The 144,179-nt window shown below is 42.4% G+C and overlaps 1 pseudogene; it reads left to right on the top strand.

Moving 5' to 3' along the window:
* The first annotated feature begins 46,561 nt into the window (after positions 1-46,561).
* On the top strand, positions 46,562-132,124 carry LOC139391970 (plectin-like; annotated as a pseudogene).
* The last annotated feature ends 12,055 nt before the right edge of the window (positions 132,125-144,179 follow it).

Below are 144,179 nucleotides of genomic sequence, written 5' to 3'. Positions count from 1 at the left end.
ATAAGTATTTGATACATCAGAAAAGCAGAACTTAATATTTGGTACAGAAACCTTTGTTTGCAATTACAGAGAACATACGTTTCCTGTAGTTCTTGACCAGGTTTGCACACACTGCAGCAGGGATTTTGGCCCACTCCTCCATACAGACCTTCTCCAGATCCTTCAGGTTTCGGGGCTGTCGCTGGGCAATATAGAATTTCAGCTCCCTCCAAAGATATTCTATTGGGTTCAGGTCTGGAGACTGGCTAGGCCACTCCAGGACCTTGAGATGCTTCTTACGGAGCCACTCCTTAGTTGCCCTGGCTGTGTGTTTTGGGTCGTTGTCATGCTGGAAGACCCAGCCACGACCCATCTTCAATGCTCTTACTGAGGGAAGGAGGTTGTTGGCCAAGATCTCGCGATACATGGCCCCATCCATCCTCCCCTCAATACGGTGCAGTTGTCCTGTCCCCTTTGCAGAAAAGCATTCCCAAAGAATGATGTTTCCACCTCCATGCTTCACGGTTGGGATGGAGTTCTTGGTTTTGTACTCATCCTTCTTCCTCCAAACACAGCGAGTGGAGTTTAGACCAAAAAACTATATTTTTGTCTCATCAGACCACATGACCTTCTCCCATTCTTCCTCTGGATCATCCAGATGCTCATTGGCAAACTTCAGACGGGCCTGGACATGCGCTGACTTGAGCAAGGGGACCTTGCGTGTGCTGCAGGATTTTAATCCATGACGGCGTAGTGTTTACTAATGGTTTTCTTTGAGACTGTGGTCCCAGCTCTCTTCAGGTCATTCACCAGATCCTGCCGTGTAGTTTTGGGCTGATCCCTCACATTCCTTATGATCATTGATGCCCCACGATGTGAGATCTTGCATGGAGCCCCAGACCGAGGGTGATTGACGTCATCTTGAACTTCTTCCATTTTCAAAAAATTGCGCCAACAGTTGTTGCCTTCTCACCAAGCTGGTTGCCTAGTGTCCTGTAGCCCATCCCAGCCTTGTGCAGATCTACAATTTTATCCCTTACACAACTCTCTGGTCTTGGCCATTGTGGAGAGGTTGGAGTCTGTTTGATTGACTGTGTGGACAGGTATTTTATACAGGTAACGAGTTCAAACAGGTGCAGTTAATACAGGTAATGAGTGGAGAACAGGAGGGCTTCTAAAAGAAAAACTAAAAGGTCTGTGAGAGCCGGAATTCTTACTGGTTGGTAGGTGATCAAATACTTATGTCATGCAATAAAATGCAAATTAATTACTTAAAAATCATACAATGTGATTTTCTGCATTTTAGTTTTAGATTCCGTCTCTCACAGTTGAAGTGTACCTATGATAAAAAATGACTGACCTCTACATGCTTTGTAAGTAGGAAAACCTGCAAAATCGGCAGTGTATCAAATACTTGTTCTCTCCACTGTATCTCCACTCTCAATCTATCTCTCCCTTAAAACCTCTTAAGTCTACCCCTTCCTTTTTCGAACATTCTGTTAAAAATCGCGCAACTTTTCAGCGTCCTGCTACTCATGCCAGGAATATAGTATATGCATATGATTAGTATGTGTAGATAGAAAACACTCTAAAGTTTCTAAAACTGGTTAAATCACGGCTGTGACTATAACAGATCGTGTGTTTCATCGAAAAGCGCAAGAAAAACTGCTCTCTGAAAGCTAAAAATTATTTCCATGCGTCACTTTCATGGGTTGTTAAAAGGGCACAAAATTAATTATCGACCTGCATGCAATTCCTACAGATTCCACACGATGTCGCCATTGTCGTCATTTTCCAGGGACTTTTTTCTTGGTAAATCCAACTAACTGGATTCAATTTCTTCCGGTCTCCACCAGGATGTTTTGAATGTGCACATTGGCAGCCATTGATTTGAAGACGAGGAGCTATTGAATATACATCGCCCTGTAATCATTTTGATAGATTATAAACGTTTACTAATACCTAAAGTTGGATTACAAAAGTATTTCGAAGTGTTTTGTGAAAGTTTATCGTCGACTTTTTTAATTTTAAAAAATGACGCAGCGTTTAAAAACAATGTTTTTTTCTGAATGACACAGCTTCCATGGAAAGCTATTTTGGGTATATATGGACCGATTTAAACGAAAAAAATACCCAATAGTGATGTTTATGGGGCATATAGGAGTGCCAAGAAAGAAGCTCGTCAAAGGTAATGAATGTTTTATATTTTATTTCTGCGTTTTGTGTAGTGCCGGCTAAGCTAAATCTTTGTTTACATCGCATTCAGGCATTTTGGGGTGTTGCATGCTATCAGATAATAGCTTCTCATGCTTTCGCCGAAAAGCATTTTAAAAATCTGACTTGTTGGCTAGGTTCACAACGAGTGTAGCTTTAATTCAATACCCTGCATGTGAATTTTGATGAACGTTTGAGTTTTAACGAGTATATTTAGCATTTAGCGTAGCGCATTTGCATTTCCAGGTGTCTACTTGAGACATCGGCGTCTCAAGTAGGAGCAAGAAGTTAATTAAAGGGACAATCTGGGATTGGTATATACATTTTTTGACTTTTAAATTAAATATATTTACAGTGTTGCAAAAAAGTATTTAGTCAGCCACCAATTGTGCAAGTTCTCCCACTTAAAAAGATGAGAGAGGCCTGTATTTTTCATCATAGGTACACACATAGTTGATGAAAACAAACCACCACTCCAGTGTCCAGTCTAGCCTCAGTGGTGTAAAGTACTTAAGTAAAAATACTTTAAAGTACTACTTCAGTTGTTTTTTTGGGTATGTGTAACAATGTGCGCTGAGAGTTGGGAAGCAAGTTCAGGGAGTGAGTGTTTTAATAAATAAACGCAACATAAAATGAAACAAAACAAGAAACACGAACAGCGCACAGACTTAACACTGGAACAGAAACAATAACGCCTGGGGAAGGAACCAAAGGGAGCGACATATATGGGGAAGGTAATCAGGGAAGTGATGGAGTCCAGGTGAGTCTGATGACGCGCAGGTGCGTGTAACTATGGTGACAGGTGTGCGCCATAATGAGCAGCCTGGTGGTAGAGCCCGGAGAGGGAACACACGTGACAGTACCCGCTCCCCGACTCGCGGCTCCAGCCACAGGACGCCGACCAAAATGACGGTCCCTGGGATCAGGAGCATTTTGAATGCTTAGTAAGACAGGAAAATTGTCAAATTCCCGCACTTATCAAGATAACACTTGGGCTTCCCTTTTGCCTCTGGGCTGGCGGAGTCACTAAACACAAATGCATATTTTGTAAATAATGTCAGAGTGTTGGCGTGTGCCCCTGGATATCTGAACATTTCAAAAACAAGAAAATGGTGCCGACTGCTTTGCTAATTATAAGGAATGTTATATGATTTATACTTTTACTTTTGATACTTAAGTATATTTCAGCAATTACATTTATTTTTGATACTTAGTATATTTAAAACCAAATACTGCCCTTCATTATGCACACCTGTTACCATCATTACGTGCATCAGCGCTCATTGGACTCACCTGGACTCCTTAATTTTGTTGATTGCCCCCTCTATATCTGTCTGTTCCTCTGTTGGTTCCCTGTGTCAGCATTATTGTCGTAATGTCGTTTTGCGCCAGGCTGCCCTTCATTACACACACCTGTCACCATCATTACGCGCAGCAGCGCTCATTGGACTCATCTGGACTCCTTCCCTTTGTTGTTTGCCCCGTCTATAGTTGTCTGCTCCCCCATTTGTTCCCTGTGTCTGCACTGATGTTATTTTGTCCCCTGTCCATGCACTGTTCCTGTCCTGTTTCATGTCCGTTATCTATAAAGTTTTCACCCTATACCTGCTTCCTGTCTCCAGCGTCGATCCTCACAGAATGCTGACACCAAAATTGGAAGCATCAGGGAGGCCTTGTTTTTTTGTTGGTGACGTTGGGTCCTGGTGCCGTCACCGAAGGAACCTGGGGTGCCTCAGCAAGCTTGAGAGCTTTTTCTTGCTCGTCAGGCGCCCACCCCACATCATGCTTCAGCCAGCCATCAGGCTCCCACATCTCAGCGGGATCATCAGGCTCCCACGCCTCAGCCGGTTCGCCTGTCTCCCACGCCTCTGTCGGTTCGTCGGGCTTCTACGCCCCAGCCAGCTTGTCCAGTGCCCATGCCTCAGCCGGCCCGCCAGGCTCACCCAGGTGGGACGCCGGGTGGAGCCCCTGGTGGGGAGGGTAATGTCAGGCCCTCTGGCGTTCATGTCCAGACGTTGTTCCTGTCCTGTTTCATGTCTGTTGTCTATTAAATGTTCTCCCTATTCCTGCTTCCTGTCTCCAGCATTGATCGTCACAATGTTGAGAAAATGGAGACTCAAGCAAGTTCAGTTAATACACAGAGAGTGGGTGCTGGTTTAATTGATTCAGAAAACAGGTACATGATACTTAAACCTCAGTTTCAAGAGTTTTTCTGATTGAGGAAAAACTCCAGGTTGTACTTAGCCTATGCGTCCTCCTGAGACGACCCTTTGTTGTTTCCCTGAGTGTAGGTGGGAGTAGTTATAATAGATAGCCGGTGTCTGGAAACACGAACAATTTGTTCACATTTGAACATCTTGGCCATGTTCTGTTATAATCTCCACCCGGCACAGCCAGAAGAGGACTGGCCACCCCACATAGCCTGGTTCCTCTCTAGGTTTCTTCCTAGGTTTTGGCCTTTCTAGGGAGTTTTTCCTAGCCACCGTGCTTCTACACCTGCATTGCTTGCTGTTTGGGGTTTTAGGCTGGGTTTCTGTACAGCAGTTTGAGATATCAGCTGATGTACGAAGGGCTATATAAATAAATTTGATTTGATTTGATTCTGGGCTCACAGTGACATTGTGTGTGTTCCAAATGGCACCCTATTCCCTATGAAGGACACTACTTTTGACGAGGGTCCATAGGTTCAGGTCAAAAGAAATGCACTATATAGGGAGTAGGGTGTCATTCAGGACACCAAACAATGGATAGGAATCCAGAGTGCTGAGAGGGCTACAGCCCTATAGAATGATGTCATAAGTCTGTGGAGAACTGGGGTCATCAGGTGTCTCAGTTTCCTCTCCAGAGGTCATGCCAATGGCACCCTGTTCCCTACATAGTGTACTACTTTTGACCAGAGCCCTCTAGTTCCTTATCAAAAGTAGTGCACTATGTAGGGAATAGGGTGCCATTTGGAACACATGGAAATAGAGGGATCGTTAATGTTGATGATGAGCATTACATCATTGTTTTGAAGAGGGGTATTTGTGACATCTGTATCAGACGCTAGCTCTGGAACTTAAAGAAACAGCTGCATTTCTGTTTTTGCAGTATTTATAAATTGTTCTTTTAAAATGTGATTATTTTACCCTGTTCTCACCTGTTTGAAAGTTGATTTAGTTTGACTCTGGTATTATCAATACCGGTATGTCAATTTAAGAAGCTTTCGGACAGGTGAAAAAACATCCTACTAGTGGCTAATAAGGTTAATGTCAAGCCCTGAAAAGTATGAAAATAAATCTTGCTTTGAGCCACAATCCTGTTGGCAACATTCAGCCAGTCATGGTCACACTCTCTGCTTGAACAAGCTGATTACACTCCGTACAGGTTGCGTTCCACTTATTAAAATGGTTCCGGAAGAAATGGCAGCAGTTTTAAGGGCGCCCAACCAATTGTGCTATTATGTTGGTTTTTCGCCTTATTTGTAGCTTATTTTGTACGTAATGTTTCTGCAACCGTATCTTACGGTAAAAAAGAGCTGTATATCAGGACAGCGATCACTCACCTCGGATTAGACAAAGATTTCTTCTTCAACAAGCAGGACGCACAGGACATTCTCCTAACACCCGACAAGGCCAACATCCCAGTTATTTGCAAGAGGAAGAGGCAGGTACAGAGGACACAGAGTGGGATGCCTCGTGAGGATCCGCAGAAGGCGAGTGAGAAAGCTGCCATTACCGTCAATATTACTACCAACGTGCAATCATTGGCCAATAAATTAGACGAGGTACGATCATGAATATCCTACCAACGGGACATCAAAAGCTGTAATATCCTATGTTTCACGGAATCGTGGCTGAATGATGACATGGATATTCAGCCAGCGGGATATACACTGCACCGGCAAGATAGAGCAGCACATTCTGGTAAGACGAGGGAGGGCGGTCTGTGCATAGTTGTAAACAACAGCTGGTGCACGAAATCTAAGGAAGTCTCTAGATTTTGCTCGCCTGAAGTAGAGTATATTGTGATAAATTGCAGGCCACACTACTTGCCTAGAGAGTTTCAGCTATACTTTTCGTGGCTATTTATTTACCACCACAGACAGATGCTGGCACTAAGAATGCACTCAGTCAGCTGTATAAGGAAATAAGCAAACAGGAAACCACTCACCCAGAGGCGACACTCCTAGTGGCTGAAGACTTTAATGCAGGGAAACTTAAATCAGTTCTAACTAATTTCTATCAACATGTTAAATGTGCAACCAGAGGGAAACATTTCTACATCACCTGTACTCCACACACAGAGATGCGTACAAAGCTCTCCCTCGCCCTCCATTTGGTAAATCCGACCACAACTCTATCCTCCTGATTCCTGCTTACAAGCAAAATTTAAAGCAGGAAGCACCAGTGACTCGGTCTATAAAAAAAGTGGTCAGATGAAGCAGATGCTAAACTACAGGACTGTTTTGCTCTCACAGACTGGAACATGTTCCCAGATTCTTCCGATGGCATTGAGGAGTACACATTAGTAACTGGCTTTATCAATAAGTGCATTGAGGACGTCGTCCCCACAGTGATTGTACGTACATACCCCAACCAGAAGCCATGGATTTCAGGCAACATTCACACTGAGCTAAAGGGTAGAGCTGACGCTTTCAAGGTGTGGGACTCTAACCCGGAAGCCTATAACAAATCCTGCTATGCCCTGCGACGAACCATCAAACAGGCAAATCGTCAATATAGGGCTAAGATTGAATCATACTACACCCGCTCCGACGCTTGTCTTATGTGGCAGGGCTTGCAAACTATTACAGACTACAAAGGGATGCACAGCCGGGAGCTGCCCAGTGACACGAGCCTACCAGACGAGCGAAATCACTTCTATGCTCGCTTCTAGGCAAACAACACTGAGGCATGCATGAGAGCATCAGCTGTCCCGAACGACTGTGTGATCACGCTCTCCGTAGCCAACGTAAGACCTTTAAACAGGTCATCATTCAGAAAGCTGCGGGGCCAGACGGATTACCAGGACGTGTGCTGACCAACTGGCAGGTGTCTTCACTGACATTTTCAACATGTCCCTGATTGAGTCTGTAATACCAACATATTTCAAGCAGACCACCATAGTCCCTGTGCCCAAGAACACGAAGGCAACCTGCCTAAATGACTATAGACCCGTAGCACTCACGTCCGTAGCCATGAAGTGCTTTGAAAGGTGGTAATGGCTCACATCAACACCATTATCCCAGAAACCCTAGACCCACACACATTTGCATACCGCCCAAACAGATCCACAGATGATGCAATCTCTATTGCACTCCACACTGCCCTTTCCCACCTGGACATAAGGGACACCTGTGTGAGAATGCTATTCATTGACTACAGCTCAGCGTTCAACACCATAGTACCCTCAAAGCTCATCACTAAGCTAAGACGCTAAGGACACTGGGACTAAACACCTCCCTCTGCAACTGGATCCTGGACTTCCTGTCAGGCCGTCCCCAGGTGGTAAGGGTAGGCAACAACACATCTGCCCTGCTGATCCTCAACACGGGGGCTCCTCAGGTGTGCTTGCTTAGTACCCTCCTGTTCTCCCTGTTCACCTACGACTGTGTGGCCAAGCAGAGGTCAGAGACCTGGCAGTGTGGTGCCAGGACAACAACCTCTCCCTTAATGTGAGCAAGACAAAGGAGCTGATCGTGGACTGCAGGAAAAGTGGGGCCAAACAGGTCCCCATTAACAGCAACAGGGCTGCAGTAGAGCGGGTCGAGAGTTTCAAGTTCCTTGGTGTCCACATCACTAACACATCATGGTCCAAACACACCAAGACAGTTGTGAAGAGGGCACGACAAAGCCTATTCCCACAGGCAGTGTGGAGTACAATAGAGATTGCATCATCTGTGGATCTGTTGGGGCGGTATGCAAATTGGAGTGGGTTTAGGGTTTCTGGGATAGTGTTTTTAATGTGTTGGTGTTGATGAATGGCTTTCTATCAAAGCTTAAAGAATTTTTAAAATAATATTGTGCAAATATTGTACAATCCAGGTGTGCAAAGCTCTTAGAGACTTATCCAGAAAGACTCACAGCTGTAATCCCTGCCAAAGGTGATTCTAGCATGTATTGCCTCAGGGGGGTGAGTACTTATATAAATTAGACATTTCTGTATTTCATTTTAAATATATTTAGCATAAAACAACCTTGTCATTATGGGGTATTGTTTGTAGATGGGTGACAATATATATATATATTAAATCCATTTAGAATTCAGGCTAGATGCTGATCTTGGGTCAGTTTTGCATTTGCTGATCCTAGACCTGTACAAAGGGGAAACATAACTCCGAAGCTCACAAGACATCCTGTAATGGACTGCAATGCATCTCAGGAAACGTTAGCTTGAACCAACCAGAAGGTGGCACTGTTACTAAAGCAACTGCATACCGTTCTGGTTTGCTTCCCAGTTCACCATATGCTACTTACCCAGGCACTGCCGAGGCCTCTTTTTAAGACTATGGTTTCAAGTTATTTTTTAGAGATTAAGTGTTATGAAGTGGATAACCATTTCCTGTCCAGGTTCTCCATGGTACATTCACTGCAATTTCCTCCTGAGGTGTATTTGTCTTGTTTTATCCTTCCTGACTTAAAAATAATAATAATAGTGTGCACATTTAATGTCTCATGTCCTAAACATTTTTTTCATACTATAAACCTAGCAGCATTTAATGTGTTAACTTACACAATAACACTTAACATTTGGGAGTAGGTGTTTTGTTCTTAGTTTTTTTATGCCCTTGGGCTGTGGTCGTGAAGACAACTGCATATGGTTTCATTCTATTTCAGTAATGTAATGTGTTCATTCTGTCTGTGTGTTCTTGTTTCTTGTCTTTTGCAGGTAAGTTGCTGTTCCAGTCCTGTTGTATGGTTGTGGGAGTGGCAGTGTCAACTTGGAGCCAGGTAATGAAGGAGGGCAGAGAGAGGGTAAAGTGCAGGAATGGTGAAATGGGCACATAAAAACAAAACGTATATACTGCTCCCAAAGTGTTTAATGAGAAATTGACAATGTTTCCGGGGTGCTGTACTACTATGGCTGATCCTGTAAAACAACACATTTCACTGCACCTATCTGGTGTATGTGAAAACATAAAAAATGTGTCTTTGTCAGGACCAGAAGTGCAGAAGTGTGCCTTGAGAAAGATTATCACATCAACCTGTCTCTCTAATACAGAAATAAAGAACGCATGTCATGTTTTTTCCCCCAAAGACTGGGAGTAAGGAATCTCTACGTGGTCTTGTCAGACTGAATGATTATGCCCATTTATCAAGATCCTTAAACGCACTGTATACTGTACGTCTATTGCCCATTGGTTGATGTGTGCACACAACTTGATTTCTCAGAGTCGAAAACAAGACCCTGTAGCAATGCTGTGTCTTTCATCCTTTTTATTTGTCTATTCATTGCACTGAGTCAGCATACTTTACGTCTGCGTCCCAAATGGATAGGGAATAGGGTGCCATTTGGGTCGAAGCCTACCATTATGGATTAATGTCATCTTCAAAAAATGACTGCCATTTTGTTTGAACTTCACCTCTAATAATAATGATTGGCAAACCTGTGCACTAAGGTACCATGATTAAACACATGTCACCATGTCATACACAAATACGACACGTTGAGTCATAACTCAATCAGATTTACCCTGCGTCTCAATGGTTCTGCCCACCAGGAATGGAAGCTAGCAGTCATTTCCATGCTGTGATGTTACGCCTGAGTGAAGGGGCAGGATAACTCAGTCACTGAATCCACTTACGGGCCATTCAAGTGGTCACTGGGTAAAATAGCTTGTCTCTGGAGAAGTTTTAAGCATGGAATGCGTCCCAAATGACACCATAGTGCACTTTTGACCAGAGCCCTATGTGACAATTTGACAACTTCCTCTGCATATTTTAGATACCCCTTCCACTCTTATGTAAGGCTGCTTTTTGCTTCTGCCTCCACTTATTTGCAGTAACTCGCATGTTTTTCATTTTTCTCCCACTAACATTTATCTTTTGAGTTATATAGCCTTCAATCCTTCACCATTCTCATTGCTCGAGCTGATTATTATAAACCTTCTCAGAGAGAGGGCCAGGGAGGCACCTCACAGTGTACAAAAAATGGGCAATCTTCCTTCCAGAACATAGGAGGGGAGTGGGAAGGGCCTCATGGGAAGATTGCCCATTTTTTGTACACTGTGAGGTGCCTGACGATATCCAGCATTTCTCTCATAGGGGTGTTAAGTCTAGTGGCCCTCAGACTGCAAATGCAGCTCAGACCGTGGAGAAACGTTTTTTGTTAAAGCAGTGGGCTCTCTCACTGTCAAAAGCTGGGTTTACAAGGTGGGAAAGGCTTTATATATGACCCTGCTAATGGCCCTCTATCCACGAAGAGCCAAGAAAAAGACCACCTATCACATATTCAGCCTGAGTGGAGCAGCCACTGTTGATGAAACATAAGTCCTTTGTGTGTCCTTTCTGCTTTGTTTGTCAGACGGTGATGATGTCCATCCCACCACAAAGAGTAATGATATCCGTAATCTTTAATGGGCTGTGACTAGGCCCTGCATTCCCAGCTGTGAGAACAGAGAGAGGAAGGAGGTGGGTTTTGAAGGCCCCAGAGCAGTCATGGATAAAATACATACCAAGTTTAACTCTGTGAACAAACTAAAGCTCAGTCGAAGCCAGGTGAACTTGACAACTACTGTACTCCGTCATTTGTTGTTTTTATCACCCTGTTAAAGTGACTTTGTTGGACTCTTGCCAAGGAGCAGTGCTATTAGGATTGAATGTGTACTGCTAAGGGGGCTTGCTTCAAGTGCGCTTCTATTGGTTGAGCTCTTCTGGACTGGAGCAAGCCTATTGGCTCCCCAGCTATATAGTGTGGTCTTTACACAGCAAAACCTGCTAGTGTCACTGGGGAAAGACCTCAACTTCAAAGCCAGCAAACCATGAAGGCCAGAGGATTTCCTCAAATGTTTGTGTTTCTTGTTTGAAGAAGGCATATTCTTCTTGGTCAGTCTTTTATTTGGGTTTTGTTTTTGCAAACAGCATGCTTACTGAACACAGTACCCTATGGCTCAGTTACTGGTCAGTAGTAAAGACCACACAGACAGCTTCCTTGCCAGATGATTATGGAATGGATGGACCACCAGGTTGTTGATCTTTGCTGTCTCTAAACTAAAGCATTTGTTAATTTCAATGCTGGCTTGTCACAATGTGGTATGGCTAAAATCGTGCCAACTTCGGTAACGAGGAAGCAGATTAAATAATTTAGGAAAACGTTCCCGACCACAGCTCAGGGTGAGGGGGCTTGCAAAAGTAAAGACTTTTTATTTTCATAACCATCATGAAACCAGATTGTATGTGCCAGATCCTGTTGGCACTGACAATATACCAATCCTCAGGCTTTTACGATATGATATATCCCAATAAAAGTACATAGATGGCTATTAATCATTAGGATCACATCACAGGATGAGATCTTAGCCATGCTCGCTTCCAGGAAGAGTTATCAATCAAATGTATTCATAAAGCCTTTCTTACATAAGCTGATGTCACAAAGTGCTGCACAGAAATCCAGCCTAAAACCCCAAACAGTAAGCAATGCAGATGTAGAAGCACGGTGGCTGGGAAAAACTCCATAGAAAGGCCGGAACCTAGGAAGAAACCTAGAGAGGAACCAGGCTATGAGGGGTGGCCAGTCCTCTTCTGGCTCTGCCGGGTGGAGATTATAACAGAACATGGCCAAGATGTTCAAATGTTCATTGATGACCAGCATGGTCAAATAATAATATTCACAGTGATTGTAGAGGGTGCAACAGGTCAGCACCTCAGGAGTAAATGTCAGTTGGCTTTTCATAGCCGATCATTCAGAGTATCTCTTCCGCTCCTGCTGTCTCTAGAGAGTTGAAAACAGCAGGTCTGGGACAAGGTAGCACATCCGGTGAACAGTTCTGGGTTCCATAGCCGCAGGCAGAACAGTTTAAACTGGAGCAGCAGCATGACCAGGTGGACAGGACAGCAAGGAGTCATCAGACCAGGTAGTCCTGAGGCATGGTCATAGGGCTCAGGTCCTCTGAGAGAGAGAGAAAAAGAAAGAGAGAATTAGAGAGAACATACTTCAATTCACACAGGACACAGGATAAGACAGGATAAATACTCCAGATATAACAGACTGACCCTAGCACCCCGGCACAAACTATTGCAGCATAAATACTGGAGGATGAGACATGAGGGGTCGGGAGAGACTGACAACGATACACGATATACAGTTTATTTGTCACGTGCGCCGAATACAACAGGTGTAGTAGACCGTACAGTGAAATGCTTACTTATAGGCCAATAGTGCAAAAAGTGCAAAAAAGGTGTTATGTGAACAATATGCAAATAAATAGTACAGTAGTGAGGCTATAAAAGTAGCGAGGCTACATACAGACACCGGTTAGTCAGGCTGATTGAGGTAGTATGTTCATGTAGATATGATTAAAGTGACTATGCATATATGATGAACAGAGCGTAGCAGTGGCGTAAAAGAGGGGTTGGCGGATTGCGGGACACAATGCAGATAGCCCTGTTAGCCAATGGGGAGCACTGGTTGGTCGGCCCAATTGAGGTATTATGTACATGAATGTGACTTTGCATATATGACAAACAGAGAGTAGCAGTAGCATAAAAGAGGGGTTGGGGGGCACACAATGCAAATAGTCCAGGTAGCCATTTGATTACCTGTTCAGGAGTCTTATGGCTTGGGGGTAAAAACTGTTGAGAAGCCTTTTTGTCCTAGACTTTGCACTCCAGTACCGCTTGCTATCCGGTAGTAGAGAGAAGTCTATGACTGGGGTGGCTGGGGTCTTTGTCATTTTTAGGGCCTTCCTCTGACACCGCCTGGTGTAGAGGTCCTGGATGGAAGCAAGCTTAGCCCCAGTGATGTACTGGGCCATACGCACTACCCTCTGTCGTGCCTTGCGGTCAGAGGCTGAGCAATTGCCGTACCAGGCAGTGATGCTACCAGTCAGGATGCTCTCGATGTTGCAGCTGTAGAACCTTTTGAGGATCTCAGGACCCATGCCAAATCTTTTTACGTTTCCTGAGGGGTAATAGGCTTTGTCGTGCCCCCTTCATGACTGTCTTGGTGTGTTTGGACCATGATAGTTTGTTGGTGATGTAGACACCAAGGAACTTGAAGCTCTCTACTTGCTCCACTGCAGCCCCATCGATGAGAATGGGGGCTTGCTCAGTCCTCCTTTTTCTGTAGTCCACAATCATCTCCTTTGTCTTGATCACGTTGAGGGAGAGGTTGTTATCCTGGCACCACATGGCCAGGTCTCTGACCATGTGGTACGTCTCATCGTTGTTGGTGATTAAGCTTTCCACTATTGCGTCATCGGCAAACTTAATGATGGTGTTGGAGTCGTGTCTGGCCATGCAGTCATGAGTGAACAGGGAGTACAGGAGGGGACTGAGCGCACCTCAGGGGCCCCACTGTTGAGGACCAGCATGGCGGATGTGTTGTTATCCTCCCTTGCCACCTGGGGGTGGCCTGTCAGGAAGTCCACTCAACATTGAGAAGTGCTTGTTCTCAGTGCCAGAGATCGACTTTCGGTTCCACGTGCCAGCCCGAGGGCTCTCGCCGCTGCTGTCAAACGTGGAAGCCGTCCATCTTGTCGCAGAACCGACATCTGCTAACAACTTGCCTAATTTCTGGGATGGATGGGTTACTACATGCACTTTCTGCTCCAGTACTCAGCCATCACTTCCCCATGGCATCATCTTTTGAAGAAGGTGGTGTACTGGGTCTGGAAACTTGATTGTGCACAGTCTGTCCACTCTCTCAAAGAACTGCTGACCCCTTCACCTGTCCAGCCCAACTCTAGTCACCTGTGACGCGTCAGCCACAGCAGTGGGAGTGGTCCTCTCTCAGCTTTAGGACGGTGTTGAGATGCCAGTGGCTTTCGCATCTCTTGTATTGCATTGAACCCACCGGACAGAAGTACTCCGTTGGAGAGAGGGAGGCTCTAGCATGCATCTGGGCCTGTGAGCGGTGACACATTTACCTCTACGGACGTTCGTTCACCTTGTGCACCAAGCACCAGGCCCTGACAGACTTGATGTCTACCTCCGGGTCGGGTCACAAGCCACTCCGCATGTACCGCTGGTCAAACTGCCTCCAGCAGTATAACTTTAGGCTGCATTTTACGCCGGACAGGGACAATGTGGTGGCTGACCTCCTTTCACGCTCAGTTCCCCCAGACTCCACCTGCCCCCAGGTTGACTCCGAGGAGGTCCTCATCCAGCTCCTGCACTCACCTCTCCAAGACACAGTGTTGCACAAGGAGCTGACCCAAGAATCAGCCGACAACCCCATCTTCACGGCCTTGCTGGAATATGTAGCCAATGGCTGGCCGGCACAGCCCCCGTCGGAACTCCAACAATATGCTAGTCGCAAAAAAACATCAAGCACTATGATGAAACTGGCTCTCATGAGGAACGACCCAAAGTTCATTAGAGTTGCAGGCCAAATATATGCTTCACAGAGTTCAAGTAACAGACACAGTAACAGACACATCTCAACATCAACTGTTCAGAGTAGATGCAAATCAGGCCTATATGATCGAATTGCTGCAAAGAAAAAACGACTAAAAGGACACCAATAAGAAGAGACTTGCTTGGGCCAAAAAACACAAGCAATGGACATTAGACCAGTGGACACTTGTCCTTTGGTCTGATGAGTCCAAATTTGTCTTTCTGAGATGCAGAGTAGGTGAACGGATGATCTCCGCATGTATGGTTCCCACTGTGATACATGGAGGAGGAGGTGTGCTGGTCTGGGGGTGCTTTGCTGGTGACACTGTCTGTGATTGATTTAGAATTCAAGGCACACTTAACCAGCATGGCTACCACAGCATTCTGCAGCAATACACCATCCCATCTGGTTTGTGCTTGGTGGGACTATCATTTGTTTTTCAACAGGACAATGTCCCAAAACACACCTCCAGACTGTGAAAGGGCTATTTGACCAAGAAGGAGAGTGATGGAGTGCTGCATCAGATGACCTGGCCTCCACAACCAGCCTACCTCAACCCAGTTGAGATGGTTTTGGTTGAGTTGGACTGGAGACTGAAGGAAAAGAAGCCAACAAGAGCTCAGCATATGTGGGAACTCCTTCAAGCCTGTTGGAAAAGCATACCTTATTGAAGCTGGTTGAGAGAATGCCAAGAGTGTGCAAAGCTGTCATCAAGACAAAGGGTGGCTACTTTGAAGAATCTCAAATATAAAATATACTATTATATATATTTGTTTAACACTTTTTGGTTACTACATGATTCCATATGTGTTATTTCATAATGTTGATGTCTTCACTATTATTCTACAATGTAGAAAATAGTAAAAATAAAGAAAAACCTTTGAATAACTAGGTGTGTCCAAAACTTTGACTGGTACTGTATACTGATACAATTTACGTTGCATTTAGTAGTAAAACAGCAAAACGAACAAATTGGGAAACCTCTCAAATTGAGGGTGTTCTTATTATTTTCCATGGAGGGACACAATAGAAAATATTTTTTATTTTTTATTACAGGATTATACGTCATGTGAATGACTGTTGACAGATATACTGTAAATCACATCCAGATATGCTACTTATTTTACTTTTTAACCTGCACAGAAATAAACCACATCCATGTTCTCCTTTTGCTAGGTATTTTATTATTAAACATTGTCATGCCTTTCCCTCCTGGGTGAGGATCAAAGAGACACCCCCCTTTCTCCAACCAGAGAAGGGTAGGAAGTGTGCCGGTATTATGACTTTATCAACCGGTCGCAAACTTTGTAGCTCTGGCCCAGCAGTATTGAATAAAGGAATTTGATGTGTGTAGAGAGAGAATCTGCCACCAAAACTCCAACATCCAAAAGTGGATAATGTACCAATATTTCCAATGGTTGATGAGGATCCAAACAATAATCATGTCAAATCTGCATTGTTTTGTGATGTCATTAACTTCTTGTCGCTACCAATCCCTGCAACCGCTGAATAGCATAGCGCAACAGTCAAATAATATTACTAGTTAATATTCCTATTCATGAAATCACAAGTGCAATATTTTGAAACACAGCTTAGCCTTTTGTTAATAATCACCCTGTCGTCTCAGATTTTGAAATTATGCTTTACAGCGAAAGCAATCCAAGCGTTTGTGTAAGTTTATCGATAGCCTAGCATAGCATTATGTACACTTAGCATCAGGAAGCTTGGTCACGAAAATCAGAAAAGCAATCAAATTAACCGTTTACCTTTGATGATCTTCGGATGTTTTCACTCACGAGACTCCCAGTTACACAGCAAATGTTCCTTTTGTTCCATAAAGATTATTTTTATACCCAAAATACTGACGTTTGTTTGTCGCGTTATGTTCAGAAATCCACAGGAAAGAGCGGTCACGACAACGCAGACGGAAATTCCAAATAGTCTTCATAATGTCCACAGAAACATGTCAAACGTTTTTTATAATCATTCCTCAGGTAGTTTTTAAAAATATATATTTGATAATATATCAACCGAGTGTGTAGCTTTTTCCATAACAGCGGGAGGAACAATGGCCGCTTCACTCAATTGCGCACCATCTCACTCTGAGAACCCCCACATCTCCACTTACGCAATGTGATCCTTCACACTCATTTTTCAAAATAAAAGCCTGAAACTATGTCTAAAGACTGTTGACACCTTAGGGAAGTCACAGAAAAAGGAATCTGGTTGATATCCCTTTAAATGGAGGACAGACACGCATAGGAGGTTTCAGAGGTTTCAAAATAAGAGGCTCTTCCTGATTCCAACAATTATCTAATTTAGAAGGCTAAAATCACATTGCTATCTTTTCACAAATAGTTAAATATTTAATCATGTAAGTTTTACAACATTTAGATGTCAATCTGATAAATGGGACACATTTGTAGAGTTTTGCGTTATCTTGTTATACCATCTTTAACCTCTTGAAGCTAGGGGGCACTATTTTTATGTTTGGAAAAATAACGTTCCCAAAGTAAACAGCCTATTTCTCATGACCAGATGCTAGAATATGCATATAATTGACAGGTTAGGATAGAAAAGTCTAACGTTTCCAAAACTGTACAAATATTGTCTGTGGGTATAACAGAACTGATATTGCAGGTGAAAGCCTGAGGATAATCATATAAAGTTTTACCCAGTCAGTAACCAAGCCCACGTGAGCACATACATTATGCCAACAGGATGGAACGTCCCTTTTTCCGGAATGCATAAATCGACTGCTAACAAAATGTACATTAGACCAATATACATGCAGCACGAGCTGAATAGGTTGAAATGGTGGCAATTTAAATACAGACCAGAGTCACCAACATTGTGAGATGAATGTTACGGAATGGTTAGAAACTCTCAACACGAGTGAAGAAAATCTCTGGAGACCAAAAGATGCCGGGTTGCTGCCGGTGTGTAAGGTGGTCCTGGCTGTACCCTGAATAATCAACCATTGAGACCAGAGAACGTGAGCATCATCCACACGTTGAAATGGTTTACAACTACAAGGCCAGAAAATGGTAAGACCCTCAGCAACTCGATGAGTGAAGAAGGCAAAAACTATACTAAACATTCTGTCTGACAGCTGGGTAATGTAAAGTAGTCTAGAACTTTGATCAAAAACACTAGTTAGATCTCATCAAAAGACACCTTGTGTGTAGCTCTGAAGGATCCAGTCTAATGAACACTCACAGACAAAGACGCCTACTACAATTACAAAGGACAATGAGACCTTTGGTGGACAAACCAGAGACGAACTGACTCCCATTTCTAAATCCGAATGAGCGGTTGTTAGGGTGCTAAATATCCATATTTACGATGAACGTATTTTCCACATGTATGTACAATAAGCCCACTCTCTGTCTCTCCCGCTCTTTCTTTCCCCACCCCTTTCATTGTGTATCAAGCCGTCACATTGGTTTAGTCCACTAGGGACTTTTTATTGCATTATGTTAGTAATAAATGTATACCATGTGTTTATGTATTTTTGTGTGATTATTTAGTTAGTTTGTAAATAAATAATTAAGCCAATTTGTGTATTGCTGATTCATACTTTAGGTTAGGGTTCGTGCAGATATCCAAGAATTCTGCGACGTTCAGAATGAGACTGATGAGGTAATAATGATTAATGGACGACTGGTATGATAACGATGGTAACTCATTAAACAAACTTTTTCCGTGGTGCCCCAAGTTACTAATAAGTTCATTGTTACATGATTAATTTAATCACGTAAATATTACACATAGTAAAATGATTTGATAAAATAACCAACATCACATTAATGGTAATCACGACACTTTGCAATGAACTACACAGAGGGAAAGGTACACTGTGTATTCAACACCACGGACAGAACTCTTAACGGGTATGCACAAAAACACAAGAAAGCGAGAGAGCTCAACATTACATTTAAACTACTCAATCAGTGTGAGGAATGAAGTCTCTGATGGGCATTGACTAAAGCAGTGAAGTTAGGTGTAGTTTATGACGTCGCTATGCACAGGATTGCTGAGAGGTGAGAGTCAGTAAGAAATGATCTGTGCCTTGACTTGTTATATTTCATCACTGAAAATATCTTCACATTCGTAGGTTACCCAAACAGTACAAACATCTTCTGAGCATGACTCCTAATCTTTGGAAAGTTTTGTTCATTGAGAGATGCATTGAACCTGGTCACTGACATTGTTTTGAATAGTTCTCCAATCACTGCATCAGAATGAAGATCGATAAGCTCAAGTTGCAGGTCAGCATTATCCACATTGAAGGTGAAAGGAGAGGAAACCAACAGCATGTCATTTTCCAACACTTAGAAATCCTCAAAATGATGAGAAAACTCACCGTTCAAAGCACGCAGCAGTGATGTATGCTGGTCATCTGATAGGGAACACACTAGTAGTGTCGGAAGGTGGGTGAGATTGTTGGCTTCTACTTGGAGGATCAGGAAGAGCCCTTGAAGGCTTTGACAAGGCTGTACATCTGATGTGCAAAAAGGCCCTTCCCTTGTAGTTTGGAATTCAGTTAATTCATGAGGGCCATGATGTCCACAGTGAAGGCAAAATCAGCCAGCCATTCTTTATCTTGCAATTGAGGGAAATCCACATATTGTCCTTTCATTTTCAAAAACTCAGCAATCTCCGACTTCAGGTCCCACATCCTTTTAAGCACCTTCCTCAAACTCAGCCATATCATGTTTGTGTGGTAGGATAGATCTACTTGACCTGATGCCATCTCTTCCAACAGTGAGAGACCCTGCCTGTGGTTTAAAGATTTTGCTCTTATGAATTTTACCACTTTAGTGACTGTATCCACAACATGGCTCATTTTCAGAACGCATTTACAGAGCACCTCCTGATGAATAATGCAATGCAGGAAAATAATACATTTCCTGTCAAGTTTGGGCACCCATCAGTGGTCACACTGGATAACGTTTCAAAACTCAGTTACAGTTTTGCTACACAATTATTAACATCCTCCAATAAATCTTTCCCTGTGGTTGTGCTCTTCATTGACTGCAATGACGCTCCTCTGTAAAATCTGGGGTTATGCCTGGTAAGAATATCAACAACTGCACCGTGTCACGTGCATCATTACTCTCATCCAGGGCCAAGGAGATATAGGTGATATCCTTTACCTTGTCTTTCAACTGTTGTTCCATATTCTCTGCACGCCGTGTCACTGTTTGTCTTGACAGGGAAACATTTTCAAACAGCTCTTTCTTGTCTGGGCAAAGTATTGCTGCAGAGTCAATTGAATTCGCCCTCAGCGAATGGCTTTGGCTGTGTTTAGGAATTTTGTGGGACAGAACACCGCTAGCTCTCGCAATTCCGTCGTTTGCCTAATGCAGTTTTGCAAGTCCTTGCTGCTTTTGCAACTGAGAAAGCAACTCTTTCGATGCACTTCCCCTCTGCTCAAAAGACATATTCCTATATTGTCTATATTCCTATATTTCTCTGCATGCTTTGTCTGGAAGTGTTGGGACAAATTGTAGTCTTTCAAGACAGCTATGCTCTCTTTGCACACTAAGCACACAGCTTTCCTTGATAGCTCAATAAATAAAGTCCACTCTTGCTGGAACACCCTATATTCAATGTCTACTTTCCTTTTCTTAGAAATCTTGAAAACATATTTTTGCAAAGTTTCTAGCAAGCTACTATTTGTAACTGTGACGTGTAGGTCAGCCTGTCAGTCACTGTCTGTCCTCGTGCAATTGTTATTTATATGTGCCTTCAAAATAAATGTCCCGCAAGCGGTGGGAGTTAAATCATTACACAAAGGCGAGTATTCATTGGGCTTTCATTTTAATAACAAATACATTTTTCAAAACTTTACTATCACAAATTCTTTATGTGATCTGAGCAAAATTCACGGGCTGTATTCAATCAGGTCACAGGCCGCATACAGCCCTCGGCCTGGCCTTTGCCCAGCATGGTGTAGATGGTCGCCAACGACAGCTAGTGCTTTCCTTTTGATGGACTTGCGTAACAGACTGCTCAACTGTGCCTGTGGTCAACCAATTACTTTGCTGGCTGTGTTTACTATTCTGGTCAGTTTACTTTTGCTCCTCAAGCTCAGATTGCCTTACCAGACTGTCATATTGAATGTGAAGATGCTCTACACCAGACTGCTGTAAATCCTCTTCAGAACATCCTGGCTGGCCCCAAACCCCTTAAATTACCTAATTAAAAATACTCTCTCTGTAAAGCTCAGCTTGTCATCAATTTGTGTCCCTAGGTATTTGAAACACTCAACCACCTCCACTGGTTGGTCATTCAGAGAGAGTGGTTGGAACATCGGCAGGTTGTTGCCATCAGCTCCTTCGTCTTGTCCACATTGATGAGCAGGGCACTTGACTGGGAAACATTCTTGAAGGTTGTTGGCCTGGTTAATTAAAATAGTTTTCTCCATCTGATGTAGAATCTTAAAAATGTTTTACCACCAGAGACATGTCATCTGTGAACTTCAAACGCTCACATTGTTTCCTTGGATCTTCATTTCGTTAGTGTAGCTAGAGAACAACAACGGTGAATGGACAGACCCCTGGGGTACCAATGTGTTCAGGTTCATCAGATAGGGCCCCAATCATGAGGACCCTCTGTGGGCGATCAGTTAAAATGTCCATGATCCAACTGGCGAGGCTTCCGCTGATATTCAGGTCCAGTAGTCATTTCAACAGTGTGTGTATTTGCATTGTATTGAAAGCTGAACTAAAATTAATAAATAAATTGTGTGCATATGATTTTGCATGTTGAAGTTGACTAGTCACCATGTTTACCTGGTCCAGTTGGTTTGCTATGGACAGGATAAGGGGCTTACTGACAACCCTTTCCATGCAATTGACCAGAAGGGGGCATGTGGGCCACAGATCAAAAGTAGTTTGGTAATTTGGTGGCTTCTTAGGCACCGGTACAATGGTCGACACCTTCCAGGAGATTGGCGCTGTGCAGAAGCTCAGCTGACAATTGTTGTGATTTCGATGAAGATCAGATAAAATTGTATGACCAATTTATGCAGAAATCCAGGTAATTCCAAAGGGTTCACATACTTTTTCTTACCAATGTAAGTATTCAGAACCAATGCTATGAGACTCGAAATTTGAGCTCACGTGCATCCTGTTTTCATTGATCATCCTTGAGATGTTTCTACAACTTGATTGGTGTCCACCTGTGGTAAATTCAATTGATTGGACAGGATTTGGAAAGGCACACACCGGTCTATATAATGTCCCACAGTTGACAGTGCATGGCAAGGCAAAAACCAGGCCATGGGGTCGAAGAAATTGTCCGTAGAGCTCCGAGACAGGATTGGGTTGAGGCACAGATCTGGGAAAACGTAACAAAGAATGTCTGCAGCATTGAAGGTCCCCTATGGCCTCCAAAAAGTCAAGGGGTCTGAATACTTTCCGAATGCACTGTATGTATGTAATAGGCTGCCATTTGGATTTGGAATGCACCTCAGGACCATTATATGTGTTTGTGGCTTTGTTGTGTTGTGTCACCTGAACCCAAGTGCTTTGGGTCCAGTCCCCACTAGTGAGCTGTAGAGGGCAGTGTGAGTTGACATGTAGGCTACTGGTACACCACACTCTACTGACAGTTTGGTCCACTCCACTCTACAGACTCCTAGAGAAGCTAGGAGGAAGGCATAACTCCACTCTACAGACTCCTAGAGATGCTAGGAGGAGGGCATAACTCTACCATCATCAAAAAATAGGAAAACAAGTATTTCATCATTCCCCTGCAGCATATTCTTTCAGAGGAGGCATTGATAATGGGTGACTCATGTTGAATAGAACACAGGAACAATTGTCTTCCTTTTAAAGGCAAAGAAATCACTTTATGGCTTTTCCATTAGTGTTCACACAGTTGGGAAGTGTTTTGTGACTGCCATGAAAAGGGAGTGAGAGCTGCAGGATTATGGACTCTCTTAGACCTATTACTACTCTGTGATTTTTACCTTTAGGCTTTGGCATGCATATTGGTTATAGACATGTGACCGATTCTAACTGACCTTTTTCCTGACCAGGTAAAAAAAAATCCTGACCCCAAGTAGGCTATTATCAACAAAATAACTTCTGTTCATTTCTCTTAGTCTTAATTTTATTCAACGAAAGTTAAGACACGTGACATTTTAAGAATGGCACTGGCTAGTGCCTAGCTCTTTATGTGTTAAAAGCCAAAAGACACTGCCCCTTTTGTGTGACTGTGCTGTTTCTCAGGGACTGGTTTCCCCTGTTAACTGTAGATGGCATGTACGTAGTTCCTGGCACCACTACTCTGGAACTCCCCAATTTTCTGTCAGCTATGTCTTTCAGTGGGCCATTTGCCTCTCTCACTCAAATGGTTGCTCCTCATTTACCTAACAGCTCAGCAGTTAGCTATTCCAACACCTTTTCTTTTAAAGGGCATTGAGGCAGATATTTTATATTTCAAATTCAAGCTGTGTTCCAAGTGCTTGTGGTTCTCACAGAGTCCCAAAGAAAAGTGCAGTCAATCTTTGGCTAGTAGACACTCGCTGTTGATAGGGGATATCATCACCGTGACACTTCCAAATGAACTCCACAGGGTTTACAAATAAAATCTGTCATTACAGTCCAACATGAACGTGTACATCGTTCGGACAGAGAGGGCAGAGGTATGAATGCCCAATCGTTGCCAAATGTGCTTTCTTTAAAGATAAAATAATGGTTAAAAGCCTGGTAAAAAGACTTGCTGGTACGAAAATAGGCATGAATGATCAGTTCCTGAAGGAAACTGCATAACGGCGCAAAGTTCTGTATCTAATCTTCAAGGAAAATAGAATGAAAGGGAAACGCATAGCTCTCGTAGTCGATAAACTATATATTGATATCCAAATGTTCAGAGACACAAAGACTACTCTATGGCTATTCTAAATACTACAAAGTTCCCATAGCGGAGTCGATTAATGGAACACGCAATACTAGCCATGATAGGGATTGTAATAAAAAAATATATAGAAAGCAATAAAATACAACAATTGTTAAAGAAATAAACTACAACTACACTTTACCATTCTAGATAGGGATGTTGGAAAATAATTAGTTTTAGACTTCCCATATACAGTATTTAATAAATTGATAAGACAGCATTAGAAGAAAGCATAATTAACGAAATAATACATCATCAACATAAGGAACTGGAACACAAAAGTACTGAATCAAAATGGAAGATATAAAACACGGGGGACATAGAAGGGTATGTGTTCATGTATTGTGATGGAAGGTGGGTGTGGGTTTGTGTTTGGAAAAGTGTGGTGTTAAGTGAGTGTAAAAGAGTGTGCATTGCAAATCCCAGAGCACATGTATGTTTGTGAGCAGCGGTTGTGAAATACAGCTTTCATTTGTGTGCAGATATGGGATATACATTTTAAAATAAATGGATATTTATTTATTTACTGTCCTATCATGATGGAAGGGTCCCCAACCCTATACACCCACCTGTGAGACACATACACTAAGGAGAAGTCCATATCTGTTTTATGGGCCTACTGTAAGTAGCCTATACGCAGCCAAATCAGAAAGATGAATGTGGTCAGAGACCTACTAAAGCAGCACCGCCCCATCTAGATTAAGAGACTGCCTGGCGGGTTGGTCCTACAAAGCCCCCTGATGGGAGAGCATAATATACAAGGAAATTCTTAAAGCTGCTAATGAGAACCTTGACGACCTTGTACTTAGCCAGTGGAGTGCCCCCACACAGGCAGTGGCAGTGCTGGGAAATCACTAGCTCCCTCACACTCGGACATTCAGAGAGGGGCCATATTATTGTGGCCCTGGTGGCACAAAATCATCAAAGGTCTGACTGCACAGAGATGCTTGGGAATATGGTCACAATAAGGACCACATGTGGGTGCTTCAGGGGAAGGGGCAATATTTGATCTCCACCTAGGACGTGACAATGGTTAATCAAATCTCCCCATTTCTGCCCATTTTTGCTCAATTTTGCAGGCCTTCTCATACAGCTGCAACTGTATATGCATTTGTAAACCAAGGCCCTTCCTGAGTTGGGCTCTGGAACGGTGCAACTGTTGAGAATCTGAGTGTATGGTTGTTTGTGGGGGAAAGGGGTTGTATGTATGTATGTATGTATGTATATATCCCACAACTGTTGGGAGTGAAGATGTTATGGACAATATAGGATGAATAACAATAATTGTTTGGTAAAATAATAATTGCTTGCCAAAATTGTATTTTTGTAATGGCAATACTGGTAAAATGTAACAATCCTTTGCATAAACTGCCTACATTACTACAAATATGAATTGCAAATTTTTTAAATTAAGATAAGCAGGATTGTTTCTATATATATACAGTTGAAGTCAGAAGTTTACATACACTTAAGCTGGAGTCATTAAAACTTGTTTTCAACCACTTAACAAACTATAGTTTTGGCAAGTTGGTTAGGATATCTACTTTGTGCATGAAACATACTTTTTCCAAGAATTGTTTACAGACAGATTATTTCACTTATAATTCACTGTATCACAATTCCAGTGGGTCAGAAGTTTACATACTCACTGTGTTCACTGTGCCTTTAAACAGTTTGGAAAATTCCAGAAAATTATGTCATGGCTTCAGAAGCTTCTGATAGGCTAATTAACATCATTTGAGTCCATTGGAGGTGTACCTGTGGATGTATTTCAAGACCAACCTTCAAACTCAGTGCCCTTTTGCTTGACAGCATGGGGAAATCTAAAGGAATCAGCCCAAATCAATCCCAGAACAACAGCAAAGGACCTTGTAAAGATGCTGGAGGAAACAGGTACTAAAGTATCTATATCCACAGTAAAAAGAGTCCTATATCGACATAACCTGAAAGGCTGCTCAGCAAGGAAGAAGCCACTGCTCCAAAACTACCATAAAAAGCCAGACTACGGTTTGCAACTGCACATGGGGACAAAGATCATACTTTTTGGAGAAATGTCCTCTTGTCTGATGAAACAAAAATAGAACTGTTTGGTCATAATGACCATCGTTATGTTTGGAGGAAATAGGGGGATGCTTGCAAGCCAAAAGACACCATCCCAACTGTGAAGCACAGGGGTGGAAGCATCATATTGTGGGGGTGCTTTGCTGCAGGAGGGACTGGTGCACTTAACAAAATAGATGGCTTCATGAGGGAGGAAAATGATGTGGATATATTGAAGCAACATCTCAAGACATCAGTCAGGAAGTTAAAGCTTGGTCGCAAATGGGTCTTCCAAATGGACAATGACCCCAAGCATGCTTCCAAAGTTGTGGCAAAATGGCTTAAGGACAACAAAGTAAAGGTATTGGAGTGGGCATCACAAAACCCTGACCTCAATCCTTTAGAAAATGTGTGGGCAGAACTGAAAAAGTGTGTGCGAGCAAGGAGGCCTACAAACCTGACTCAGTTACACCGGCTCTGTCATGAGGAATGGGCCAATATTCACCCAACTTATTGTTGGAAGATTGTGGAAGGCTACGTTTTACCCAAGTTAAACAATTTAAAGGCAATGCTACCAATACTATTTGAGTGTATGTAAACTTCTGACCCACTGGTAATGTGATGAAAGAAATAAAAGCTGAAATAAATCATTCTCGCTACTATTACTCTAACATTTCACATTTTTAAAATAAAGTGGTGATCCTAACTGACCTAAGACAGGGAATTTTTACGAGGATTAAATGTCAGGAATTGTGAAAAACTGAGTTTAAATGTATTTGGCTAAGGTGTATGTAAACCTATGACTTCAACTGTATGTATGCTGAAAATATTTACAAAGGCATACTTTCTCCCTGCTACTATCCCTCCTTTCCTGCTAATGTCGAGAGGTTTGGAGGGAAGGATGGAAAGAAAAAGCTATGAAGTGGCTTATGTAAATAATGTGCAATGTGGCTGGATAGCCTAGCTCACAACTCTGTGCTGCTAGATATACAAATAGCAATTGCTCCCTTTGCTTGCCTGACGTCTTGTCAAGTCTGTTATATTTGATCATGTTCATCTCAACTCGTAAAGTGCACCTCCCATTCGCCATTCAATGCATAAATTAAATCAAATCAAATGTATTTATATAGCCCTTCGTACATCAGCTGATATCTCAAAGTGCTGTACAGAAACCCAGCCTAAAACCCCAAACAGCAAGCAATGCAGGTGTAGAAGCACTGTGGCTAGGAAAAACTCCTTAAAAGGCCAAAACCTAGGAAGATACCGAGAGGAACCAGTCTATGTGGGGTGGCCAGTCCTCTTCTGGCTGTGCCGGGTGGAGATTATAACAGAACATGGCCAAGATGTTCAAATGTTCATAAATGACCAGCATGGTCAAATAATAACAATCACAGGCAGAACAGTTGAAACTGACAGCAAGGAGTCAACATGCCAGGTAGTCCTGAGGCATGGTCCTAGGGCTTAGGTCCTCCGAGAGAGAGAAAGAAAAAAAAAGAGAGAATTAGAGAGAGCATACTTAAATTCACACAGGACACCGGATAGGACAGGAGAAGTACTCCAGATATAACAAACTGACCCTAGCCCCCCGACACAAACTACTGCAGCATAAATACTGGAGGCTGAGACAGGAGGGGTCAGGAGACACTGTGGCCCCATCCGATGATACCCCTGAACAGGGCCAAACAGGAAGGATATAACCCCACCCACTTTGACAAAGCACAGCCACCAGACCACTAGAGGGATATCTTCAACCACCAACTTACCATCCTGAGACAAGGCCGAGTATAGCCCACAAAGATCTCCGCCACGGCACAACCCGGGGGGGGGGGGGGCTTAAAGGTTGAGACCAAGTCTGCGTCTCTCACATAGGTAGGCAGACCATTCCATAAAAATTGAGCTCTATAGGAGAAAGCCCTGCCTCCAGCTGTTTACTTAGAAATTCTAGGGACAATTAGGAGGCCTGCGCCTTGTGACCATAGCGTACGTGTAGGTATGTACGGCAGGACCAAATCAGAGAGATAGGTAGGAGCAAGCCCATGTAATGCTTTGTAGGTTAGCAGTAAAACCTTGAAATCAGCCCTTGCCTTGACAGGAAGCCAGTGTGGGGAGGCTAGCACTGGAGTAATATGATCAAATTGTGGGGTTCTAGTCAGGGTTCTAGCAGCCGTATTTAGCACTAACTGAAGTTTATTTAGCGCTTTATCCGGGTAGCCGGAAAGTAGAGCATTGCAGTAGTCTAACCTAGAAGTAACAAAAGCATGGATACATTTTTCTGCATCATTTTTGGACAGAAAGTTTCTTATTTTTGCAATGTTACGTAGATGGAAAAAAGCTGTCCTTGAAACAGTCTTGATAGGTTCGTCAAAAGAGAGATCAGGGTCCAGAGTAACGACGAGGTCCTTCACAGTTTTATTTGAGACGACTGTACAACCATTAAGATTAATTGTCAGATTCAACAGATGATCTCTTTGTTTCTTGGGACATAGAACAAGCATCTCTGTTTTGTCCGAGTTTAAAAGTAGAACGTTTGCAGCCATCCACTTCCTTATGTCTGAAACACAGGCTTCTAGCGAGGGCAATTTTGGGGCTTCACCATGTTTCATTGAAATGTACAGCTGTGTGTCATCCACATAGCAGTGAAAGTTAACATTATGTTTTCGAATAACATCCCCAAGAGGTTAAATATATAGTGAAAACTATAGTGGTCCTAAAATGGAACCTTGAGGAACACTGAAATGTACAGTTGATTTGTCAGAGGACAAACCATTCACAGAGACAAACTGATATCTTTCCGACAGATAAGATCTAAACCAGGACAGAACTTGTCTGTGTAGACCAATTTGGGTTGCCAATCTCTCCAAAAGAATGTGGTGATCGATGGTATCAAAAGCAGCACTAAAGTCTAGGAGCACAAGGACAGATGCAGAGCCTCGGTCTGATGCCATTAAAAGGTAATTTACGACCTTCACAAGTGCAGTCTCAGTGCTATGATGGGGTCTAAAACCAGACTGAAGCATTCGTATATTGTCTTCAGAAAGGCAGTGATTTGCTGCGCAACAGCCTTTTCTAAATGTTTTGAGAGGAATGGAAGATTCGATATAGGCTGATAGTTTTTATATTTTCTGGGTCAAGGTTTGGCTTTTTCAAGAGAGGCTTTATTACTGCCACTTTTAGTTAGTTTGGTACACATCCGGTGGATAGAGAGCCATTTATTATGTTCAACATAGGAGGGCCATGCACAGGAAGCAGCTCTTTCAGTAGTTTAGTTGGAATAGGGTCCAACAGTTGGAATGCAGCTTGAAGGTTTAGAGGCCATGATTATTTTCATCATTGTGTCAAGAGATATAGTACTGAAACACTTGAGTGTCTCTCTTGATCCTATGTCCTGGCAGAGTTGTGCAGACTCAAGACAACTGAGCTTTGAAGGAATACGCAGATTTAAAGAGGATTCCGTAATTTGCTTTCTAATAATCATGATCTTTTCCTCAAAGAAGTTCATGAATTTATTACTGCTGAAGTGAAAGCCATCCTCTCTTGGGGAATGCTTATTTTTAGTTAGCTTTGCGACCGTATCAAAAAGGAATTTCGGATTGTTCTTATTTTCCTAAATTAAGTTGGAAAAATAGGATGATCGAGCAGCAGTAAGGGCTCTTCGATACTGCACGGTACTGTCTTTCCAAGCTAGTTGAAAGACTTCCAGTTTGGTGTGGCGCCATTTCCGTTCCAATTTTCTGGAAGCTTGCTTCAGAGCTCGGGTATTTTCTATATACCAGGGAGCTAGTTTCTTGTGAGAAATGTTTTTAGTTTTTAGGGGTGCAACTGCATCTAGGGTATTGTGCAAGGTTAAATTGAGTTCCTCAGTTAGGTGGTTAACTGATTTTTGTCCTCTGACGTCCTTGGGTAGACAGAGGGAGTCTGGAAGGACATCAAGGAATCTTTGTGTTGTCTGTGAATTTATAGCACGACTTTTGATGTTCCTTGATTGGGGTCTGAGCAGATTATTTGTAGCAATTGCAAACGCAATAAAATGGTGGTCCGATAGTCCAGGATTATGAGGGAAAACATTAAGATCCACAACATATATTCCATGGGACAAAACTAGGTCCAGAGTATGACTGTGACAGTGAGTAGGTCCAGAGACACGTTGGACAAAACCCACTGAGTCGATGATGGCTCTGAAAGCCTTTTGGAGTGGGTCTGTGGACTTTTCCATGTGAATATTAAAGTCACCAAAAATTACCAAAAATACAAGGTCCGATAGGAATTCAGGGAACTCAATGAGGAATGCTGTATATGATCCAGGAGGCCTGAAAACAGAAGCTATAAAAAGTGATTGAGTAGGCTGCATAGATTTCATGACTAGAAGCTCAAAAGACGAAAGCGTCATTTATTTTTTTGTAAATTGAAATTTGCTATCGTAAATGTTAGCAACACAACACAATCCCGCCTTTGCGGGATGCACTGGGGATATGGTCACTAGTGTAGCCAGGAGGTGAGGCCTCATTTAACACAGTAAATTCATCAGGCTTAAGCCATGTTTCAGTCAGGCCAATCACATCAAGATTATGATCAGTGATTAGTTCATTGACTATAATTGCCTTTGAAGTAAGGGATCTAACATTAAGTAGCCCTATTTTGAGATGTGAGGTATCACAATCTCTTTCAATAATGACAGGAATGGAGGAGGTCTTTATCCTAGTGAGATTGCTAAGGCGAACACTGCCATGTTTAGTTTTGCCCAACTTAGGTCGAGGCACAGACACGGTCTCAATGGGGATAGCTGAGCTGACTACACTGACTGTGCTAGTGGCAGACTCCACTATGCTGGCAGGCCGGCTAACAGCCTGCTGCCTGGCCTTCACCCTATTTCATTGTGGAGCTAGAGGAGTTAGAGCCCTGTCTATGTTGGTAGATAAGATGACTCACTCCTCAGCAGGTCAAGCTTGGTCCTGTTTGTGGGTGAGTCCCAGAAAGAGGGCCAATTATCTACAAATTCTATCTTTTGGGAGGAGCAGAAAACAGTTCAACCAGCGATGGAGTTGTGAGACTCTGCTGTAGAGCTTATCACTCCCCCTAACTGGGAGGGGGCCAGAGACAATTACTCGATGCCGACATCTTTCTAGCTGATTTACACGCTGAAGTTGCGCTTGGTGATCTCTGACTGTTTCATCCTAACATCGTTGGTGCCGACGTGGATAACAATATCCCTATACTCTCTACACTCGCCAGTTTTAGCTTTAGCCAGCGCCATCTTCAGATTAGCCTTAACGTTGGTAGCCCTGTAGTGATGTCTCTCTAGCACTGCGATGCAGTGCTTTAGACCGCTGCGCTACTCGGTAGCCCCCAAATTCTGACATACAATAATGCATTTTAGAGTTTTGGCAGTTTCATCTTACCAACAAAAAAAACGTACACCAATCTGCCTGTGATGAGTGCTATGCTAACACAGAATAAAAAAACACAGATGTTAGGGAAACCGGAAAGAGGTATCCTGCACGTTTTCTAGTTAAATCTCTCCATTCTCTTTTACTCCTCAGTTGAGTTTACTTCACATTTAGGTAGCTAGGTAGCTAATGTAATGGATTTGTTTGACAGCGCAAGCCTAGATAGCACTAGCTGTATTATGCCTACAACAGGGAAGTTTCAGTCTGCTAAGTGTATCTCTACAGCATGAACATATCTCTGGGTGATGTGGACATCCCCATGCATACACCTTATCAAAATATGACCAATTCAATACTGCACCATGCCGTTCTCTGGGCTTTGTCTGCAATCATAACCAGTAGTATATACCAGGAATAATGAAACATAGAATAATAATAGATGTTTGGTGAATCTGTGAATTATGTATGACAGAGCCCACTCAAAATATTTTTTTATTTAATATTTTTATACTTATTTCATCACTCAAAATCTTGCCAAAGCATATTCTGAAGGAGGGGTTAATACGGATTTAAAATAATTGTACATGATTTATATGAATCAGGTCATGAACATATGTGACCCACCACCTGGATTCAGGTGGTGGATAATAGTAGAGACTCAGATCTAGAAAATTGTACGGCATTTGAGGAACAATGGGAAAGTAATTCTGCTTTGAAAGTTGATAAACTTGTAACCTCACTTATGAGAAAATGCATTTTAATGTTTTGGTACCTACTTTTGGTACCTCTTTTGTTAAAACATGTAGCTAGCTAGCTAAACAATCAACTATAATCCCAACTCATGACGTTACTACCCTGCATGAATCTGCAGGTAGATAACCAACCAGGTTCAATGTTAGCTAGCTAACATTAGGCTATAACTAGCCAAGCAAATGGCTCTGAAATACGAATAATAAGATCATACCCGTAAAGTTAGCTAGCGAGTCAGCCAGCTGATATTAGCTAGCTAACAGTACACTTTAACTCGAAATTAAAATGACTGTCAAAATTAGAAACGTGTAATATCTGAAAATGTAGCTAGCGAGACTATCTTACCTGTATACATCATGGATGGAATCTTCTCCCTGTCACGGATGCCATGGTTGCCCTTAGTTTGAAGATGTTATCCGGAGACAGGTGTTTTCTCCTTAGATATCAGACTCTAATACCACTGATTTCAAAATTCGGTCCTCCAGAAAGTGGAGAATAACCCTTATGCAGTTCTACTAAGCAATATATTTTTTTAAAGCAGAGCTAGACACGATTACCTACACATACTAACCAGCTCAAATAGACAGAAGCTTGCTATATGGCAGACCAATCCGAACTCATCTCTCGGCATGTCCAGCCGCTCATTATCTCAGCCAATCATGGCTAGTGGGAAGGTTGATGACTGTTTCTGTGAATAAACAAACTAGGCTTGTAATTTAACAATTATATTCATATTTACACATGGCATTCAAGTTTGTTATTAGGGCACATGAAAGTTCACATGTTCCAGAAAGCATTTCTGCCCCAAAAATGTTTTATGTTCAAATGGTTCTTGTGTGAAGTAGTAACCTGCAACATACGCCTAGTTTCCTGAAACGAGTCACATATGCACTTTGAAATAAACAAGGGAGAGGTTAAACGTAGGCTGTCTGGCATAAGCTTATTCCGACTCTGTTGCAGTGGTCTTAGGTAGTCTCCGTGTAGGCTATTCCCTCCATCGCGACACTGCTGCCCATTTAAAGAGCTTGTGATCTCCATGCAGCACCACAGCACCATGTACTGTAGGCCTATTTGCCTACTAGCCAAATAAAGTGCAGAGCATGCATCTCGTCATTCCAACATATTTGAACATTTAATTCATCCTTCATTCAGTTCAGTCAGTCAGTATGTCATCCTTTCAGTCATTTGTCTGAGTTGCAATAGGAACTAAATCAAAGACAATAGAACAGTCTTATCCATTTGTTTATTGAAATCCATGTGTGTATTCAAAATGATGTAAATTCTCCAGTTGTATCGCTTTAATAATTCAATGTTTAATTTAGGCCTACACAAATAAAAAATAGGCCTTCAACTTGTAGACATTGCAATTTAGTATATCATTTTGGGTACTGGTGTCTAGCAGACTAATTCTAGAACTATATTCGTGTTTTATAACTGTTTTTATTAAAGAGCTCCACTTAAAAAGAGACCCTAGCTCACAGGCCTCTAAATACATCTTAAACAAAATAGTTGAAGAAGCACCTGCAGTGGCTGATATGAAAAACAGATCTGGCAATAAGAATAGGCTATAGATAGCCTAGGGGTCCCAAATGGTCAAGACTATCTCGCTTGGGACAGGTTATAGCCAAGACTTAATCAATATTTAGTTTTGGCTCATTTATTAATATTGATATAGCCTCTGTGTGATGGGGGTTGTGCAACGCAAATGGCCATAACAAGCCTACATACAGAGTGGAATTCACAAATAAAACAGTCAAAATGCCTAATACAGTGGGGCAAAAAAGGTATTTAGTCAGGCACCAATTGTGCAAGTTCTCCCACTTAAAAAGATGAGAGAGGCCTGTAATTTTTATCATATGTACACTTCAACTATGACAGACAAAATGAGAGAAAAAATCCAGAAAATCACATTGTAGGATTTTTTATGAATTTATTTTATGAATTTATGGTGGAAAATAAGTACTTGGTCACCTACAAACAAGCAAGATTTCTGGCTCTCACAGACCTGTAACTTCTTCTTTAAGAGGCTCCTCTGTCCTCCACTCATTACCTGTATTAATGGCACCTGTTTGAACTTGTTATCAGTACAAAAGACACCTGTCCACAACCTCAAACAGTCACACTCCAAACTCCACTATGGCCAAGACCAAAGAGCTGTCAAAGGACACCAGAAACAAAATTGTAGACCTGCACCAGGCTGGGAAGACTGAATCTGCAATAGGTAAGCAGCTTGGTTTGAAGAAATCAACTGTGGGAGCAATTACTAGGAAATGGAAGACATACAAGACCACTGATAATCTCCCTCGACACCATAGTACCCTCCAAGCTCGTCATCAAGCTCGAGACCCTGGGTCTCGACCCCGCCCTGTGCAACTGGGTACTGGACTTCCTGACGGGCCGCCCCCAGGTGGTGAGGGTAGGCAACAACATCTCCACCCCGCTGATCCTCAACACTGGGGCCCCACAAGGGTGCGTTCTGAGCCCTCTCCTGTACTCCCTGTTCACCCCCGACTGCGTGGCCACGCACGCCTCCAACTCAATCATCAAGTTTGCGGACGACACAACAGTGGTAGGCTTGATTACCAACAACGACGAGACGGCCTACAGGGAGGAGGTGAGGGCCCTCGGAGTGTGGTGTCAGGAAAATAACCTCACACTCAACGTCAACAAAACTAAGGAGATGATTGTGGACTTCAGGAAACAGCAGAGGGAACACCCATCCACATTGATGGAACAGTAGTGGAGAGGGTAGTAAGTTTTAAGTTCCTCGGCATACACATCACAGACAAACTGAATTGGTCCACTCACACAGACAGCATCGTGAAGAAGGCGCAGCAGCGCCTCTTCAACCTCAGGAGGCTGAAGAAATTCGGCTTGTCACCAAAAGCACTCACAAACTTCTACAGATGCACAATCGAGAGCATCCTGGCGGGCTGTATCACCGCCTGGTACGGCAACTGCTCCACCCACAACCGTAAGGCTCTCCAGAGGGTAGTGAGGTCTGCACAACGCATCACCGGGGGCAAACTACCTGCCCTCCAGGACACCTACACCACCCGATGTTACAGGAAGGCCATTAAGATCATCAAGGACAACAACCACCCGAGCCACTGCCTGTTCACCCCGCTATCATCCAGAAGGCGAGGTCAGTACAGGTGCATCAAAGCTGGGACCGAGAGACTGAAAAACAGCTTCTATCTCAAGGCCATCAGACTGTTAAACAGCCATCACTAACATTGAGTGGCTGCTGCCAACACACTGACTCAACTCCAGCCACTTTAATAATGGGAATTGATGGGAAATGATGTAGAGTATATCACTAGCCACTTTGAACAATGCTACCTAATATAATGTTTACATACCCTACATTATTAATCTCATATGTATATGTATGTGCTGTACTCTATATCATCTACTGCATCCTTTTTTTTAATGCATGTAACACTGGCCACTTTAACTGTGCCACTTTGTTTACATGTTCATCTCATATGTATGTACTGTACTCGATACCATCTACTTTATCTTGCCTATGCTGCTCTGTACCATCACTCATCCATATATCTTTATGTACATATTCTTTATCCCCTTACACTGTGTATAAGACAGTAGTTTTGGAATTGTTAGTTAGATTACTTGTTGGTTATTACTGCATTGTCGGAACTAGAAGCACAAGCATTTCGCTACACTTGCATTAACATCTGCTAACCATGTGTATGTGACAAATAAAATTTTATTTGATTTTGATTTGATTTGATTTGATCTGGGGCCCCACGCGAGATCTCACCCCGTGGGGTCAAAATGATCACAAGAACGGTGAGCAAAAATCCCAGAACCACACGGGGGGACCTAGTGAATGACCTGCAGAGAGCTGGGACCAAAGCCTACCATCAGTAACACACTATGCCGCCAGGGACTCAAATCCTGCAGTGCCAGACGTGTCCCCCTGCTTAAGCCAGTACATGTCCAGGCCCATCTGAAGTTTGCTAGAGAGCATTTGGATGATCCAGAAGAAGATTGGGAGAATGTCATATGGTCAGATGAAACCAAAATATAACTTTTTGGTAAAAACTCAACTTGTCGTGTTTGGAGGACAAAGAATGCTGAGTTGCATCCAAAGAACACCATACCTACTGTGAAGCATTGAGGTGGAAACATCATGCTTTGGGGCTGTTTTTCTGCAAAGGGACCAGGACGACTGATCCGTGTAAAGGAAAGAATGAATGGGGCCATGTATCGTGAGATTTTGAGTGAAAACCTCCTTCCATCAGCAAGGGCATTGAAGATGAAACGTGGCTGGGTCTTTCAGCATGACAATGATCCCAAACACACCGCCCGAGCAACGAAGGAGTGGCTTCGTAAGAAGCATTTCAAGGTCCTGGAGTGGCCTAGCCAGTCTCCAGATCTCAACCCCATAGAAAATCTTTGGAGGGAGTTGAAAGCCGTGTTGCCCAGCAACAGCCCCAAAACATCACTGCTCTAGAAAAGATCTGCATGGAGGAATGGGCCAAAATACCAGCAACAGTGTGTGAAAACCTTGCGAAGACTTACAGAAAACGTTTGACATCTGTCATTGACAACAAAGGGTATATAACAAAGTACTGAGATAAACTTTTGTTATTGACCAAAGACTTATTTTCCACCATCATTTGCAAATAAATTCATAAAAAATCCTACAATGTGATTTTCTGTATTTTTTTTCTCATTTTGTCTGTCATAGCTGAAGTGTACCTATGATGAAAATTACAGGCCTCTCTCATCTTTTTAAGTGGGAGAACTTGCACAATTGGTGGCTGACTAAATACTTTTTTGCCCCACTGTATAAGGCCCACAGTCCGTGCTCCCAAATACTAGAAAAGGTTTGATTCATTAGGTTACATGATCACCACAGTAGCCCCACGCAGCTATACAAATGTATTATGCAATTATATGACCATTGAATTATACACAACAGCATATTTAGAGAGTGGAATAGACCTAAGACATATTTACTTTCTACTTTGCAGCTTAGGCAGTTATTCTAGACAAGGCTCTTCTGGGTCTTTCGTTCTCACAAGTCATTTGCTGAAGGCCCAAGCCTATAGTACGCCATCTACTGGTGTAACGTTGTTGTTATTCTAAAACCAGCTCTAGACTTTTATTTTGGAAATTAAACCAGAAGCTGCAAACAACTAAAGTCTCGGCTAGAGTTGCTTGATTGACTAGCTACGTTCGGTTCTTGTCCTTTGCAGATGCCACATTACTGACAAAGGTTTGTAATCGAGTAAAGTTAGACATAAAGTAGGAATTGAATGTGTAAAATGTTAATTAAAAAAACAAAAAAATTATTTCACCTTTATTTAACCAGGTAGGCTAGTTGAGAACAAGTTCTCATTTGCAACTGCGACCTGGCCAAGATAAAGCATAGCAGTGTGAACAGACAACACAGAGTTACACATGGAGTAAACAATTAACAAGTCAATAACACAGTAGAAAAAAAGGAGAGTCTATATACATTGTGTGCAAAAGGCGGAGGAGGTAGGCGAATAATTACAATTTTGCAGATTAACACTGGAGTGATAAATGATCAGATGGTCATGTACAGGTAGAGATACTGGTGTGCAAAAGAGCAGAAAAGTAAAAAAATGAAATCAGTATGGGGATGAGGTAGGTAAAAATGGGTGGGCTATTTTTCGATAGACTATGTACAGCTGAAGCGATCGGTTAGCTGCTCAGATAGCAGATGTTTGAAGTTGGTGAGGGAGATAAAAGTCTCCAACTTCATCGATTTTTGCAATTCGTTCCAGTCACAAGCAGCAGAGAACTGGAACGAAAGGCGGCCAAATGAGGTGTTGGCTTTAGGGATGATCAGTGAGATACACCTGCTGGAGCGCGTGTTACGGGTGGGTGTTGCCATCGTGACCAGTGAACTGAGATAAGGCGGAGCTTTACCTAGCATGGACTTGTAAATGACCTGGAGCCAGTGGGTCTGGCGACAAATATGTAGCGAGGGCCAGCCGACTAGAGCATACAGGTCGCAGTGGTGGGTGGTATAAGGTGCTTTAGTGACAAAACGGATGGCACTGTGATAAACTGCATCCAGTTTGCTGAGTAGAGTGTTGGAAGCAATTTTGTAGATGACATCGCCGAAGTCGAGGATCGGTAGGATAGTCAGTTTTACTAGGGTAAGTTTGGCGGCGTGAGTGAAGAAGGCTTTGTTGCGGAATAGAAAGCCGACTCTAGATTTGATTTTCGATTGGAGATGTTTGATATGAGTCTGGAAGGAGAGTTTACAGTCTAGCCAGACACCTAGGTACTTATAGATGTCCACATATTCAAGGTCGGAACCATCCAGGGTGGTGATGCTAGTCAGGCGTGCTGGTGCAGGCAGCAAATGGTTGAAAAGCATGCATTTGGTTTTACTAGCGTTTAAGAGCAGTTGGAGGCCACGGAAGGAGTGTTGTATGGCATTGAAGCTCGTTTGGGGGTTAGATAGCACAGTGTCCAAGGACGGGCCGGAAGTATATAGAATGGTGTCGTCTGCGTAGAGGTGGATCAGGGAATCGCCCGCAGCAAGAGCAACATCATTGATATATACAGAGAAAAGAGTCGGCCCGAGATTTGAACCCTGTGGCACCCCCATAGAGACTGCCAGAGGACCGGACAGCATGCCCTCCGATTTGACACACTGAACTCTGTCTGCAAAGTAGTTGGTGAACCAGGCAAGGCAGTCATCAGAAAAACCGAGGCTACTGAGTCTGCCGATAAGAATATGGTGATTGACAGAGTCGAAAGCCTTGGCAAGGTCGATGAAGACGGCTGCACAGTACTGTCTTTTATCGATGGCGGTTATGATATCGTTTAGTACCTTGAGCGTGGCTGAGGTGCACCCGTGACCGGCTCGGAAACCAGATTGCACAGCGGAGAAGGTACGGTGGGATTCGAGATGGTCAGTGACCTGTTTGTTGACTTGGCTTTCGAAGACCTTAGATAGGCAGGGCAGGATGGATATAGGTCTGTAACAGTTTGGGTCCAGGGTGTCTCCCCCTTTGAAGAGGGGATGACTGCGGCAGCTTTCCAATCCTTGGGGATCTCAGACGAAATGAAAGAGAGGTTGAACAGGCTGGTAATAGGGGTTGCGACAATGGCGGCGGATAGTTTCAGAAATAGAGGGTCCAGATTGTCAAGCCCAGCTGATTTGTACGGGTCCAGGTTAATATTGAATCAACATAATCAATATGTTACAATTCATAGGTTTGTACATTTACAGACCTAATTAACATTTACATTTCATGTTTCACGCATTGGCTTTTCTTACGATCCTAACTATCAAGGCGAGATTCAAATGCAGACACAGGAGGCAGATGGTTGGAGTCTTACAATGTTTAATCATCCAAAGGGGTAGGCAAGAGAATGGTTGTGGACAGGCAAAAAAGTCAAAACCAGATCAGAGTCCAGGAGGTACAGAGTGGCAGACAGGCTCGTGGTCAAGGGAGGCAGAATGGGCAGGCAGGCGGGTACAAAGTCCAGAAACAGGCAAAGGTCAAATCCTGGAGGACTAGAAAAAGAGAATAGCAAAAGGCGTACGGGGAGAAACACGCTGGTTGACTTGACTAAACATACAAGATGAACTGGCACAGAGAGACAGGAAACGCAGGGATAAATACATTGGGGAAAATAAGCGACACCTGTAGGGGGTGGAGACAGCCACACTAACGATATGTATGTTCAACATTTTGGCAGCTATCTCGCTCCATACTATAGGCTGACTACCTTTGACTATCAGCGAGTCACCCACTACTTTGCAATGCGAGTTTGAGGCAGCATAATTGTTTGAAACCTGAACATTTTATTTTACTTCAAATAATGAAGTGTCTTACCTTGCTTCAAAGTAGCCCTTAGAAAATCTATCCATAGAAAAGTGGAGGCAATTATTTTATGAAGATGGCCTCATGCCATTAACCAGCATTTCTCTCCTGTTCTGTTGGTTTTCATATCAACTTTCTTTCATTGTCCAGAAGCCAACGGCACAATCAAAGTCATATTAGCAACCCATCATAGTAGTTACTATTATATTCCCCCTCTTTCTAAGTTTCTAACAGATTTTCATCTGTCACATCATTGTAAATAAGAATTTGTTCTTAACTGACTTGCCTAGTTAGATAAAGATACAATTAAATTAAAAGGTATGGCTGATTCTTTCAATCCTGGCCTGTGGATCTTTCAGTCACACTGTACAGTAAGATCACTGGGGTAACTCAAAGATGCACACATTTTAGTTTAAAGGCAGTTGCTCCCTGACAACAAAATGATCAATGATTCTATTAATAGGCAGTCTCCCATCCAAGTACTAGTCAGGCCCAACCCTGCTTAGCTTCTGAGATCTGACGAGATGTGGTATGGACGTAAGCAAGAGAACATCTCTTGGAGCACTATATGAAGTCAAAGTGAGTCTGATTAAAGATACAATAGAGCTCGTCAGTTTGTAGTCCTAAAAACTGGAAATTAGTTACCTCTGGTTCGTTCAGCCATTCCTAAGGGGAAAATGAATGGGGAAAGAATACGATTTTGGGATAAATGCCAAAAATAAGGTCTAAGGTTAATACAGGCTTAGGAGATCTTAAACAGTTTGTTCTATGAAATAAAAGCAGTCAGTTAACTGTTAACATGACCATAATGAATTATGAAGCCTTTTATGTGCTTTTTGTGATTTAAAATAAAAAATGTCATAAATGCTTCAAAATTCACAAAAAGTGCAGCTAGCTAATTGAGGGAATAATCATCATTTTCACAGTTTTATTCCAACTTCATAGTGTGAAAATATATATAAAACACAGTAAAATCATGTTTTTGAATGCAACAGACTTTTAAATAAATCTCTAATCTCAACTGAAATCAGCTCAGCAAGCTAAAAATTACTTTTTATAATTAGCAAAAGCAAGATTCATTGAAATTATTTTTTTTTACAGAAAATAAACAAACTCATTTATCTTTGCTTTATTAGATGTTTGTTTCTTACAACCACAGTTCCTTCTCACCACCAGTCACCATTTTAAACTCCACCAAAACACATGAAACCACATGGCCTGTTTCAGACTTCTACACCCATGCAGCCTGAGAACTTTCCATTCTCTGCAGGCTGATAAATGACTCAGCAAGGAATTGGGATATGAGAGTCCAAAAAGGGAACACTCAGCTTTTCCTTCCCTTTTTCCTGCTGAATGGGACGAAGCCTCGGCTCCTACATAATCGAGCTCAGATGAGAACATGTGGCAGCTGCCACCTTAAATCTGGCCTTTATTCCCTGTTTCAGCCCAAGCTGTTGCTGCTGGACATATTAAAATAGAATACATGCAAACAGACTAGATTCTAGTAGCTAGTGGTAGATGCTTTTTTAAACATTTTTTCTATTATTGTGAATAGGGTAAAACAAAACGCAATTATGGAGGTTGATAATGGTAGATCCTTCATGGAAGATCTGATTCAACAGGGCCAAGGTAGGACATTTTAACTACTGGTACAGTACAGTATTCTTACCAAGAGGTGTCAGCATTAGATTTACATTGATAAAGCTGGGATCTAATGCTGCCAGTGTATCAGATAACAGTAGTGGCATTCCATCTCTACATTTCATACCTGTGACAAATAGTTCATATTTATTTATATTCCATTTGACTTTGATAGTTATTCTGTGGTAAACTAGTGGTCACTGGTGAAAGTTCAGATGTATGGTCAATAAATTGTTAGCCAACAATCTATAGCCTACATTCTATATATTTGGATTTACTGATTTATCTTGACAATAAGACTGTGAAGCAGAGTTGTAGCTCAAACTTTATAGTCAAAACCAATATTTGTAGGGCAGGCTCCCTCCAAATCACACAGTCAGGTTCTCGCTGGGTTCAGGTTCCCCAGAGCTAGGCTAAATCCAGGGGGTGTGAGCCTGGGTGAACTCCTCTGAGTGGCTACTCCCTGACCCCTCTCTTCCAATGGCAGTCAGCTGCTCTAGGGTGTTATGGGACAGTGTACTGTACAGTGATCTTGTATGACAAACATTTGCAGTACATTGTCATTTTCTTTTGTTGACATGTGAATATTGTCACAGAGTTGTATTGTACAAGAGATCCATTGCGCTGGTGATAATTGATCAAGTACTGTAATTCGACTTGGGTTCATAATCAGAGCATTGCTTGAGATTCCCATCTCCAAACAGAGAGACCTTTGTTGGGGTAGCTGGGCTGAAAAAAATAATGTTTTCCATGCTTTGTCTCCCAATCCTGTAAGAAAATAAATGTGTCCTCTGTTGCTGATACATGGAAGCCATCCAGTTGCCAACGTCCCAGACCGACCGCCACACTAGGGATGCTGTGTTTCCACTGCGGAAAGTCACTCAAAACAAATCAAACTTGTGGCTCACTTGTTTTTTGTGGGTTTCCCGCTATTCTTTTCCTTTTTTGGGCACGAGCACTTCCCTCTGGTTTTGATCAGCATACATTGCAGCGGGTGTTAGTCAGTATTTTGTCTAAAAGATGGACCACAGTGAATTGAGGTGGACATATGGTGTCTGTGTGTCGGTCGATCTGACGGTAGGTTGGAAAATTATTTTGTAGAGTATGTTGAATAAAGGATGCTGATTGGCAGTGAAGCACTGTTAGCTCTTTTGTGAGGGATACACTGGTACTGTAGGAATGTGTTATCCCATTCCCTGGTGATGCATGATGCTATCTTTGGCCTTTGCCCTCCCAACTGAAACAACATATTTTACTGCAAGAAGTAGTGATGATTTAGGTGATTTAAAGGTAGCTGAAATATTTTGTTTAGTTGGTTAAGCAATTGTATGTTTTAGAAAGATGTCAAGTTCAATAAGGTATTGATATAGTCTAGGAAGTGACATCCGAGCAGGTAGTCTATGTAAATATAACCTAAAGTAACTACAACATAATTTGATTTATGTGATTACTTTCTCACTTACTTCAATTGTTCTATTTGTATTATAAATACAAAGTATAAGCAATAATATTTGAGGCCTGTTGTGCCATATGTCTTGCGAATCACTCTGGTCCATGCTGTTTAAAAGTAATTATAAATATCAATTTATTCAACTTCTACAGTGTTTTCGTAACATAAATAAATCTCAAAGCACTTCAAAAGCTAGCTAGGTCAACCAATAGAGCCTTTGAGTGCATGCATCCTCCAAAAATGGAGAAGGTCAGTTCATGGCTTGATCAGATGAAGGTGGTCAGGGAGATGGTGGATGGAAAGGGAGACTGTTGATGACCTTGTAGAGGGCTACTCTGAGAACCAGCCTGTCATGTAACCACTGGAGTTCTCCTCCTTCACAATGTGTGGCACCCACTAGGGTGATGCCTCTGCAGGTATAGGCACCCCAAAGCTCACCACACACAGTTCAGAGTAATAGCTAGTCAGTATCCCTGCAGGGATAAAACAGGCGCCCCTCAAAATAGTGTAAAAGGGATACCCCTCATAATTGAGCTATCAGACAGAGATAAGCGAGAAACCACCTCTGTCTCTTCAGACCAGAGCTGTGTTGGAATACCCATACTAACATAATGTATACTACATACTTAATGAGTGTGTTTACTACCTGTAAACTAACGGTATACTTTCAGTTGAGCGTACTAGCGCTTCGCCTGTCTACTGGAAGTTGATGATGTTGCTATTCAACTTCTTGCTAGCTTGTTAGCATAACAAATTACTAGCTAGACATCTTACAACTTCATTAACAATGTCCATTTGGAACTCACAACGACTATACCACTTAGCTAAGCTAAGAATGACATGAATAATCAAGTCAATAGGTTGTGTTCGTAAATTCACTCTGGCTATCTACTCCGATTTCAGAGCACTCTCGTCTAAGTGTGCAAGAGCGCAGAATAAATTACGAATTTACAAACGCTCAACACCTGTTGAATATGGCCGGTGTCAGTAAACATCAGCAAAGAAGCATGATAAAACTTTTGCCAGCAGCACAGTTACAGTCACCAACACTCTGGATAACATGAAAACAGCCTAACCAGTTCTGCTAGGGCGAGTAAAATGGTCAGTGAGGTGTTCTCTTAGTTGTGTCTGCAAGTAGCTAGTAAGCTAGCCAACGTTATCCAGTTAGATTGGGTGCTTGACTGCCATTGGGAGGACAGAACACTCGGATCAACCCTACTCCACGGCCAGAGAATCCAGTGTGCGCAATGGTTCAGAGCGGAACGCTCCAAATTTACAAACAGACAATCTGACAAAGCTCTTAATTTAGGAACGCCCAGAGCGTTTATGAACACACAGTTGGGTAGTTAGTTAGATAGCATATAATATACTGTCAAGTTTGATGTATTAATAGCCAACTAACTTTAGGTAGCTAGCAAACATCCGGTACATACTGCTGTATGCTATGTGGTTCGTAAGGATAGTGTAGCTAACAAATTGTCTGCCAACATAATGTGTAACGTAACTTATATAAAAGTCCATACTTTATTACATTGCTCAACATTTTCTTAACATTTGTCATAATTAGTTAAAGCAATGAATTTGTATCTGCTCTCTCGGATTTCGGCTGAATATTTTCCAGGATTTTCTTCAAAACTGAAAACGTTGTGAAGCTACAACCATATCCGGGAACTTTTGGCATACTAACTATATCCATACAATGACCCATACACATACTACATACTAAATTTACTTCACAAATAGTATGGTTAGTGCGGTTAGTATCAGTATTCGAACACAGCTCTAGTCCCTATTTGACATCCTGAAGAGCTGTAAGAGCTAAATATCCCTCTTACAATCTTCTATAGATGATCATGCCTGGTAGGCTGATAGAAGTGTGCCTGTGTGTTGCTTCGCTCCTTTGGCAGAGGCTACTGGGCATGCTTACTAATTCAGTTAGAGCATACTGTATGTTTGTAGCCTACGTACCTCTGTAGATTGTCTACCATATATAAATTGTCATTGACTGTGCCATAGGACATACTGTAGGCGACTTGTGGTCTGTCGCAATGTCTATTTTGGTCTCTTCTTTATGGGCCGGTGCGTTTGGCATGGTCCTTCTTCCTCTATGGGAGCAGAGACACTGATCGTGTTGTTGGGTTACCATGTGTCATTTGAGTTGTAAGTGACACTCTCTGCCCCATCTAAAGTTCTGCTTACAGAAAACACTGGAAGCAACACTCTTGCCTCTTCCGTGGCTTTAGGAAGAGTGACAAGTCATGGTTTCTTTAGTGATCAAATGTTATTTGTCACATACACATGGTTAGCAGATGTTAATGCGAGTGTAGCGAAATGATGGGGAATACACTCGGAGGACTTATGCATTGTGGGGCTCTGCAAAGACAGCATCATCACATGATCTCTATGATACACTACATTACCAAAAATATGTGGACGCCTGCTCAACGAACATCTCATTCCAGAATCATGGGCATTAATATGGAGTTGGTCCCCAAGTTGCTATAAACACTATTCACTTCTGCTAGCCTCCACTCTTCTGGGAAGACTTTCCAAAAGATGTTGGAACATTGCTTCCATTCCACCACGAGTATTAGTGAGGTCGAGCACTGATGTTCAAGCACTGTGTGTGGCTGCTCGGCCATAGAAACACATTTTATGAAGCTCCCCACAAACAGTTATTGTGCGGACGTTGCTTCCAGAGGCAGTTTTGAACTCGGTAATGACTGTTGCAACTGAGGACAGATGATTTGTACACGCTTCAGTACACGGCGGTCCCGTTCTGTGAGCTTATGTGGACTACGACTTCACGACTGAGCGGTTGTTGCTCCTAGATGTTTTTACTTCACAATAGCAGCACTTACAGTTGATCGGGGCAGCTCTAGCAGGGCAGAAATTTGACGACATGTCTTGTTGGAAAGGTGGCATCCTATGACGGTGCCACGTTGAAAGTCACTGAGCTCTTCTGTATGGCCATTCTACTGACAATGTTTGTCTATGGAGATTGCATGGTGGCGTGCTCGATTTTATACACCTGTCAGCAACGGGTGGGACTGAACTAGCCAAATCCACAAATTTTAAGAGGTGTCCACATAGTTTTGTATAAATAGTGTAAAAAGTAGGATCCTTTTTTCATGACTCATGGGGAAGGTGGGAAATAATGAGTAGCTTACTACTAGAGGTTTGTGAGGAGAAACCTGTATTGAATAATTATGAGCATGACAGGGTTACATCTCAATCTCAATGCTCTGCACTTACTTTCCTTTTCAGGGCTGGCCTTAGTGTGTGTGTTACAAAAAAAGGTCTCATGTATTATTAACTGCTGCCAGATAGGCTGCGGTGAGACAGCCCTTGACTGGAAACAAAGCAAACCAGTTGGTGTATGAATAGCAAACAGAAGATGAGGAAACTATTCTAACTATATTAGGAGTTTTTATTTTGTTTCCTGAAAGCTAACGTGAATAGACTTAAATGTACCAGGCTAAATGAAGAAGAGAAGAATGTAGGTATGAGTGTACGAACGAGAAGCAGAGACCAGAGATTGTGAAGGAAGGAATGGCGAGAGGGAAAGAGCGAGAGGGAGGGAGCTCAGCCACTTTTGCCAGCAGTCTGAATCGGACAGAGAGAAAAAAGGTGGAAGGGCTGCTATTTTGCTCTGTTCTCTCGTAAGTCGCGAAAGTTGGCTGCCTCTTTGGTTTAAAGTCCGTGACGGTGGCACCACACCCCTGGCTGACCTCCCCGTCCTACACTCCCCCATCACATTTCACCCTAGGCCCTCCCAGCCTGCGATTTCTCACTCTTTCCAAGGCCTAATGTCTGCAAGCCCCCCTGGAAACGTGTTCCCAACCCTGGTGGTTGTAGGACATGTTGTCACTTTGATCGCTGTTTGGCAGTGGAGGCAACGTAGGAGGCAGTTAAGAGAAGGTAAGACCAGTTGGGTAACAATCTTGTTATGAGGCTTACTGTCTTTCAGGAAAGGTGATGCTACTGTACGTCTTTGGGAGAGATCAGAAGTTTGCTGCTGTGTGAACGGGTCCGGTCTCTAGTCTTCACCATTCGTCTTAAATGGTCTGCTCTCTCTTCCCTCTGTGCTTTTGTGTTTCACACTGCTCCTCCTCGTTTTTCTCCTCTCCAGCTAGATTTCCTGATGTGTCAAGAAGATGGGTTTAACCCTGCAAATGCTGGTTGTAATATGATGACATAGGAGCAGTGGTATTGTTGTTGACTAGCGTTGCTTCACAGTTGGACTCAAGACTTCTAGTTCCGCCTCAGCCTTGTCTGACTTTTCTTGTGTTGTTATGGGTTTACATGCGCTAAGGAGAAATTAATGATTCTCTATGATTGCAAAATAACCTTAAAGGCCCAGTGCAGTCAAAATGAAGTTTTCCTGTGTTTCATATCATATTATACAGCAGCTGATGAACTAACTAACATTTTTATCAGCTTTATTTCTTGGTAGTTGCTGGTTGAAAATACAATCTACACAGGGCCTTCTAACTAGCAGGTTTGCATGGGTGGGAGTTTCGGCTTTCCATTGTAACATTTACATTTTAGTCATGTAGCAGATGCTCTTATCGTGAGCAATTCACAGTTAGTGATTTAATATTAAGAAAGCTACATATCACAGGCATAGTACAATGTTCCTCAATAAAGTAGCTATCAGCAAAGTTAGAGTCAGAAAGGGGGGAGTCAGGAGAGTTGTTTTTTTTATTGTGGGGGGGGGGGGGATTATTAAGCAACTCTTTGAAGATGTAGGGTTTCAGGTGCTTTCGGAAGATGGGTAGGGACTCTGCTGTCCTAGCTTCAGGGATTGCTGGTTCCACCATTGGGATGCACGGAAATGGAACAAATGGACTGGGCTGAGCGGGAGCTGAGGGGTGGGAGGGTCAAGAGACCGGAGGTGGCAGAACAGAGGGCAGAACAGAGTGCTCGGGTTGTGGTGTAGGGTTTGAACATAGACTGAAGGTAGGGCGGGGCAGCTCCTCTTGCTGCTCTGTAGGCAAGCGCCATGGTCTTGTAATGGACGGGAGCTGTACCATGGACGGGAGCTGTATACAGCTGTACCATTGAGAACAAAGACGGGGGTCATGATTGATTCACTGCCTGGTATGACAACTGCTCGGCCTCTGACCGCAAGGCACTACAGAGGGTAGTGCGTACGGCCCAGTGCATCACTGGAGCCAAGCTTCCTGCCATCCAGGACCTCTCTACCAGGTGGGGTCAGAGGAAGGCCCTAAAATAAAAATTGTCAAAGACTCCAGCCACCTAAGTCGCAGACTGTTCTCTCTGCCACCACACGGCAAGTGGTACCGGAGCGCCAAGTCTAGGTCCAAAAGACTTCTTAACAGCTTCTACCCCCAAGCCATAAGACTCCTGAACAGCTAATCAAATGGCACCCAGACTATTTGCGTTTGACCCCCGTCTTTTACGCTGCTGCTACTCTCTGTTAATTATCTATGCATAGTCACTTAACTCTACCTACATGTACATATTACCGCAATTACCTCGACTAACCGGTGCCCTAGCACATTGACTCTGTACCGGTACGCCATGTATATAGCATCGCTATTGTTATTTTACTGCTGCTGTTTAATTATTTGTTACTTTTATTTTTTACTTAACACTTAACACGAAGAGCAGCTCCATCTTGTCTAGGTTGAGGTGGTGGGCCGACATCCAAGCTGAGATATCTGCCAGGCATGCAGAATTGCAATTCGCTAACTGGGTGACAGAAGGGGGGAAGGATAAAAGTAGTTGAGTATCATCCTCATAGTATTGATAGGAGAGACCATGTGAGGATATGACAGAGCAGAGTGACTTAGTGTACAGAGAGAAGAGGAAAGGGCCTAGAACCGAGCCCTGGGGACACCAGTAGTGAGAGTTTGCTGCAGACAGATCCTCTCCATGTCACCTGGTAGTAGGATACAATCCAACAATGTGCATACAATCCAAGGAGAGTAGGGTCAAAGAGTCAGAATCAGGACCTGAGGGAGAGGGATTTAGCAGAAGGAAGAGATGATAGGATGGAAGAGGAGAGAGTAATGGGAGAGCGTAGATTGCAACGGCACATGACCATCTGGGTAGTGGCTGAGTGGCTAGGGTTGGAGGAAAGGGAGACAGTAAAGGAAACAAAGTAATGATGAGAGACCTGGAGGGGGGTTGCAGTGAAATTAGTAGGCGAACAGCCTCTAGTAAAGAAGAGGTCAAGCGTATTGCCTGCTTTGTGAGTTGAAGGGGATTGGGAAAGGGTGAGGCAAAGAGGGGAAAGAGTTGGAAATAAATTAATCGAAGGCAGACGTCAGGAGGTTGAAGTCGTCAAGTACGACGAGTGGTAAGCCGTCGTCAGGAAATTAGCTTATCAACGTGTCAAGCTCATTGAGGAACTCTCCAAGGGCACCTGGTTGGCCGATAGATGACAACAATGTTAAGCTTGAGTGGACAAGTGACAGCATTGAATTCAAATGAGCAGATGGACAGGGAAAATCTACAGTTAGGAGAAATTAGGGGAAGCTATAGCAGGGCAGAAATTTGATGAACTGACTTGTTGGAAAGGTGGCATTCAGCTCTTCAGTAAGGCCATTCTACTGTCACTGTTTGTTTATGGAGATTGCATGGCTGTGTGCTCAATTTTATACACCTGTCAGCAACAGGTGTGGCTGAAATGGCAGAATCCACTCATCTGAAGGGGTGTCCACATACTATTGTATCCTAATAATTGGGCTACTTTTGCACATTATTGGTGTCTGAGTGAAGGAAATGCTGTACATCGAGAGGAGTCGATGTGTTCTGAAAGATCAGACATTAAGGATTATAATAAATACTTGGTCATGCATCTGCTTTTTATAGTTATTCTGTTAGAAATATGTGTCCCTATTCATATAGGTCAATTTCCATGAGTGTAAGTGGTTAATGGAAATCTATTACAGTAAGGTACTTAATTGTTACCCAGAAATGATTTGATACTGCATGGGGCCTTATGACAGATATTATCATTTTGATTCACTTAAAGATCATTTGTTATTTTTGTGAGAGTGGAGCAGTTTTAGTGGGTAGTGGGTTAGAGAACTGCATGATAACATAATAATGTTTAATCTGTTACATGGTAAATCTGAATTATTTTTCTGTACAGCACTTTGTGACCTCGGCTGGTGTAAAAAAGGGCTTTATAAATACATTTGATTGATTGATCTTGTGTAGAATAGACTTGCTTACAAGGTGAACTCAAAAGTCTTGAATTGTGGAAAATCCTCCTTTGATTTTTTCCCCCTTCTTGACTTTCTCCTTCTAAACATAGCTGAGTTATGCAACAAGTATTCTATTGTTTATGAGCCTGTTCAATAGGCTTTCACAGTGCTCCTATATGGAATGTTCACAATGTTAATAGTTATACATGGGCTATACTTGGGCCTTCTGGTCTCTGGAGAATAGATAACACACTATTCTACTCCGATAACCTCATAAAGGTTAGCTAGCTACTACTCTATGTATGTGGCACTTACTTGACACACCTCTTTGTTTCAAATGTAATTTCCTGTTGACACAGCTTGTTGCAGTGAACCTGTCAGGCTCTCCTCTGCAGACAGTGGGACAGCCACACCCCGAGGCAAATTACAGGATGCCTGAGTGAAAGGCTGCAGGTGTAGAGAGGGAGAGAGAGAGAGAGAGAGAGAGAGAGAGAGAGAGAGAGAGAGAGAGAGAGAGAGAGAGAGAGAGAGAGAGAGAGAGAGAGAGAGAGAGAGAGAGAGAGAGAGAGAGAGAGAGAGAGAGAGAGAGAGAGAGAGAGAGAGAGAGAGAGAGAGAGAGAGAGAGAGAGAGAGAGAGAGTATTTTACTTTCTAGCCTTGCTCACTCACCCATATGACCCCCCTACTTTAAATCAACAAGTCTGATGGACAGGACAATGGTAAAGTAAAGCTGTAGATTTTTGAGTCAAATTGTTGTTTTCCTGAACGTTGGCCAAGTACTGTACCGTACCATACCATGGTTGGAAATGACTCTTAGCGGCTCTCTGTCCAGACAGACAACAGGCCTATCCATATCTCTCCCAGTGTTCTCGCTGGTAGACTGCAGACTAGGTCAGTTTCACAAGAACTCACCAGAGGAACCGCCTATTTAGATAAGGGGATTTCTACAGCTTTCTACTTTATTTATTATTTATTTAAACAGGGAAGTCACATTGATATTGATATCCCTTTTTCAAGTGAGTCCTACTTGTTTTGTTAAGTAATATCCTTACTGCATGAACCACATCTTTATTGAAGACGACATATATGCTACTGCATTTTATTGAATACACCACTAGACATACTAACCAATAATGTTGGTTTGACTGTGAAATGGCTAAAATTGCTTTGTAAAACTAGGCAGTGGGTTATCTCTAACTCTGCGTGTTAATATTCAGCTGCTTTACATTTGACCTGGTCTCCTTTCAGCATTGCAGCTGTTGCACTACAGACAATGCATAAGGAAGTGCAGAAGTCTATCACGTTTGTGGTTTCATGGCTAATGCTACCCTATGTCAGTGCACTGTTTTCACTCTTGCCATACCGTATTGGACTTCTTTTAGCAGAGTATTGGATGGCTTTTATGTTTGATTAACATATATTACACATTCAAAGAAAATACTCATATAGGTCAAATGTTGGATGAGGAGGGGAGGGACAAACATGGCCTGGCAGAGAGCACTTGTGTTAGGCAGTACTTTGATTGACATGTAGACCTTTGACCTAGTTCAGTTATAGGGGAGGTTTCCCCCCGACAAGTTTAAATAAAGAACTGGCTGCTAGATACAACCATAACATACTGGAAGTTCCCCTTGACTTTTCCTCAGGGTCCCAGAATGGCTCAGTGGATTTGAAGGCATGTGTGCTATTCACTGGCACAGTCCCAAATGGCACCCTATTCGTTTCATAGTGCACTACTTTTGGCCATAGCCCTATTGGCCCTATTCGGCCCTATTCGCCATTTGGTGTGCACTTCAATAATCAAAGATCCATTAGCACAGCGCAAGGTTTTAACGTCTCTGCTGAGTGAATGGGTGTGTTATTTGTATAGCTTTTACTCAACGTTGCCCAGGCCAGAAATGAAAAACAGTTGTTTTTTATAAATCTTTGGCCAAATTAAGAGCTTTGGCGTGGGTTTTAAGTTGATGTTGGCAATGGCTTCTCCTAATAGCAATAGGGGGTAATAAAGCAATCCGTTCATGCTGACAAACCGGTTTCCGTCTCATAGACTACAAAATACATTTGTAGTCAGCATTGACAATAAATGTCTACATTATGTGACTAGGGATTAGGACTTTTTTGACATGTGAAACTTTTTCTATCACAGCCCTAAACATAGTTTGTAGCTTTCTATTAAAATGAGTGTGCTATACAATTGTATTCAATCTCTTGATCCTATCAGACAGTGCAAGGGAGGTGACCTGAAAGGGCAGACTCCTATGAATCTCCCAATATCCTTTACTTCCATCTCTCTATGCGTAAATGATTTAGTGTTATTATTTTAATAATTGAATGCAGTCGAACACATTATTTATGGCTCAATACATGTTTATTTTTCTCGAACTGAAATGTACATTTTGTTATCACCCTTTCCTTTCATGTTCATTTCTCATCATTTGAAGATTGTGAAAGAGAAAACAATTGTGTGTGATAACTGTGGAGCACTTAAGGATTCTGTGCCATGGCAATGAAAACCAGTTGGTTCTGCTGAAACAATTTATGACTAACAGATGTAATAGCCTATAATGCATGGGTAGAGGATATCATCAGAACTCCCAACAACTCCTCACACCTCAGATTGAATAGAAACTTCAGTGTAATTCTTAATCTCAGAAGTGTAAGCCTGTCTAATAATATGTAATTAGATTATATATGTGAAAAGGGTACTGTGTGGCTCAGCTGGTAGAGCATGGCCCTTGCAATGCCACGGTTGAGTGGGTTTGATTGCCACAGGGGACCAGTATAAAAAGGATACTGGATAAGAGCATCTGCTAAATTATAGAATAAATGTATAAAAATAAATAGTGCCAAAAGGCAGTTTAAAATTCAAGAAGTGTAACACCTTTGTTATGTGCATTTGGTGACTAGTGCCGTTGACACCATTCCAAGGTGCATTATGTAGCCTAATGGTTGGAAGAAACACATTAGGCCTGCATACTAGCAAAAAAAAGAAACATCGCCTGTGGACTGAAACAGTCCAGACAGACTGCTATATTGGGGATGTCCTTTAGAATTGCATTCCAATAAGAACGCAATGTCCCGCTGCTGCGGGGAATGTACAGTAGAATACAACTACGGAAGACTGCGTTCGCTGGGTAATTTCCCTACACAAAATAGTGTGGGCTGGTTTGAGAAGGTGAAGATTTGACTCCATGAAACTTGATACGACAGCCACTTGTTTTTTGATAATCTATTAGAGATAGAGAAGAAAGGGAACTTTTGTTTTCGAGTGCCGTGCCCTCTCGACAAAGAAGAGTTCAAGAGGCACAACTTTGTGCCGTGGGGACTCTGTTTGGGTATGGGGGATGCTAAAGATATTCCCGCCGCCGCTGCTATGTCTTCCCGGTATGTCGGCTCCAAACAGGGATTTTTTTACGGACGTGCAAATTACATCCATGAAATGAGCTGCGGAAAGGTGGGGTCCCATCTGTACAACAGAATGTGTTGCGCAGGTAAGCACGACAGTGTCCAACACTCCGTCCATATAACACTGGAGAGGAGGAGTTCTGGCAGGGAGGCAGGCGTTGGTGTGGGCAGATAACATTAACCCATTCCATGCCAGCACTTGTAAACAAGACTGTAAAGGACTGTTCGCCCAGGGTAGCAAAACTGTCAAATGAGACGTGTAAGTAATCTCTGCAGTAATATTAAAATATAAGTTATAGAGACTGTATTGTTTTCATTGTGGTTTTAGCCTACTATGGTTAAAAAAATGTGTGCTATATTATTTTGAGAACAAAAAACCCCAGTAAATCTCTTATCAAGACCTATATTGTGTGTGGTTTATTGTATGTGACTTCCACCACTAGTGTGTCTGAAGTAGTAGGTTGATTTATATGATGTCCTTCCAATTAGACCAATGCATAACAGTACTGTAATTGTAGCCAAGCACAGTGTGATGGATGTAGTGGATCTTGTGGAATTAAAGGGCAGCCCTAGCTGACAAAACTGTTCTACTTCCCAGAAAAGTGAGCACACCTCCAACCCCCCTTTCCCTCTGACTCAGGCTCTAACAGACTTTTTGGTGCTCCAGAGAGGTTTCTGGCCAAAACCACACATCTATAAATACTAGTTAATGGGCTCCTGGCTCCTGTGTGTTTTGGTCTGTTGTCTTGGAAACAAACGGCTTTCGCATTCATTTTTTACACAGTTTTACATGACTGTCAACTAACATTTCAGAACTCCATTAAATGTTGACCTTGGATGTTAGTAGTCAAAATGCTGATTAGGAGGTAGAGTAGATGTGCAGAGGAAAAGGTTTCGGTGATAAGCGAGACATCAAAGGTTCCTTTATGGTGTAAGGATAAACTGTCTTTTGACGACTCAATAAAAACTATTGAAATAAAGTGAGGAGGGGGAGTTTAGTTCAAGTTTAGTTGACCCTGATTAACTTGATGATTTTGTATAGAAATTCTTCAGGGCGTCAATTAACATTTTTGATCAACAGTGGCATGTTTCTGTAGTGCCTTGTTTTCAACAGAAGAGGGAGACAAACACAGATTTATGCCTGGGATACTTACAATTTGGCCCCATCTTCAGTGTTGAAATAATATTATACATTTTCCATACCAATACCGTATTTGAGATCTTCCTTGCAGTATTTTTTAAGAAGGTAGTTATTGCATTTTGGAAGTGAGCAGTTTATACACGATATGCATCCCATCTGATTTATGTATACAGTATACGACTATGGTATATGTATGTGGGCTGATCAATGTCACGTGTCATTTTTGAGTCACAAGATTGTTGTTTTGGATGCAATAACACATGCATAATATATGACATGAGATTATAATTTGGACCTCTGGAAAAAACAGGGGCACATACACTGCCTTCACAAACTATTCACACCACTTGACTTTGTTCACATTTTGTTGTGTTACAGCCTGAATTGAACATTTATTAAATACAGATTTTTTTGCCACTGGCCTACAAACAATATCCCATAATGCCAGAGTGGAATTCGTAACTAGAAGCACAAGCATTTCGCTACACTTGCATTAACATCTGCTAACCATGTGTATGTGACAAATATAATTTGATTTGATTTGAATTATGTTTTTCGAAATTGTTACAAATTAATAAAAAATGAAAAGCTGAAATGTCTTGAGTCAATAAGTATTCAACCCCTTTGTTATTGCAAGCCTAAATAAGTTCACAAGTAAAAACTTTCTTAAGTCACATAATAAGTTGCATGGACTCTGTGTGCAATAATAGTGCTTAACATGATTTTTGAATGACTACCTCATCTCTGTACCCCACACCTACAATCTGTAAGGTCCCTCAGTCGAGAAGTGAATTTCAAACACAGATTCAACCATAAAAACAGGTTTTCCAATGCCTCACAAAGAAGGGCACCTGTTGTTAGATGGGTTAAAAAAAGCAGACATTAATTATCCTTTTGAGCATGGTGAAGTTATTAATTACACTTTGGATGGCTTATCAATACACCCAGTCACTACAAAGATACAGGCGTCCTTCCTAACTCAGTTGTCGGAAAGGAAGGAAACCACACGTGGATTTTAGCTAGAGGCCGATACTTAGCCGTGGAAAGTAGTTTGGGGATGCTGCAATTTTTTTTTTCGTTGAGGGGGTTGGGGGGGGTCTGATTTAATATTTTTCTCAATAAAAAAACTTCACAATAAAAAACAATAACCTACAACACAAGGCCAAATCTACAAATCTACAAATCTACTTACTTGTGTCCGAGTTACAGTTTTGAGTTAAATCTACTTGAAAATCTATGGCGACCTGAAAATGGTTGTCTATCGATGATCAACAACCAATTTGACTGCGCTTCAAAAATTTTGAAAAGAATAATGGACAAATGTTGCACAATCGAGGTGTGAAAGCTCCTACCCAGAAAGACTCACAGCTGTAATCACTGTCAAAGGTGCTTCTACAAAGTATTGACTCATGGGTGTGAATACTTACGTAAATAAGATATTTATGTAATTCATTTTTTACACATTTGCAAAAATGTCCTAAAACATGTTTTCATTTCATCATGTTTTCAGGCTGTAACACAACAAAATGTGGAATAAGTCAAGGGGTATGAATACTTTCTGAAGGCACTGTATGTGCTCGAAGAATACATTCCAACTAAAATATTCCCAAGCCAAGAGACATGCTGCTGCATTAACGATGACAGTAGTGAATTTGAGTAGCTAGTATTTTTGCCTTCCGATGCCCACAGGTCTCAATACCTTGGCCTTGCTTTAGGGAGCTTGCCAAGATTCATAGTATTCCTACATACATCATAAATCAGAACCTGCTGTGCACGTGTGTAAGCCATATTATTTATTGTGTTTTGTTAAAATTCCTATCTTGCATTGGCCATCACATGCTCGCACACGCAGAGATATTTGGTGGGTTGGCAGAGTCGAAGATGTAGCCATTGGTGTGTTATCATGAGGAGGAGGCTCCCTGTCTGTAGGAAGGGTGGGTACCACACTTTACAACTCCAGCACGAATGTACTGTATAGTGACAGGCTTCTCCTTCCACCAAAGCTGACAGTTTTATCATATTTGTTAATGATTGACAGTGGTTGTTGTTTATTGACTTAGACCCTCCAAGCATAAATGTATCTATCAGTTTTGCACATTTCCTATTTGAATTCTCATATACAGTACCAATCAAAAGTTTGGACACAACTACTCATTCCAGGGTTTTTCTTTTATTTGTACTATTTTCTACATTGTAGAATAGTAGGGAAGACGTCAAAACGATGAAATAACACATATGGAATCGTGTAGTAACCAGAAAAGTGTTAAACATGGACTTTCCATGCTCTCTAACTTACCTGCCTTGCGGAGATACAGGGCCTGGCAGAAGAGCAGTGTCACTCTCCACTGCTCAAGCCCAAACAAGCCCTAAGCAGTCATCCAAGTCTGCTCTTCTTCATGATAATACGTGAATGTCCCCTTTTAAAGAGAAAGATGTATGATCTTGAAGGTTAAAGGTGTAAGAGGTATCTGGGTGCTATGTAACACACCTGTGGTGACCTTTGAAGGGAGAAGGGGGCTTACTGCCGCCAGCTATCATGTCTGTCTGTGCTTGTGCTATGACCTTGACCCCTCCAAATCACACACAGTTCATAATTTCAAGTCCAGTTTCAACTTTCACCCCACATCATTTTTTTGCGTTAGTTGTGGACATATGGAACGTTTTTATCAAGTGAGACACACTCATATCATCAAATCAGTCTTGTTTTGATGTCCTCCATTCAATTCAGACACAATGGATTCACTTTTTTTTTTACAACAGTGTGGGTAGTTTGGCAAACCAAATTAGATGTGACATAAGTTTGGAAAAACATCCAAACCAAATGCTTAATAACACTCCTGTCAAACATGGAAACTGATCAGCACTTTGTATCTGTCTGCAACTGATTCATTATCTCCTGTCTTGGGCTGCGTCCCATTCCCTAAGCTCTGGTCAAAAGCACTATGTAGGGAATAGGGTGCTATTTGGGACAGTGTACACTGTATGGAAACACTTATTGATGGAGGTTTCCCTCAAATTGAGTGCTGATGGAAACAAATGCTCCGTGAAAAGGGTTATTTTGTGATTGTGCCATGTGGTGGAATGGCTGATGACTAATTTCTATTGCTTTGTACCATACCCCCTAGTCTGGTCTGGTCTGCTATAATACAGGCCTTTCATTCAGTGTGGGCTGGCTGTGATCGTTTTAGCTGCATGTACATTCTTCCTCTACCTCTCACCACACACTTGGAATCACTAGCCAGAACACGTAGCTAAAGCAGATTCTAGTGAAACTTTACTGTATGGTTGTATGGCTAAACCTTTCCAACATGAGTAAGAAGAGGGGATGTCTACTTATCTAGCCTTTTTTTTCTTGTTTTTTTTGTGACTTTTTTTCTGCTCCTGTTTGCAAACTTGATGAATGTTTCCCAAAAAATTGAACTGCTCTTTTAGCTGTCCTGTGAACGTTTGTCAAGTCGTTGGAATAGGATTGAAGCAGAATTTACTGTCTTGCAGGTGAAACACATCAGTATCTGCATCCATATAGTCTACTGAAACTATTAAAGGGATTTTGGCAATGAGGCCCTTTGTCTACTTCCCCAGAGTCAGATGAACTTGTATTTGTAGAAAGAGGAGGGAGGGAAGCACTACTAAGGTACACAATAGTACATTTTGGTAGATAGAAGGTGCTCTTTGGGGGGTAAAAGGGGTAAATTGGTCATCAAAAAGAAAGGAGGACCAAGGCACTCTTCATATAATTAATTAAAATGCCTTTATTAGTATGGCATGTTCAATAGAAACAACGTTTAAAAAAAACGACGTGTTTCGGCTGCATGGCCTTCATCAGGAAGTACAAAAAAAGAGAAAAGGAATACAATGTCCTCTTTTGAACAACTTTTCCAATTAGCCCTAATTGAAAGAAGGAGTGGTTACAAGATTGATTGGACACACCTAGTAAGCAATAATATACACATTATAAGGTGAAATGATGTAGCTATGTTATCATAAAGATACTCCAAGCTAAAACTATCAGAACACTTAGAGAGGTAGTTCTAACCTTAAATATGACTGGGAGAGGTGTCAAAAATGAGAAAGAAATATATTCCCTAGTACACTAGAACACAGCAAAACATGAACAACAACAGTCAAAACATAGCTGAGGGCAATTGAGCAAAATGTCCACTAGATGACAGCAAATGGACCCATCACGACCCTACAGGAAGAGTGAGAAATCCATATCTTCATTTAAACCAGGGTATTTAGTGGCCTGTAGTTTGTAAATCCAAAAACCTTCCCTTTTGTTTAACTGTTTAAGCGGGTCCCCTTTTCTAATAGAAGCCGGAACATGATCAATACCCATAGCTTGGCAGGGTTGCCATGGGGTAGTCTTCATTGCTTACCCGTATGGTGTACTTGTGTTCCGCTAAGCGGTCTTGAAGGCGTCTCTTTGTCCGTTCAATGTAGAACACCTTGCACTGTGGACATTCAAATCTATAAATGACATGAGTGGTTTTGCAGTTAATGAAATGCTTGACGTAATACTACATTTTGGAAGCTGTGTGAACAAAATACTTCTTCTGTGCTATATTTCTGCAATGGTTGCAATGGTTACATTTAAAAGAGCCCTTGGGTTTGTGGTCAAGCCAAGTTTTTTGAGAGTCACCCGGAAGATAACTGTGGACTAATTTGTCATTTAGGGTAGGACATCTCTTAAAGCTTATGACTGGTGGCTCAGGAAAGACTTGGCGTAGAAGCGTATCACTTTGGATGATTCCCCAATTATTTTTAATTATTATTTTAATGTTCTCTGCTTCAGTGCTATATTTTGTAACAAAATACACTCTCTGATGTGTCACGAGGAACTCCCCTTCGCAACAAGCTCTCTCTGTCAAGTAATCCAGCCCTTATACCTGCATCTTTCAGGACCTGAACGCTGTAGCCTCGATTCAAGAAGCGATTCTCTAATTCAGCAGATTTGACACTGTAGTCTGTTTCCTGATCGCAAATTCTGCGGACTCTTTGGAATTGGCCATATGGAATCTCTTTTAGCCTTTTGGGGTGAAAGCTGTCTGTCATTTTTACTAATGTCGAGGTCCAAAAAATGAATGTTATCCTTGCTGTAGTCCATAGATAGTTTGATGTTAGGGTTAATGTTGTTAAATTAAATAGCTATCACTAGCCACCTTCCACCCTGTTACGCAACCTTGCACCTTGGTGCCTGCTGCCCTGTATACATAGACTTGGAATAATGGAATTAATAATCATGATAATAATGGAATACTAGTCACTGAATGTTTACATACTTCTTCACTCATCTCATATAGCCTAGTGGTTAGAGTGTTGGTCCAGTTACCGAAAGGTTGAATCCCCTAGCTGACAAGGTAGAAATCTATCGTTCTGTCCCTGAACAAGGCAGTTAACCCACTGTTCCCCAGTAGGCCGCCATTGTACATGAGTTTGTTCTTACCTGATTTGCCGAGTTAAGTAAAGGTTAAATAAAAAATATATTCTACTGTATTTTAGTCAATGCCACTCCAACATTGCCTCAATCTAATATTTATACACTGCTCAAAAAAATGAAGGGAACACTAAAATAACACATCCTAGATCTGAATGAATGAAATATTCTTATTAATTACTTTTTTCTTTACATAGTTGAATGTGCTGACAACAAAATCACACAAAAATGATCAATGGAAATCAAATGTATCAACCCATGGAGGTCTGGATTTGGAGTCACACTCAAAATTAAAGTGGAAAACCACACTACATGCTGATCCAACTTTGATGTAATGTCCTTAAAACAAGTCAAAATGAGGCTCAGTAGTGTGTGTGGCCTCCACGTGCCTGTATGACCTCCCTACAACGCCTGGGCATGCTCCTGATGAGGTGGCGGATGGTCTCCTGAGGGATCTCCTCCCAGACCTGGATTAAAGGATCCGCCAACTCCTGGACAGTCTGTTGGTGGATGGGAGCTAGACATGATGTCCCAGATGTGCTCAATTGGATTCAGGTCTGGGGAACGGGCGGGCCAGTCCATAGTGCCTTCCTCTTGCAGGAACTGCTGACACACTCCAGCCACATGAGGTCTAGCATTGTTTTGCATTAGGAGGAACCCAGGGCCAACCGCACCAGCATATGGTCTCACAAGGGGTCTGACGTCTCTGGCAAATGCCAAACGTCCTGCACGGTGTTGGGCTGTAAGCACAACCCCCACAACCCCCTACCACCCTCATGGAGTCTGTTTCTGACCGTTTGAGCAGACACATGCACATTTGTGGCCTGCTGGAGGTCAGTTTGCAGGGCTCTGGCAGTGCTCCTCCTGCTCCTCCTTGCACAAAGGCGGAGGTAGCGGTCCTGCTGCTGGGTTGTTGCCCTCCTACGGCCTCCTCCACGTCTCCTGATGTACTGGCCTGTCTCCTGGTAGCGCCTCCATGCTCTGGATACTATGCTGACAGACACAGCAAACCTTCTTGCCACAGCTCGCATTGATGTGCCATCCTGGATGATATGCACTACTTGAGCCACTTGTGTGGGTTGTAGACTCCATCTCATGCTACCACTAGAGTGAAAGCACCGCCAGCATTCAAAAGTGACCAAAACATCAGCCAGGAAGCATAGGAACTGAGAAGTGGTCTGTGGTCACCACCTGCAGAACCACTCCTTTATTGGAGGTGTCTTGCTAATTGCCTATAATTTCCACCTGTTGTCTATTCCATTTGCACAACAGCATGTTACATTTATTGTCAATCAGTGTTGCTTCCTAAGTGGACAGTTTGATTTCACAGAAGTGTGATTGACTTGGAGTTACATTGTGTTGTTTAAGTGTTCCCTTTATTTTTTTGAGCAGTGTATATTTCTTTAATCCATTAAACTTTTAGATTTGTGTGTGTTGTTGTGAATTGTTAGATACTACTGCATGGTTGGAGCTACAGTAGGAACACAAGTATTTCGCTACACCCTCAATAACATCTGCTAAATATGTCTTTTGGACCAATAACATTAGATTTGATTTGAAATATGACTGTTTAACTTGTTTTGTTTATTTTATGTTGTATGTGTTTGATGTATTTATGCAGGGTTCATCAGTAAAAGAGACCTTAGTCTCAGTATGACTTCCCTCTAAAAGAAATGGTTAAATAAAAATATAAAATAAAGAAAAACTTTCAAATTCACATCAACCTCTGTCTCAGTATCTCACACTATGAAAGGCTAACCCTTAATTCTAACCCTTAATTATAACCCTTGTCTCAGTATGTCAGACTATGAAAGGCTACCCCTTAATTAACTCCAATCCTTGTCTCAGTATCCCAGCTTATGAACGGCTATAGCCATGGCTTCGAGTAAAGTGTTCCAGACTGTATAGCTTTACAACCAAAAACACACATTCATGATGAATGGATTTAAGTTCCTATTATGATGTTTTGAAATGGAACGTCTTTGGGGTTGGAATGATAAGTGTTTGTTTCAGGTACCCCTTGACTTTTGCTTCTGTAGATCATAGTCAGTGTCACAGCAGGGGGACTCTTAAGCTCTGTCGCATATTGCACCCTGTATAGTGCACTATACAGTCATGTGGGGTGCTGGTCAAATGTAGTGCCCTATAGGGAATAGAGTGCCATTACGGACACAGTTTTACTGTTGAAGACATATCTGAGGGAGATTTGACTTAGCTGCCTACCACGAGGTTGCTGCATATTGGCACAACCTGAAAGGTTGCCACTTCTGTGTTGTTACACAGGCAGTACCAGTAAAGGGATTTGGCACTGGTGGGGCACATCTTCTCCTCTTTTGCCCTGCCCCATGACTCCCCTGATATTGCTCTGTTCTTTCTTATTGTCACATGAGATCTGCTTTGATCTAATAGCTTATTCTGAGGATGAAATCAAACTCTATTTATCAAGTCACAGATGACTTATGAATTAATTATAGCTTCAACTCCCATGCTAGGCTTTGCTTCGATACAGATGAACTGTACTCAATTCTCACTCTCTTAAACCGTCTCTATATTTCAAGCTTAGATAAGAACATATAGCCAGCCAGCTACCGTATTATCTTACTGTTGCGTTAAACTACTGTACAGAATGAGACTGAATAGGGAAGTGAGAATTTGGTTTCCTTGGTATTGGTCTTGCCAGGCTTGGATCAGGTTCCTGGTTGTTAGACTGTGTGGAAAACATTGCACAACTCACGCCTGCTGCTGGTAGATTGAGTGCGATAGCAGGATAGTCTTCACTCTTCTGGGAAGGCTTTCCACTAGATGTTGTAACATTCCTACATGGACTTGCTGAAATAGCCAAATCCACTAATTTGAAGGGGGTTCCACATACTTGTATATATAAAGTGTGTGTTGCCAAGAACTGTTAGATGGAACTTTTTTTTAAACAACTTTTTTGTTCAACATTATTATCCTTTCTGATCCAGTTTTATGGATGTGAACATACCACCCCACTTGACTGTATGAACTATTCACATGTTTGTGATCCCAATAGATATTACCTCAAACACCCCAGAATTCTATATCTACCCTGTATATAACTCTTGGTCTCTTAGTTGAAGTTGAGTGTCTGCATGCTGTTGATATTAACCATCACTTTCTCTCTCTACCATAGATGAACGGGACCGGGTACAGAAAAAGACCTTCACAAAATGGGTCAACAAGCACTTGATGAAGGTGAGATGAGGACATATACAACACCTCACTCTTGAGCACATCCCTCAGCTCCTCAGCTTAATTGCTGCAGCAATTTCTGTGTGGTACTATAGTCTATCCAGCCTGCGGGTCATAAAACATAACTGGTACTACTATTATCACTACCTGTTGTGTAAGTGTCTATGGTAAGAAAAGGATAACACTGGCCTGTGGTGCTGCCTTAGTATTATGAATCATCTGATATTACTCAACGGAAGCTTGGTTTGCATAAAAAGATGGATTTGCACTGTATAATTCCATTGTGACTCCCAAATATGATTTGGAGCTTTTTGGAAGCTGCCCTGCTACAAAGTTTCTCCCTGCAGCCAGTTACTGAGTCCGAGGCACTAAAGGAGCTCCTTAAACTTGACCCCAAAAAAACATCTGGGTCAGATGGTTTAGACACTTTCTTCTTTAAAAGGTTGCTACCCATATAATCGCCAAGCCAATCTCTGATCTTTTTAACCTGTCTCTCCCCTCTGGGGATGTTCCCATTGCTTTGGAAGGCAGCCACGGTTTGTCATTTATTTAAAGGGGGAGATCAAGCTGATCCTAACTCTTATAGGTATCAAGTTTTAGGTAAGACCCAAATGCAGAAACTGATTGTTACAGCAACAGGGGCAGGAAAATGACAGGTCAAGGCAGGCTGGTGTCGATAATCCAGAGTAGTGGCAAAGGCACAGGATGGCAGGCAGGCTCAGGGTCAGAGGCAGGCAGAGTGGTCAGGCAGGCGGCTCAGAGTCAGGACAGGCAATGGTCAAAACCAGGAGAGCGAGAGAAAAGCAAGAGCTGAGACAAAACACTGGTTGACTTGACAAACAAGACGAACTGGCACAGACAGACAGAAAACACAGGTATAAATATCCAGGGGATAAGTGGGAAAGATGGGCGACACCTGGAGGGTGTCACCCATTGACTTGCCCAAAGCTTTTGATACAGTAGACCAGGTATTCCCAAACTGGGGTACGTGTATGCCAAATAAAATGTGATTCACATTAAAAAATATATAATTAAAAAGTGAATCTTCACAATTTATATTTTCCAACGGGGCTATACATTTTAAACTATCTAGTGTTTCAGCAAAATAACAACACAATGTCAAATACAGGTAGCCTACTCAAATAAATAAATTCCACTAATGGTCCGTATGTAACCATGGTTAACTTTGTTAAAGCAAGGCCCCTGAACTCTCATGCATTTTCTGCATTATGCAATGATATGGGCAACGGCCATGTGACGCTTTTACAACATACAGAAGTGCGCTGGTTATCAAGGGGCAAAGTATTGGCATGTTTTTTAAATTGAGAAACGAGCTTAAAGTTTTCTTTACTGTCCATAATTTTCACTTGTCTGACCCCTTGCATGATGATGAGTTTCTCACACGACTGGTGTATCTGGGTGATGTTTTTTCTCGCTTGAATGATCTGAATCTAGGATTTCAGGGACTCTTCGCAACTGTATTCAACGTGCGGGACAAAATTGAGGCTATGATTAAGAAGTTGGAGCTCTTTTCTGTCTGCATTAACAAGGACAACACACAGGTCTTTCCATCATTGTATGATTTTTTTGTGCGCAAATGAACTCAAGCTTACGGAAGATGTCATATGTGATATAGCAAAGCACCTGAGTGAGCTTGGTGCGCAATTACCCAGGTACTTTCCCGAAACAGGCGACACAAACAACTGGATTCGATATCCCTTTCATGCCATGCCTCCAGTCCACTTACCGATATCTGAACAAGAGAGCCTCATCGAAATTGCAACAAGCGGTTCTGTGAAAATTGAATTTAATCGGAAGCCACTGACAGATTTCTGGATAGTGCGGAAATCACATTGTATGATTTTTAAGTAATTAACTTGCATTTTATTGCATGACATAAGTATTTGATACATCAGAAAAGCAGAACTTAATATTTGGTACAATATTTTGTTTGCAATTACAGAGATCATACGTTTCCTGTAGTTCTTGACCAGGTTTGCACACACTGCAGCAGGGATTTTGGCCCACTCCTCCATACAAACCTTCTCCAGATCCTTCAGGTTTCGGGGCTGTTGCTGGGCAATACGGACTTTCAGCTCCCTCCAAAGATTTTCTGTTGGGTTCAGGTCTGGAGACTGGCTAGGCCACTCCAGGACCTTGAGATGCTTATTACGGAGCCACTCCTTAGTTGCCCTGGCTGTGTGTGTCGGGTCATTGTCATGCTGGAAGACCCAGCCACGACCCATCTTCAATGCTCTTACTGAGGGAAGGAGGTTGTTGGCCAAGATCTCGCGATACATGGCCCCATCCATCCTTCCCTCAATACGGTGCAGTCGTCCTGTCCCCTTTGCAGAAAAGCATCCCAAAAGAACGATGTTTCCACCTCCATGCTTCAAGGTTGGGATGGTGTTCTTGGGATTGTACTCATCCTTCTTCTTCCTCCAAACACGGCGAGTGGAGTTTAGACCAAAAAGCTCTATTTTTGTCTCATCAGACCACATGATCTTCTCCCATTCCTCCTCTGGATCATCCAGATGGTCATTGGCCAACTTCAGACGGGCCTGGACATGCGCTGGCTTGAGCAGGGGGACCTTGCATGTGCTGCAGGATTTTAATCCATGTTGGCATAGTGTGTTACAAATGGTTTTCTTTGAGACGGTGGTCCCAGCTCTCTTCAGGTCATTCACCAGGTCCTGCCGTGTTGTTCTGGGCTGATCCCTCACCTTCCTCATGATCATTGATGCCCCACGAGATGAGATCTTGCATGGAGCCCCAGACTGAGGGTGATTGACCGTCATCTTGAACTTCTTCCATTTTCTAATAATTGTTGCTTTCTCACCAAGCAGTTGTTGCCTTCTCACCAAGCTGCTTGCCTATTGTCCTGTAGCCCATCCCAGCCTTGTGCAGGTCTACAATTTTATCCCTGATGTCCTTACACAGTTCTCTGGTCTTGGCCATTGTGGAGAGGTTGGAGTCTGTTTCATTGAGTGTGTGGACAGGTGTCTTTTATACAGATAACAAGTTCAACAGGTGCAGTTAATACAGGTAATGAGTGGAGAACAGGAGGGCTTCTTAAAGAAAAACTAACAGGTCTGTGAGAGCCAGAATTCTTACTGGTTGGTAGGTGATCAAATACTTATGTCATGCATTAAAATGCAAATCATATAATGTGATTTTCTGGATTTTTGTTTTAGATTCCGTCTCTCACATTTGAAGTGTACCTATGATAAAAATTACAGACCTCTACGTGCTTTGTAAGTAGGAAAACCTGCAAAATCGGCAGTGTATCAAATACTTGTTCTCCCCACTGTATGTGTGGATTCTCGGTCCTCACTAGCATGAAAACTGAACACAGGCACAGACTGTGTGTGCAAAATTATTTAAGACTGAGACTCTCTCCAATATAACCCAACATTACAGAGTTAAGTGCATCCTTTCAAGCACACCCTTCTCATGAACCTTTTCATGAACAAATAAGGTTTTATATGCAAGATGGCAAAATGATTCATTATTATTTGTGCCCTGTTCCTATAAGAGCTCTCTGTCACTTCCCATGAGCCGAGTTGTGACAAAAACACACTCATTCTTATGGCAAAAAACAACATTTGAGAGTACGCTGAACCTGGTGCTAGAGGGGGTACGCAGCTGGAGGTTGAATGTTTGAAGGGGTACGGGACTATAAAAAGTTTGGGAACCACTGCGGTAGACCATTCCATTCTTGTGGGCTGGCTAAGGAGTATTGGTCTCTCAGAGGTCTTTGGCCTGGTTTGCTAACTACCTCTCAAAGAGTGCAGTGTATAATGTCAGAACATCCGCTGTCTCAGCCACTGCCTGTCACCAAGGGAGTACCCCAAGGCTTGATCCTAGTCCACACGCTCTTCTGAATTTACATCAACAACATAGCTCAGGCAGTAGGAAGCTCTCTAATCCATTTATATGCAGATCATACAGTCTTATACTCAGCTGGCCACTCCCCAGATTTTGTGTTAACCTTATAATACTCTTGCCGGAGACTTGAAACTAACACAGGTGTGTTCGTGGCAGAAGACCTGAGTTTGAGTCTCCATATCAACAGAATCAGGGGGAAGCAGTACTCGCTAAGCAGGCAAGCGTGAAATCGTTTACAGTGTGGCCACTGGACTCAAATCAAACTTTATTTGTCACATGCTCCAAATACAACAGGTGTAGACTTTACCGTGAAATGCTTACTAACAAGACAATAACCAACAGTGCAGTTCAAAAAGAGTTAAGAATTGGCTACAATGACTCGGATCTACAGTTTGCGCTGGTTCAACACTTGCCTGAATTGATGTGATAACAATAAATAGGACGATATGTTAACAATGTGCAACCCAGTTTATTTATTATCATTTAATTAAACTACTACTACTAGTCATCAAAATGGACCCGGACACCCCAAGCCCCTCATAATGTTGGATGTCAGTGGTGGACCCTGTGAAGGCTATAATGACCTGGCTTCATGTCGCACATAACAATGAACTTGACCCCAAACCTGTGCCTCTGGAAGGAATATATTGATGGAACGCCAGTCTACCCTTCCATAACATCAGGGACTCATCAATGCATAGGTCCTTCCTTGTATGGCACAAAGACCCAGCCAAATTCTGATGTCAGGCTGGTAAGAACCTTTCTTATTTTGTGGTTGGCAGTAGCATTGTTGATGAATTGCAGGCATCGCAGGAAGTGGTCTTGGGGAAAAGAGGGTGGCAAGAAGTGGGTTACAAACATAAGATCGGTTTCCAGTATTTTCTCAGAGAGTTCTTCTTTACTATTCCCATCAAATCAAATGAATTTATATAGCCCTTCATACATCAGCTGATATCTCAAAGTGCTGTACAGAAACCCAGCCTAAAACCCCAAACAGCAAGCAATGCAGGTGTAGAAGCACGGTGGCTAGGAAAAACTACCTAGAAAGGCCAAAACCTAGGTAGAAACCTAGAGAGGAACCAGACTATGTGGGGTGGCCAGTCCTCTTCTGGCTGTGCCGGGTGGAGATTATAACAGAACATGGCCAAGATGTTCAGATGTTCATAAATTACCAGCATGGTTAAATAATAATCACATGCAGAACAGTTGAAACTGGAGCAGCAGCACAGCCAGGTGGACTGGGGACAGCAAGGAGTTATCATGTCAGGTAGTCCTGAGGCATGGTCCTAGGGCTCAGGTCTCCGAGAGAGAGAAAGAGAGAAAGAGAGAATTAGAGACAGCATACTTAAATTCACACAGGACACTGGATAGGACAGGAGAAGTACTCCAGATATAACAAACTGACCCTAGCCCCCCGACACAAACTACTGCAGCATAAATACTGGAGGCTGAGACAGGAGGTGTCAGGAGACACTGTGGCCCCATCCGAGGACACACCCGGACATGGCCAAACAGGAAGGATATAACCCCACCCACTTTGCCAAAGCACAGCCCCCACACCACTAGAGGGATATCTTCAACCACCAACTTACCATCCTGAGACAAGGCCGAGTATAGTCCACAAAGATCTCCGCCACGGCACAACCCAAGGGGGGACGCCAACCCAGACAGGAAGATCACATCAGTGACTCAACCCACTCAAGTGACGGTATGAAAGAGCCCTAGTAAGCCAGTGACTCAGCCCCTGTAATAGGGTTAGAGGCAGAGAATCCCAGTGGAAAGAGGGGAACCGGCCAGGCAGAGACAGTAAGGGTGGTTCGTTGCTCCAAAGCCTTTCCGTTCACCTTCACACTCCTGGGCCAGACTACACTCAATCATATGACCCACTGAAGAGATGAGTCTTCAGTAAAGACTTAAAGGTTGAGACCGAGTTTGCGTCTCTCACATGGGTAGGCAGACCATTCCATAAAAATGGAGCTCTATAGGAGAAAGCACTGCCTCCAGCTGTTTGCTTAGAAATTCTAGGGACAATTAGGAGGCCTGCGTCTTGTGACCGAAGCGTACGTGTAGGTATGTACGGCAGGACCAAATCAGAGAGATAGGTAGGAGCAAGCCCATGTAAATGCTTTGTAGGTTAGCAGTAAAACCTTGAAATCAGCTCTTGCCTTGGCAGGAAGCCAGTGTAGGGAGGCTAGCACTGGAGTAATATGATCACATTTTTTGGTTCTAGTCAGGATTCTAGCAGCCGTATTTAGCACTAACTGAAGTTCATTTCGTGCTTTATCCGGGTAGCCAGAAAGTAGAGCATTGCAGTAGTCTAACCTAGAAGTGACAAAAGCAAGGATTCATTTTTCTGCATCATTTTTGGACAGAAAGTTTCTGATTTTTGCAATGTTAAGTAGATGGAAAAAAGCTGTCTTGATATGTTCTTCAAAAGAGAGATCAGGGTCCAGAGTAACGCCGAGGTCCTTCACAGTTTTATTTGAGATGACTGTACAACCATTAAGATCGATTGTCAGATTCAACAGAAGATATCTTTGTTTCTTGGGACCTAGAACAAGCATCTCTGTTTTGTCCGAGTTTCAAAGTAGTAAGTTTGCAGCCATCCACTTCCTTATGTCTGAAACACATGCTTCTAGCGAGGGCAATTTTGGGGCTTCACCATGTTTCATTGAAATGTACAGCTGTGTGTCATCCACATAGCAGTGAAAGTTAACATTATGTTTTCGAATGACATCCCCAAGATGTAAAATATATAGTGAAAACAATAGTGGTCCTAAAACGGAACCTTGAGGAACACCGAAATTTACAGTTGATTTGTCAGAGGACAAACCATTCACAGAGACAAACTAATATCTTTCCGACAGATAAGATCTAAACAGGCCAGAACTTGTCCGTGTAGACCAATTTGGGTTCCCAATCTCTCCAAAAGAATGTGTCCCAAGAGGACAGTCACCAATTGCATTTCACTAATTGTGGTTGTCACCCATTTAGCAGGTTTCCCCCTCACTCCTGTCTCTCTCTTCTCCTGTAGCTCCAAGGCATAGCAATTGATCTCCTCTACGATGTCTCCCACCAGCTACTTTTTTGAAGGTTGTACGGATTATGATGAGCTAAGCTAATTCCAGCTATTTTTTGGAGACGTGTTTGTTGACAAGTAAATATCTATCAGACCAAAGATGTTATAACAAAATGACACGAGGGAGTGTTCACTCACAAATTTGAATGATGGGATGTGAACGGGTGTAGACCATACATACACCCCCTTCAACATGCATACTATGAACAGACCAAACTCATCTTGACTCCTCTTATTATCTTTGGCTGATGCGAGAAAAAAACATGGCAGCGCGCACAAAGTAACCATCGTCGTATTACTTTAGCTTTCTAGAAAGTGTTTTACTCAATAATTTCGATCAGTGGTGAGCTCACCCGTGATGTGATTAATTATAAATAGTAATTGCTATTAGCTAATTTATATTGTAGTTTCTGTCAGCTGAGAATTATAAAAATATGACCTCTTGTATTACACCAAACTTTACTCAGTTAGCGCTAAGACATATTTAGCCTACATTTTCCAGTTTGGATGATTGTGTTATGCTGTAGCTACTTCTGTAAATGTCTGCATTCAAAATAAACTGGTCACATTCTGGACATAACTTTGTAAGGACTGTGTTTGTGCAAAATGTTTATGTGAAAAAACGATTTGGCTAGCTCAAATGCTGACTGTTGCGTCAATCGAAACAGGACGTTCCGAATAAGCATTCTAAATCACAGGGACCACTGTAGAAGGATCACAGCCGTTTGTTGGTACCTATGAAAAGGTTAAATTGAATTTGAAAATGTAATGCAATATTCGTTCAGTTTCAAATCATGAAATACAAGTTAATTTATGAATTCAATGATTAAATGTGTGCATTACAAATACAAATATTATATTGAAAGTCAATATCCTAATAGAAATAAGAAATTGTGGAACTCAAATACATTTTCTGTTGGCACTGAAATCGCTCAATATGTAGCCAACTACTGGAACTACACACTACTTTTTTGCAAAAAGAAAAAGCAGACATATGGAATTGTAAAAAAACAAAAAATTGGGGCTGCCTCTCGTTACCTCATATCGCCGCCGCTCAGCTTTAGCAGTTCTTCTTTGGGGCGGCAACATTCCCCAGCCTGTCTCCAGGGTCCCTTGCCGTCCAATATCTCCTCCCATGTCCATGATTCCATCAACCTCTGCTCCCTGTTACCCCGCTGCTTGGTCCGTTTGTGGTGGGTGGTTCTGTCACGGCTTTCGTCGGAAGAAGAAGAGGAGTCATTGGACCAAAATGCAGCGGGGTACGTGTTCATCTTTAATATAATGAACTGACTGAACACTGAATACAAAAATAATAGCCGAAACAGTTCTGCAAGGTGCAACCAGACAGAACAGAAACAGAAAATAACCACCCACAACTAACAGTGGGAAAACACTGTTGGTTCTCAATCAGAGACAACGAAAGACAGCTGTCCCTGATTGAGAACCATACACGGCCAAAACATAGAAATACAAAACATAGACATACAAACATAGAATGCCCACCCACATCACACCCTGACCAAACAAAAAATAGAAACATACAAAGCAATCTACTGTTACGATCAACTAGGAGTGGTGGGTGGAATCAGGCACAGAGAGCAGAGTTCTGTCGTTTGTCAAATTTATTCACCAGCGCAACAAAACAATCACGCCAACACACAGGGCGTATATAAGTTGCCAGTCCAAACAACAGGACAAAAATAGTCTGGAGAATAAAGACTTGAATAAATCACACCATCAAACACAGAGTAACAAAAAACAAGCCCGCACAAATACCCAGCGGGCCTAGTGTCCTTAAATACCCTACAAACAAACCCTAATACAAAACAGGTGTACCCAATTACCCAATAACCAAAACAAACAGAAAGGGAATCGATGGCAGCTAATAGGCCGGCGACGACGACCGCCGAGCACCGCCCGAACAGGAAGAGGCACCATCTTCGGCGAGGTTCGTGACATCTACGGTCAGAGCGTGACAAACATGGTCATACTATGGATCATTTAGCTATTTGATTTAGATTTTTTGGACCCATTTAGGAATTAAATAAATAATATATATTTGATCAAATATTGAATTTGGCATTTACTACTATAGTCCAGAGAAACACACTGAATAACACATTCACGAATGGCAAAAAAATACAGTCAAAAAATACATCATAAGAAACAAGGTTTTGAAGTGTTTGTCCTATTTGAGATATCAGAAAGCTCAGGAAATATATACAGTGCCTTGCGAAAGTATTCGGCCCCCTTGAACTTTGCGACCTTTTGCCACATTTCAGGCTTCAAACATAAAGATATAAAACTGTATTTTTTTGTGAAGAATCAACAACAAGTGGGTCACAATCATGAAGTGGAACGACATTTATTGGATATTTCAAACTTTTTTAACAAATCAAAAACTGAAAAATTGGGCGTGCAAAATTATTCAGCCCCTTTACTTTCAGTGCAGCAAACTCTCTCCAGAAGTTCAGTGAGGATCTCTGAATGATCCAATGTTGACCTAAATGACTAATGATGATAAATACAATCCACCTGTATGTAATCAAGTCTCCGTATAAATGCACCTGCACTGTGATAGTCTCAGAGGTCCGTTAAAAGCGCAGAGAGCATCATGAAGAACAAGGAACACACCAGGCAGGTCCGAGATACTGTTGTGAAGAAGTTTAAAGCCGGATTTGGATACAAAAAGATTTCCCAAGCTTTAAACATCCCAAGGAGCACTTTGCAAGCGATAATATTGAAATGGAAGGAGTATCAGACCACTGCAAATCTACCAAGACCTGGCCGTCCCTCTAAACTTTTAGCTCATACAAGGAGAAGACTGATCAGAGATGCAGCCAAGAGGCCCATGATCACTCTGGATGAACTGCAGAGATCTACAGCTGAGGTGGGAGACTCTGTCCATAGGACAACAATCAGTCGTATATTGCAAAAATCTGGCCTTTATGGAAGAAAGCCATTTCTTAAAGATATCCATAAAAAGTGTTGTTTAAAGTTTGCCACAAGCCACCTGGGAGACACACCAAACATATGGAAGAAGGTGCTCTGGTCAGATGAAACCAAAATTGAACTTTTTGGCAACAATGCAAAACGTTATGTTTGGCGTAAAAGCAACACAGCTGAACACACCACCCCCACTGTCAAACATGGTGGTGGCAGCGTCATGGTTTGGGCCTGCTTTTCTTCAGCAGGGACAGGGAAGATGGTTAAAATTGATGAGAAGATGGATGGAGCCAAATACAGGACCATTCTGGAAGAAAACCTGATGGAGTCTGCAAAAGACCTGAGACTGGGACGGAGATTTGTCTTCCAACAAGACAATGATCCAAAACATAAAGCAAAATCTACAATGGAATGGTTCAAAAATAAACATATCCAGGTGTTAGAATGGCCAAGTCAAAGTCCAGACCTGAATCCAATCGAGAATCTGGAAAGAACTGAAAACTGCTGTTCACAAATGCTCTCCATCCAACCTCACTGAGCTCGAGCTGTTTTGCAAGGAGGAATGGGAAAAAATTTCAGTCTCTCGATGTGCAAAACTGATAGAGACATACCCCAAGCGACTTACAGCTGTAATCGCAGCAAAAGGTGGCGCTACAAAGTATTAACTTAAGGGGGCTGAATAATTTTGCACGCCCAATTTTTCAGTTTTTGATTTGTTAAAAAAGTTTGAAATATCCAATAAATGTCGTTCCACTTCATGATTGTGTCCCACTTGTTGTTGATTCTTCACAAAAAATACAGTTTTATATCTTTATGTTTGAAGCCTGAAATGTGGCAAAAGGTCGCAAAGTTCAAGGGGGCCGAATACTTTCGCAAGGCACTGTATACACTACCGTTCAAAAGTTTGGGGTCACTTAGAAATGTCCTTGTTTTTGAAAGAAAAACATATTTTTTTGTCAATTAAAATAACATTAAATTGATCAGAAATACAGTGTAGACATTGTTAATGTTGTAAATGACTTTTGTAGCTGGAAATGACTGATTTTTTATGGAATATCTACGTAGGCGTACAGAGGCCCATTATCAGCAACCATGGTATACAGCGTTGTACGAGATCTTCAGTGTCTTTGCAATTTATTGCCTTCCTTTCTCAGAACAAGAATAGACTGACGAGTTTCAGAAAAAATTTTTTTGTTTCTGACTATTTTGAGCCTGTAATCGAACCCACAAATGCCGATGCTCCAGATACTCAACTAGTCTAAAGAAGGCCAGTTTTACTGCTTCTTTAAAATGTGTTATGGATAAGGTCTAGTTCTCTGAATTGATTTGGCAGTTGAAAATCCAAAGAAAAACCAACCAGATTTTTTTTAAATTAAAAAATAAATTAATAATTAGATCCCAGGCTCTTACAATGGAAAGCTATGGGTCCTATGTAATTCCGGCTCCTAGATTGCAATTCCTATGGCTTCCACTAGATGTAAACAGTCTTTATTCAAGGTTTCAGGCTTGTTTTTTAAAAACCAAGCAAGAATTTGGAGTTTTGGTGAAGAGAGCACCAGGACAATATCAGTCTTTCAGCGCATGTAGAAGAGGATGCTCACTTACTAATTTTACTTTCCTATTGAACATATTACTTTCTGTATGAAATATTATAGTTTATTTACATTTTAGGATACCTGAGGATTTGATAGAAATGTTGTTTGACTTGTTTGGACGAAGTTTAGCCGTAGCTTTTTGGACTCCTTTGTCTGCATGTTGAACGAGTGGATTACTGAAATCAATGGCGCCAATTAAACTGACTTTGTGGGATATAAAGACGGATTTTATCTAACAAAACGACCATTCATGTTGTAGCTGGGACCCTTGGGATTGCAAACAAAGAAAGATTTTAAGAAGTAAGTGATTTATTTTATCGCTATTTGTGATTTTGTGAAGCCTGTGCTGGTTGAAAAATATGTTGATGTGGGGCGCTGTCCTCAGACAATCGCATGGTATGCCATCGCTGTAAAGCCTATTCTAAATTGGACAACGCAGTTCGATTAACACGAATTTAAGCTTTTAAATGATATAAGATGTTCATGAATATTTAATATTACGTGACGCCTATCCCTGAGCACAACAGGGATTATGTGCTAACGTAATTGAAAAGGGGTTTTCTAATGATCAATTAGCCTTTTAAAATGATAAACTTGGATTAGCTAACAAAACATGCAATTTAAACATAGGAGTGATGGTTGCTGATAATGGGCCTCTGTATGCCTATGTAGATATTCCATTATTAAAAAACAGCCGTTTCCAGCAACAATGGTCATTTACAACATTAACAATGTCTACACTGTATTTCTGATCAATTTGATGTTATTTTAATGGACAAAAAAAAGTGAACCCAAACTTTTGAACGGTAGTGCATTTTTAAACATATTTATCCCCTTTTTTGTGTGTGCACAAACCTGCCTTCATACCTCCATTATTTTTTTGAAACCGGTACTGGTTACCTTCAGACGAGTCCCGTAACACTTGTGGGGTTCGTAGAGCAAAATTGAGAACACCATCATGTTCCATCTCCTCTTTCCACATTGGGTTCACATTAGTTTGTAGGTCAAACCGTTTGGACGCTACAAACGTTGTTATGAGAAGACCGATTTTTGGGATGTCTCAGGGTCTGACAAACACCGCTCTAGCTCTGTCACCTTTCATCACAGATGTGGAAGTGCGACATTAATGTTTGTTCCCTCCAGGCCTGAGGACACACTTTCTAGTAGACTTAAATTTAAGATATGGCAAATAGGAGTGGAAATATCATCCACTATTATCCTCATTAATTTTCCATCCAATTTGTCAGACCCAGGTGGCTTGTCATTATTGGTAGACAACAATCATTTTTTCACCTCTTACACACTCACTTTACGGAATTCAAAATGACAATTCATGTCTTGGTCTTAATTTGGTCAGATATACTTGGATGTGTTATGTCAGCATTTGTTGCTGGCATGTCATGCCTAAGTTTGATAATCTTGCCAATGAAAAAATCATTAAAGTAGTTGGCAATATCAGTCGGTTTGGTCAATGAATCATGGAGCTGAGTTTGCCTTTTTTTCCCAAAATTTAATTCAAGATGTTCCAAAGCTTTTTTGTCACGCGATTAAGGGTGGGTTATCTAGGTCAATTAAATGTCTGTTTATCGTTGTCTCTGATTGGGGATCATATTTAGGTAGCCATTTCCCCATTGTGCTTTGTGGGATCTTGACTATTGCCTGTTAGCACTATTTTGAGCTTCACGTTTCGTTTTGTTCGCGTTGTTGTTTTTGTTCTTTGAGTTTTCTCTTCCTAATTAATGGGATGGAACTGCATCTTGGTCCAATCATTATGACGATCGTGAGAGTAAAGAGTAAAAGAGGGGTCTGGGTAGCCATTTAATTAGCTGTTCAGAAGTCTTATGGCTTGGGGGTAGAAGCTGTTAAGAAGCCTTTTGGACCTAGACTTGGCGCTCCGATACCACTTGTCGTGCAGTTGTAGAGTGGACAGTCCATGACTAGCGTGGCTGGGGGGTCTTCAAGAATTTTTAGGTTCTTGCTCTGACACGGCCTGGTATAGAGGTCCTGGATGACAGGAACCTTGGCCCCAGTAATGTACTGAGCCGTACGCACTACCCTCTGCAGTGCCTTGCAGTCGGAGGCCGAGCAGTTGCCATACCAGGCAGTGATGCAACCAGTCAATATGCTCTTGATGGTGCAGCTGTAGAACCTTTTGAGAATCTGAGGACCCATGCCAAATCTTTTCAGTCTCCTGAGCGGGAATAGGCTTTGATGTACCCTCTTCTTCTTTGGCCCATGATAGTTTGTAGGTGATGTGGACATGGAGAAACTTGAAGCTCTTAACCTGCTCCACTACAGCCCCATCGATGAGAATGGGGGCGTGCTCAGCCCTCCTTTCCTGTAGTCCACCATCATCTCGTTTGTCTTGATAACGTTGAGGGAAAGGTTGTTGTCCTGTGCCCCCACAGAGGAGGCCCTCTGACCTCCTCCCTATAGGCTGTCTTATCATTGTTGGTGATCAGGCCTACCACTGTTGTGTCATCTGCAAACTCGATGATGGTGTTGAAGTCGTGCCTGGCCATGCAGTCATGAGTGAACAGGGAGTACAGGAGGGGACTGAGCACGCACCCTGAGGGACCCCCGTGTTGAGGATCAGCGTGGCAGATGTGTTGTTACCTACCCTTACCACCTGGGGGCGGTCCGTCAGGAAGTCCAGGATCCAGTTGCAGAGGGAGGTGTGTAGTCCCAGGGTCCTTAGCTTAGTGATGAGCTTTGAGGGCACTATGTTTTTAAACTCTGAAGTGTAGTCAAGGAATAGCATTCTCACATAGGTGTTCCTTTTGTCTAGGTGTGAAAGGGCAGTGTGGAGTGCAATAGAGATGGCATCATCTGTGGAACTGTTGGAGCAATATGCAAATTGGAGTGGGTCTAGGGTTTCTGGGATTGTTTACGGGATCGTAAAACAGCAGCCATCTCCTTCGGCGCCATTCACCAAGCCTTCACCATTGACATTCCTTTTGCCTCATCCCTCTCAACCACACCATTTTTCAATTCCTCATCAAGCCACAGAGATGTACGTTTTTACAGTCATTTTCTTAATGGGTGCATGCTTATTCGTAACTGTGATAATTAATTTCATAAATGTTTCAAGTACAACATCTGTTTGCTCCTCATTACACACCACGGACCAACAAAAATTATTTATATCAACAACATAGGAATCGATACAAAACGTATTGTATGACCTCTTATACACTCTATTAGGCCCAGCCTTTGGAACTTTGGTTTTCCTAGATATACTTTATTGTGATCACTATATCCAATGGATCTGGATATATGCTTTCAAGCACATTTCTGCGTCAATTGTAAAGATCTGATCAATACATGTTGATTCAATTCCTGTACTGTTTTGTAACTACCCTGGTAGGTTGACTGATAACCTGAACCAGGTTGCAGGCACTGGTTACAGTTTGAAGCTTTTTCTTGAGTGGGCAGCTTGATGAAAGCCAGTTAATATTTAAATCACCCAGAAAATATACCTCTCTGTTGATATCGCATACATTATCAAGCAGAACACAAGTGTTCTGAATATTAACAGCAACACCTCCACCACTGGCATTTCTGTATTTTCTGTATAAATGACATAACCCTGTATTGCAACCACTGTACCATCAAAGGTATTGTCTAAGTGAGTTTCAGAGATAGTCAGAATATGAATGTAATCTGTTATTAGCAAGTTATACATTTCATTAACCTTGTTTCTTAAGCGACATATGTTAATGTGGCTATTTTGAGGACTTTTCCTGGATGTTTGGTTGTTTTCATTGCTTTGCTGGGAACCTTAGCAAAATGAGATATTCTCATGTTAGTGCAGGGTGAGCTGCACACAGTCAACTTCCTACTAGGGCACACCGCCTCAGTGCTAACAGCATAAATCTGGATTCATAGACACATGATTGCTGCATACAATAACTGTAAGATCAGCAGAGGCAGAGAGGGCCGTTAGAGGGACATACATTAGGTTACTTACATTGTGTCTACCAATGCCCCTGGTAAAACATACATTTGCTAAGGTATTATGATGTCACAATGGTAGGCATTAACTGAGCTGGGCTTGGGTGGACAGACCAGTTCATCACTGGGGGAGAGTCCCCAGTCATCTGGACTATCTGCAGTGCCTCTATGCACATTCACATGACTTGTGTCATTGATAAGTAATCACTGCTTGCAGAGAGATGTTTCTGTCACTCTCAGTAAATGCTGAGGCCCCTAGCAAGGGCCTCTAGGGCCTCTTACAGTATGGATGAACAATTACGCCTGCTATCCCCACCCTCCCCAAAAGAGTTTGAGCTATACACTCCCGGTCAAATGTTTTGGAACTCCTACTTATTCAAGGGTTTTTCTTCATTTTACTGTTTTCTACATTGTAGAATAATAGTGAAGACATCAAAACTATAAAATAACACATATGGAATCATATAGTAGCCAAACAATTGTTAAGCAAATCAAAATATATTTTATATTTGAGATTCTTCAAATAGCCAACCTTTGCCTTGATGCCAGCTTAGCACACACTATCTATATTTGCAACAAACAAAAAACAGCTGGTGCACGAAATCTAAGGAAGTCTCGAGGTTTTGCTCGCCTAAGGTAGAGTATCTCATGATAAGCTGTATACCACACTATTTACCAAGAGAGTGTATCTATATTCTTCGTAGCTGTCTATTTACAACCACAAACCGATGCTGGCACTAAGACCGCACTCAATGAGCTGTATACGGCCATAAGCAAACAGGAAAACGCTCATCCAGAGGCGGCGCTCCAAGTGGCCGGGAACTTTAATGCAGGGAAACTTAAATCCGTTTTACCTCATTTCTACCAGTATGTTAAAAGTGCAACCAGAGGTAAAAAAACAAACAAACCTCAAGACCACATTTACTCCACATACTGAGAAGTGTACAAAGCTCTCCTTCGGCCTCCATTTGGCAAATCTGACCATAATTCTATCCTCCTGATTCCTGCTTACAATCAAAAACTAAAGCAGGAAGCACCAGTAACTCGGTCAATAAGAGAGTGGGCAGATGAAGCAGATGCTGAGCTACAGGACTGTTTTGCAAGCACAGACCGGAATATGTTCCGGGATTCTTCCAATGGCATTGAGGAGTACACCACATCAGTCACTGGCTTCATTAAATAAGTGCATCGATGATGTCATCCCCACAGTGACTGTATGTACATACTCCAACCAGAAACCATGGATTACAAGCAACATCCGCACTGAGCTAAAGGGCAGAGCTGCCTCTTTCAGGGAGCAGGACTCTAACCAGGAAGCTTATAAGAAATCCCACTATCCCCTCCGATGAACCATCAAACAGGCAAAGTGTTAACACAGGACTAAGATTGAATCGTACTACATCAGCTCCGATGCGCGTCAGATGTGGCAGGGCTTGCAAACTATTACAGGCTACAAAGCGAAGCACAACCACTGGCTGCCCAGTGACAAGAGCCTACCAGACGAGCTAAATTACTTCTATGCTTGCTTCGAGGCAAGTAACACTGAAACATGCATGAGCGCATCAGCTGTTTCGGACAACTGGGTGATCACACTCGCCGTAGCCAATGTGAGTAAGACCTTTAAACAGGTCAACATTCTCAAGGCCGCAGGGCCAGACGGATTACCAGGACGTGCATCTTCACTGATATTTTCAACCTGTCCCTGACGGTGTCTGTATTACCAACATGTTTCAAGCAGACCACCATAGTCCCTGTGCCCAAGAACATTAAGGTAACCTGCCTAAATCATTACTGACCTGTAGCACTCACGTCTGTAGCCATGAAGTCCTTTGAAAAGCTGGTCATGGCTCACATCATTATCCCAGAAACCCTAGACCCACTCCAATTTGCATACTGCACCAACAGATCCACAGATGATGCAATCTCTATTGCAATCAACACTGCCCTTTTCCCCACCTGAACAAAAGGAACACCTATGTGAGAACGCTATTCATTGAATACAGCTCAGTGTTCAACACCATAGTGCCCTCAAAGCTCATCACTAAGCTAAGGACCCTGGGACTAAACACCTCCCTCTGCAACTGGATCCTGGACTTCCTGACGGGCCGCCCCCAGGTGGTAAGGGTTGGTAGCAACACATCCGCCACACTGATCCTAAACACAGGGGCCCCTCAGGGGTGCGTGCTCAGTCCCCTCCTGTACTCCCCATTCACTCATGACTGCATGGCCACTCCAACACCATCATCAAGTTTGCCGATGACACAATAATGATCACCGTCAACGAGGAGACAGCCTATAGGGAGGAGGTCAGAGACCTGGCCGTGTGGTGCCAGGACAGCAACCACCTCAACGTAGTTAAGACAAAGGAGATGATTGTGGACTACAGGATAAGGAGGACTGAGCAGGGTGAGAGCTTCAAGTTCCTTGGTGTCCACATCACCAACAAACTATCACGGTCCAAACACACTAAGACAGTCATGAAGAGGGCACGACAAAACCTATTCCCCCTCAGAAAACTGAAAATATTCGGCATGGGTCCTCAGATTCTCAAACGGTTCTACAGCTGCACTTTCGAGGGCATGGTTGCATCACTGCCTGGTATGGCAACTGCTCTGCCTCCGACCGCAAGGCACTGCAGAGAGTAGTGCGTACGGCCAAGCTTCCTGCCACCCAATACCTTGATACCAGGTGGTGTCAAAGGAATGCCATAAAAATTGTCCAAGACTCCAGCCACCCTAGTTATAGACTGTTCTCTCTTTTATTTTACTAGCCAAGTCAGTTAAGAACAAATTCTTATTTTCAATGACGGCCTAGGAACAGTGGGTTAACTGCCTTGTTCAGGGGCAGAATTACAGATTTGTACCTGTGTCAGATCTTGCAACCTTTCGGTTACTAGTCCAACGCTCTAACCACTAGGCTACGCTGTTCTCTCTACTACCACACAGCAAGCGGTACCGGAATGCCAAGTCTAGGTCCAAAAGGCTTCTTAACAGCTTCTACCCCCAGGCCATAAGACATCTGAACAGCTTATCCAAGGTCTACCTAGACTTTTCTTTTACACTGCTGCTACTCTCTGTTTATTATCTATGCACTTTTACTCTACCTACATGTACATATTACCTTAATTACCTTGACTAACCGTTGCCTTAGCACATTGACTCTGTACCGGTACCTCTTGCTTGTATATAGCCTCGCTATTGTTATTTTACTGCTGCTGTTTAATTATTTGTAATAAAAAAAATATCTTTTTTACTTAACATTTATTTTTCTTAACTTCTTAAAGCATTGTTGATTAAGGGCTTGTAAGTAAGCATTTCATTGTAATTCTGTTGTATTTGGCGCATGTGACAAATACAATTTGATTTGATTTTTTTGATTTTTTTTGTGTGATCATTTTGCCGTGTGTGAGTAGTGGAGTATGATTACAATCAAGATATACTGACAGAGATACTATAGCATTACTAGAGGTTTCTTTTGTTATAAATACTATGGCCACTCCAGTCTGTCAAAGTGGTGATTGCGAATGTGGTTTACTGAAAATTGGCCCATAATCCCAGATTCAATTCTCAGGAACAGTGTTGTTCCTTCACAAACAGAGCTTTTCTGAGCACTGGTCTTGTTGGATCATGAGTATTTACAGTACATGATTCATTCCTCATAGCTGATCAGTGTATTGAAAACAGAGAAAATACCTTAACTTCAAGTGCATTGATTCATAATGAACCCATTGTGCATCTCTGTGAATAGTCTCAAACTGTCTCTCTTGATCTCTCCCCTCATCAGGCCCAGCGGCATATCACTGATCTGTACGAGGACCTCAGAGATAGGCACAACCTCATCTCCCTGCTGGAGGTGCTCTCTGTAGAAACACTGGTGAGTCCCTATGACCTTTGTACTCTGACTGGAAGGAGAAGGACCTCTGCTTCTGCTACAACCTATCCAACCTTCATTCCCAAACTCTCCTTTCCTTCTGTCCCTTTTCCCCATCCCACTTTTCCGTCCATTATACTATCTTTTTTTAAAAATCTGTCATGATGCTGTATACTCAGCAAAAAAAGAAACCTCCTCTCACTGTCAACTGTGTTTTATTTTCAGCAAATTTAACATGTGTAAATATTTGTATGAACATAACAAGATTCAACAACTGAGACAAACTGAACAAGTTCCACAGACATGTGACTAACAGAAATGGAATAATGTGTCCCTGAACAAAGGGGAGGTCAAAAAAAGTAACAGTCAGTATCTGGTGTGGCCACCAGTTGCATTAAGTACTGCAGTGCATCTCCTCCTCATGGACTGCACCAGATTTGCCAATACTTGCTGTGTGATGTTACCCCACTCTTCCACCAAGGCACCTGCAAGTTCCCGGACATTTCTGAGGGAATGGCCCTAGCCCTCACCCTCCGATCCTACAGGTCCCAGACATGCTCAATGGGATTGAGATCCATGCTCTTCGTTGACCATGGCAGAACACTGACATTCCTGTCTTGCAGGAAATCACACATAGAACGAGCAGTATGGCTGGTGGCATTGTCATGCTGGAGGGTCATGTCAGGATGAGCCTGCAGGAAGGGGGATGAGGGAGGAGGATGTCTTCCCTGTAACTCACAGCGTTGAGATTGCCTGCAAAATGACAACAAGCTCAGTCCGATGATGCTGTGACACACCGCCCCAGACCATGACGAACCCTCCACCTCCAAATCGAACCCGCTCGAGAATACAGGCCTCGGTGTAACACTCATTCCTTCGCTGATAAACGCGAATTCCACCATCACCCCTGGTGAGACAAAACCGCGACTCGTCAGTGAAGAGCACTTTTTGCCAGTCCTGTCTGGTCCAGCGACGGTGGGTTTGTGCCCATTAGGCAACGTTGTTGACCGTGATGTCTGGTTAGGACCTGCCTTAGTTCTTTTTTTGCTGAGTTTATAAAGAATCATGATTATGCATTATATATTTTGTAATCTTTCCCCTACTTGACGTCACATGTAATACACAACCTAGGCTGGTAGGTTTTGTTTTTACCACCTTTATCACCTCGTGTTAAAACCTGCAGAGATACAGTATGTGGTCCACGAACAATACACTACATGTTTAAGAATTCCTCACAATTTGATTTAGCCTATACATAGTACTGATTTCAAGGTGTTTTTGGAAATAATATCTCATAGCATTAATTTAACACTTACCGTAATTTCCGGACTATAAGCCGCTACTTTATTCCCACGCTTTGAACCTTGCGGTTTATACAATGACGCGGCTAATTTATGAATTTTTCCCGAGATTCATGCCGCCAAAAAACTGAGCACCGTCACAGTAAATCGAGCGCGCTCAAACTTCCCATCATTCTGATTACGGTAGTAATTTTGTCACCCTCATCATGGCAAAGACACGGAGAAATGCATATGATGCAGCTTTCAAGTTGAAGGCGATCGATCTGGCTGTTGGAAAAGGAAATAGAGCTGCTGCACGGGAGCTTGGCCTTAATGAGTCGATGATAAGACGTTGGAAACAGCAGCGTGAGGAACTGACTCAGTGCAAAAAGACAACAAAAGCTTTCAGAGGGAAGAAAAGCAGATGGCCCAAAGTATTTGCAGCCACTCGACATCAGTGTAAATCGTGCATTTAAGGTGGCGCTCCTTGTTCAGGGGGAGGCTTGGATGACAAGTGGGGAGAAATCCTTCACTAAAACATGCGAAGAGCAACTTATGGTCAAGTCTGCCAGTGGGTCCTGACAGCGTGGAGCATTGTCAAAAAATCCACTATCATCAACGGGTTTCGAAAGGCTGGACTGCTGCGTGTTGAAGGGGCAGCATGAGCTCAGCGGGGTATTTGCCTCCGGATGAAAGTGACGAGAGCGACAATGAAAACGATCCAACATCGGATGAAGCAATTCTGAGGCTATTCAACTCCGACACCGAAGGAGATGACTTCAGTGGTTTCAGTGCACAGGAGGAGGAAGATAGTGACCAAGTTCATTTGTTTCAACGTACCGGTAGGCACCTGCAGCTTATAAACATGTGCGGCTTATTTATGTACAAAATACATATTTTTTAATAATTCAGTGGGTGCGGTTTATATTCAGGTGTGCTTAATAGTCCAGCAATTACGGTATTTCATAATTTTCATGTATTTTTCTGTCGCTCGCTCTCGCTCTTTCTCTCTCTCTCACTCTCTCTATTTCTCTGCCTTTGCACTTGTTTGACCCCTGTTTTTCCTTTTCTAATTCCTGTCTTGCCCTAACCTTTGCCCCCTTTTCCTTTGCCTCTTCTCTTGTGATGATCTTGCTGTGGTAGCCGAGGGAGCGTGACATTGCCAGGAACTTGCGGTTGGTGAGTGGGCGTGGACTGTGTAGTGCCTCCTCAGGCGTGGCATGTGTCACTCGCCCAGGTGGCTGCCGGGTTGTGCATGTTGATGTCACCTCCTTGTCTTGCCCTCTCTGTGTATGCAACGTAGTCCTCTTTTTCCATTTGTCGACGAGCTTGTAGAGACTAGGACTATGTCCCAAGTGGCGCCCTATTCCCTACATACAGTGCATTCGGAAAGTATTCAGACCCCTTGACGTTTTCCACATGTTATGTTACAGCCTTATTCTAAAGTTGATTACATCGTTTTATCCTCCTAATAAATCTACACACAGTACCCCATAATGACAAAGCAAAAACAGGTTTTTACACATGTTTAGTAATTTAATAAAAAATACATGAAATATCACGTTTACATAAGTATTCAGACCCTTTACTCAGTACTTTGTTGAAACACCTTTATCAGCGATTACAGCCTCGAGTCTTCTTGGGTATGATGCTACGATGATGCTAAGCTTGGCACACATGTATTTGGGGAGTTTCTCCCATTCTTCTCTGCAGATCCTCTCAAGCTCTGTCAGGTTGGATGGGGAGCTATTTTCAGGTCTCTCCAGAGATGTTAGATCAGGTTCAAGTTCGGGCTCTGGCTGGGCCACTCAAGGACATTCTGAGACTTGTCCTGAAGCCACTCCTGTGTTGTCTTGGCTGTGTGCTTAGGGTTATTGTCCTGTTGGAAGGTGAACTTTCACCCCAGTCTGAGGTCCTGAGCCCTCTGGAGCAGGTTTTCATCAAGGATCTCTCTGTACTTTGCTCCGTTCATCTTTCCCTCGATCCTGGCTAGTCTCTCAGTCCCTGCCGCTAAAAAAACAGCATGATGCTGTCACCACCATGCTTCACCATAGGGATGGTGCCAGGTTTCCTCCAGACGTGACACTTGGCATTCAGGCCAAAGAGTTGAATCTTGGTTTCATCAGATCATAGAATCTTGTTTCTCATGGTCTGAGAGTCCTTTAGTTGCCTTTTGGCAAACTCCAAGTGGGCTGTCATGTACCTTTTACTGTGGAGTGGCTTCCGTCTGGCCACTCTACCACAAAGGACTGATTGATGGAATGCTGCAGATATGGTTGTCCTTCTGGAAGGTTCTCCCATCTCCACAGAGGAACTCTGGAGCTCTGTTAGAGTGACCATCGCCCATCTCCCCCGATTACTCAGTTTGGCCATGCAGCCAGCTCTAGGAAGAGTCTTGGGGATTCCAAACTACTTCCATTTAAGAACGATGGAGGCCACTGTATTCTTGGGGACCTTCAAAGCTGCAGAAATGTTCTGGTACCTTTCCCCAGATCTGTGCCCTCGACACAATAATGTCTCTGAGCTCTACGGACAATTCCTTCCATGGCTTGTTTTTTGCTCTGACATGCACAATCAAGTTGTGCGAAACATCTCAAGGATGATCAATGGAAACAGGATGCACCTGGTATTTTTGTTTCATATTTTAAAATTGGGGCCTCCCAATTGGCTCAGTGGTCTAAGGCTCTGCATCCCAGTGCTAGCTGTGCCACTAGAGATTCTGGGTTGGAGTCCAGGCTCTGTCGCAGCCAGCCGCGACCAGAGACTCATCGGGCGGTGCACAATTGGCCCAGCATTGTCCGGGTTAGGGGAGGGTTTGGCCGGCAGGGATGTCCTTGTCCCATCACGCACTAGCGACTTCTGTGGTGGGCCGGGCACAGTCAGTGCAAGCTGACACGGTCGCTAGGTGTATGTAGTTTCCTCTGACATGTTGGTATGGCTGGCTTCCGGGTTATGTGGACATTGTGTCAAGAAGCAGTGCAGGTTGGTTGGGTTGTGTTTCGGAGGACGCACAGCTCTTGACCTTCGCCTCTCCAAAGTCCGAACGGGAGTTGCAGCGATGAGACAAGACTGTAACTACCAATTGGATATCACAAAATTGGGGAGAAGGGGTAAATAAAAATTGTAAAACTATTTTTGCTTTGTCATTATCTGGTATTGTGTGTCGATTAATGAGGATTTTTATTTATTTATTTATGCTCTTTAGAATAAGGCTGTAACATAACAAAATGTGGAAAAAGTCAAGGGGTCTGAATACTTTCCCTATGGGCCCTGGTCAAAAGTGGTACACTATGTAGGGAACAGGGTGCCATTTGGGATGCAACACAGAAACCCAACTCTGCAAGAAGAAATCCAACCCAACTCTGCAAAAAAGTTGAGCTGAGCATCACTGAGTAGGGAATGAAGATATGAGATTGTCCTTTTTGTGTTCGATTTTGGGATATTGTGTGATAAATGACTGGTAGTCCCTAGTCATTGTGCTGTGATAAGCTATGTGGGTGGAGAAGGTTTCTTGTTTACTTATTTAAGTTATAATGCCTGAGAAGTTGGTGTTTGTAGGATATATTGGCACAGGTGTCGTTAGGCCTGAGACAAGTCAATATATCCTCCAAACACCGGCTTCGGAGACATTATCACTTGATAATGACATCACATGATGATTGACGTATTTTCATTAAACACATTATTTTGATTAATTCATTCACACTATTTCATCCTTCAACTAGATATAGTCCCGACATAATTCTAGGGTTGCTACCCAAGCCGACTGGTCATTCGTTCTATCGGTTCGGTAGCCAGAGACGCGACCCAGTCGTTCAGTCTTTTTGTTCTGTATCTATGTGGTTCATTCTAAATGTTCCAATGTTCTAATCCCTTGCTTGCTATCTAGCCGCAATAACAGCAAAGTAGCTGCATTTGCATTTGTTTAAGATGTTTTCTAGTGACATTTATTTGGATACATCCATAACAATGAGCTAATGAGGAGTGATATTGCCTGGCAAAGAAATATGTGCTTTCGGCCCAACTCCCGACACGTTCATTACTATGGGACAGCTGAAGATCGATTTTTAATATTGAAACAAGGTTGCAAATTTCAGAGAGACAGACAGCAAGGTTTAAACAAATCTCTGCTGTTGAAAACGAAATGTTAGTCTAAAATAAATGTGAGAATGTCTAAATGTTTTTCTATAGTGGAGATCAAGTTTATAAATTGTCTGGCTGGACTGATGAGACAGTGGATTGTGCAGTCAGAAGGAACAGAGTAAATATGCATTTTAACTTCATAGATTTAGCTGGTGGTAACTTGTGGAATTGACACTGGCTAGAATGCGGTTTTAACCACCCAGCATTCAGGATTAGACCCACCCGTTGTATAAAAAACATTATGAATAAAGCTGTGATATTTCCTTCAGTTTCAGCCCTAGATCATTTCATGTTCAGTCTTCTAGTTTCGTCTGTGCCCTCCCTCCAAGTCTTTGCGTATTAGTCTGAGTTCTGAGATAGAGATGCAGGCATCCGTTCATTTGACCCAACTTACTGTAAACAGAAGCCAGAGTGATACTGCAAGCCAATAAGAGATCGACCTGTACGCTAGTTGAGCTTGTGGTTGACTGAGAGCTTGTGACTTGCTGTACCGATGCATGTAATGGTGGACCAAATATGCAGGTCTCCTGCACACTTGACCATTAGCTAGAGATTAAGAAGCATAAAGTCTCTTAGCACCTCTGCTTAACTTCAGGTATCTGCTTGGTAAGAATGGATTGTGTTGTAGATCAAATGGTAATAATGTCATTTAGGTGTCATTTATCTGCAAAAATAATTGTAGTTTTTCTCAGGGTCCAACTCCTGGGCTAAAGGGTAGCTTTCATGTCATTTTTTAATTTTGTAATGTTTAGATCGATGCATTGAATATGGAAGTGATTGATGATTGGAAGAATCCAGTAGCACGTGGTCCAGGTTTAACATTCTCATCTTCACCCATTTTCCTTAGAATGTTCATGTCTCTGGATCTTATTACAATGCTTTTCAATAGGGCCATGTAAAGCCAGGTGTAAAATGAAGGGGGGACTGGACAGTCATGAGATACTGTGTTCATCTCTGACCACAACTCAATGAATTTTGGAGTCAAATCTCAAATTCAATGTCCATCACAGGAAGTTGGTGGTACCTGAATTGGGGAGAACTGGCTTTTGGTAATGACTGGAGCGGAATAGATGGGATGGTATCAAATACATCAAACACATGGTTTCCAGGTGTTTGGTGTCATTCCATTTGCTCTGTTATTATGAACTGTTCTGTAATGTCCATTCAGTGTGGTTGATTATATAGGACCATGACTGCTGCTTGTTATCCATATAAAATGTTTTCTCAATCTGAAATACTTTGCCTGCAGTCATGGGGCCTCTTCCTTGCCCTATTGGTATTGTGCTGTCTCTTCTCCCTCTAAAGTTTGTTCTCTTCTCACAGCCCAGGGAGAAGGGGCGCATGCGCTTCCACAAACTGCAGAATGTACAGATCGGACTGGACTTCCTCAAACACAGAAAGGTACAATGTGATGATTAATTGCGTCAATCAACACTGAGTCTACAAAACACTAGGAACACCTTCCTAACGCTGAGTTGCTCCACATTTTGCCATCAGAACAGCCTCTATTCTTCAGGACATGGACTCTACAAGGTGTCGAAAGCGTTCCACAGGGATGCTGGCCAATGTTGACTCCAATGCTTCCCAGAGTTGTGTCAAGCTGGCTGGATGTCCTTTGGGTGGTGGGACATTCTTGATACACACAGGACACTTTGGAGCGTGAAAAAAACAGCAACATTGCAGTTCTTGACACACTCATACCGATGTGCCTAGCACCTACTAACATACCCCGTTCAAAGGCACTTAATTTGTTATCCTTGCCTATAATAGTAGGAAAAGCTACAGTATGACTTGTCTTGGCCAACTAATCAATTCCCAAGCCCACCGCTTATGTTGACAGAGCAGATTTGAGTAAAATTCAATTATTCCAAATCGGCAACTTTTAGCATTTGGCACCCACTATCTATATATAACTCTACTACTCATGATTACCATATGTCTGAGGGATTTCAGACTGAACATTGAAAAAACATATTGAAACACTTATTTGAAGACCATGTGAGGTTTTGATCCTCAATATAACTCGGATGGAACTTATTTCTCCCCGAATGGAAGACGCCAGGAGCATTGGGTTATTTGTTTAGCAGTTGAGAAAATGTTGAAATATGGAAAAAGAAGGGCACAAGGATATTTTTTTATGCTATAATGGGTATACTGGTAATACTGGGATTAACATCATGTGGGATTCCGTCCACTTCAGGGGGACTCAGTGTTTCCCGTTGACAGGCAGGAGAGGTGGGTGTGGCAGGTAGCGGCTCTAGTCCCACTATTGGCTATACTTATTTTTTGATGAGAGGACCCCATAGGTCTCTGGTCAAAAGTAGCACACTTTATAGGGAATAGGGGGCTATTTGAGATGCAGACTCTATGTTATTTTAGTCCTTTGAGTCCTCTCATCAAAACATGATGCCTTGATGAAGTGGAAGGAAGCAGGAATCTCTCTAGATTCTCATGAAGGTGAATTGAGAGGTCGGAGGGCCTCTTTCCATGTGGTGTGAGTCACTTCGTGAGAGTGTACATAGTAGTGAGGTTCCGCCACTACAGAGAAGGGGCGAGAGGGATGAGACGGTAAGTCCTAAATATTTTCGCTCTCCACCCTTACCATAACAAAAACCTGTAAGTAATATTAGAACGCCTGACAGTGTGCCACATTGGAAATGTCACATTGGTCATAAAGTAATCTTTGTTGTTCTAATAAAGCTCAATAAAGTCTCTTGCTATGACTAAAATCAACCATGACTCCATTGATCATCTATTTTTTCTTTGGTTATTGTTTTATTTTTGGTGGTTGAGAGGGGTTGAGTTATGCATAGTATTTCTAGCATGGCAATACATTAATTATTTAACAATGCATTGAACACAGTACGCAATGCACACATAGTATTGAGCGTTGAGCATCAGAAACAAAACACTAAAGTAAACACAGCTCCACCATAGACTACTGAGGGAAATAGACTGCTGAGAGATTCAAAAGGCTGTACCTGTGACTCATAGCTTTGTCTTCCATCTTCTTTCAAGCAGGAATTCACTGCAGTAATTTGCTTCACCTTCAATTCTGTACCCTATGGATGTTTTTACTTTCACAAGTTGGATTCTGCACCCGGGAACATAAAGCTGTTCAGGAGGGTTTCACAGCAGTAAACTGCAATGACTTCCATGTGCTATTTACATCTGACTGTTGGTTATTCAGGTTAAAAATGTATCATATGCCTGGATCAAGTCAAGTGGCTTTGAACTTTAAATCCATGCATAATGACTAAAGCATGTACAGTTCTCTTCCAGTATGTGCACTTTATCCACAGCCCTTAACCCCTTTTTGCCAGCCTTTTTGCCAAACCAGCACACCTTGAACCATCTATAACAGTGTTATTCAGACCTACAAGTTGTGCAGGTTTTTGATTAAGCCCAGTACCAACACACCCGATTCAAAAAATGTACTAATCATCAAACTAGTTCAAATCGGATGTGTTAATACTATTGGGATACCCTATGGATTCCCCCCCAGATCTCAGACATCCAGGTGAATGGCCAGTCAGACGACATGACGGTGAAGGAGAAGCTGCTGCTGTGGTCCCAGCGCATGGTGGAGGGATACCATGGGATGCGCTGCGACAACTTCACCACCAGCTGGAGGGACGGCAAGCTCTTCAACGCTGTCATACACAAACACAGGTGAGATGCAGCCTTGAAGAAGTAGTGTTGAGGTGATCTGACTGGGGATTGAGGAAATTATGGGGTCACATATGAAGGTTGTGCCAGGGGGCTAAATGGACAAGCAATATTTTTTTTTTGTTGCTATGCCTGATCATGCGCTTGCCTGGACTTGCTATTATATACATCCTTTGGAAGTAGTGAACCCCTGTGATCCTTGCAAGTTTCCACATACATGTTATGTTTTCTTTATTACTGTACACACAGTACACACAGTAAGAGAGGATTGTGAAATTCATAGTTGCTGTGCACTGCAGAAAGGCTGACTTGTTCAGGTAGTTATGTAAGGGTGTAAATATCCCTGTCAACTGAGGAGGGGTCACCATTTATAGTTGGATGGAAATTATCCAACAATTATGTAGAAATGTTGAATATAATAATAAACTACATTTAGCAATCTGACTCCAATATTATGTGAATAAATGCAACAGACCCTATGCCTCCCTAGAGGATCTAGTCAAGGTAGTGAGCCTTGCGTCACTACTTAGTATGACTATAATGAACGTGTCTAATTTGCACCGTTACGCAATTATTAAGAGACTAGATACAAATAGCTAATCCTGGTGGCCAATGTTCTGGCATTAATTTATTGAGGCAAGCAGATCAGGGATGTCAAGGTGTTACCCAATCATATGCTATATGTATAGTGTAAATAACAACTACCAATAGACCTACTAAATTATTAGCGTATAGTCAATAAAATAATTACTCTGTAAAATGAAGAATGCATTTACTCAATTCAACTAATATAATTTATTAGCCACGAAAGATTTCATCCTCAAACTATTACAGTGTACATGTAGTGATGCTAGAGGCGTCACTACAGACCCTGGCCGTGATTTGAAGTACCATAGGGCGGCGCACAATTGGCTCAGCATCGTCCGGGTTAGGGTTTGGCTGGGGTAGGTCGTCATTAAATAAAGGTTACATCATTTAAAAAAAATTTAATTATCGCTAAGACCTAAGATGGTGACACTTCTTCAGTTCAGAATATTCTCTAAGAGAAAAAGGTATGGAGCTTTCTGACAAGTTCTGAAATTCACCGTCCTTTTTCCCAATTCAAGCAAAATGTAAATTTCTTTGCACTTTGCTAGAAAAACAATAGACAGGAACAACACACCCAGATCCTAATCGAATCAACTAAATTGAAATGATTGGAGAGCACCCATGTGTCACTCCTCTTTAAAATATCCTCAGTTCACCGAACAAATAACACAGTTTCCCTGTAACAATAAATCCATAGCACTTACTGTACAATAAAGTATATCAACTTTTGAACTTGAAACAATCCAAACATAAATCAAATAAAAATGTATTTGTCACATACACATGGTTAGCAGATGTTAATGTGAGTGTAGCGAAATTCTTGTGCTTCTAGTTCCGACAGTGCAGTAATATCTAACAAGTAATCTAACAATTCCCCAACAACTACCTAATACACACAAATCTAAAGGGGTGAATGAGAATATGTACATGTAAGTAAATGGATGAGCGATGCAATAGATAGATGGTATAAAATACAATATACACGTGATATTAGTAATGTAAGATATGTAAACATTATAAAAGCGGCATTATTTAGAGTGTCGTTGTATAAAGTGTCTAGTGATCTCAATGTGGGCAGCAGCCTCTCTGAGTTAGTGATTGCTGTTTAGCAGTCTGATTGCCTTGAGATAGAAGCTGTTTTTCAGTCTCTCGGTCCCAGCTTTGATGCACCTGTACTGACATCACCTTCTAGATGGTAGCGGTTTGAACAGGCAGTGGCTCGGGTGGTTGATGTCCTTGTCCTGCGTTGTACAGACCGCACCACTCTCTGGAGAGCCTTGCGGTTGAGGATGGTGCAGTTGCCGTACCAGGCTGTGATACAGCCCGAGAGGATGCTCTCGATTGTGCATCTGTAAAAGTTTGTCAGGGGGTTGGGTGACAAGACACATTTCTTCAGCCTCCTGAGGTTAAAGAGGCGCTGTTGCGTCTGTGTGGGTGGACCATTTCAGTTCGTCTGTGATGTGTACGCCGACAAACTTAAAAAACTTTCCACCTTCTCCACTCTACTGTCCCTTTGATGGGGATAGGGAGGTGCTCCCAGTGCTGTGTCCTTTGGCCCATGATCATCTCCTTTGTTTTGTTGACGTTGAGAGAGAGGTTGTTTTCCTGACACACTCTGAGTGCCCTCACCTCCTGTGAGCTGTCTCATCGTTATTGGTAATCAAGCCCACTACTGTTGTGTCGTCTGCAAACTTGATGATTGAATTGGAGGCGTGCATGCACCCAGTCGTGGGTGAACAGGGAGTACAGGAGGGGGTTGAGCACACACCCTTGTGGGGCCCCAGTGTTGAGGGTCAGTGAAGTGGAGATGTTATTTTCTACCTTCACCACCTGGGGGCGGCCCGTCAGAAAGTCCAGGACCCAATTGCATAGGCCGGGGTTTAGTCCCAGGGCCTCCAGCATGATGATGAGCTTGGAGGGTACTATGTTGTTGAATGCTGAGCTGTAGTCAATGAACAGCATTCTAACATAGGTATTCCTTTTGTCCAGATGGGATACGGCAGTGTGCAGTGTGATGGCAATTGCATCGTCTGTGGACCTGTTGGGGCGGTATGCAAACTGAAGTGGGTCTAAGGTGGCCTGTAAGGTGGAGGTGATATGATCCTTGGCTAGTCTCTCAAAGCACTTGATGACAGAAGTGAGTGCTTCAGGGCAGTAGTCATTTAGTTCAGTTATTTTTTACCTTCTTTGGTACAGGAACAATGGTAGCCATCTTGAAGCATGTGGGGACAACAGTCTGGGATAGGGAGCTATTGAATATGTCTGTAAACACACCAGCCAGCTTGTCTGCGCATGCTCTGTGGGCGCGGCTAGGGATGCCGTCTGGGCCAGCAGCCTTGCGAGGGTTAACATGTTTAAAGGTCTTACTCACGTCAGCAACGAAGAAGAGGGGGGGGGGGGGGGGGGGACAGTCCTTGTCAGTGGGCTGCGGCGGTGGTAATGTATTACCCTCAAAGCGGGCAAAGAAGGTGTTTAGTTTGTCTGGGAGCGTGACGTTGGTGGTTTTCTTTTTGTAGTCCGTGATTTCCAGTAGACATACGTCTCGTGTATAAGCCGTTGAATTTCGACTCCACCTTGTCTCTGTACTGGCATTTTGCTTGTTTGGTTGCCTTGCGAAGGGAATAACTACACGGTTTATATTCAGTCATATTCCCAGACCTCTTTCCATGGTTAAATGGAAGGTGAATCGCGCTTTCAGTTTTGCACAAATGGCGCTATCCATCCACGGTTTCTGGTTAGGGTAGGTTGTAATAGTCACAGTGGGTACAACATCTCCAATGCACTTCTTTATAACTGCACTCACCGAGTCAGTGTATAGGTCGATGTTGTTCTCTGAGGCTGACTGGAACATATTTCAGTCCGCATGATCAAAACAATTTTGAAGCGTGGTTTCCGATTGGTTGGACCAGCGTTGAATGGTTCTCGTCACTGGTACATCCTGTTTGTGTTTCTGCCTATAAGACTGTAGATGCAAGATGGTCGGATTTTCCGGAGGGAGAGCGGGCTTTGTATGCATCGAGGTACTTAGAGTTGCAGTGATGTAATTCATAGTAACATTCATTTAGTGGATTTCATCTGTCCAACGGTGTCCATGCTCCCAGGGTTTTGGGGGAATGTCCCACCCCAGAGAAAGCCACAGATAAGTTGTGTTTGACCCCTGTGATAGCCCACAAATGGTCAACCATCCAAATGGCATAAATCGTGATTGAGTCATCACGCTGGTCCTCACCGCCTGCAAGTCGCTAGTCGCAAGTATCACCTTATCTCATTCTTCCGCTACAGTTATGCAGTCAGTTGCAAGTACTTCTCGTTATATTATTTGTTTTCATTGACGAAAACATTTTATTTGACGTAGCAATCACGCATGACCAGGTATGCATTCACGTACATAGCAATAATAAATAATAATAATAATAATAATAATAATAATATTAGATGTAATTTGTATAGGACTTTTCACTACAGCAAGAAACAACAAAACCCAACATTTCAATTAGCCTATTGACAGTTCTGGGTGAAAGATCTTCCACGGTCATCCACCGAGGCAGGTAGGTGCAAATCCAACACCTCACATAGCAGTAACATTCAATCTACAATGAAAAAGTTGGCTAAATGTCTGTGTAAAAAGAATATGCATAACAACTACCATAAGGGGTCAGGATAGAGTTTGACAAGAGACTTTTCATGTTTGCACATACTGTAAAAACACACACCCTGTATGCTCACACACTACACACAGGACTCAGGAGAAAGGCACAGGAGGTGGCTAGGCGAGGCAGCTTTGTGGTTTTATTTAGTTGCATGAAAAGAGAGAGGATTGTGACTGAGGGTGTGTGTCCCATGAATTTGAAAATAAGATGCCCACAGGGGCTGTGCTTTTAAGTCTCAGCAAGTAGCAGCACAGCTCAGGTATGCCCAGGTGTCTCCGGTGTGTCTGCCATACAAACTTCATACAGACCAAGAGCAAGACAGAAGCACACTCTGCAGAACGACAAAGCAACAAAGCAGTCTGGGCTCACATACAACTAATTGAACGAGAGAAATGCATGAGAAAGTAATCTCTCAATTCTATGACCGTCAACAGTCAAGGCTTGCACATCATCTAGCCGTGGAAAGGGGATGCTACATCTGAGCTAAATCTGAAAAACATCAGTCATAGTCTCATACATGGATGGATTTGTAAGACTGAAAAGAAAAACTGCAAGAGGAGAGTTTGGACACTGTTGCAGTTGAGGACACACACCATCAACATGATGCACAGTCTAAAGAAGAAGCTCCGCTCCTCCAAGAGACGGTTGAACAGCACCTCCAGCAGCACCCAGGGCTCTGTCAGTGACCTGGAAGACCGGGTTGTCATGCTGTGTGAGGACATCTCAGCTGAGAGTAGCACTTTTGACTCGAATCGGGGGTTGCAGAACCCGGGGGAGTTCTCCTCCAGCCGAGGTTCCCAGATCGGGGAGCAGGAGGCAGGGTCTGGGTCAGGATCAGACCCACGCATAGTGCACCTGAGCAGGGACAGACACTCCTATAGACAGGTCCTCTACTCTGATATGGAGCACTACCCCAGGGGCCATGGAGACTACTATGTGCAGAGAGTTGTGCAAGGGTATGCAGGGTTTATGTCATTGTTTCATTAAGGTGGTGGTTGAGATACATTTTTATAGCCGTTTCCTTTTTTATGCTACATTAGTTATTTTCTAATAGGGAATATAATAAGTTATGCATTTTTCGCCTATTGTTTACAAAGCCCCTGTATTTTGTTTAACCACGCTAGGCTAAATCCATTGGCAAATATGAGATGCCCTGTGCTCATTCCAAGCAGTCAAATCTTGTATCTGCACACTATTTGACTGCAATTAGCTTTATTGGCAGTGTACATGGAACAAGTTGTACATGGAATTTCAAACGAATTGGTTGTTAGTAGGAGCTCTTGTTTTTGCCTGCCCCTGTCTGTATAAACATTCCTCTGAGAGAGGAATGTCGATAAGTATCTAATGGGAGTCAGTCCATCACAATTAAACTGCCTACAGCAGGGTTATTTTGGGGGGAATTTTCATTGTTGGACATAAAAGACACCATGAAATCAGCTCCAAGGGATATTCATTTTGGAAATCTGTTCCCAAATATTCCCATGCATAACAGAGAGATATGTGATAGTATACAAATCCAAGCAAGGTTTGAAATGATTATGTTTTGGTCAAATATTATATCTGTTTAGGCTTCTTGCAGTCAATTTTCAGGCTACAAGTTAATTATAATTATGTTCCGGGCCCCTGATCGTTCGCTCAAGAAGAAAAAAACGGTCCGCGTTTGAATCTAGTTGATGATCCCTGGCCTACAGCAACAAGCTGCTGGATCAGTCAATGGGTTTGATTGTTGTACAGATGCCTGACAGGGGCAAAATGATGTAGGCCATAACAATATTATTTGTGTGCTTATATTATGTTTTATCCTCATGTTTTTAGAAAATAACCTCAATTTATTGGTTTTACCTGAATGTTTTGGGGTTGCAAAGATTAATATAATACAACCATTTGTCCTATATCCTATAAGAAAATATGGTGTCTGAGATGCAATTTTATAGTTTTAATAGTCTTTTCTATGTTCTGTCCCCAGCCCTACTCTGATTGACATGAGTAAGGTGTACCGACAGACCCATGTAGAGAACCTGGAGCAGGCCTTCAGTGTGGCAGAGAGAGACCTGGGAGTCACTCGGCTGCTCGACCCAGAAGGTAAGGGAACTCACTTGTATCGTTTTCTCAATTAATCTCAATACTATTAGTGGCGTATTTGTATGAATACTTGCATTTATCTTTTTCTAAAATCATTTTTTAACTGGTGTTCATTGTCTCCCCTCTATTAAGATGTGGATGTGCCACACCCAGACGAGAAGTCCATCATCACATACGTCTCCTCCCTGTATGACATCATGCCCCATGTACCTGACGTCCAGGATGAGGTGAAAGCCAACGTAAGTGTCGTCTTCTTGGAACCATATAGGCCATCACCACTAGGGGGAATCCTCCTGGTCTCACCTTTGAGATCACATCTTCCCAAAATGTAAGATGTCTTTGATGCTCCGGAGTGAATTTTCCCCTAAGTACAGGTATAGGATCAGCTTCTCCTCCCCCAATACTAACATTAACCATTAGAGGGGTAAATGCAAAACTGACCCAAGATCAGCATCTAGAGGAAACCTCACCCTACACCATGTTTAACCAGTGGAGTGATGTTTAATGCAGTGATATGGTGACTACCCGCAACTGATTTAGTCTATTCAACCTTTCTCTAATGAACCCTTTTCTGTCTCCTGTCAGGAGCTGGAGCTGCGCTGGCAGGAGTACTATGAGCTGGTGACCCTGCTGCTGCAGTGGATCAGACCACATCATCGTGTTTGAAGAGAGGAAGTTCCCTACCAGGTATGAGGAGATTGAGGTAAGTCTCCGCACCTATTAGGGAAATCTCTTGATACATGTAAGTGAATATTCTGTCTGCTCCAAATTTGTTATAATTGTCTTAGAGACTTGATGTATGACAAAGGCTATGTTCAGTTGTAACAGTGAATTCATTTAGCATAATTTGTTCCTATTGGGGCCAGTGGGGTAGCAGTTATTGAAGTGGTCTGCAATGAGAAAATAAGTCACTGGTAAAGGGTACTAGCCTCCATAACTTATGTCTTGCTTGGTAAGGAAATAATCTAACTGTTTGTCTCTGATTTCTGAAAATTGTCTGAGCGATGTGATGAAACAAAAGCATCGTATGTTTAATTGTCATGTTGAATTAATTCAGCAACATCTTAAAACCACAGGTTCTTTGGCGCCAGTTTCTGAAGTTCAAGGAGACAGAGCTGCCTGCAAAGGAAGCAGACAAGAATCGATCCAAACAAATCTATATGTCTTTTGAGGTTAGCAATTAAACCACTAAAAGGAGAAGAAGGTGCAAACCACAACGCCCAGCGTGAATGTTGGGACACGTCTGAAGAATAGTTAAATAATCTAAATGCATCAAGTAAATGCTGGCCCTTTTTTGAAAATGTTCCCACCTGTGCCTGTCGTTGTCTGTCCTTGTAGAGTGCAGTTCAGGTGGGTAATGTCAAGGTTCCCCCTTGGTACCAGCCTATTGATGTGGAGAAGGAGTGGGGTCGTCTCCATGTAGCCATACTGGAGAGAGAGCGTCTTCTAAGGACAGAATATGAGAGGTGAGACTGCCATTATATGTACATACAACACTGTGGAGGGTCAATGATGTTCGAGATTGTACCTTCATCTTTGAGATGATGCTGAATTCCGTTACAGATGTTTTTGTTAGATGCAGTTCTGAGGAGAAATTCTTGATTTGGGAACTCTGTCACGTGGTGTTTCTGTTGTATTTCAGTTGTTAAATTAAAAGCTCAATGTCTATTAGAAGTAACACATTAAACAGGACATAAAACATTGTAAAAAAGAGCATTCATACCCAAAGGCCTCTGTAACTACAGTACCAGTCAAAAGTGTGGACACACCTTCTCATTCAAGAGTTTTTCTTAATTGTTTTACTATTTTCTACATTGTAGAATAATAGTGAAGACATCAAAACTATGAAATAACACATATGGGATCATGTAGTAACCAAAAGTACAAGTACAAATATATTTTATATTGAGATTCTTCAAGTAGCCACCATTTGCCTTGATGACAGCTTTGCACACTCGTGGCATTCTCTCAACCAGCTTCACCTGGAATGTTTTTCCAACAGCCTTGAAGGAGTTCCCACTTATGCCGAGCACTTGTTGGCTGCTTTTCCTTCACTCTGAGGTCCAACTTATCCCAAAACATCTCAATTGGGTTGAGGTCGGGTGAGGCCAGGTCATCTGATGCAGCGCTCCATCACTCTCCTTGGTCAAATAGCCCTTACATAGCCTTGAGGTGTGTTTTGGTTCATTGTCCTGTTGTAAAACAAATGATTGTCCCAATAAGTGCAAACCAGATGGGATGGCGTATAGCTGCAGAATGCTGTGGTAACCATGCTGGTTAAGTGTGCTTTGAATTCTAAATAAATCACTGACAGTATCACCAGCAATGCACCCCCACACCATCACACCTCCTCCTCCCTGCTTCATGGTGGGAAACACACATGCGGAGATTATCTGTTCACCTACTCAGCATCTCACAAAGACATAGCGGTTGGAACCAAAAATCTCACATTTGGACTCATCAGACCAAAGGACAGATTTCCAACGGTCCATTGCTTGGGTTTCTTGGTCGAAGCAAGTCTCTTCTTCTTTTTGGTGTCCTTTAGTAGTGGTTTCTTTGCAGCAATTTGATCATGAAGGCCTTATTCACTCAGTCTCCTCTGAACAGTTGATGTTGAGATGTGTCTGTTACTTGAACTCTGAAGCATTTATTTGGGCTGAAATCTGAGGTGCAGTTAACTCTAACGAACTTCTCCTCTGCAGCAGAGGTAATTCTGGGTCTTCCTTTCGGTTGGTCCTCATGAGAGCCAGTTTCATCATAGCACTTGATGGTTTTTGTGACTGCACTTGAAGAAACTTTCAAAGTTCTTGACATTTTCCAGATTGACTGACCTATGTCTTAAAGTAATGATGGACTTTTGTTTCTCTTTGCTTATTTGAGCTGTTCTTGCTATAATATGGACCAAATAGCGCTATCTTCTGTATACCACCCCTACCTTGTCACAACATAACTGATTGGCTCAAACGCATTAAGAAGGAAAGAAGTTCCAGAAATTAACATTTAAAAAGGCACACCTGTTAATTGAAATGCATTCCAGGTGACTGACTACCTGATGAAGCTGGTTGAGAGAATGCCAAGCGTGTGCAAAGCTGTCATCAAGGCTGACTACTTTGAAGAATCTCAAATAAAAATATATGATGATGATTCCATATGTATTATTTCATGGTTTTGATGTCTTCACTATTATTTTATAATGTAGAAAATGGTAAAAAAATAAAGAAAAACCCTTGAATGAGTAGGTGTGTCCAAACTTTTGTCTGGTACTGTAACTATGTGGATTATAACCAGTTTGGTGGATGTGAGAAGACATTGTGAGATAAAGATAGCTGGACAACCACATGATGATTCACTGAAAGATCCAAAACTTATGTCTGGATCTAAGAGTTCAAAAACGTTCAATAATGTGATTATTTACGTCATAAGTAAGTTATTATAGGACCATCCTTACCAAATCACAAGAAAGCAGGGCATATGTAATTTTTGTTAAGGTTTGGTCCCTCATCACAAGACTTCCAGTCTTAAAGTAAGCAGTCAGGGCAGTAGTCAGGGAAGCTACTGTGGGCTGTGAGTCACAGCACAGCTAACCTCACAAAACCTTATCGCATTACAACATCCTATGGACTGTCATCATAGCAACTGGGGAGGACTAGCTATCAGAGAATCCATCATGGCCTTTGCCAGTCAGAGCTACGGTTTAGAGTATTTACTTCGCAAGATGAAGGAGAAGAAGGAGTGAGTGTTTTACCCTGCCTGCATAATGTTTCTGAGAAGATTGTGTAATGTTTGCTCTAATTTGCCGAATGTCTTTTTTTCTCCAGATATTTGTATTGATGCTCTTGAAATGTATTGAAATTTATGTCCATTGGATTTAAATTTATACCAACATTATTCTTTTATTTTATCGTTATTTTACTAGGTTGTCCCATTCATTGAGGTCAAAATGCTTGTTTCACAAGGGATCTGGCCAAAGGGCCACTGTTGTCTTTGAGTAAAGTATTACCAGTCATGATTTACAGTACCATCATCTAGTTATTTCATTACCTCATTAGACAATACCCCAGCCTCAGAGCTGATTTAGGAGAGACTGTGGAACATGTGTTGACCTGATGTGTTGACCTTTCACCCTCAGGCTGGAGCAGCTGCAGAGGATTGTCAGTAAGGTCCAGATGGAGTCTGGGTTGTGTGAGGAGCAGCTCAACCAGGTTGAGGGTTTGCTACAGATGGTGAGTCTCACACCCTGCCGGGGCAGACAGTCACAGCCAATGTAGACTTTATAATGTACAATCTGTGGCCCTACAGATTTGTCACCACAAATCCATGCTGCTTGACTGAGTAGTCAATGATACAGTGATTGAATACCCCACAGTTATGTGAGATTGGATGTGTTCGGATGTTCAAAAGCATTCTCAGGCTCATGGACTGATGTCTACTAATTCTGTATTCAAGATGGAACACATGGTGTCATAGTCTTTATACTGTATCTATGTTCTAGGATCTCCGTTTGCTGAGCTCAGCAAAGCCTGCTAAGCACACAGCAGAGGTAGAGACAGACCTGGACAAGGCAGAGGGCATGATCCGGTACCTCTTCAATGATGTGCAGCTGCTGAAGGACGGACGCCATCTACAAGCTGAACAGATGTACCGCAGGTCAGAACAACCACTGAGTAAAACCATTTAAGCTCCACATCAAAATAAAATCTAACTTTGTGTCACAATACAACTGGTGTATACTTCACCGTGAAATGCCTGCTTATGAGCCCTTCCCAACGATGGTTAAAAAAAGTTATAATTGTAACACTAAATAAATAAAATAAAATACACAAGAATGGAGCTATATACAGGAGGTACCAGTTACCAGTACCAGATCAATGTGCAGAGGTATTTGAGGTAGAAATGTACTGTACATGAAGGCAGAGTAACGTGACTAGGCATCAGAATAGATAATAATAATAGTAAAATAAAGAACAGAGTAGCAGCCGCAAATCATGACTGTAAAAGTGTGTGAGTTTATAATGTGTGTGGGGGGGGGGGTTGTGTTGGAGTGTCAACGTAGTGTGTGTGAGTGAGTGTGTATATATAGTTTAGTGAGTTTGAGTAGGGTCAGTGCAAGATAGTCAGTACTGATATTTCGGGTACCATTAATTGACTATTTAGCAGTCTGGCTATTCCACAGTCTTATCCACTCAGCGCATTACTGTATTATTGTGAGGCCTTGTGCGACACGCGATGAAACCTAAGCCTTTACTGTATTGTTAAACCAACTTGTTAAATCCAATTGACTGAAATACCTGTTTTGTTGTCATTGAACAATTCGGCATTGTTTCTCCTGTTTTACCTCCAGAGTGTACCGTCTCCACGAGCGGCTGGTGAACCTTTGCAGTGAGTACAACCTGAGCCTGAAGTCCGGAGTGACTACCACCCAGATACCCATGTCCCAGATGCAGACCCTTCAGCAGGTTCCAATGAGGGTGCGTCCCGAGCTGGATGAGGTGACCCTGTGCTACATCCAGGACCTGCTGGCTTGGGTTGAGGAGAACCAGAGGTGGGTGGACCAGGGGGAATGGGGCTCGGACCTGCACACCGTGGAGTCCCGGCTGGGCAGCCACCGCGGCCTGCACCAGTCAGTGGAGGAGTTCCATGCTAAGATCAACAAAGCAAAAGCAGACGAGGTACAGTGTGAAAAACTACCTGGGATGGGATTGGAGTTAGGGGAAAATTAGACTGAGTCAGTCATACCATCATTGATCCTCTTTGGTTACTGCCAAAATGATCGCTTCTTTTTTTAGCCATGCTTCTTCTCTAATCTTTAGTATTTTTCTATTCCCCTTCAGAGTCAGCTCTCCCCTGTCAGCAAATGTGCCTACAGAGACTACTTACTCAATCTGGAGTTGCATTATAGCAAGCTTCTGGTAAGTTATTGACTCAAAATATTAACGTACAACTACAACTTTTCAACAATCTGCCATTTATCTAATGCTTCTCCAATCTCATTGTAATTCTTTTCTCCTCAGAGTTCTTCCAAAGCTCGTCTGTGCAGCCTGGATGAGCTTCATGCCTTTGTCACTGCAGCCACCAAGGAGTTGATGTGGCTGAATGAGAAAGAGGAGGAGGAGGTTAACTATGACTGGAGCGAACGCAATAACAACATGAATGCCAAGAAAGACAACTACTCGGTATGGCTGTTCTCATCCTCACCCAACCTGGAAAGTTCAACATTAGCTAAATAGAGTTAGGCACAATACAGATCTTGTAGGGTAAAGTAAAAAGGTACTGCACTGTACAGAACAGTAGTACTCCCATCTTTAATTTTATTTTGATCAGATTATGTTAAATTATTATTTTGACAATGAAATGTAATTTATTATGATTAGGTGGATGCACTTTCATATCTAGTAATATCCCCCCTAATGCCATAACACTGTTTTTTGTTTTGTTTCAGGGGGTGATGAAAGAGCTGGAGCACAGAGAGAAGCGGGTCAACAGTGTCCAGATCCAAGGAGACAAACTGCTGAAGGAGGGTCACCCTGCCAAGAAGTCTGTAGAGGTGAGAACACAGTCACTAGAGTTTCTAAGTTGTTGTAATTTCCTGAACACTATACAAACACACACATTACAGCAGGGGTCGTTAACAGGGGGCCCATGGACCAAAACCGTCCCACAAGTGATTTGTTTTGGCACCGCAAAGTTTTTCAGATTTTCGTTTTTGGTTAAAATAAATTCTGCTAAAAAAATGTATTTAGAAAATATGTACCCATTAATAAAATTAAGATTTGTGATTGTTCTTCAATGTAATCAAGGTATGAAATGATCATGCTATTTTCAAATACAATCTCTTTTTGGGCTTACTTGTGGTGAATTTGCGGTGTTCAAATTGTTGTAATTATGTTCTATCTGCAAAAATCCGCAAAAATTGTCCCGCCTACCCCTGCATTACAGTATATATTTAACATGGATTTGACTTTGTCTTTTATTTCTAAGAGCAGAGGATATGAGAATAGGTGTTTTTTTTAAGCTATTTCTTTCTCTCCCCACCAAAGGCCTTCACTAAAGCCTTGCAGACCCAGTGGAGTTGGATCCTGCAGCTTTGCTGTTGCATCGAGTCCCACCTGAAAGAGAACACTTCCTACTTCCAAGTATGCCAACTCATATATCCCCCTCAGATAGTCCAATTAAAATGCATCATCCTATCTCTAAAACGGTTTGTGCTCCTCTTTTTCTACCCTGGTAGTTTTTCTCAGATGTGAAAGAGGCAGAGGAGAAGATGAAAAAGATGCAGGAGACTATGAAGAAGAAATACACGTGTGACCGTAACATCACTGTCACACGACTCGAGGACTTGTTACAGGACGCAGTTGTAGGTTGACTTATTCTACTTTATTGAAGAAGTGAAGAGAAAATACAGCAACTCTGATTCAGTGACATTACTAAAGCAACAGCATCTTTCATTGTCTGTTTTGTTAAATACCCCTGTGGTGGTTTATATATAGGATGAGAAGGAGCAACTGAAAGAGTTTAAGACCCACTTGAATGGGCTGAACCGGAGGGCCAAGACCATTGTCCAGCTGAAGCCACGTAACCCTGGTACACCAGTCAAGGGTAAAGTGCCTGTCCAGGCCATCTGCGACTTCAAACAGATGGAGGTGAGGAGATATTACTGTTCATGTGACCAGCTTTCCAGTGGAGGAGCAAACACTCTTAGGCTACTACTTAGTATAAGCGCATCTTCTCAGAATCTGTGGAAATTGAGTGTTTATTCAAAACATAGATTAGTGACACTTAGAAGTATAACAGCAATAGTATCTGTTGATTTTATTTATCTTATTAGTCATGTTCGAAGGCCTGTCATTAGAACTGGTCAGATACAGTACAACATGGGAGTTTATTTTTCTTTTTTCCAGATCACAGTCCTCAGAGGGGATGAGTGTGCGCTGATGGACAACTCTCAACCATACAAGTGGAAAGTACAGAACCCCAAAGGCAGCGAGGCCACTGTGCCCTCCATCTGTTTCCTGGTTCCACCCACCAATAAGGACGCAGTGAGCGGTGTCTCATGGTGAGGCAACCGATCATCTCCCTGCCTTAAAACAATATGACTAAAACCTTTGATTTAGCCTTACCATTAACAACATGGCCAAAATCTTTGATTTAGCCTTATCATTAACAACATTATCCTAGTTCCAGATCTGTTTGTGCTCTTGTCCACTCCATTGTTGTTTGCAATGACAATTCCATAAGGAGTTGGCAAGAGAGCAGATACAGAATGGCTACCAGGCTAAAATAAGGTGGATAGAACTTCTGATTTAGCCCTTTGATTTAAGCTTTGTCAGACCTTTGATGCCTCGTAAAGACATTTGACCCCAGCACTTGTATGGTTCACTAACCTCAAACCTCCTCCACAGTCTGAACGAAAGTCACCAGAACCTGCTGGTCCTGTGGCAGATGCTGCACGTGGACATGAAGAGCCTCATGTCCTGGCAGTACCTGATTTGAGACATCCACCTCATCAGCTTATGGAACATTACCATGGTGAGCTCAAGGTTTCACACAGGTTGTGTCTCAAATGGCACCCTATTCCCTATGTAGAGCACTACGGGCCCTGGTCAAAGGTAGTGCACTACATAGGGGATAGGGTGCCATTTGGGACATACAATATACACTTTTGGAGACAGTAGATCAGAGAATAAAGGACATATTTTTTTGTCATTAGATGGTGTCTCTTGGTTGTAGAATTATATTACTCCCTCAGAATTATTTATTGTTAGCTATACAATTCCAAAGGTTCTGGAATGGGGGGGATTTTCTGATGTAATTCAGGAAAAGAGAATATAACACTCTTCCTGACCAGGCTCACCCTCCCTATCTTTCTTCCCCATCACTGCAGTTTAGGACTCTGACGGTGGAGGAGTACAGGCTAGAATTGAGGAACCTGGAGCTCCACTTCCAAGACTTTCTAAGAGACAGCCAGGACTCCCAGCTCTTTGGGGCAGATGACCGAATGCAGGTGGAGAGTGGCTACAAAAAGGCCAGCCAGCACTACGAAGGACTGCTGCACTCTGTGGAGAAAGGTGAGTGTCAGACATCTGAGCATTGAGAGGGCCTGTATAGTACAAGAAGAAGCATCCAACCAAGTTATTTTTGATGACATCAGTATTGCACTTTGTTATGCACACTTTATTGCACTCTTTGTTGCATACCTTCTGAGTTGTCGTTGCATTTTCCATTCATGAACATCATGATTTCAATATTTGTTGTTAGAAATTTTGAATTTCATCACAGCCATTTGTCTACAAATAGTGGTTAACTGTTGAATTCACATTACAGGCAATGTGGTGTGTAAGGTGGTAAGGTGTCCGTCCTGGTTGCAGTGTCAGACTGCAGTGTTGACTGGCTAAGCTTGATAGTTAAGGATTGAAAATAGGGCCGTTCTGATTCACTCCGTCAACTTCTCTCTTTCTAACCATCATTGATCACCATCCAAGATTTTCTCTAACTTCGCTGTTCATTGTGTTAGCCACCTTGTCAAATCGCATGAGTTTGCCTGTGTTGATGCATTGTGTTGTTTAATTATGTGTAATAATTCTGAATTTTCTCCTGCATGAGCTGGCAGTTGATTGAGTTTGATTTTGAGAGTGAAAAACCCAGCAGCGGTGCGGTTCTTGACATGCTCAAACTGGTGTGCCTGGCATCTATTACCATAACTTGTTCAAAAGCACTTAAATCTTTTGTCTTGCCCATTTACCCTCTGAATGGCACACACACACAATACATGTCTCAATTGTCTCAAGGCTTAAAGATAAATCTGGATAACAACACAAAACAAATCGTAACGCTAGAGAAATTTATCGACAAATATTACCAAAACAAGCAACACCCAAACATGACGGAGAGTAAAAAAGGAGAACCAATCCCGAAAGAAAACGTGACTCTTCGACTGACACAGACAATTTAAGCTTTTCACAACCGGGAATGGTAAGGGTGGGAACTGATCTGTTAAAATCGATAAATGACAAATTGGGCATACTCAAATTAGTCAGTAGGGATATAAAGGAGTTGAAGGCAAGGCTCAAGATGAGTGATGAAAAAGCTGTGACATCGGAGAAAGAAACAAACAAGCTAAAAGGTACAGTCAACAAGATTGAAACCAACGTTAATGAACTTAAAAAGGAAAACATATTTTTGAGAGAAGCCTTACTTGACATACAGACTAGATCCATGATAGAACATCTGGTACTTACTGGTATCCAAGAGAAAGAAGGAGAAGTTCTTGGAACGTGTACACCGTTTCGGACAGAGATATGAGCGGCCAATCGTTGCCAAATTTGCTTTCTTTAAAGATAAAATAATAGTTAAAAGACTGGGTAAAAGGCTTGCTGGCACGAAAATAGACATGAATGATCATTTCCCGAAGGAAATTGCAGAACGGCGCAAAGTTCTGTACCCAATCTTCAAGGAAAATAGATTGAAAGGAAAAAGTGTAGCTCTCGTAGTCGACAAACTGTATATTGATAACCAAATGTTCCGAGACACAAAAACTACTCCAAGGCTATTCTAAATATTTCAAAGTTCCCATAGAGTCGTCGAATAATGGAAGACCCAAAACTAGCCATGATAGGGATTGTAATAAAAAAATATATAGAAAAGCAATAAAATACAACAATTGTTAAAGAAATAAACTACAACTACACTATACTCTTCTAGTTAGGGAATATTGAGGGAAAAATGTTTTAGACTTTCCATTTACAGTATTTAATAAATTGATAAGACATCATTAGAAGAAAGGATAATTAGTGAAATAATACATCATTAAATATAAGGAACTGGAACACAAAAGTACTGAATCAACATGGAAGAGATAAAACACAGAGGACATAGAAGGCACAGTATGTGGGTATGTGTGCATGTATTGTGATGGAAGGTGGGGTGTGTTTTTGTGTTAGGAAAAGTGTGGAGTTAAGTGAAAAAGGATAGGGGCAGCAAATCCCAGAGCCCATGTGTGTTTGTGAACAGGGGTTGTGAGAGAGAGCTTTCAATTTTGTGCAGATATGGGATACACATTTTAAAATAAATTATTAATATAGTTGATTTATTTACTGTCATGGTGGAATGATCCACAACCCTATACCCTAGACACCCAAATGAGTGACCCATACACTAAGGAAAAGTTCTTATCTATTTTATGGGCCTACTGTAAGTAGCCTATACGCAGCCAAATCAGAAAGATGAATGTGGTCAGAGACCTACTAAAGCAGCACCGCCCCCTCAAGATTCTGAGCCTGCCTGGCAGGGTTGGTCCTACAAATCCAAAGCCCACTGATAGGAGAGCATAACATAGAAGGAAATTCAGAAAGCTGCTAATGAAAACCTTGACAACCTTGTACCTAGCCGGTTGGTGGTCCCCACCCAGGCAGTGGCAGTGCTGGCAACACTAGCTGCAATAACCCATGGGGAGGGGGTCACACTCGGACATTCAGAGAGGGGGCATATTGTTGTGGCCCTGGTGGCACAAAATCATCAACGGTCTGACTGCACAGAGATGCTTTGGAATAGGGTCACAACGGGGGACCAGCGTGTGGGTGTTTCAGGGGAAGGGGGTGTATCTGATCTCCATCACCTAGGACTTGACAATGGTTAATTAAATCTCTCAACTGCAACTGTATATGTATTTATAAATCAAGTCCCTTCTTGATTTGGGCTCTGGGATGGAACAACTGTTTAGCATCTGTGTTTATGGTTGTTTGTGGGGGAAAGGGGTTTTGTGTGTGTGTGTGTGTGTGTGTGTGTGTGTGTGTGTGTGTGTGTGTGTGTGTGTGTGTCACACAACTGTTTTGAAGGGAGTTATTTGCACTTGTTGTGGTGCACCTGATTCAAATCTTTGCCATTTTATGTCATGGTAAAGGTAGTGGTATACTGACTTTTTTCCAATAAGGAAATTGCATTTTCAAAGTTAAATTTTTTTTGTGTGTGATTTGTTAATTGGTTTACCTTTATCAATGCATGTAGTTGGAATTTAGCTCAAATATCCAGGTGTCCAAATATGTAAAACAAAATAAAAAACACTTTGCAGGGGGTGTACTTATTTTTTCACATGACTGTATGTAATTTAGATTCAGGTGGTCACCAGGGGGTTACCGTAAATCACACATCCAATCCCAAAGTAAACAGATCTGGTAGATCTGTGATGAATTGTCAGCCCAAAATAGATAATATGCCTATTGAAACAGAGCCAGGCTACATTCAACAGAGGGTTATTGTTTAGGAAACTATTTCAAGTTCCCTTGTGTCAAGTAAATTAAGTTAGACAGTAGAAGGGCAAACTAACGTTTTTAGATCAGACATGCTGTGTAGTATGTTACATCTGCTCGATTCTTGTCGTAATAATTTCAGAAGACTGTATTCCTATTTTGCTTGTTAGCAACTCCATGAAAAAAAGACTGCAGGTGGAATGGCTAGTTATGGTCCATTATTCCCTTTTCTGCTCATAGAAAGTCCAGTCAGAGTTGGAGGACTTGAAGAAAGACCTGACCAATGTGGCTGAGAAGACACAGAAGGTACTGACATCCGCTCAGCAGTCCAGCTCCGCTCTAGTACTGTGCTCTGAGCTGGATATTACGCTGAAGAAGATGGAGCACATCTACAGCCTGTCCTCCGTGTACCTGGACAAGTGAGTCCCTCACTAACTCTGATTGTTACTACATGCATATCAAAACCATAAGACCAATAAGTAACATCTTCAATCTAAATAGTTTATCTGAATCATAATACACACACAGCTAACACTATACACCACTCCTTGTTTAGACTGCAAACCATCGACATAGTGATCCGCAGCACAAAGGGTGTAGAAGACACCCTCAAAAAGTACGAAGCCCGTTTACGAGATGTCAACAAGATGCCAACAGACGAAAAAGAGGTGGAGAACTACCGCACCCAGCTAAAGGTACAGTATCTCTGTTAGAATTAACTGTATTCTATCCGTTGGTGTGTAGACAATGCTTTCATATGGACTGGTTATCAGACAGTGACTTAATGATTTCTATGCATTTCTAGCAATGTTCCTCTCTCTCCCCCTCTTTCTTGCTCTCTCTCTCTCTCTCTCTCTCTCTCTCTCTCTCTCTCTATCTCTCTCTCTATATATATATATATATATATATATATATATATATATATATATATATACACACATCTCTCTTTATATAGCTCTCGCTTTCTCTCTCTCACTCGCTCTCTGTCTCCCTCCTTTTCACTTTCTCTCCCTCTCTCTCTCTGGTAGACAATGCTTGGCGAGGCCGAGGATGACCAGAATACGTTCGACACTCTCCAGGAAGAGCTGCAGAAGGCGATGGTCGTAAACGAGCGGATGACGCAGGTCCACAGCGAGCACGATGCCGAGCTGGAACACTTTCGCCAAGTAGTGGCTGTGCTAGAGGAGCGCTGGCAGGCCGTGTTCGCCCAGATAGACCTGCGCCAACGCGAGCTGGACTTGCTGGGGAGGCAGATGCGCTCCTACCGCGAGAGCTATGACTGGCTCATCAGATGGCTCAATGATGCCAAGCAGAGGCAGGAGAAAATCCAGGCTGTGCCCATCGGTGACAGCGAGGCCCTCAAGCAGCAGTTGGCACAGGAGAAGGTACTGTACAACTGATAATAATAATAATTGATTGGATTTATATAACGCTTTTCTACCAAGATGCTCAGTGTTTTACATAGTAACAGGGAAACTCACCTAATCCACCATCGATGTGAGGCACCCAGGACTAGGTATCAGGAGGCTTCCATTACAAATAGGGGAGTTGAAGATTCTTAGCTCGATGATGGAATGTAATGTTACTTTATCAAGACTCGGTTTTTCAGTTTTACAATCTTTTATTATTGCAGAAACTCCTAGAAGAGATCGAGAAAAACAAAGATAAGGTTGAGGAGTGTCAAAAACATGCAAGGTCATATATTGATGCGGTCAAGGTGCGTATGCAGATCAGATGTCACTTAAAATAAGATTATGCAAATACAGATTTGTTGCATCAATGATATTTGTATATTATGTCAATGTGTTTTCCCCAGGACTATGAGCTTCAGTTGGTGACGTACAAAGCTCTGATGGCACCTCTGGCTTCGCCCCTAATGAAAACCAAAATGGAGTGTGCATCTGACAATATCATCCAAGAGGTAGACATATAGACATGATGGGGAATTTATTTAATAGTCTTTTACAGCTTCAGTAGCTTTAAAGTTGTTTACAATTACAGTGAGCTGCAAAAGTATTGGGACAGTTTTAATTAAACAATGATTATGAGATAAAGGTGCAGACTGACAGCTTTAATATGAGTGTATTTTCATCCATATTGGGTGAACCGTTTAGAAATGGCAGCAGGTTTTGTACATAGTTCCCCCCCCCCATTTTAGGGGACCAAAGGTATTGGGAGAAATTATATGTGTATTAAAGTAGTCAGAAATGTAGTATTTGGCCACATATTCCTAGCACACAATAATTAATAATGACTCTACAAACTTGTTGGATGCATTTGCTGTTTGTTTTAGTTGTGATTCAGCTTATTTTTTGCCCAATAGAAATGAATGGTAAATAATGTCTTGTGTCATTTTGGAATCACTTTTATTGTAAATAAGAATAAGAATGTTTCTAACACTTCTACATTAATATGGATGCTACCATGATTATGGATAATCTTGAATTAGTCGTGAATAATGATGAATGCAGGCATAAATATCATACCCCCCAAAAATGCTAACCTCTCCTGTTATTGTTATGGTGAGAGGCTAGCATGTCTTGGAGGTATGATCATTATTCACAATTGTTTCAACATCTGGAATTGTCTTTCAGTATGTGACTCTGAGAACCCGCTACAGTGAATTGATGACTCTGACCAGCCAGTACATCAAGTTTATAATGGAGACACAGCGCCAACTTGAGGATGAGGAGGTAATTGAGGGACAGATTGAAAATAGGCAGCAGCTCCCTGCTTATCCACTAACCATAACAACAATATCCTGGTCAAGATCTGTTTGTGCTATCATGTCAACTCTTTTCCATGCCAAACATTTTGTGGCATGTCAAGGAGTGGCATGATGGCACGAACAGACTCACATACGCAGGCTATAACAACAGTTACTATAAAACACTCTCTTTATGGAAAATCAAATATATCCTTGTCAGTATATAGTACCAGTCAGAACACCAGTTCACCAGTTCACCAGTTTTTCTTAATTCTTTACTATTTTCTACATTGTACAATAATAGTGAAGACATCAAATCCCCATTTTTGGACCTTGTCTCTTATTAATCAAATAATATATCTTCCACAATATCTTGCATAAAAGTAGGATTAGATTATGCAGTAAATGTCAGTAATTGGGATTGGCTTGCTTACGTACAGTAGCTTTGACATTTTACAAACTTCTGTACATGGCCGTGTAGGTGCTCCGAATTTTTCCTAATAATTTAAAAATACTGATCAACTCGATTTAAACTTAGCCTCTGTGGGTAATACACTTTGCATGGTCTTTGCACATTATTATTTCTCTGCTTCTGTCCTTTCAAGTTTATTTCCAATTTTAAAACATGGTGGATTGAATTTGAAGAAGGTAAAAGATAATACAATCTTAGTCCAAGGTAAAGTTCAAGAGTAGTAGCCAAGTCAGTACATTGAATGTGTTCTTTGATTGATTCTTATTTGATATTAGTAATGAAAGATGAAATGGTTACTACAAGAGAAAACAAGGAAAAATACCTCAACTGTATTATGCTATTCAAGATCTCAATAGTGTTGTTGCAATGTAAAGTCTCACTATGTGAGCCATACATTAAGTATGGGATTATTTTCTCAAAGCAAATAGCAAACATTTCTGTCCCTAGATAACAAATATTTATTCATTTGAAATACATTTAGGTTCCGACATTATTGACAACCATGATAAAGATGAGCAAAAATGACTGTATAAAATAAATTGTGTGTTCAAAAACATTAGAACTTTTTTAGCATACAATATACAGTGCATTCGGAAAGTATTCTGATCCCTTCACTTTTTCCCAATTTTGTTACGTTACAGCCTTATTCTAAAATGTATTAAAAACATTTTTTACTCATAAATCTACACACAATACCCCATAATAACAAAGTTCAAACAGGTTTTTAGAAAGTTTGCATTTAAAAAAAAAACGGAAATGTAACATTTACATAGGTATTCAGACCCTTTACTCAGTATTTTGTTGAAGCACCTTTGGCAGCGATTACAGCCTCGTGTCTTCTTGGGTATGACGCTACAATCTTGGCACACCTGTATTTGGAGAGTTTCTCCCATTCTTCTCTGCAGATCCTCTCAACCTCTGTCAGGTTGGGTGGGGAGCATCGCTGTACAGCTATTTTCAGGTCTCTCCAGAGATGTTAGATCGGGTTCAAGTCTGGGCTCTAGCTGGGCCACTGAAGGACACTCAGAGACATTCAAGCCACTCCTGCGTTGTCTTGGCTGTGTGTTTTTAGGGTTGTTGTCCTGTTGGAAAGTGAACCTTTTAACCCAGTCTGAGGTCCTGAGCGCTTGGGAGCAGATTTTCATCAAGGATATCTCTCTCTTTGCTCTGTTCATCTTTCCCTCGATCCTGACTAGTCTCCCAGTCACTGCCGCTGAAAAACAAGCCCTCAGCATGATGCTGCCATCACCATGCTTCACCGTAGGGATGGTATTGGGCAGGTGATGTGTGGTGCCTGGTTTCCTCCAGACGTGAAGGTTGGCATTCAGGCCAAAGAGTTCAATCTTGGTTTCATCAGACCAGAGAATCTTGTTTCTCATGGTCCAAGAGTCCTTTAGATGCCTTTTGGAAAACTCAAAGCGGCTGTCATGTGCCGCTCTACCATAAAGGCAGGATTGGTGGAGTGCTGCAGAGATGGTTGTCATTCTGAAAGGTTCTCCCATCTCCACAGAGGAACTCTTTCAGAGTGACCATCGTGTTCTTGGTCACCTCTCTGACCAAGGCCCTTCTCCCACGATTGCTCAGTTCTTGGAAACCTTCAATGCTGCAGAAATGTTTTGGTACCCTTCCCCTTAGCTGTGCCATGACACAATCCTGTCTCTGAACTCTACAGACAATTCCTTTGACCTCATGGCTTGGTTTTTGCTCTGACAACTGTGGGACTGTATATAGACAGGTGTCTGCCTTTCCAAATCATGTCCAATCAATTGAATCAATCAAGTTTCTAAAAACCTGTTCACGCTTTGTCATTATGGGGTATTGTGGTTGTAGATTGTTGAGTTTAATTATTATTATTTATTTTTTTAACAAGGCTGTAACGTAACAAAATTTGACCCGATTCAGGAAACTAAGCGTAACTAATGTGTTTTTTTTGGCAGAAATGCCTTCTCGAACATGTGAACTTTCATGTGCCAAACAAACTTGCATTTCATCTGTAAATAAGAAAACAATTGTTAAATGTTGAGCCTTGTTAGTTAAGCCACAGAAAAAGGGGGCAACCTTACCACTAGCCATGATTGGCTGAGATAATGAGTGGGCTGGACATGCCAAGAGAGGAGTTTGGATTGGTCTGCCATATTGAAGACTTCTGTCTATTTGAGCTCATGATGTGTTGGTAATCCTGTCGAACGCAGCCTTTTTTTTTTGGTATTGTGTAGCGGCGCTGCATAAGTGTTGCTTTCCACTTTCTGGAGGATCAAGTTTTGAAATCAGTGGAATTAGAGTATGATAGCTAAAGAGATGGAGAAAACAGCTGTCTCCAGATTACATTTTCAAACTAAGGGCAACTGTGGCATGGCATTCCTGACAGGGAGACGCGTCCATCAGGCATGATGATGTATACAGGTGAGATAGTCTAGCGATAGCTAGCTACATTTTCAGATATTACACGTTTGTCATTTTGACAGAAAGTGGTTTCATTTCAAGCTAAAGTGTACTGTTAGCTAGCTAGCTAACGTTAGCTGGCTGGCTCCCTAGCTGACGTTATTATTTGTTTCCCAGAGGCATTTTCTTTTCTAGTTTAAGCCTAATGCTAGCTAGCTAACATTGGCCCTGGTTGGTTAGCTCCCAGCACTGTGGCATTGTTGGCACTTTGTTTGTTGTTGTTTAACCAGCTAACGTTACCTGGCTGGCTTTGTTAGCTAACGTTATGTGATGTATGTGATCTTAAATGTTGCTAGCTAGCTAGGTGCTAGGTGCATTAGGTGCATTGTTTATCTAGCTAGCTAGCTATGGGTTAAAGAATGCTCCTGCAACTCAGCATTCTTTGTCCTCCAAACACGACGAGTTGAGTTTTTACCAAAAAGTTATATTTTGGTTTCATCTGACCATATGACATTCTCCCAATCTTCTTCTGGATCATCCAAATGCTCTCTAGCAAACTTCAGACGGGCCTAGACATGTACTGGCTTAAGCAGGGAGACACGTCTGGCACTGCAGGATTTGAGTCCCTGGCGGCGTAGTGTGTTACTGATGGTAGGCTTTGTTACTTTGGTCCCAGCTCTCTGCAGGTCATTCACTAGGTCCCCCCGTGTGGTTCTGGGATTTTTGCTCACCGTTCTTGTCATTTTGACCCCACGGGTGAGATCTTGCGTGGAGCCCCAGATCGAGGGAGATTATCAGTGGTCTTGTTTGTCTTCCATGTCCTAATAATTGCTCCCACAGTTGATTTCTTCAAACCAAGTGGTGCAGGTCTACAATTTTGTTTCTGGTGTCCTTTGACAGCTCTTTGGTCTTGGCCATAGTGGAGTTTGGAGTGTGACTGTTTGAGGTTGTGGACAGGTGTCTTTTATACTGATAACAAGTTCAAGCAGGTGCCATTAATACAGGTAACGAGTGGAGGACAGAGGGGCCTCTTAAAGAAGAAGTTACAGGTCTGTGAGAGCCAGAAATCTTGCTTGTTTGTAGGGGACCAAATACTTATTTTCCACCATAATTTGCAAATAAATTCTTTAAAAATCCTACAATGTGATTTTCTGGATTTTTTTTTCTCATTTTGTCTGTCATAGTTGAAGTGTAACTATGATGAATATTACCTCTCTCATCTTTTTAAGTGGGAGAACTTGCACAATTTGTGGCTGACTAAATACTTTTTTTTTTTTTCACTGTAGATGTCTTAAGCTAAGGTGTACTGTTAGCTAGCTAGCTAGCTGGCTGGCTCCCTAGCGGACGTTATTATTCATTTCCCAGAGATGTTTTCTTTTCTAGTTAGAACCTAATGTGGCTCCCGAGTGGAGCAGCAGTCTAAGTCACTGCATCTCAGTACTAGAGGCATCACTACAGACACCCTGGTTCGAATCCAGGCTGTATCACAACCGGATGTGATTGGGAGTCCCATAGGGCGGCACACAATTGGCCCAGTGTTGTCTGGGTTTGGCCGGTGTAGGCCGTAATTGTAAATAAGAATTTGTTCTTAGTTAGTTTGTTGCCTAGTTAAATATATGCATTTTTTATTAATGTTGGCACTTTGTTCATTGTTGCTTAACTAGCTAATGTTAGCTGGCTGGCTCGTTAGCAAACATTACGTGACGTGTGTATAACACCAGTTGAATATGGCCGGTGTCAGTAACGGCTGTTTTCATGTTATCCAGAGGTATTCAAATCATCAGCCAGAGCGTCAAGTGTGCGCTCCAAGAGCGAAACGAGATGGGTGGGGCTAAAGCTTAAGAGGGTGTGAACAAAGAAGAGCTCATCACTAGATATCAAAACATTTGAAGGTGATTTTCTCAAAAGTGAGTTTACAAATTGATCAACTTTCAAAGCAGAATTACTTTCCCATTGTTTCTCAAATGCAGTGTATGATATACCATTGTGTAGCTCTGAGTCTCTAATTTATCCAATGTAAAAAAACACAATTTCAGCTTTTGCTACATAAGACCAAATCCAGGTGGTGAGTCACAAATGTGGAAAAAGTGAAGGGGTCTGAATACTTTCCGAATGCACTATAGCTATCAGTATTTGAATTATTTATTTTATACAGTCATTTTTGCTCATCTTTTATCAAGGGTGTCAATAATTGTGGACCCCACTCTGTCTACCTACATGTACTTAACTTTTTTGAGTATTTCAAACAGCTCAAACATTTATATTCTAACACTGTAATACTTAGCATTGTTTTACCCTTTTCTGTTTGCTTCCACTCATACAGACAGCTACTGAAATACTAAAGAAGGAGGAGAGAAAAAAGTTGGCTGAGATGCAGGCTGAATTAGACAAACAAAGGAAGTTAGCTGAGGCACACATCAAAGCTATCACTAAAGCGGAACAAGAAGCCCAGGAACTCAAGTTGAAAATGAAAGAAGAGGTCAGCAAGAGAGAGGTTGTGAAAGTAGATTCTGAGAAACAGAAGCACAACATACAGCAGGAGCTGCACGAACTCAAGAACCTGTCAGAGCAGGAGATCCAAACCAAGAGCCAGCAGGTTGAGGAGGCACTGTATAGTCGTACCAAGATGGAGGAGGAGATCCATATCATCAGAATCCAATTAGAGACTACCATAAAGCAAAAGGCCACAGCTGAGGCCCAACTTCAGCAGCTCAGGGACATGGCTGCCGAGGCTGAGAGACTGAGGAAAGTTACTCAGGAGGAGGCAGAGAAGCTTCGCAAGCAGGTGAATGAAGAGACTCAGAAAAAGCGCAACGCAGAGGAGGAGCTGAATCGCAAAACAGAGGCAGAACAAGAAGCTGCCAAGCAAAAGCAGAAGGCCCTGGATGAGTTGCATAAGTTCAAGATGCAAGCTGAAGAGGCAGAGAGGCGCATGAAACAGGCAGAAGGGGAGAAGCATAGGCAGGTCATGGTTGCGGAGGAGGTGGCACAGAAGAGTGCCGCCACCAAACTGCAGACCAAACGCTTGTCCTTTAATGAGAAGGCAGTAAAGCTTGAGGCATCGCGGAAACAAGAACAGGCCACTGTTATTCAGTTGCAGGAAGAGGCAGAGTATCTCAAGAAGCAACAAGAAGAAGCCAACAAAGCCAGGGAGGAAACAGAGAAGGAGCTTGAGAAGTGGAGGCAGAAAGCCAATGAGGCACTCCGTTTGAGGCTCCAGGCTGAGGAAGAAGCCCACAAGAAGAGCCAGGCTCAGGAGGAAGCAGAGAAACAGAAAGAGGAAGCTTAGCAAGAGGCAAAGAAAAGGGCTAAGGCTGAAAAGGCTGCTCCTAAGCAAAAGGAAATGGCAGAGAAGGAGCTGGATAAACAGAGGAAATTGGCAGAGGGAACAGCACAGCAGAAACTCTCTGCAGAACAAGAGTTAATTCGCCTAAGGTCTGACTTTGACCATGGTAAGCAACAGAGGTCTTTATTGGATGAAGAGCTCCAGCGCCTGAAAAATGAGGTGAATGCTGCAGTAAAAGAAAGGAAACAGTTAGAAGACGAACTGGCTAAAGTGAGAAGTGAAATGGAAGTTCTTCTTCAGTTGAAGTTGAAAGCTGAGAAGGAGACCATGTCTACAACAGAGAAAAGCAGAAATCTCCTCGAGTCTGAGGCATCAAAAATGAGGCAACTAGCTGAAGAGGCGACTAAGCTGAGATCAATCTGTGAAGAGGCAAAGAAGCAGAGGCAGGTAGCGGAGAATAATGCAGCTCGGCAAAGAGCAGAGGCTGAGAAGATACTCAAGGAAAAACTGGCAGCCATTAATGAAGCAACTGGCCTGAAAACTGAAGCTGAGATTGCCCTGAAGGATAAAGAGGCAGAAAATGAGAGACTTAGGAGAAAAGCCGAAGATGAGGGTTATCAGAGAAAGGTCTTAGAAGACCAAGCAAAACAGCACAAGCAAGACATTGATGAAAAGATCACCCAGCTTATGAAGACTTCTGATTCTGAATTGGAGAGGCAGAAGAAGATTGTAGAGGAAACTCTTAAGCAGAGGAGGGTGGTCGAGGAGGAGATTTGCATCCTAAAACTAAACTTTGAGACGGCATCAACAGGCAAGTTGGATCTTGAGTTGGAGTTGAAGATTGTTAAAGGCATTGCAGATGAGACGCATAAGAACAGAGTCAAGGCTGAGGAAGAGGCAGAGAAACTAAGAAAGCTTGCTTTAGAGGAGGAGAACAAAAGAAAGCAAGCTGAAGAGAAAGTTAAAAAGATCACTGCTGCAGAGGGAGAAGCTGCGCAACAATGCCATGCAGCTCAGAAAGAAGTTGAGCGCCTCAAAACGATTGCTGCCGATGCTAACAAGCAGAAAGACAATGCTGACAAAGAAACAGAGAAACAGATTATTCTAGCCAAAGAGGCTGCACAGAAATGTAGTGATGCAGAAAAGAGAGCACAGGATGTTCTGGTCAAGCAGAAAGAGAACAATCTTTCCCAGGCCAAGCTCAAAGAGGAGTTTGACATGGCTAAGAAACTTGCACAAGAAGCTGAGAAGGCCAAGGAGAATGCTGAGAAAGAGGCTGCTTTACTCCGTCAAAAAGCAGAGAATGCTGAGAAACAGAAGAAAGCAGCTGAAGCTGAGGCTGCCAAACAGGCCAAGGCTCAGGGGGATGCTGAGAGACTGAAGAAGGAAGCAGAGCAGGAGGCTGCAAAGCGAGCAGAAGCTGAGGCTTCTGCTCTGAAACAGAAGCAGCAGGCAGACGCAGAGATGGCCAAGCACAAAAAGCTAGCTCAACAAACATTGAAGCAGAAGACACAAGTTGAGCAGGAGCTAGCAAAGGTGAAAATGCGACTGGATGAGACTGATAAGCAGAAATATGTTTTAGATGAGGAGCTTCAGCGCCAGAAGGATGAGCTATTTAAGGTCAAGGTCCAGATGGAGGGGCTGGTCAAACTTAAGCTTAGAATTGAGAATGAGAATCAGCGTCTCATGAGTAAAGACAAAGCTAATGCTCAGAAATTCCTGAAAGAGGAAGCTGAGAACATGAAGAAGTTAGCAGAGGATGCTGCCAGGCTAAGCTTAGAAGCTCAGGAGGCAGCCCAAGAGAGACAGATTGCAGAGTCCGAGCTTGCCGAACAGAGGGCTCTTGCTGACAAAATGATGAAGGAGAATATGCAAGCTATCCAAGAAGCAACTAAACTGAAAGCTGAGGCAGAGAAGCTCCAGAAACAAAAGGACAAAGCTCAGGAGCAGGCCCAAAAACTGCTGGAGGACAAGCAGCAAATGCAGCAGCGTCTTGATGAGGAGACAAAGGGCTTCCAAAAATCTCTAGAGGCTGAGCGCAATAGGCAGCGTGAAACAACTGCAGAAGCAGAGAAATTGAAGCTTAGGGTGACACAGCTCAGTGATGCTCAGTCCAAAGCAGAGGAGGAGGCCATGAAATTCAAGAAACAAGCTGATGAGATAAGAGTTTGTCTCCAAGAGAAAGAGCAAAATGCTTCAGAAAAAGTAATTGTAGATAAACTGCAGGGGCAGAGATTACAGAGAAGCAAACAGTCTGATGATTTATGTAAAACCATAGCTGACCTTGAGAAAGAAAAGGAGAAATTACAAAAAGAGTCTGCAGACCTACAGACTAAGTCTAAAGAGGTATTGTGCAATGTAAAATAATCTTGTGAAAATCCATTTGCAAATAACCATAAGCTTCTCAAAAACGCTAACACATAAAGGAGATCCAAATGTCCTATTCATGTGAATTGCAGAGATTGTCATCAATACTAAGTGTCCAGCTCATGAACTGAATGTTGCAGCGTTTTGTAAATCAAATTGTATTTTCTAGCAAATGCTTTTCAAATGAAACCGATTTCGAATACATTTCAGAATATTACATGTTGTATATAATATATCATATTTATATATTAATATTTTGATTATATTATGTAGCAGTTAACTATAATCAGAATAATATATTGTTAAGACCATGTGCAAAAATGTCTTTAAAGTTGTATTAACCTCTTTGATCTCTAGGGGCGCTATTTCATTTTTGGATAAAAAACGTTCCCGTTTTAAGCGCGATATTTTGTCACGAAAAGATGCTCGACTATGCATATTCTTGACAGTTTTTGAAAGAAAACACTCTGAAGTTTCAGAATCTGCAAAGATATTGTCTGTAAGTGCCCCAGAACTCATTCTACAGGCGAAACCAAGATGATGCGTCAACCAGGAAATGAGCAGAATTTCTGAAGCTCTGTTTTCCATTGTCTCCTTATATGGCTGTGATTGCGCAAGGAATGAACCTACACTTTCTGTCGTTCCCCCAAGGTGTTAGCAGCATTGTGACGTATTTGTAGGCATATCATTGGAAGATTGACCATAAGAGACTACATTTTCCAAGTGTCCGCCTGGTGTCCTGCGTCGAAACTGGTGCGCAAAGCCATGTGCAAGTATTTTTCCATTTGATTAAGGGGAGAAACCATGCTTCCACGAACGATATATCATTGAAGAGATATGTGAAAAACACCTTGAGGATTGATTCTAAACAACGTTTGCCATGTTTTCAGTCGATATTATGGAGTTAATTTGGAAAAAAGTTAGCGTTTTGAGGACTGAATTTTCTGTTTTTTTTGGTAGCCAAATGTGATGTATAAAACGGAGCTATTTCTAATACACAAAGAATCTTTTTGGAAAAACTGAGCATCTGCTATCTAACTGAGAGTATCCTCATTGAAAACATCAGAAGTTCTTCAAAGGTAAATTATTTTATTTGAAGGCTTTTATGTTTTTGTTGAAATGTTGCGTGCTGGATGCTAACGCTAATGCTAACGCTAAATGCTACGCTAGCTAGCTACTTTTACACAAATGATTGTTTTCCTATGGTTGAGAAGCATATTTTGAAAATCTGAGATGACAGTGTTGTTTACAAAAGGCTAAGCTTGAGAGATGGCATATTTATTTCATTTCATTTGCGATTTTCATGAATAGTTAACGTTGCGTTATGGTAATGAGCTTGAGTCTGTATTCCTGATACCGGATCCGGGATGGGGAGATCAGAGAGGTTAATTTTATCTTAATTTTTTTCTCTCCAAATTAGATGGCCAATGCCCAACAAAAACAAATTAAAAAGGAAAAGATCATTATTGAGCAGACTATCCTGACAGAAAAACAAATGTTGCTGAAAAAAGAAAAGCTCATTGAGGAAGAGAGAAATAAGCTCGAGAAACAGTTTGAAGATGAGGTTAAGAAGGCCAAAGCCCTCAAAGATGAGCAGGATCATCAAATGAAGCAGATGGAACAGGAGAAGAAGAAACTCCAGGCTACCATGGATGCCGTTTTGAAAAAGCAGAAGGATGCTGAGGAGGAGATGTGCAGTAAGCAGAAAGAGATGCAGGATCTTGAAAATAAAAGGCTTGAACAAGATAATTTGTTGGGTGAGGAGAATAAAAAGCTTCGTGAGAAGCTGCAGCAACTTTCTACACCTAAAAAATCAGTAACACCCCACACTAAAGAAAGGGAGATTCAAACTGAGGAGGTCCCTGAAGACCAGCTAATTGCAATGACAATGGTGGGGACTACAAATAAAGTATTCAATGGGTCTGAAGTAGTAGATGGTGCAAAGAAAAACAAAGATTCACCATTTGCTTTTGATGGGATTAGGGACAAGGTTCCTGCCAGCAGGCTCCATGACATTGGTATACTGAACAAAATGGACTTTGACAAGCTGAAAACAGGGAAAACCACAGTGCAAGACCTGAGCAAGACCGAGAAAGTGAAAACATGTCTCAAAGGCAAGAATAGTGTTGGCGGAGTCTTGACCTCAGCCAAGCAGAAAATGAGTGTGTATCAGGCCATGAAAGAGAATAAACTTTCTCCTGGTGCTGCCACAATGCTTCTTGAAGCTCAGGCAGCATCTGGGTACCTCATTGATCCAGTGAAAAACAGAATGCTCTCTGTGGATGAAGCTGTAAAGGAGGAATTAATAGGTCCAGAACTCCATATCAAAATGCTTTCTGCAGAAAAAGCAGCTACTGGTTACAAAGATCCTTATACTGGAGACAAAATCTCACTCTTTGAGGCAATGAAAAAGGGTTTGATTGAACAAGACCAGGCCGTTAGACTTCTGGATGCTCAGATTGCAACTGGTGGAATAATTGACCCTGTCAATAGTCACCGTGTACCACTCCAGACAGCCTATAAGCAAGGCCAATTGGATTCTGAGATTAACAGAACTTTATCAAACCCTACTGCTGACTCAAAGTTATTCCTTGACCCAAGCACTCAGGAGAGCCTCACTTATCAGCAACTATTGGAGAGGTGCACCTCAGATGCAGAGACAGGCCTACTTGTGTTACCAATCACAGAGAACGCTGCACAAAGTGACAAGACCTACACAACTGAAGAGACTAAAGATGTACTCACTAAAGAAAATATCTCTGTTCTAGTTGGAAGATTCCAAGGAAAGACTGTGACCATTTGGGAAATCATTAACTCAGAGTATTTTACAGAGCTACAGAGGAAGGATCTGATTCATCAGTATAAGACCGGAAAAATCACAATAGAAAAATGTATCAAAATTGTCATTAGTGTTGTGGAAGACAAAGAGAAGAAGAATGAAATTGTGTTTGATGGTCTGAGGACTCCTGTCACTGCAGCTGAACTTCTAGAATCAAAGATCATCAATAAAGACTTGTTCAACAAATTGCATAATGGCAAAACAACTGCCATTGAAATCTCTGAGATGTTTTGTGTTGTGTTAAGAAAGCCTTAAGAGGAACACCTAGCATTGCTGGAGTGATCGTGATCGTTGAGTCAACCAAGGAGAAAATACCATTCTATCAAGCTGTAAAGAAACAGATGCTCTCTCCCGAGACTGCATTGACTCTTCTTGAGGCTCAAGCTGGGACTGGATTTATAATTGACCCTGTCAAAAATCAGAAGCTCACTGTGGATGAGGCTGTTAAATCAGGTCTTGTTGGCCCAGAGATGCATGAAAAACTTCTGTCTGCAGAGAGAGCTGTTAATGGCTACAAAGATCCCTACACTGGAAAGAATGTATCCCTATTTCAGGCAATATTTAAAGACCTTATTAAGAAAGACCAGGGTATCCGTCTGCTAGAGGCTCAGCTTGCAACTGGAGGTATAATTGATCCAGTCAAAAGTTATCACATCCCACATGATGTTGCCTGTAAACGTGGATATTTTGAAGAAGAAATGAACAAGACCTTGAGCAACCACACTGATGAAACTAAAGTATTCTTTGATCCTAACATGTGGGAGAATGCATCTTATGTACAACTCATGAAAAAATGTGTCACTGACAAAGAGACTGGTTTTCCATTTCTTCCGCTCTCAGAGAATGCAATTCAAAAGTCAAAAGAGAAACAAAAGTCAAAAGAGGATCATCAACACACTGAGCTCCAGATCAAAGATGCCTTGAATCAGGCAACAATTGAGCTGCAGTATGGACCTTTCAAAGGAAGGAAAGTCACTATTTGGGAGATCATAAACTCTGAATGTATTACAGAGGAACAAAGAATCGAGGTAATTCAACAGTACAGAACTGGAACAGTGACTATTGAACAAATTATTACAATCCTTGCCACAATGGTTGATAAAAAGGAGACCAAGAAACAGGAAAAAGAACAGGCCAGCTTTGAAGGTCTTAGAGCACCTGTCACTGCCAACTCATTGTTTGAATCCAAAATAATTGATGAAGCTACATATGATCAACTCCAACAGGGCGAAAAGAAACCGAAAGAAATCAGTGACATGGACGCAGTCAGGAAATACTTGCAAGGAACAGATGGACAGATTGCAGGCATCTATATGGGTGACTCAAAGGAAAAGGTTAGCATTTATCAAGCAATGAAGAAGAATATATTGAGACAAAATACAGGTCTTGCATTACTCGAGGTACAAGCAGCAACTGGTTTCATTATCGATCCTGTCAAAAACCAGAGGTACACTGTGGATGATGCTGTGAAAGCAGGAGTTGTTGGTCCTGAGGTTCACGAGAAACTTCTTTCAGCTGAGAAAGCAGTGACTGGTTTCAGAGATCCATACACAGGCAACATTATTTCCCTCTTCCAAGCCATGAAGAAGGAGCTTGTGCTACGAGAACATGCCATTCCCCGTTTGGAAGCTCAGATGGCCACAGGAGGGATTATTGACCCAGTCAGCAGTCACCGTGTCCCAAATGATGTGGCCTTCCAACGTGGCTATTTCAATAAGCAGATGGCTAAGACCTTTACTGACCCGTCAGGGGATATCAAAGCCTTCGTTGACCCCAACACTAATGAAAGTTGCACGTATAAACAACTGCAAGAGAAATGCATAAGAGATCCAGATACTGGTCTGTGCTTCCTGCCACTATCAAAAGCTGAAGCTCAAAGTCCAGTGGAAAAGTCCTACGTATACACAGAAGAACAGGCACAGACAGACTTGACTAACAGTCAAGTGGATATCCCTCATCAGACCTATGGAGGGAAGATAATGACCCTATGGGATGTCATGATGTCAAACCTGCTCCCTGAGGAGGAAAAGCTAAGGCTCCTGGAACAGTATCGCCGTGGGCAAATCACAAAGGAGAGAATGATCATCATCGTCATTGAAATCATTGAACAAAGGGACATACTAAAAGTAGAGCAGAGCATGTCCTGTGATGTGATCAGACGAAGAGTCACTATTGAGGAGCTCTACAGTTCTCGCATTATAGATCTTCAAACATACAATCTGTTGAAGCAAGTGAAGAAAACTATCCGTGAGGTTATGGAAATGCCATCTGTAAAGCAGTATCTGTTTGGCACTGGCAGTATTGCTGGAATCCTCTCAGACTCCCCCTCTAAGGTCAGTATTTACCAGGCATGGAAGAGAGGTCTCATTAAGCCTGATTTTGCTATCAGTCTCCTGGAGGCCCAAGCAGCAACAGGATTCATCATTGACCCTGTGAAAGATGAATTGCTAACTGTTGACGAGGCTGTGCGCAAAGGGATAGTCGGCCCTGAAATCCATGACAAACTTCTTTCTGCCGAGAGGGCAGTCACTGGCTACAAGGATCCTTACAGTGGAAAAGTAATCTCTCTCTTCCAAGCGATGAAAAAATACCTTGTTCCTGAGGATTATGCCCTGAGGCTCCTTGAAGCCCAGGCTTCCACTGGAGGCCTTATGGATCCAGAATACTACTTCCACCTTCCCACAGATGTTGCCATGCAACACGGGTACATCAATAAGGAAACATTTGACAGGATCACTGATCCAAACTGTGATGTACAAGGTTATGTTGATCCAACCACAGAGGAGAGACAGACCTATGCCCAACTGCTGAAGAGATGCAAAGTTGATAAAGAGAGTGGTCTGCGATTACTTTCAATGGCAGACAGAAGGCTGCTTTTCAAGGGTCTCAGAAAGCAAGTTACCTTGGATGAGCTGCTTTGTTCGCAGATTATTGACCAAAAGACATACAATGATCTCACTGAAGGCCTTATCTCAGTGGAAGAGGTCAGCAGAGAAGTGAAGAAGTACCTTGAGGGCACAAGCTGCATTGCCGGAGTATATGTAGAATCTAGCAAAGATCGCCTGTCAATCTACCAAGCAATGAAAAAGAAGATGATAAGACCCGGGACAGCCTTTGAACTTCTTGAGGCTCAAGCAGCAACAGGATATATAATTGACCCAATACAGAACCTGAAGCTGAATGTTGGTGAAGCTGTTAAAATGGGAGTCGTTGGTTCAGAGTTCAAAGTCAAGCTCATCTCTGCTGAGCGTGCCGTTACAGGCTACAGGGATCCGTACTCTGGCAAGAACATCTCCCTATTCCAGGCTATGAAAAAGGGTCTCATTCTGAAAGACCATGGCATTCGACTATTGGAAGCCCAAATTGCCACTGGTGGGATCGTTGATCCAGAAGAGAGTCACCGCTTGCCAGTTGAGATGGCCTACACACGTGGTCTGTTTGATGAGGAGATGAATGGCATTCTTACAGACCCATCTGATGACACTAAAGGCTTCTTTGACCCTAACACTGAGGAGAACCTCACTTACCTGCAGCTGATGGAGCGATGCCTGATTGACCCGGAAACTGGACTTGCACTTTTGCTGTTAAAAGAAAAGAAACATGAGAGGAAGACATCCTCCAAATCGTCTGTGCGTAAACGTAGAGTAGTCATTGTTGACCCAGAGACAGGCAAAGAGATGTCTGTGTATGAAGCATATCACAAAGGACTTATTGATCACCAGACCTACATGGAGCTTGCAGAGCAGGAGTGTGAGTGGGAGGAGATTACTATCTCCTCATCTGATGGTGTTGTGAAGTCCATGATCATTGATAGAAGGTCTGGCCAACAGTATGATATTGATGATGCCACCACAAAGGGCCTCATTGACCAGTCTGCTCTGGATCAGTACCGTGCTGGCACTCTGTCCATCACAGAGTTTGCGGACATGCTGTCCGGAAACGTAAGTGGCACCAGATCTAGGTCCTCCTCCTTTGGGTCCACATCATCTTACTCCAATAGTCCAGCCCCCTCTATCAAACCCCCAGCAACAATATGGAGTGACCCAACAGAAGAATCGGGCCCTGTGGCTGGAATACTAGATACTGACACATTGGATAAGGTGTCAGTCACAGAAGCCATGCACAGAAATCTTGTGGACAATATCACAGGTCAAAGATTGCTGGAGGCTCAGGCTTCCACTGGTGGCATCATTGATCCAAATACTGGAGAGAAATTCTCAGTTGCAGATGCAGTGAACATGGGACTTGTGGATAAGATAATGGTTGACCGAATCAACCTGGCACAGAAGGCCTTCAATGGATTTGAGGATCCCCGAACCAAAACAAAAATGTCTGCTGCACAAGCATTAAAAAAGGGGTGGTTGTATTATGAGGCGGGTCAGAGATTCCTAGAAGTACAATATCTAACTGGTGGTTTGATCGAACCAGATGTCAATGGCAGAGTTCCACTGGATGTTGCTGTCAACAAGGGCACCCTAGATGCACGTACTGCACAGAAGCTACGGGATATCAGTGGATACTCCAAATACCTCACCTGCCCCAAGACAAAGCTTAAGATCTCATACAAGGATGCAATGGATAGAAGCATGATTGAGGAGGGTTCTGGTCTGCGTCTGTTGGAAGGGTCTTCTCAGTCAAGTAAAGGCCTTTACAGTCCTTACAGTGTTAGCAGTTCTGGGTCAGCATCCGGTTCCCGGCCCGACTCAAGAACTGGCTCCAGGTCAGGCTCCAGACGAGGGAGCTTTGATGCCACAGGCTCTGGCTTCTCCACTAATTTATCTTCCTCATCCTTCAGCTCCACAAGCTATGGGCGCAGATATGATGCAGGATCACACAGCGGACTTAGCATGGATGCGCTAGCACAGGCCCTGACATCATTAGCAATGGGCAGGAACTGCAATTCTGAAGAGAGAATTTTTACCACAATACAAACCAATTACTCCCCAGTTGCCTAATTCTTATTAGAAAAATAGTCTACCTTTATTCTGCTCTGCATGTGGTTATTATGGGGCTTTTCAGCAATATATTGTAATTATTTTTGCTGGCTTTTTGTCAAAATTGGATTCAGTTTTACATTTTCAAAGTACATTTTAAGTTGCTCTCTTTTGTATTGTGTAAATTTTTGTTGCATTATTTATATGCTTTAAATACAGAAGAGCTGACTGTATTCAAACTATATTTTTATTTTTAGCAACTACAATGATATTGATAATAACGTTTTCAATATTAGACATATTGAAAATGTTCTATTTTTAAGTCAGCTTGTTATTAATTGTAATTAACATTTTCTGACGTGGGTTAAAATTATATTTGGATTCTATTAAATTCCATCAAAGAAAGTATCTTGGTTAAAATATCAATTTTTATAGCAAACCAAATTAGATGTGAAAGCTGTTAAACTATTTGGTAGGAGGACATTTAGAATATCTAGAAATAGATACAAAACTTCCAATCTGCAGAGCAAAGTAAAGAGTCACAGAACAATTAATTATTATAACACTGGAGCAAATGCTTCAAGAAAACCAAGCCTCAAAATCTTTTCTTATCTCTGCTACACTGTCCCTAATACTGTGCCAATGTCTGGATTCTACATATCCCCTGCTTGTGATATACAATGGACTACCAAACAGTTAAAACTATGCAGTCTTTATACAGTTAAGCATCCTTCTGGAGAGAGCATTCCAATGATGGCAATCCCAACATAATAAAACATGGACCAACACACTTGAAGTAAAAGATGCCTCACATCACCATGAAACACCATTGGACACCCCTGGTCTCATCTCAAGCTGCAATAACTTCTCAGCAGAAATATTTTTGCCAGACACAAATCTTAAATCAATTCTGTATATTCAAGTAATTTTTTCTTCATTTTGTTGAAGCCTATGTTTTCCTGAGACCGTCAAGTCAAAACGAAGAACTTAGCTGAAATAAACGTTAGCGTTCACACTTAAGACTACACCGAGATACGTTTACATAATTCATTTTAGCCTTTTTATTTTTCAGACAATTATTAACAAATAACTCTGAAAAGGCAGATCTTAATGTTTATTATGCAAAATATAATGAATCATTGTACTGCCTTGCTTCTACCCTACACCTGCCTACTAATATATCTGATCTCATATGGTAACAGCCCTAACCACCACCACATGGATCACAATTGCTGTATTGTAATGTTTTTGTTAGTGCCTGCATATTCAATGCATGAAAGGGTTTCACAGACTACAAGGTGTGAATAATACTGTAAATTGAGTGATTCAGAACTGGGAAAATAATGTGGTTATTATCAGGTTTTCCCAAATTCATGGCAGTCATACAGTATTCATACCGCATCAACACCCTTTTATTTCACTAGATTAAACTAAGAACATTTGTACAAGGCTAAGATTTAAATAAATGTTTATCACAAAAATTATTCAGCTTTGAAATGTATAAGACAATCTTTACTGACTGTATTAGCTTCGTCACTTGTTGCCTTGTGAACCAGTGTTCATATTTCCCAAGACAATTGCTTGGTTTTTTTTCTTCCTTAGAAGTACTTTCCTTTGTAAATCATCATGTTCTATCTCAATATTCATTATATTTTCATATGATACGTTTTATTTTTGCTTTGCATGTTGTACAAACCTGGTTGAAAATATGCAATATAAATAGTTGTATCCATTTTTTCATTGTGAAGCCTTTAAAATGGTTTGAAGGATGTACTTTAAAGTTGGGTTATCAGGCATGGTTAAAATGGTGTATTGAAAGGGTGACATTGTATTTTAATGTTAACACCTTAAGAATGTAAATAAACTTATGAGGTATCAATACGAAATGCAATGTCTTTTGAGTATTTAAATGTTTTTATGTTCGAGTGAAGATTTTTGCACTCCAAACAAATCTTTATGTAAAGATGCACTATGCAGAAATCGCTCCACCATTACCTGGTTGCTAAAATGTATAATTATTTGCCTAATTTCAGTTTATTTAACCAAACAAGTAAGTTTTGTATAGAAAATCATTGTACCATGTAAACTGCTGCAAAATATATTTTCCATAACCAAAAATATTGTATTTTCAGCTGTTTGAAGCCGGCGTACAAAACCGAAAGTAAAAGATGCAAAAAATAAACTTTAGAACGGGAAGCATAGAAATAGCACACATTGAACAGATCTAATGCTTCTTATACTTGCTTTCAATGAGAATGATAGATATATAACTCACATTTCTATGTGTATTTTGTCAGCTCGCCCAATAAGTGTAGCTTTAATTCAGTGGAATTCAACACAAGAATAAGGGCTTTATGGATGTAATTGGAGAATCAGTATTTTAAGGTTTGAATGCATTGCACTTAGACAGTTGTCACCTCCAGTAATTTATTGTACTCACAAAACACAACTCACTTTTTTATTTTACCTTTATTTAAACAGGCAAGTCAGTTAAGAACAAATTCTTATTTTCAATGACGGCCTAGGAACAGTGGGTTAACTGCCTGTTCAGGGGAAGAACGACAGATTTGTACCTTGTCAGCTCGGGGGTTTGAACTTGCAACCTTCCGGTTACTAGTCCAACGCTCTAACCACTAGGCTACCCTGCCGCCACTTGCTCTTAATAGCTTTCTAATTCTTCTGAATTATTTAATGACACAGACAATAATACAATACAAAGGTGTGGAACTCTATCTTTACATCAGCACAAGTGAAATTGAGCCACAGTTGACATTTTATCTAATATTTTTGTCACTGTTAAGTGTCAAATGAGGTGTTAGAAAAGGGGATACTATTCCATCCAATTGGTGACAGATTATCATGTGAATATTAAAAAATCTGCATGAAGAACATATTGTGTATTTTCCCACCAGTGGTGTTTCCACCAAACGGACTTCTTGCAGATAAAAATCAGTGCATGATGACATATGCACACAAAATGTAGCTTTTCACTTAAGTTTTCATGTACCAAATAAAAATCTAAAGCTCAATCTATTTCCATTGCATTTTTGACTCTGCATTTTTTAATTTAGAAATTAATCTTAATCTAAACTATATTTTTCACAATTTCTTGTTTACAGGGAGCTATAGGTATCATCTCTGCACATCGGGAAATACATATCAGTTATTTTGGATATTGAAATGTCAACTATTCATGTAGTTGTACATCGTACCTAAAATCATAAGACTCAACATTTCCCCCCCAAAACAATTCTCAGGACACTCATCAACTGCTTGAGGTCTAGCAATGCAGCTCATATTGATAGAAAAATATTATATAGTGAAATGCCTATTGGTCATTGTCCTATTGGTTTGTTGCTGTATGATGTTTGCAACAAACAGTATTTACTCAAAGTCGAGAACATACTCAGTCGAACCACACTAGTGGAATCTATTACCAGACACTGCCTGCAGACACGGTGTAACCCAGACTAGCATCTCTGAATGGTTTGATAAGCACTTTAACTATTCTATCCATATGTTGCTGTCCGAAAGCAATGTCAACAGAGACCCTCAAGTGGTGGAAGGTCAGTGACTGGTGCGCATTGAATATACATTTGAAACAAATTAATATCAATATTGTAACGGCAGATCTCCTCTTTGTCTGAAGAGAAGTAATGATCGGACCAAGATGCAGCGTGGTAAGTGTCCATAATATTTTTTATAAAGACGAATGAACACTCGAACAAAAACAATAAACGATAACGTGAAATCTACAAAAACAGAAACAGTACCGTGTGACGACAAACACACACGGAAACAAACACCCACAAAACAACTGTGAAACCCAGGCTACCTAAGTATGATTCTCAATCAGAGACATCTAACGACACCTGTCTCTGATTGAGAACCATACTAGGCCGAAACAGAAAACAAACATAGAAAAACAAACATAGACTGCCCACCCCAACTCACGCCCTGACCATACTAAATAAAGACAAAACAAAGGAAATAAAGGTCAGAACATGACAGTAACCCCCCCCCCCAAAGGTGTGGACTCCATCCGCAAAACCTGAACCTATAGGGGAGGGTCTGGGTGGACGTTTGACAGCGGTGGCGGCTCTGGCGCGGGACATGGACCCCACTTCACCACAGTTTTTGTCCACCTCCTCAACCACCCGTGTGGCCTCTTATGAGCGGCGACGGGAGATTCTGGCGGCTCAGGACAGACGGGAGACTCTGGCGGCTCAGGACAGACGGGAGACTCTGGCGGCTCAGGACAGACGGGAGACTCTGGCGGCTCAGGACAGACGGGAGACTCTGGTGGCTCAGGACAGACGGGAGACTCTGGCGGCAGAAAACAGAGAGACAGCCTGGTGCGGGGGGCTGCCACCGGAGGGCTGGTGCGTGGAAGTGGCACTGGGTAGACCGGACTGTGCAGTCACACTGGAGCTCTTGAGCACCGAGCCTGCCCAACCTTACCTGGTTGAATGCTCCCGGTAGCCAGGGCAGTGCGGCGAGGTGGAATAGCCCGCACTGGGCTGTCCTGGCGAACCGGGGACACGCATAACCGGGGACACGCATGCATAAGGCTGGTGCCATGTACACCGGTCCAAGGAGACGCACTGGAGACCAGATGAGTAGAGTCAGCTTCATGGCACCTGGCTCAATACCCACTCTAGCCCGTCCGATACGAGGAGCTGGAATGTACCGCACCGGGCTCTGCACCCGCACCGGGGACACCGTGCGCTCCACAGCATAACATGGTGCCTGACCGGTCCCTCTCGCTCTCTGGTAAGCATGGGAAGTTGGCGCAGGTCTCCTACCTGGCTTCGCCAGTACATTTTTGGGGCTGCTTCTCGGGCTTCCAGCCGATCTGCCGTGCTAGCTCCTCATAATGCCGCCTCTCTGCTTTCGCTGCCTCCAGCTCTGCTTTGGGGTGGCGATATTCCCCTGGCTGTTCCCAGGGTCCTTTGCCGTCCAAAATCTTCTCCCAAGTTAATTTCTCCAAGTATCGCTGCCTCTCCTGCTGCTGCTGCTGCTGCCTGTTACCATGCTGCTTGGTCCTTGGTTGGTGGGTGTTTCTGTAACGACAGATCTCCTCTTCGTCTGAAGGGGAGTAAGGATCGGACCAAGATGCAGCGTGGTAAGTGTCCATAATGTTTATAATTAAGACAAATGAACACTCGAACAAAAACATTAAACAATAACGTGAAACCTACAAAAACTGAAACAGTACCGCATGGCAACAAACACACACACAGAGACAAACACCCACAAACCAACAGTGAAACCCAGGCTACCTAAGTATGATTCTCAATCAGAGACAACTAACAACACCTGCCTCTGATTGAGAACCATACTAGGCCGAAACAGAATCCAAACATAGAAAAACAAACATAGACTGCCCACCCCAACTCACGCCCTGACCATACTAAATAAAGACAAAACAAAGGAAATAAAGGTCAGAGCGTGACAAATATACACTAATATATCCTAATATAGCTATTGTGTACCTAAACTACACTTACAACTCGTACATTGAATGTAACTAAATGATGGACATTATAGTCATAATGGTCTGAGCAATACAGTAGTCCTACAGTAAATGTGTGGCACGATTCGTATGAGAAAAATGTCAGGCGCATGGCCAACACACCAGGTCTGCACCCAGAGAGTGCCATGAATCTAGGCAATGACATCAGTCTGGTGCTGATTCCCTTCAAAATGAAAGATTTAGAGTGGCTCATAAGTGTCGTCACGGAGAGGTCTTTCACATCACATTTGTTGGACTAGTAACCGGAAGGTTGCAAGTTCAAACCCCCGAGCTGACAAGGTACAAATCTGTCGTTCTGCCACTGAACAGGCAGTTAACCCACTGTTCGTAGGCCGTCATTGAAAATAAGAATTTGTTCTTAACTGACTTGCCTGGTTAAATAAAGGTAAAATAAATAAAAAAAATCAGAAGTGAACACTAGTTTCCACCAGTCCCTCCCACACACCCATGTGGGATGGAACTTTCTCTCCATTGTGCCAGGCAATCAATCACAACCTTGCACTTGCAACTGCTGTTAAAACATTCCACAAGTGATTATGTTCAACCGTCCTCAGTTTAGCTTGCACTTGGATTAAGAAGACTGGTGCTGAAATGTCGGAATTGTTTTCTTATAAAATGAGAGAAGACATAAGAGAAACCATTATTTCAGGGATGTCTTGAGGCTCAGAGTCAGAAACATGATAGAACATGTCATTGTCAGAGATAAGTAAATAAATATATGCTTCAGGCATCCAATGAATCGTATAATGAAAGGTGTAACTGACCTGGAAAAGACGGGAAGTTTGACTTGTCTCCCCACCCATCTCTCTGACATGCATGACTGCCCCCACACAATGCCTGGGTTGTTGTATCATTGGGTGATGGATGTTATGGTCTGTTTCAGCTAACTGTTGTCTAGAGCGCATGTGCCAAGAGTAGAGTAGGCACATTTGCTATTTAACGCCACAGTTTGTGACAGAACTATCAGTTGAAAATGTGATGAAAACACATTGAACTTTAGATTTTTATTCGGTAAATGAAAACTTACAGTGGGGCAAAAAAGTATTTAGTCAGCCACCAATTGTGCAAGTTCTCCCACTTAAAAACATGAGAGAGGCCTGTAATTTTCTTCATAGGTACACTTCAACTATGACAGACAAAATGAGAAAAAAATGCAGAAAATCACATTGTAGGATTTTTAATGAATTTATTTGCAAATTATGATGGAAAATAAGTATTTGGTCACCTACAAACAAGCAAGATTTCTGTCTCTCACAGACCTGTAACTTCTTCTTTAAGAGGCTCCTCTGTCTTCCACTCGTTACCTGTAATAATGGCACCTGTTTGAACTTGTTATCAGTATAACCTTTTGTGACTAGGGGGCAGTATTTTCATTTTTGGAAAAATAACGTTCCCGTAGTAAACGGGATATTTTGTCAAGACAAGATGCTAGAATATGCATATAATTGACAGCTTAGGATAGAAAACACTCTAAAGTTTCCAAAACTGTAAAAATATTGTCTGTGAGTATAACAGAACTGATGTTGCAGGCGAAAGCCTGAGAAAAATTTAATTCGGAAGTGACTCATCTTTTGAAAGCTCTGCGTTCCAATGCTTCCCTATTGAGCAGGCTATCAACCAGATTACTTTTTCAACGTATTCCCCAAGGTGTCTACAGCATTATGACGTAGTTTTACGCATTTATGTTGAAGAATACCCGTAAGCGGCTACATTGCACAACTGGTCACCTGATGGCTCCCAGAGTGTTTCTCGCGTAAAATACAGAGGTAGCCATTATTCCAATCGGTCCTACTGAAAAACCAATTGTCCCGGTGGATATATTATCAAATAGATATTTGAAAAACACCTTGAGGATTGATTATAAACAACGTTTGCCATGTTTCTGTCGATATTATGGAGCTAATTTTGAATGTTTTTTGGTGTTTTCGTGACTGCAATTTCCGGGCGATTTCTCAGCCAAATGTGAAGAACAAATGGAGCTATTTCGCCTACAAAAATAATATTTTTGGAAAAAAGGAACATTGGCTATCTAACTGGGAGTCTCGTGAGTGAAAACATCCGAAGCTCATCAAAGGTAAACAATTTAATTTGATTGCTTTTCTGATTTCAGTGACCAAGTTACCTGCTGCTAGCTGGACAAAATGCTATGCTAGGCTAGCGATAAACTTACACAAATGCTTGTCTAGCTTTGGCTGTAAAGCATATTTTGAAAATCTGAGATGACAGGGTGATTAACAAAAGGCTAAGCTGTGTCTCAATATATTTCACTTGTGATTTTCATGAATAGGACAATTTTCTAGGAATATTTATGTCCGTTGCGTTATGCTAATTAGTGTCAGTCGATGATTACGCTCCCGCACTCGGGATGGGGAGTCACTAGAGGATAAAAGACACCTGTCCACAACCTCAAACAGTCACACTCCAAACTCCACTATGGCCAAGACCAAAGAGCTGTCAAAGGACACCAGAAACAAAATTGTAGACCTGCACCAGGCTGGGAAGACTGAATCTGCAATAGGTAAGCAGCTTGGTTTGAGGAAATCAACTGTGGGAGCAATTATTAGGAAATGGAAGACATACAAGACCACTGATAATCTCCCTCGATCTGGGGCTCCACGCGAGATCTCACCCCGTGGGGTCAAAATGATCACAAGGACAGTGAGAAAAAATCCCAGAACCACACGGCGGGACCTAGTGAATGACCTGCAGAGAGCTGGGACCAAAGTAACAAAGCCTACCATCAGTAACACACTACGCCGGCAGGGACTCAAATCCTGCAGTGCCAGACGTGTCCCCCTTCTTAAGCCAGTACATGTCCAGGCCCGTCTGAAGTTTGCTAGAGAGCATTTGGATGATCCAGAAGAAGATTGGGAGAATGTCATATGGTCAGATGATACCAAAATATAACTTTTGGGTAAAACTCAACTCGTCGTGCTTGGAGGACAAAGAATGCTGAGTTGCAGCCAAAGAACACCATACCTACTGTGAAGCATGGGGGTGGAAACATCATGCTTTGGGGCTGTTTTTCTGCCAAGGGACCAGGACGACTGATCCGTGTAAAGGAAAGAATGAATGGGGCCATGTATCGTGAGATTTTGAGTGAAAACCTCCTTCCATCAGCAAGGGCTTTGAAGATGAAACGTGGCTGGGTCTTTCAGCATGACAATGATCCCAAACACACCACCCGAGCAATGAAGGAGTGGATTTGTAAGAAGCATTTCAAGGTTCTGGAGTGGCCTATCCAGTCTCCAGATCTCAACCCCACAGAAAATCTTTGGAGGGAGTTGAAAGTCCGTGTTGCCCAGCAACAGCCCCAAAACATCACTGCTCTAGAGGAGATCTGCATGGAGGAATGGGCCAAAATACCAGCAACTGTGTGTGAAAACCTTGTGAAGACTTACAGAAAACGTTTGATCTCTGTCCTGTCATTGCCAACAAAGGGTATATAACAAAGTATTGAGATAAACTTTTGTTATTGACCAAATACGTATTTTCCACCAGAATTTGCAAATAAATTCATAAAAAATACTACAATGTGATTTTCTGGAAATGTTTTTCTCATTTTGTCTGTCATAGTTGAAGTGTACTTATGATGAAAATTACAGTTCTCTCTCATCTTTTTAAGTGGGAGAACTTGCACAATTGGTGGCTGACTAAATACTTTTTTGCCCCACTGTATGTCTCTGAATCCCTGCGTCAGTGGTACATTCAGCCATCCATTTCACCCATCTCTTTGAGTTTCTTTTTTGTGAAAAAAAAAGGATGGCGGTTTACACGGTTTACACAAGGATGGCGGTTTACATTGATTATCGAGGTCTAAATAAAATCATTGTGAAATATAGTTACCCGCTACCTCTGATAAATACGGTTATTGAGTCAATGCACGGGGCACGCTTCTTCACAAAATTGGATCTCAGGAGTGCGTACATTCTGGTGCGTATTTGGAAGGGTGATGAGTGGAAGACGGCATTTAGCACCACCTCAGGTCATTATGAGTACCTTGTCATGCCATATGGGTTGATGAATGCTCCATCAGTCTTCCAATCATTTGTAGATGAGATCTTCAGGGACCTGCACGGGCAGGGTGTAGTGGTGTATATCGATGATATTCTGATATACTCCGCTACACGCGCCGAGCATGTGTCCCTGGTGCGCAGGGTGCTTGGTCGCCTGTTGGAGCATGATCTATATGTCAAGGCTGAGAAATGCTTGTTCTTCCAACAATTCATCTCCTTCCTAGGGCATCGGATTTCCACTTCAGGGGGGGAAATGGAGAGGGAACGCATTGCAGCCGTGCGTAATTGGCCAACTCCAACCACGGTGAAGGAGGTGCAGCGTTTTTAGGGTCTGCCAATTACTACTGGAGGTTTATCCGGGGTTTTGGTCAGGATGCTGCTCCCATTACCTCACTGCTAAAGGGGGTCTGGGGCGCTTGCAGTGGTCGGCTGAGGAGAACAGGGCTTTTGGACACCTGAAGACTCTGTTTACTTCGGTGCCTGTGTTGAGTCATCCGGATCCCTCTTTGCCATTCATAGTGGAGGTGGACGCATCTGAAGCAGGGATAGGAGCAGTACTCTCTCAGCGTTCGGGTACGCCACTGAAGCTTCGCCCCTGTGCTTTCTTTTCGAAGAAGCTCAGCCCGAAACTATGATGATGTGGGGGACCGGGAGCTGTTAGCTGTCGTAAAAGCCTTGAAGGCATGGAGGCATTGGCTTGAGGGGGCTAAACACCCTTTTCTCATCTGGACTGATCACCGCAATCTGGAGTACATCCGGCAGGCGAAGAGACTGAATCCTCGCCAGGAAAGGTGGGCCATGTCGGGCGAGGGGCCTTCAGTACCTCGTGGACCGGGAGGGTACGGGCCGGAAGAGAGATGCTGGGTTCCGGTAGAGGACGTGTTAGATCCTTCAATGTTAAAATATTTCCACCGTCTCCATCCGGATCGCCCTGTACCTCGTCCTCCGGGTCGTCCCCGAGGCCGGTGTCGACGCGCTGGAGCCATGCATCGGGAGGGGGGGTACTGTCACGACTTCTAGCGAAGTCGTTGCCTCTCCTTGTTCGGGCGGTGCTCGGGGGTCGACGTCACCGGTCTTCTAGCCATCATTGATCCATTTTTCATTTTCCATTGGTTTTGTCTTGTCTTCCCACACACCTGTTTTCATTCCCATTCATTACCTTTTGTGTATTTAACCCTCTGTTTCCCCTCATGTCTTTGTCCGAGATTGTTTATTGTCAGTGTTGTGTTTATTGTATAGGTGTGCGACGGGTCCTCATACCCATGTTTGTTTGTATTCATTTCTTATTAGTGTTATGGAGCATGTTACATGGACATTCATTAAAATACTCAATTTTACACTCCGTTTGACTCTCCTGCGCCTGACTTCCCTGCCACCTATACACACGACACTGACAGAGAGAAAGTCACATCAGGAGCCATATGACACCTATGGGTTCTTGGACTCTTCTGTAGCTGGATAGTGTTTTATAGATCACTGCATTATTAGAAAGTACTATAGGTTCACTTCTGAACTTGGAACCTGTTTGCTGTATGTCCAATGGTAGTGCCGTGAACATGTTACAATTATTCACATGTAATTATTTTGACACTGTTATACTGCAAAATGTTGATTGTTACATGCTATTTATCGGTTTTATATGTTCAAATCACAGCAAGACTCTCAGACAGGGGGCATGGGATGTCAGGAACAATGTGTCACGCCCTGACCTTAGAGAGCCATTTTATTTCTCTATTTGGTTAGGTCGGGGTGTGATGTGGGGTGGGCATTCTATGTTTTGTTTTCTGTTTCTTTATTTCTATGTTTTGGCCAGGTATGGTTCTCAATCAGGGACAGCTGTCTATCGTTGTCTCTGATTGGGAATCATACTTAGGTAGCCCTTTTTCCCTCCTTCAGTGTGGGTAGTTAACTTTGTTTGTGGCACTTGTTAAGCTTCAAGCCCTGTTAAGCGTCACGGTTGTTTTGTTATTTCTTGTTTTGTTGGCAACATTTTATTTAACCTCTTTGATCTCTAGGGGCGCTATTTCATTTTTGGATAAAAAACGTTCCCGTTTTAAGCGCGATATTTTGTCACGAAAAGATGCTCGACTATGCATATTCTTGACAGTTTTTGAAAGAAAACACTCTGAAGTTTCAGAATCTGCAAAGATATTGTCTGTAAGTGCCCCAGAACTCATTCTACAGGCGAAACCAAGATGATGCATCAACCAGGAAATGATCAGAATTTCTGAAGCTCTGTTTTCCATTGTCTCCTTATATGGCTGTGATTGCGCAAGGAATGAGCCTACACTTTCTGTCGTTCCCCCAAAGTGTTAGCAGCATTGTGACGTATTTGTAGGCATATCATTGGAAGATTGACCATAAGAGACTACATTTTCCAAGTGTCCGCCTGGTGTCCCTGCGTCGAAATTGGAGCGTAAAGCCAGGTGCAATTATTTTTCCATTTGAGAGCAAGGAGAAACCAGGCTTCCACGAAGGATATATCATTGAAGAGATATGTGGAAAAACACCTTGAGGATTGATTCTAAACCACGTTTGCCATGTTTCAGTCGATATTATGGAGTTAATTTGGAAAAAAGTTCGCGTTTTGAGGGCTGAATTTTCGTTTTTTTTTTTTTTTGGTAGCCAAATGTGATGTACAAAACGGAGCTATTTCTTATACACAAAGAATCTTTTTGGAAAAACGGAGCATCTGCTATCTAACTGAGAGTCTCCTCATTGAAAACATCAGAAGTTCTTCAAAGGTAAGTTATTTTATTTGAAGGCTTTACTTGTTTTTGTGATAGTTGCCTGCTAAATGCTAACGCTAATGCTAACGCTAATGCTAACGCTAAATGCTACGCTAGCTAGCTACTGTTACACAAATGATTGTTTTCCTATGGTTGAAAAGCATATTTTGAAAATCTGAGATGACAGTGTTGTTAACAAAAGGCTAAGCTTGAGAGCTAGCATATTTATTTCATTTCATTTGCGATTTTCATGAATAGTTAACGTTGCGTTATGGTAATGAGCTTAGGTCTATAAATAGAATCCCGGATCCGGGTTTGGTCGTCGCAACAGGTTAAATAAAATAAAATGTACGCTCACCACGCTGCACCTTGGTCTACTTCCAACGACATCCGTGACAGAACCTCCCACCACCAAAGGACCAAGCAACGTGGTAAAGAGGACTCCTGGACATGGGATGAGATCCTGGATGGAAAGGGACCCCGGACGCAGGCCGGGGAGTATCTCCGTCCGAGGGAGGAGATGGAGGCAGCTAAGGCGGAGCAGCGGCAATATGAGGCAAGTCAGCGAAGCAGGCATGAGAGGCAGCCCCCCCAAAAATGTTTTGGGGGGGCGGAGTCTGAGTTTAGACCTGAGCCAACTCCCCGTGCTTACCGTGGGGAGCATGTGACTGGTCAGGCACCGTGTTATGGGGTGATGCCCACGGTGTCTCGAGTGAGCATTCACAGGCCAGTGTGCTCTGTGCATTCGCCCAGGACGAAGCCTCCAGTGATGGTCCATGGCACGAAGCCTCCAGTGATGATCCATGGCACGAAGCCTCCAGTGTTGATCCATGGCATGAAGCCTCCAGTGACGATCCATGGCACGAAGCCTCCAGGGACGATCCATGGCACGAAGCTGCCAGTGATGATCCATGGCACGAAGCCTCCAGTGATGATCCGTGGCACGAAGCCTCCAGTGATGATCCATGGCACAAACCTCCAGTGATGATCCATGGCACGAAGCCTCCAGTGATGATCCATGGCACAAAGCCTCCAGTGACTATCCATGGCACGAAGCCTCCAGTGACGATCCATGACAAGAAGCCTCCAGTGATGAGGCCTGCAGTGAGGAGTCATGGCATGAAGCCTCCAACGACGACCTCCAGTCCGGAGCCTCCGGCGACGGCCTCCAGTACGGAGCCCCCGGCGTGGGTGCCCAGTCCGGGGCCCGCAGCGAGGGTCCCCACACCAGAGGCGAGAGGTGGAGCGGGCTCTACGTTCCGCACCAGAGCCGCCACCGCGGATAGATGCCCACCCAGACCCTGCCCTATAGGTTCAGGTTTTGCGACCAGAGTCCGCACCTCTGGGGGGGGGGGGGGGGGGGGGGGGGGGGGGGGGGGGGGCAACTCAATCAGGGATTAATGACAGCTGTCTATCATTGTCTCTGATTGGGAATCATAGGTAGCCCTTAGGTAGCCCATTTTCCATCCTTCAGTGTGGGTAGTTAACTTTGTTTGTGGCACTTAGGCCTGTTAAGTTTCATGGTTGTTTTGTTATTTCTTGTTTTGTTGGCGACATTTTATTTAAATGAAATAAAATTCACGCTCACCACGCTGCACCTTGGTCTACTTCCAACAACACCCGTGACATAATGACCCCCTTGTCAGTGTTTCCAGATTCCAAATTATCCTCCTGATAAAGCAGGTCCTCCACCTGCTAAATCTGGAATGCTCAAAAGAAACAATCTGTATTAGAGAAGATACATTTAAAGGAAGATCTGACCTCTGCATTGTCTGGCTCAGACACAGGTGTTTGGAGCATTCCAGTATGCCACAGCTGGTGAGGTGTCAGGTTCGCCGCTGTACTTAAAGGGTGACATCTTAAAGGTTTTTTAATTAACGCATGTGAGACAGGTTCCACGTACAACAAGACAGGCAGAGAGGAGGAGAGAAAAAGAACACAGGACAGTGTTTTAATTACCTCTGGTTATGGACATTTATGCCAGCAATAAAGCTTCCAAGGCCTGTTCCTCGGACAGTGAACATACATCTGGCGATATCTACATTTTCGGCCCCTTGATCAGCTAGCACCCTGAAAGTAAAGAAAATAGCTTATTTTTTGTAGATATGAGAACGATAACTGAGATATGACCGTTCAATCTAAAGCAGTAGATGTCATTTTTAGAAAATGTCAATGCAGCACAGAAAGCAATCTTAGGAGGTTTGATGAGGAAGAATGCAAAGGTTTTTATACAGAAAGTTACTCCCCACGTGGTTAAGGGCGCTGTACTGCAGCGCCAGCTGTGCCATCAGAGTCCTGGGTTCGCGCCCAGGCTCTGTCGTAACCGGCCGCGACCGGGAGGTCCGTGGGGCGACGCACAATTGGCCTAGCGTCGCCCGGGTTAGGGAGGGCTTGGTCGGTAGGGGTGTCCTTGTCTCATCGCGCACCAGCGACTCCTGTGGCGGGCTGGGCGCAGTGTACGCTAGCCAAGGTGGCCAGGTGCACGGTGTTTCCTCCGGCGCATTGGTGCGGCTGGCTTCCGGGTTGGATGTGCGCTGTGTTAAAGAAGCAGCGGCTTGGTTGGTTGTGTATCGGAGGACGCATGACTTTCAACCTTCGTCTCTCCCGAGCCCGTACGGGAGTTGTAGCGATGAGACAAGATAGTAGCTACTACAACAATTGGATACTACGAAATTGGGGAGAAAAAGGGGTAAAATTTAAAAAAAAATAATAATAAAAAAAAAAAAAATAGAAAGTTACTCCCCACAAGACGTTACAATAGTGCTTATAAATAGTCTATAAATAGTCCAAATTGGTG

This window comes from Oncorhynchus clarkii, chromosome 32, assembly GCF_045791955.1.
Source record: "Oncorhynchus clarkii lewisi isolate Uvic-CL-2024 chromosome 32, UVic_Ocla_1.0, whole genome shotgun sequence".
NCBI lineage: Eukaryota > Metazoa > Chordata > Actinopteri > Salmoniformes > Salmonidae > Oncorhynchus > Oncorhynchus clarkii.
The sequence above is the reverse complement of the archived record's forward strand: the minus strand, read 5'-3'. Positions and strand labels throughout refer to the sequence as shown.